General features: G+C 40.8%; 1 protein-coding gene and 1 long non-coding RNA gene across 12 annotated transcripts; both read right to left on the reverse strand.

The window, feature by feature from the left end:
* Nucleotides 1–14,114: 14,114 nt before the first annotated feature.
* LOC306799117 lies at nucleotides 14,115–16,778 on the reverse strand. Its single transcript, XR_013773530.1, has 2 exons — nucleotides 15,960–16,778; nucleotides 14,115–15,389 (listed from the first exon to the last, which is right to left on the reverse strand). It is a non-coding gene; the product is annotated as an uncharacterized lncRNA (long non-coding RNA).
* Nucleotides 16,779–19,935: 3,157 nt separating this feature from the next.
* Nucleotides 19,936–111,235, reverse strand: TSC22D1 (TSC22 domain family member 1; the record flags this gene model as incomplete). Of its 11 annotated transcripts, none has more annotated exons than XM_079300795.1 (4): nucleotides 19,936–21,358; nucleotides 22,360–22,411; nucleotides 106,731–109,588; nucleotides 110,217–110,970. In XM_079300795.1, the coding sequence occupies 3 exons, from the start codon at nucleotides 109,553–109,555 to the stop codon at nucleotides 21,101–21,103; spliced, it is 3,135 nt and encodes a 1,044-aa protein (XP_079156921.1). In that variant the 3' UTR covers nucleotides 19,936–21,100. The 11 variants fall into 11 exon arrangements, 7 of the variants coding, with proteins under 7 accessions (XP_079156921.1, XP_079156918.1, XP_079156924.1 ...); XR_013773632.1 differs by lacking the exons at nucleotides 19,936–21,358; nucleotides 22,360–22,411 and adding exons at nucleotides 71,702–72,187; nucleotides 73,122–73,311 and having other exon boundaries at nucleotides 110,217–111,235; XM_079300792.1 differs by lacking the exon at nucleotides 110,217–110,970 and having other exon boundaries at nucleotides 106,731–109,597.
* Between the last annotated feature and the right edge of the window lie 20,672 nt (nucleotides 111,236–131,907).

A 131,907-nucleotide genomic window follows, 5' to 3' on the forward strand; every position in this document is an offset into this window, starting at 1 on the left:
AAGCAGGTCAAGCACTAGGAACCTGCAGGAAGTGAGCAAAGATCTCAGAGCCTGGCAGGGGAAGCATTACAAACCCTGTCCTCCCTCCTCCCAAAGCATCTGGCCACATCTGGAGATGGATGCTGGGCTGGATGTGAAACCAGTTTAGCCCACACAGCCTGGCCTTCTCCACCAGCTACTCTGTCAGTGCACACCCAGGGTGGGAGCTGTCTGCACCACACAGTGTCACAGACACAGCCTTCCTCTCTCCACACCCAGTAAAATGAGAAGGATTGCAAATAACATGAGAAGGAGGAGCCTACACCTTTCTACAAGGATAGCTCGGTCCCGATCAATAACTGATTTTTTTTCCCAGCCCTTAACAATGGGATACGTCACGTCAATACCCAAAGCAAACACCAGAATACCAGCCTTGGGAAGGTCCATCACATTCCTTGTTTGCCAGCCAAAAACTGGTCTAAAAAGCACACAGCAGTAGGTTTATTGCTTTTTGGTTGTCAATAACAATCTACATTAGTTACAGCAGCAGTCACCTGGCCATGGAGCTATGCCATGGGGCACCCTCTGTCTCCTGCCATCTTTAGTCATACTTTCACAATACAGATCTTGTTATAGGGCTACTGCAAGAAGCTGGACAGTTTGCCATGTGTTTTCTTGCTACAGCTTGAAATAATTCCTGGGGACGTGTTATATCCTGAAAGCTGAGACAGCCCCAGACCAAAGCAGCCAGTGAGCCAGCTGCACTCTCATTTCAGGAACCGGTTTGTGTGTCACAAGCAGGCAATTTACACCAAAACACTCAAGATTGTGCTCACAGGGGCTTGAAATAAGTAGTGCTTGTCACAAGAGGAAAGGGGGTTTTGCTTTCTTCTTAGATGTTCTTACTGCTTCTCCCAAAATCAGAAAGTGACACTTTAGGGTTTGGTAGCATGTTGTTCCAAGATGTCAGCAGAGTCTACTCCCAGGGACAGAAAAGAATGAGCACCAGCAGCCCCTTCTGCACCAGCCCTCCATAGAAAAGGTGGGTGTGATAGAATTGCACCCAAAAACCATAGATAACACACATTATTTGTGTATATGTACTTACAATTAATTAATATGTATATGAAATAGGAAAGCAATGATGGCCAAAGAGTGGATCTGGAAGGAAAGTGTGAAGCACAGTGAAACCCCCACCCACCAGAGAGGAAAGACAGCCCAGCCCTGGTAAGGCAATGCTGAGGTGGTGTGGGGGGTGGGGGCATTGGGGAGGCTCTCTGAGGGTCACTCTGGTATGTTTCCCTGGAGCCTGGAGAAGGCAGGGCTTCTTTATCCTCTTCCAAAAGGAGGAAAACCTCCTGTCTGGTTATTGCAAAGTGCATCTCTGACCAGTGAAACCAGCAGAGGAAGCGTCAAACCACACCCTGCAAAAAAAAACAAACCCGAGTGAGTGTGTACATCTGCACCTATGCACATTCCAGAGGAATGGAGGTTTTGTGGCTGAAGGGATCCAAAATTTCCTCTGTGGCCCTGGCAGTTGTGGGCTGAGAGCCCATCCAGCCACAAAGGCTCACCAGCAATTGCAAAAAGCTGGTTTGTAAAGGAGGGCTTTTAATTCCATCCTTGAGCCAAAACTCAGGTACAGTTCTTCCTTGATCTAAATCCACCAAGAAAAGGAGATAGGTGGAAAATACATGGATGTACTCCTTCCCTCCATCCCAGCAGCGAAGAGAGGAAAGGAGATTTCCTAGTGTCCCAAGGGGGTGGAGGGAGACCCACAGCCAGAATTTTCACGTGAACAGGCAGAATGACCATTGTGGTTAGTGGGACTCTTCCTCAGATATGTTTGGCCACAACCCAGCTTCATTGTTGAATCATCCTCACCTCTCTGAAGACAAACTCTAAAAGAAGTACATTACAGCTCTTGGCCTTTTCCAGTCCTTAGGGAAAACTTGTTGATTGTTTTTCTTGCAAAAAAAATGCAACTCAAAATCAACTACTACAAGCTAATTTAACCCACAGCATTCCTACAGCCTGGTACCTTTCTGATAACAGGGCGTGAGGTTTTGGGCGGATTTGTTTTTCTCGTGTTTACTCTAAATCAAGTCAGTCTGTTTTTCTCTTTCGCTTCTGCTGCTTGTTGATGTGTGAGGCAGCGTTTTTGCTCTGTGTGCCCATGACTGACAGCAACCTACCACCCACAGCATGAACAGGATGGGATTCCCCACTGCTGCCCTGTGCCCCACACAGCTCCAGCTGCCACCCCTTGGGGTTCAGGTGATGCTCCTGCTCAGCTGCCTTGTGCTGGTTAGTGGGACTTTGCACCAATATTGTGTTTGGAGCTCAGTTTCCATGCTTGGCACCAAGCAGAGGCATTGCCCTTGCTGGGAGGGGGACAGTGTGGGTGACACCCCTCAGGCTGATCGCTCTGAACCCCCTTCCCTGCTCAGCATCTGCCTTGGGGAGGTCAGCAGGGACCTGCCCCAGCACCTGCCCCCGTGGGGTGGGTGCCCAGGGCGGGGGGAGAGGAAACAGGGGCTGTGGGAAGGAACCAATGAGGCTGAAATTAAAAATGGCGAGGAAAAGGAATAAGAAAAGGAAGCCAAAACAGAAATTCAGGTACTCTCTGGAGCTGGGGGAAGGAGTCAGTGTATTCCTCAGCCTTTACTCTGCTGCTGTTAAGCTCTACCCACTAAATGAGTCCAATTAGTGATTATCAGTATATGCCAGCTGTTATTTCAGTCATGGCAACATCTGCATATAGAGAACATCTGTTTTTTTCTGTAAAGCTGCAAGTACTATATTGGTATTTAATGTTTTGGATGTTTTTGTGGGTTTGTTTTTTTTTAGTTTTTTCTTTAAATCTTCGACATGTTCTGTACTGCCATGCTAGCAGTACACATGAAAACAAACCTTAGCAGTTAAAAATTGCTATAAATTAATGAACTTCTCCTTTCCACCTCTGTTCCCAGCCTCAGAGCCCCGCCTCATGCTGCTTCATTGTACTCACTCAAAATAAACCCAATAGAAGTTGCAACATCTTAGCACATTTCACATAAGGCTATTTATTCCTGGCACATGCTGAAAAGCATCGATTTTAATGGGACTTGAGGGAAGTGGGTAAAATATTTAGCTGATTTTTGGGAGGAGGTGCCTGTATCAATAGCAACTGAAGCATCTCTGCAGGAGGAAAAAAAAAAACCTCCTGAGAGAGAGATGCTATGAGTTGTTGAGACTTTCAGATCTCAGGGCATATTCTATTTTATTTATAGCTCCTCTTTGACTAAATATTATTTTTCAATTACTATATTATGTTTTTTTTTTTTCAGTTGGGTTTCTTGTCCTTTCTTCGAAGCAACGTGACCACATAGTAAAACTGTTTCTGAGGAGTGTTTGCTGTTTGAGGTTACAAGATGAAACCACAGAGTTCCTTATCTTGTCTTTCTGCATCTGTTTTTACATGAGCTAACAGAGCAAAAGAGCAAAGCAGTAACAACGGAAAACTCCTTCTTCCCCTCTCCCCACCCATATTTTTGAAGCCATGGGAGAAGTCCCCTGTAGGATCCAGCTGCTGGCTCTCTTTGGGTTTTTTGTCTGCAGACCAGGTAGGAACATGCTTCTGAAGGATGGGCAGCAAGGGAAAGCAGGAAGGTGGAAAGCAGTCACCAGCCTGACTTGGTTCCCCCTGAAACTTGTGCTTGTGCCTTAGGAAACAGCTCTGGAAATAGCAATAAAGTTTGTCTTTCTACCTTTCCTCCCCATACTTTCAGCATTCAGTATTTAATTTGCCATAAAATTATAGAAACCCATCTGGGCATGAAAGCTGGTGGGAGTTTTGCTGGGCACTTGGGCCCCTGGGCAGTGGTGCAGGGGGATTGGGGGCTGCTCTCCTGAAGACTGGGCACATCTGACTGGGTAGCCTTCTCTCCTAAACTTATGGCTGGATTTGGGAGACAACACAATTTTTCTAGCAGTAAATGACCTCCTCAATCAACAGATTGATTTCTGAGCAAAAACATTTGTAGTATTGAACTCTGAGGGACATTCATTTCTTTGCACAAGCCTCCAGCAAATCACACGGAAATTTTGCCTGACAAACAGAATTAGTGTCATTATCTAGAGACCCATCTTGAAAAGCCAGCACTGATAATGGCATGGGTTCAGTGCTGTCTCTCAGAAACTCCAACTTTCTTCTTGAATGGCTGGGGGAGCTGTGTTTGGACAAACATTTCCTGCTGGCAGAAGCCATTTCTGCATCACTTCTCAAGCTCCATGTAAGTCCAGGGAGCTTCACCCATGACTTCTCACTGCTCAGCCCTTATCTCAAAGCCTAACCTGACCCCTGCTCCTCCTTCAGCTTCAAGCCATTGCTCCTAATCTGCCACCTTCAAGAGTAGAGCAACAGCTTGCTTTTGTTTCTGCAGGTAGATGTCACTGAAAGCTATTTCCCATCCTCTTCCTGCTCACTTCTTCCCAGGGACAACCCTGAGTGATTCCAGAGGTTATATGCACAGGCCTGTATCTTTTATATATCAGAGCTGGTTCTTACAGGCCTTTTCTAAATTCCAAATGTGAAAAACACACACTGCATTTCAGGTTAGCTGCTACAGAATCATTGACCTTGTGGCTCTTACCCACAAACACTTTTTACAGAATGATAACGTGATTTGGGTTGGGAGGGGCTTTTAAAGATCACCTCATTCCAACCTCCCTGCCATGGGCAGGGACACCTTTCATTAGATCAGGCTGCTCAGAGCCCCATCCAACCTGGCCTTTAACACTTCCAGGGATGGGCCATCCACAGCTTCTCACTGTGCCAGTGTCTCACCACCCTCACAGAAAGTAATTCCTTCCTAATACCTAAAATAAAACCAGTCTCTTTCAGTTTAAAACCTTTGCCCCTTGTCCTATCACTACACATCCTCACAAAAAATTCTTCTCCAGCTTTCTTTTCCTATGGGACCAGCCATCAGGTCTCTTCCCAGTGGTTTTTTTCCACACCACCATAGCATTTCACCTAACACCCTCTTCACTGGTGACTGCTCCCCATTCCATCCCCTGTAACTGGGTTCACAGCCACAGGTTCCCACCCCACAGGGGCTTGTTTTGCCCAGCCCCAAAAAGTGAGGTCCTTGTTAATAGAGCCCTTGGGGTGGATTAGAGTGAGAGGACATTGGATGATCATTGTTTATAAAGATATATATATATATGTGTGTGTGTGTGTGTGTGTGCATGTATGTATATATATTTATGTGTGTATATATTTTTATGTGTGTATATATATACACACGTTTATTTTGGAACAATTTGGTTGCAATGGAAAGCAGGGGTGTAGCTGTTTTGGTTACTGTTATGTACAGTAATATGGCAATATGAAAGCATAAAAATATCACTCTCATAAGAAAGTGTATAAGGGAAAGAAAGAGGAAGAAAATGTAAGAGGAGAAACATGTCATCACCCATGGATCTCACGGCAAGACCTGATTGTTGCAATTTAATGTCCCCGGGTCAGAGTGATGATCACAGTCTTGATCTGTTGGAGGTGGGAGGAGAAACCCATAAAACACAAGGTCGAGTGGGATCAAATACACTCAGGCTCAGTAGGAACACCCAGGTACCTCCCCTGGTGAGAGCTTTCAGTCCTCTGGTGGAAGGGTCAGAAATGGGTCTGGGGGCACTTTGGGGGTCTTTGATGGTTTGTGACTCCTGAGCCAGCACAGCTGCCTCTCACATCAGGGCACTTGAGCCAGGAATGTCCCACCAGGAGGGATGGAAACCCTCAGGACCTTCCCCAGGAGGAGATGTGGGGGTTTTACAGCTGGGTCAGCTGTGTAAGGGAGAGAATGGGCATGATGAAAACACCTTCCCACTTCACAGGATCTGCCTCTTATCAGCCTCAAAGCCCCTCTGTAGCTCCAGGGGTGATTGCTCAGCCCTCCTGGCTTATGCAGAACAGAGGTGTGCCATTACACACCCAAAAACTCACCTCCTCCCCCTCGGGCGGGTGCAGGGCCATTGTTTAGAGTCATTAACCATTGACATTTCTGTCTCTCCAGGGCTGGGGGATTGCAGGACACGATGGCATTGCCTTCCCACCTGGACACTCTTGACACACCATGTCACACCTGAAAGGCATCTTCTTCATAACTACTTCATCTCCTACACTGAGTGACTCCTCTCTGTTTCTTTCTTTCACCTGGTTCATGAAGAGAGGGATTGACAAGTCTTGCAGGGCACAGACCCAGCAGCCAGAGCTCACTCTTCCCCCTGGGGGCAGAGCTGACACAAGGGCTTTGCCACTCCCAGGGGACATCTCCCCATCCACATCCCTGCTGTGCCTCTCCAAGGACACCCAAAATCTGGTGCTGGTCTCAGGCCCACACGCAGGGGTGAGCTCTGTGCTCTGGCCTTGCCAGAGGTAGAAGGGATCCCTCCATGTGCCCTCTTTGCCTTGACCCATTTCACTCCCTTTCTCTGACTTACTTCCTGTGACAAATTTGCTGTGCTGGGTCTGTGCAAAGCAGCTGGAAGAGTTTCATGCTGCCGCTGTTTTTCTCCTTTATACCGCTCAGCAGGCTTGGATCCATTCAAATCTTCCTTTCTTTATTTTTTTTTTCATCTTTTCAGTGCAGCTTCCTACAATTTCTGCTTTTTGGCTGACTCGAGGCTTGAAATCTGTCTTTCCTCTTCCCTGTGCTTCCTCCTGCAGTAACCCTTCACGTGCCATGGCCTTGCTTTCCACAGGCACATAGAGGTCTGGTATGAATGGAAAGCTGCTGGCACCCAACAGAGCCACATAGAAGGAGTCTCAGGGTGGAAAGTTTTCAGGACACACTGCAAGCTGTGCTGGCTCCATCCTGCAGACAGCTGAGGCAGGCAGATGCCCAGCACACAGGAGGACTGCAGGCTCAGGCAGAGCCTCTGGAGCATCAGGAAGCAGATCCATTCCATGGCACAGCTGCCTGTCTTGACAGTACAGCTGTGCCTTGGGCTGGACACCTCCAGTTCTGATGGCACAAATGCAACACACATTCCTGGCCATCTCCTGTCTTCTGAGGACTTTCACAGTCTGATGCAGGAGAGCCAGCACTCTTCCATTTGGCAGGTGCCTGTGCAGCTGGAAGCCTGTGGCAGGACAGCAGAATGAGCCCCACCACCAGCCAGCCATGCTGCTGGCAGCTGCAGCTGAGATGTTGCTCTGTGGTTGGACTAGATGGACTTTTCCAACCTAAATGATCCTACAATCAGCACTGATGATCACATTATTGGATAACAGTTAAAGCAGGGCAGGATGAGTTACCAGAGGGGAATGGGAACCCTCACTGGGCTTCTACCAACCTCCCTAACCAAGGACCTGCAACACAAAAGCACATTTTTGGTTTATACTGATTTAAACCATATTGGTAAGTCAGCCTGGAGCTGGTCTGAATTCACTCTGCTCTTGCTGGAGAGCATTTGTCTGATGACTGTGTGTGTTTATTTCTGGATGCTGCTCATTTGTGCACACTATCATATGATTCTGTTTGATGCTGGAGTAATAACAATCACAATCACAGTAGTAGCAGTAGTGGTTATTGTTATGTGCTTGCAGGTATGGTGTGGTGCTGGCACTCAGCTCCCAAATAGCTGCAGCCAGGGGTGGAGCTCAGCACACTGTCTCCTGGAACAGATCCCCAGGTTCCACAGATAAACTGTCTCAAGTTTATGCTCCAGATTGGGCAGCTCTTTGGGGTTTTATTTTTGTTTAAGGAACATATTTGCTGATCTGGAATTTTTCTTGGACATTAAATGAGCCAGTGGCAACAAGGCAGGACTCATCCTTGTCATATGGGGCAACCTCATCTCTTTTTAAACAAGTCAGGCATCTCCAGCCTCACAGCCCTGCCAGCTCCATGCCCCCATCCCAGCAGAGTGCAGGGCACACTCAGTGCCTGGCAAACCCAGCCTGGTCAAAAGGAAATGACAAAGGAAAATACCCTTACCAAAAAAAAAGCCACCTTATTTTAAGAAATGCTCTTTCATGCTTTTTATCTGTGGTTTAGGGGTTTTTTTCATATGATTTTTGTGGCATTTCATTTGTCCTGCATATTATATGGGGAAACCTTATTTTTTTTTATTCTGTTTCATTTTAAAACTATTAAAACCATCTGCCACTTAGTAAACACTAACATACTTTCTTTTCTAGATCAAAGTGTCTCCTGCCTATGTTATAATGGAAGTTTGACATTATATTTTTTACAAGACAGGCAGGAGACACTTTGATCAGGTGCCAAACTGTTTCACTACAACAAACAGGCAACACTCTGAGCTAGAAATGATAAGATGTTATTATGCACTGTGACGATTTCATGACATGTCAGCCATGATGTTAAAAAAAACCCTACAGAATGTATAACTTTAAAAATATCACTGTGAAATTCCAGATTTTTACAAATTAACAACTTATGAATTGAAAGCATTTCTATTATATTTTTTCTCTACAGATTTATGACCATTTGTAGCACTTTGGGCTATTTTTTGGAATTATTTTAATTTTGATAAGTATCTTCTGTCAAAAACACTTCACTGAAAAAATTCTGATGTATTCAACTTAAAAAGCTTTTTTTAAAAGCCTTTTTGCAGACAAAATGTTATTGTCCCAGTCAGAGAACAAAGGAATCACCTGCTAGCTCTTTTGTCATTCCTAAATAAATCAATTGCTTGAGGATTATTTCATCCATGTTTCTCAATTGCACTGCTCTGACCAGCCCCCCATACATATTTGCCTTTTATCCTGGGATGCAGGATGACTCCACATGGTTTTCCAATGGCATAAACCCTGCAGCTACACACCGTGGAAAAACAAACAAAGAAAACCATGTACACTGTAATTTCTATCTTAATTTGCCTTCTGAAGAGAAGATGAGCTCTTCCATAGCCACCTAGCTGTGAGTGTGCAGCTGCTGAGCACAGGAGCTGCAGGAGGAGCAGCTAAAGTCGACCAGCCTCTCTTCCTCTCCCTAAGCACAGGTTTTCTCCTGCTTTGGCAGCAGGAGCTATTCCAGCTTTCCATGTGGACAGTCACAGCTGAGGAAGGGTTGGTTATCTCTGGTGGACCTGGCAGCTGGAGGAGGTGTCTGCAACCCAGGGTAACTGGTAGTAGGAGGGAAGCAGCATGCACAAGGTCTCACCAGTGGGAAAAGATGGGCACTCTTGTGCCTCCTCAGCTGCAGCTTGCAAGTTATTTCACCCCAAATGAGGTGAGAAACTACATGGGCCAAGATAAAACTTGCATCAAAGAAAAGTCTGATTGGGTGTTAGGAAAAAAACCCAAACAACATTGGAAGAGATTCCCCAGAAGGGCTGTGGATTTTTTGTCCTTGGACGTTTCCAAAACTCGGGTGGGCACAGTCCTGAGTGACCTGCCCTCACAGTGAAATTAGCCCTGCTCTGAGTGAAGTGGGAGCACATGACCTGCCCAGGTCCCTTAAAGGTTCAGCCATTCTACATCTATGTTACTAAGTCCCTGCAATCCTGTGAGGAATCCCAGGTCAGGAGATAATGAGTCTCAGGTTTGCCCAAGAGTGATCTTGTATCCTTACCCACACAGCAATGGCATTTGCTGTGCTGCTGGTGCAGGTCATCATCTCCCAGTCCAGGTGTGTGCCATCGAGGGACAGCACCCAGCTCTTCCAGGAGAAAGCCCTTGGCTTCCCCAGTGACTGCATTTCCAGCATGCATTTGAGCCAGTCTGGGGTTGAAGGACCTGTGTCACACCCAAGGTCAGGTGGGGACCAAGGCAGCAGCAGTCTGGGGGCATTTTGGCACAGCGAGTTGTTTGTCCAGCACAGTCACATGCTGGTGCAGCATCAGCACATGGAGCAGTCTGAGCACAGCCCAGGCCACTGCACAGTGGGGCTCTGTGTCAGTGTGTGCAGCACAAGCAGGCACCAAGCACAGGTCACTTCATATTTGGGTCTGCTTTCATCCCCTGACAGGTCAGCAGGTGTCACAGCCTGGAAAATGACTTTCCAGCATCAGTGGAACAAAGGCTGCTCAAGAAACAATTAATCCTTAGATCAGCCTCTCATCTTTTAAAAGCCAATTGTTTAAAACCAAAAGCCATAGGATTGTGTACATTTGTCATTTCAACCCAGCAGTAAGTATTTTAATGTGCAATAAAGCATTATTCACAGAATCACAGAATATGCTGAGTTTGAAGGGTTCCACATGGATCATCAAGTCCTGGCACAGGACCATCCCCAAGTGTCACACCCTGTGTCTGAGAGCATTGTCCAAATGCTTCTTGGTCTCTGCCAGGCTGGTGCTGTGACCACTGCCCTGGGGAGATGTTCCAGTGCCCAGCCACCCTCTGGGTGAAGAACCTTTTCCTGATATCCAACCCAAACCTCCCCTGACACAACTTCAGGCCATTCCCTGGGGTCCTGTCACTGAGCACCACAGAGCAGAGATCAGTGCCTGCCCCTCTTCTTCCCCTCAGGAGGAAGTTGTAACTCCAGTGAAGGCTCCTCTCAGTCTCCTCCAGGCTGAACAGACCAAGGCACCTCAGCTGCTCCTCATACAGCTTATCCTCAAGGCCCTGAAATCCAGAGCCTGGGAGGCAAGAGGTTTGGGTTGGGCATTGCAAACCAACCAAAAGCAATGCTATTATTCTATGATTCCAGTTTTTCAAACAACTTTCCTGTCCTTTGCTATGCTTCTGATGAAGTTCTGAAAGGATGACGTGCAGTAGACTGGAGATGGGACCATTACTGCAGCTGGTTATTTTTGCTGGAAATGGCTGTTGCTGTTTTTCAGTCTCATTGACTTAGCCAGCAGTTTCTGGAAAACAGAAAAGTCAGTGCATTCTCTTGACCCTTCAAATCACAACACAAGCTTCAGGAAACCTGTCGTTGGAGAGTTCTGGATCCACAGACCTGCCCACACTGTTGGGACCATTGAGAATCACTGCTGGCAGTGTCCCTGGGCACTGAAGGGCATTGGAACACAGCTCCAGGAGAGCAATCCTCTACAAAGCACTTGGTGCCAAACACTGCCCAGGTTGTAGAGCTATAACAAAAGCTCTCAGATTATTTTGGGGTGAGTGAATGAACACCAGTGCCTCTGAATTAATTCTACTTTTGAGAGGCTCAGTAGAGCTCACTCCCAAATCTGAACACTGTTTCTTGTCACCCATCTGCACAGCTGAAAGAGAGTGACCCCTTGCCTTCCCCGTTTTTGTAAACAAGGCTGCAACCTTTATTCCTGCCTTGAGGAACAGATTGAATTGCTTTTGATGATCCAGAACAATGTCATCCTTTATTCCCTCTTCAAAAGCAATTAGTATTTCAGCTTGATTATTTGCAGATAATATGAGTCACCAGATAAAACACGTTCAATACAAAATGCTGCTTGGGAGGGAAAGAGAGAAATGGTATTTAAGGTTAAAAATCCAGCATATGCTTAAATATCACAAAACTGTCACACATCAAGGAAAAAAAATCAGTCCCATTTTGTGAAGCAGAAAGATTGATCCTGTGTTTGTTTAACTCTAAATCCTTAATTAATTTGTTGCAGGATCAGGGGACCATGACACCAAAGGCAGATTGTGTCACTGTCACAGCACAAAAACAAGTTTGGTGTACCACAATTTCAGAGTTGTCAAACTATCCAAAATTTCAGGCCAAATATGTAATTTAATCTTAAATAAACAAATTTAGACCTTTTTCCCCTCTTATTTATTTTCTGATTTCTAGCTTGGTGTATTGCAGCTCGTTGATATTTTCAGCTCTTTTACCCAGAAACCCAAGGCAAGAAGCTGACTCATTCTTAATAGAAGGTACAAGTCTCACAGGAGCAGCATTATTTCAGGAACTCACATTTTAATGGGAACATCAAATCTATCTGGCATTATGATAAGGTCATCAGAAATTAGCAATACTGAAGGTTTATCCTGGGTTTGCTTCTAACACAGATGGTAGCTGATATATCCTTTCTCTGTACTGATGTTGCCAAGTAGCTTCATTGATATATATAGAAATAGAGTTTTGTGAAAACTTAGACCAAAAAAATGGTTGCTTTTCTCTTTTCTGAAAAGAAAATTAATGTCTGAGAATTTTCATATACAACATCTCAAAAGGGTGTAGGTGTTTTTATTTCAATCTTTCCCTAGATTTGGACATCTTCCAGGAGCTGGAATAGCCATGAACTGCCCAGCTTTGCTGGAAGGATTCTTTCTTCCCCCTGGGATGTACATCACTGTGTGCAGAACAGCTGTGGCACTCTACAGAGTGTTTTATATTTACATTAATTTTTTAGCATTAATACAAGAATTTTTTCCTCTCTAAATTACTAACAACTTTCAACTGTACTTTCACATCCCCAAAAGGAAACTTTTGTAAATAAAGGGGTGTTTGCCACTGAAGCAGTGTGGTGAAATGCAAAGAGAATTGTGGTACAAGTTAATTTTACCTCCAGACTGCCTATGAGCAGCCATGCTGAGATTAAATTAGAAGATGGAAAGTGAAGTGTTTTCCCCTGGGCTACAGGGTGTACCCCCTGTGCCTCACCAGTGTCTGGGGGGGCATCATCCTCACAAGGAGCTCCTGGAGGGAAGGGCAGTGGGCAGCTGAAGCTCCTGTATCACCTGTCTTACAGCCTGCCTGATCCAACAGGCTCAGCATGGATGGCCTGGGGGCTCTAGGCACATGCATGTGTTCTGCCAAAGCCCAGATTGCCCAGGAGCAAGTTAAAACACTGCAGCCTTGAGGATGCTCCACTAGAAAAGCAGCCCCAAACCTCCCCACTGTCAACTCTTTAAAACAGAAAGGGGCTCCTGCTAGACTAATTCCTTCCCCTGTAATATTTCACTTGATTTATTAAACATAAACTAAGAGCAACAATATTGTGGAAGGCAGATGGAGAAAGCCCATGTCTGCAGGCTTCTCAGCAAGGCTTTGCTAAGCCCTTTACTCAGGGTAGCACAGACAGGTACAGCACTCCAACTCTGCTACACTCAGCTGCACTGTTCTGATCCCCATTTGATTTTCTCCCATCCCAGGTAAGTATTCAGTTTTCCCCTCTGTCAGCTGGGGGCCACTTCTCCCTGAAGGCAGGGGAGCTTGCAGTGAGCTGCAAATCAAACCCACTCTTCATGCTCACCTTCACTTTTAATTTCTCCTCAGATACGGTTTTTCATCAACTATACCTTTTCTACAAAGAAGCCCTTCTGGCTTCTTTCACTTGTGATTTTGCAGGTCTTTATAATCAGTTCTTACAAATGGTTTAAGCAAGACCACTGAAGCACTTTGTAACATCCTTCTGGAGCATCTACAAACAAGGTTGTGGTTCATGTCAGGGACCAGCCTGACATCCCTTAGAGACCAACATTTACCTCTAGGGTCATGCAAATGCTTCCAAAGAGCTGTTTCTTGCAGGGTTCCAGTGGTCCAGCCTGCCCAGATGTTTGGTCCACACCTCAGTCACCTCATAGGGTCACTGCAAGCAGGAATGGTGGCCCTGGAGCAGGGAACATGCCACTTACAGCACCAGAGACTGAATGAGGTCAGCAAAAAAGTCCAACTTCTTCTAGTACAGGCCTTCCTATAAATTCATCATGCTTTCATGTCTATGCCAAAGATGCGTGAAGTTACCCCTGGAGTACCTTTGGAACTCCTTAATATCCTACATCCCATGGCAGAAAGATTCTACTCTACAGCAACCACTTTCAGTACATTGCAGTGCAGGTTTCACGGCTCCTCAGTGGTGCCAAGTTTCCAGCTCCTCTCCTGCTTTGCAAGGAAGAGGAAATGAGCTCCTCCAAGCCCCCCCTGAGGACTGGTTCCTCATTTCAAGCACCTGTAAACAGGGCCAGCAGGGCAGGAGGGGGATGAGGTGCAAAGCACCGCAGGCTGCAGCCCCAGTGAGCCCATGGAGGGCACTCTGCTCTGGCACTGGCTGGTTTCACAGAGACCTTGAGTTTAAGCACAGATCTAATTGAATTGCAGATGTCTTTTCTGATGGCTATCTGCTAGCAAAGCTTCAATTAAAGCAGGAGCAGAGGCAGAACAGGGAGGTTCTCAGTAATAAAACTAATGGAAGGAAGAGTGGGCATTTACAGCAGCCTCCACACAGAGCATAATGCAGGTAGATTGAAGAAGATTTTTATTTTGGTGGGGTGTGGGGGGAGAGATCTGAATCCTCAGCACAGATACCCAGCTTCCAAATCCTAGAGATCCTGAGTGTACATTGGAAAGCAGCTAGCAGTAATTTAAATAATACACAAATAAGCTCATCTCCTTTGCTGTCAGTACTCCCTGATGAACAACTTCATCTGCTTTCCATTCTGAAGACCATTGAGGTTTGTTCTTCCTGACTTTGGTTTAAAGGCTAAAAGATTTTATTCACTCCCCTTTTGTTACTTCCAAGATTAAGGTGCATTTGCCCTGAGCTTGCACTTGCCAGATCAAAACCTCTGGTCATTTTACAGTGCCTTTAGAGCTCCAAAGAGGGAGAACTTTAACAGGGCTCTCAGTGCACCCGAACTACAGGACCATAAATTGGAGCATTATGACCTTTTTTTTTTCATTTTTGCCCGTAGCTACTTTCTCATGATGACTTGAGCCACAACCAATGTGCATTACCACATACACACCACTGGAAAACCACCCCCACCAACCCAGCTGAAGAACCAAAATTAAGCTTCAAGATGGCCTGAGAATCTGGTTTAGCTCAGGAATAGGTTTTTGAGAACTGTTTTCCCTTTCCTCAGCCAATTGTTGTGCTGTACCCAAATTCCTGTTGTGCAACAGTTTGGAGGCCTCTTGGCCATGTCCTACCCAAACTCTCCTTCTTCTTGGCACAGCACAACTCTCCTGGGGGCATCTCAATGGACAATCACCCCCTGGGATTCAGTTTCAAGGAAAATAATCAGAGTTTTGCTCGTTTTCCCTTTTGAACTGCTGCCCTTTTCCGATGTATTTACAATGTAAGGAAGTCAGTTTATTCATGGTTTGGCTTTTAACTTCGTTGTTGAGCTTGGCTTTGCTCCTATTGGAAATTGGACCCCGGTTGAGGAGGGCAGTTGCCAGTGTCTGCTGGAAACTCCTTGCCTGGGATTTTCAAGCAGGTCGTTTGTTGACCTAGCTCAGCACATACTAAATAAATGCAGTCAGAAGAGTCTGCTTACTCATTGCAGGAAAAGGACTGGCCCAGTGGCAGGAGTTTTTCAGAATATCCCCAAGCATTTCAAATGTCTAAGTTCACTCCAGACTTCTCAGGAGGTCCCTCCAGCAACCATCCTCCATTTAATTTCATACATCTAAAGTAACCCTGAACAGCAAAGGTTGGAATTGGGCTGATTTCCTTGAATTTGTAACATCTTTCAAGTTGACTCCAGCAGAAAATTCAACAGGAAGTTGAAAAACATAATCCTAAAGAGAGAGGAGAAAAGTGAAAAATAATGCATCATATGTAAGATGTGACCTGTTACTAACGTGCTCAGGATGCTTAACAAGGGGTTTTGCAAATGGCACATATTAAATAAACAAGTATGCCTTCAGCCAGCAAGCTGCTATTTCTCCCTGCAAGGAACAAATAATTAAAATTCTTTGTATTGAGGTTTGTAGCTACAAAAAATCATGGGTGGTAATTCCCAAATAGCCTTGTGGGGTTCTTTCTGCTGCTGAACCACAGGAAGCTGCCTCCCAGGCATTGATTTATTCTGTAAGAATTAGGGAGAGGCATCTCTGAGGCACTGCATTTACTCCCCTGCTGCTGGGAGGTTTTGTCTGGGTGCTCTCTGGACAGTTTCCAGGCATGTTATTGAAGAGTACTTCTCTTTCCTTCCACGACAGTCACTTGCTCACTCCCACCCACACTGGGATGGGGGAAACATTGAGAGAAGTGAGAAGACTTACAGGCTGATACCAAGACAGTTTAATAGGTAAAGCAAAAGCTGGGCACACAAGCAAACCTGAGCAGGGAATCCACTCACCACTTACATCATGCTCAGGTCCCACACTATCCAGTACCTCCTCACAACCCATCTTCACTGTCACCATCCTTTGATGTAATAATACACAGGTGTAATTTCCTTAGTCGGTGGACCACCCCTGTGGAATGTCTGTCAGGCACCCACACAAAATGTCTTTTGAGTTCCTTTAGTCCATGACTTTGGTCAGGAGATGTGGTGTGCTGTGTGGAGTTATGGGCACCAAGGCTCAGGCCACTGCTGTACTTGCACTGCTTCCTGCAAGGCTTGTCCTCCACTGGTTTGGGTGATTCCTGCTGTAGTAATTGCTATAACACAACTCAAACTCCACATTACAACAATTTCAAGATGTTTCTATTACAATTTTCCCCTCTGATTCATTTGGAGCAGACCATGAGGTTTAAAATAGTTAACTGTTCTGCTTGCTCTGCTCTGGCTTGGACTTTTCCACAGACCACAGTCCCTTAGGAGCGTACCTGCTGCAAGTGAAGCCTTATCTATGAACCACAGACTCCTCAGGGGTCTGCCTACCTGCTGTGGCATGGACTTACCCACAGCCACAGTTGCTTTGAGGCAGGCCAGTTTCAGCATGGTCTGTTCCATGTGCCACAATACCTACAGAGATGTCCTGCTCCTGCATGGCCATGACTGCAGTGCCTCCAGGGGTGTATTTGCTCTCTCCTGGGCTTATCCACAGCCACACACTTTGGGGTACTCTTCCATGACCTCAAGCACTGATTGTCAAGGTGTGCCTTCTCCAGCGTGGACTAACCTTGGGCCACAGTCCCTTCAGAGGTCCAGCTGCTGTGGCACAGATGCTGTGAGATGCACCTGCTCTGGCACGGCTTATCCAGGGCCACAGATGCCTCAGGCTGTCCAGCTCCCACACGGACTCACCCACAGACCAGAGGCCCTTCCACTCGAGTTCACAGCAGACATGCAGCCTGCTCAGAAGAGCAGCACAGCAGCAGCAGCAGCTCTGGCCATCTGCCAGCCCGACACGCTGCCATGGCTGTTATCAAAATGTTCCCAGGCACCGCAGAGCAAGGTGATAAGCACACAGCAGTGCACTGAGCAGACACTAATGAGCACTACACTCAGGCAAGCAAGCCTATGGCAAACAGGAGCCTGTCAATTAATAGCAAAACAGCAATAATAGCTACAAAATCGATTGAGCACTTTCCAATCACATCTGGTGGTACTCTGAGCCCCACAGCAGGCAACAGAAAGGACTGTTGTGCTTTAACCAGGCAGCTGTGCCACAACAGCCACTTGCTCTTATTTCTTTCCTTCCACAACAGTCACTTCCTCGCTCCCCCACAGTGGGATAGGGGAGAGAATCAGAAAAATGAGAAAACTCATGCATTGAGATAAAGACAGTGTAACAGAGAAGGAAAACAAGGAATCCATTCACCACTCCCTGTGGGCAGACAGGTCTATAGCCATCTCCAGGAAAGCAGGGCTGCATCACATGGAACAGTGATTTGGGAAGACAAACACCATCATTCTGGACCTCCTCCCCTTCCTCCCCCAGCTCTATATGCTGAGCACATCACCGTGTATTACAGGATATGGTCAGCTGGGGTCAGCTGTCCAGGCTGTGTCCCCTCCCAGCTCCTTGCACACCCCCAGCCCTCTCTCTGGTGGGGTGAGAGTCAGAAAGGGCCCTGACTCAGTGTCAGCCCTGCTCAGCTGGAACACATCCCTCTGTTACCAACACTGTTTTGGTCACAAATCCAACCCATGATACTGTACAAGCTACTCTGAGGAAAATTTGCTCTACCTCAGGTACAACCAGCACTCTCAAGTATTTATATAGACCCCAGAATCTGAAGCACCCAGACTTACCTCAGAATTATTTGCAAAAAATGTATTGGTTTGGGAAAAAAAAATAAGAAAGAACAAAAAAGACCAGTAACCTGGTCTCAGTGACAATTTGCTTTGACCAGTTTATCATATTGCTGTTAAAAATAAAGTCAGCGTGCAGCTAATTGACAAGAAGAAATTAAGTGACAAAGAGCTTGACTATAGCCCGAAGAGTTACTAAATTGGAAATACACAGAGAATAAAAAGATGGACATATAAAAGATAGGCTAGATTTAATATGACTATCAGTGCAGAAGAAAACATGAGCATCCCAGAGCTCGTAAAAAGAAAAATTTTGTTAGAAAAAGACAACACTCTTGACCACTGATAACACTTGATTTAAAGTCCTCTGAAAAATTATTTGTTCTAGAACAAAAGCAGAGTCAAAACAATCCATTCCAGAAGTATTACAACATAACTGACAAACATCTACTCTTTGTCTGGATTTCAAGCACTATTTTAGTCAATTTGAATCTGTTTCATGAAGAGGCTGCTGCTTTGACAGAGCTATTGCCCAAATCATCTCAGCAACAAAACATTGCTTGGCCTCATTTTAGTAATTAATAAACAGCTCCAAGAAGCAGCTCCACAGTTTAGAACTACTCATACATAAGTGATCAGATTTGCCAGCATTGATTTGCAACTGTTTAGTACAGTGTACTAAAATTATTAACGTGTTACCTAACCAAAATCCTGAAGCCTTCCAAACCCTTTATTAAAGAACAGTTTAAAAACCCCAAACTTGAATTTAGAATATGTTGATGCTGTTCTTCAAAGAAATAAACCCAGAGGTCAATTTAATTTTTAAACAAAAAAAGAAACCAGAAATTCTTCGCAAATTTTGATAACTGAAGTGGGTGAAAAAGCTGATCTGTGTAAGTATATTAAAAAGTCAATTTTCACAATGTTATGGCCTGGAAGTGCTAAAGAGACAGAATATAAAGGCAACTGGAGACAATTAAGCCCTTTAAAAAGCCCCAAAATTAGCATTCCTTTTGTCAGATCCAAATAATTCAAGTGTTGTTCTGCCACAAAGGCCATCAACAATTTCTAATTTTAGCTTACTCCATTAAAAAGAAAAATCCTGCACTTCTCTTGGGTGTTTCTTCATTACGAATGCTCTAGATTGTACACTGAAATCTCAAGAACACCAGCTATGAATTCAAGTTCACACTCCTATGGAAGACAAATTCACAAGCACTTTACTATGGCAATCCCAATAAAGGCAATTTAACTATTTGTGATTCAGCTAAGCAGTACCTGAATGGCTACATGGTAAGCATCCACCAAAAGCAAAAATTTAGCTATAAATTACACAAGAGTGACCTGTCCTACCTTTGAACCCTCAGCTTTCTAACTTCTTCTGCTACACTTGATTACTCTCAGTAACAAGATGCTCCACAAAAATAGTATCTCCTGATTTTCATTACACAGAGTAAACAGTCATATTACCCCATTAAAAAAACTTTTGTAATTAACCCTGATATTTTAAGTCAAATTAATTTATTGTATTCACATTTTAAGCCACTGCTATAAAATTCCTTTGCTCCCCTGACTGCAGTGTATCGATGACACCTTCACTACTCATTTACCTAGGAATTCCTAAGTTTAGATTCAGTTTTAATCAGTATTACTAAAGAAGCATTTTTTCCAAGCTTACACAAAAGTGGAAATTACTCTCACCATTTTTCAGAAGGCAGAATTAATACTGTAATTAATAAACACAGGCTGACCTGGTGGGACAGCTGCAGTGCTTACTGCCTTTGTCACCCCGAGTTACGGGTGGGAATTGTGCCAGCATGGGATGACCCGTGCCCAGGCAAGGGCACCAGGAAACAGCTTATATATTCCTATACAACAGGCATCTGCAGCCCTACAGTCCTGATCTTACAGGACGAGACCAAACCCAGCATTTTGCTTAGTCAGGTGCCCTACTCCCTCCTCCTTCAGCATCTGCCTGTTTTAAAGAGCTGTGCATTTTTAGCTGAAACTAAAGGTCTAAAGCCAACAGGCAGCATCTTGCACCAGGACTTAGGCTTCCTGACCTCACCGCCCACGTAAAACTGCATTGCAACATCTTAAAAGTGGCTGCGCTTAACACCAGTACAATGTACAAACAGTGATTTATCAACATTGTATGCTTTATTGAAAGTTGACAAGTGCAACAGTTAAATACATTGACGTGTTACAACTGTAGAGAACATGCACAAAAACATATGCATACTACTATACAGATCATATGCAAAAAATCCATACTGGGAAATCCAATTTTTTTTTTTTCTTTAATTCTTTGCTAGCAGGGCTTGATAGTTTTTGGAGTGGTTTTTCCCATCTTGAACCAAACTACAATGAACAATGATTTACTTCAAGATAATCAGCAGCCAGGGAACTTCAGAAGTTACACAAACAGCATCAATTTGCCAAATTCTGAACAGTTGCGTAGGTGCATTCTTATTTATGTAGCATAAAAAAAAACTTTTCAAACTTCTTCAGATCAGCCAATGAAACAACTAAACTTCAATCTGTACAACCTAAATAGTTACAGTTTTCTATTTTACAAAGTAATTACACTAAATACACAAATATACAGTAGGCAAATAACCTTCATTGTAATTATCCTATGACCCAACAACTGTATTGTCACCTACCTGTTTTCTATATATAATACAGCTTTATGCACCTGTCCACTGCTTCAGAAAACGGTGCAAATATTTGCACTTAAGGTTTCAGGTGACAATTAAGTGTTAAACACTGAGATTACCTTTCTCCCTCTTCCTCTTAGATCCTCCTATGCACCAGTCCACACTTTGGAACCCCAATGCACTACAGGGGGTTGAGCCATCACTTTTTACTCCAGTCTATTTCTTCACGTTTCCAAGCTTGAAAAGCACTTGTATCAGCTGTAGCACTGGATGAGTGGAAGATTTAAAAACAAACAAAAAAAAAAAAAAAAACAGGCATGCAGCTTCATTTCTCAGCCATCTGCAGAAGCTGCTCGAGTCCCCAGTGCACTTGTGCTAATTCTCTGGAAGAAGTTTATTTTATTCAACCAACCTAAGAACACAGACTCCTTCAAGCCAAAGGGGTAAGGGAGGTAAGAGAGAGACAGATGAGTGTGTAATACACGGGGGAAAGCCCCTGCTGATGTGTGCACGGCATGGAGTCCTCAGTCTGGGTTCGATGCGCATTGAAATGGATGAAGGGCGGCTGTGGCGGATTCCCGCTAGTCCTCCTCGCTCTGGGCAGTCCAGGAGCCAGCAATCATGACGGCGATGACATCTGCAGCTATGCTGAAGGCCCTGAGCCCTGTGATGCCGGCTGAGCAGGCTGCTGTGTTGTCCCTTGTGACTGGGAAGAGGAGGGCGGAGAACCAGTCTGCAGCTGTGCTTGGAACTGGGCAAGCTGCTCTGGGCTGGCAAGTGTTTTTAGCAGAGTGTTTTCTTGCTCCAGCTGCGAGTTCTTCTCTATCAGCTCTTTGATTTGCTCTTTGAGGACCTCCACTTCCTCTCTCACTGCGTACATCAAGTGACTCTTTACCAGATCCTGAAACGCAGAAGAGTGCGTGCGTTAGGAAGGCACCGCAGCGTGCCGGGGGTGCCAGCAGACCCGGCTATGGACGGGCCGGTGTGCCCGGTCCCGCGCCATACCGGACCGGTGCCGGGCGGTACCGGGCTGTCACCGGCGGCACTCACGTGCGGCCCGGCCTGCTCTAGGCCCCGCCCCCGCGCAGGCCCCGCCCCCCCGCGCGCCGGCTGCAGCCAGTTCTGGGCGCAGGTTGCCGCATTTCCCTCCCTCCCGCCGTCCGCGCGCGGCCGCGGGTGACGTCAGAGCGCGGCACGGCCAATGGGCGGCCGAGTTATTTATAGCCGGGAGTTAAAGGCTCCGAGTTTGCCTAGCAACAGCCGGAGAGGCTCCCGGGAGAGCGGCTCCAGGCACCGCTCCAGTAACAAAGGGCGGCCGGGCCCCCGGCTCCGCTCCGCTCCGGGCGGGGGCCGCAGCCGCGGCCCCGAGCTGAAGCCGCCGGCTCCGGGCACCGCGCTGCCCGTGCCGCCCGCGGGGAGAAGGGCGCAGCGCCGAGGATGCCCCGGCTGCAGCCCGCGGGAGATGCGCTCGCTAAGCTTGCGCTCGCCTGCGGCTGCGGGAGAGTTAAAAAAATAAATTGAAAAGTACCCCGAAACGCCCCCTGTTTGGGACTGTAAAACCCCAAAAATACGCTCCGCTTTCTGCCCAGCAGCGCCCCTCCGCCGCCGCACTGGAGCCGCGATCAATCGTTTGAGGAGGCAGGAGCCAAGAGCAATGCCGTCATTCCTTCCCCGGCATCAATACACAAACGTGCGCATTCCTCCCCGCGGGAAGCCTTTGATCAATTACAAATAAAAATAACAAACAAAAAAAAAGCTCCCGAAACTGACTCCGTGCCTCCCCTTCCGTCCCCGGCTCCGCTACCGAAACGCGTCCCCGCACGGGTTAAACACCGCCGCCGCATCCCCATATTGTTTACTGCTTCAAACACCAACAAGGTTTTATGCCCCATCAGTACGTACCATCGCTTGCTCGATTTTGTTGTCGATAGCTACTACGCTTGCACCAGAGGAGCTGCAAGAGAGAAAGAGAAGAAAAAAACATACAACATTAGCAGCGGCTGAATTATTTAAGAGACAAGAGACGCGAGCATTGGTAGCCAGTTGGCTGAGAAAGTCATCCTCACGCTGCCCTGCCGCCGCCTCGCCAGGATGCTCTAATGCAGCAAAGCAACCTGTAAAGCCGCGCCGAACCACCCGCCCGCAGCCCGACCAAATATCCCGAAATTTTGCCCCCCGACAGACCACAAAGATGGAGCTCGGTCGCAGGCTGCGGCAGAAGCGCCGGGCGCCGGGGAGGGCAGCACCTCCGGGGGGAGAGGCGGGCGCCGGTGCCGCCGCTGCGGCTCCCCGGACAAAGGAGCCAGCCCGGCGCTCACCTGCCCCGCTAGCGCAGAGCCGCTCGGACACAACACTTATTTACCTACTGTCGAGCCTCAGAGACGCGTTGTCGGTGCCCAGCAAGGACGATAAGAACGAAATCGAGAAGTGTCTTAGTTGATAAACTCCTAGATCCATTGCCACCGGTCTACAACATTGGGCATTCATGCAACCGCGGCCAGAAACGCTCCCCGGAAAAAAAACAAAAATCGAGTCTCGCTGCTCCGGGAAGCGTGTGTGCGTGCGGGGCCGCTCCGCCGGGCGAGGCGGGGCCGGGACCCTGCGGGACCCTGCGGGGCTGCGCTCGGCCGGCTCCGAGCGGGGTCAGCGCTCCGCCGCGCAGCACAAAACCCGGGCATCCCGGCCCCCCCCACCATTTAAGCGCCGGCGCCGCCTCCCATTGGCTGTGCTGCCCGGGCCCCGCCCCGCGCCGCGCATCTCATTAGCGCGCCCCCCCCCCCGCCCGCCGCGCGCGGCCCGGGCCGGCGGCGCCCACGCGGGACGGCCCCGCGCGCGGGGGGGGCGGAGGCGCGCTCCCGCGAGCCCCGGCACGCGCCCGGCCGGCCCCCACCCGCAGCAGCGGAGAGGCATTTAAAATTAAAAAATAAACAAATAAATAAAAATTTAAAAATTAGGAAAAAAAAAAAGGAAATAAATAAAGAAAGAGAAAATAAAATAATAATGATCTAGCCGGGGGAGCGGCGGGGAAGCCCCGTGCGGGCCGGAGAGAGCGCGGGACGCGCCGAGGGGCCGCCCGTGGCCGCGCCGACACCGCCACCTGTCGGCGCCGCGCAGCGCCAATCCCGGTGCCGGCTGGCGCGGCCCGGCCAGCGAGCCTCGGCAAAGAACCGCACACCAAAACCCGCAGCGCCAATCCCGGTGCCGGCTGGCGCGGCCCGGCCAGCGAGCCGAACCTCCGCGCCTCGGCACAGAACCCGCACACTGCAGATAAAGCTTTCAGACACCTACATCCACCTTTATCCCTTGCACACACACCTTACGAGCCCGTAAAGCCATATATGAAAAAAAAAAACAAAACTCAGCCACTGATCGGCTACATATGGCACAAACCTGTGGATTTCTAGCAAGCCGGCTGATACTATCCTACAGCAACAGGGAAAATGCCTATTCACTTATTTTTAGGTTGCACCATAAGGCACTTAGTCTTAAAAGTTGCAGCACATTCATTAATAATTTAGGAGAAGATCCTTCTCCCACCTAACTGTGGTGTTTTTCTCAACAAATGTTATGCTCCCATGTGTCATGGAACACATCGACGACATTCACTGCCTGCCAACGTGATCTTCTCTACCAGTAACAGATTAGAAAGAGAGCCAAGACTGAACTAGACCACCATGAAATACTGTCACAAGAAACAGCCAGCCTCTAAAACCACTCTTCTAGACCTGCACTTTCAGCAGGTGTTACATTACTTAAAGGCACAAAAAAAAACCCCAAAAAACTAAAACAAACCACTAAAAAACCTTTTCCATTCTCTATAGCAAACTTCTCCAAGAGCTGCAAGTCACATACATCACAGGTGCTGCTCCCAGAGAAGCAGGAAAGCCAGGAGGCACAGAATAATCATCTTAAAGCTAAATTTAGCATTTGCGTATCTGCATCATCCTTCTTAGTTTATTTATGTTGTCCTAGACTACTATTCTTTCATTCAATAATGCCAGCAGAGTAGTACAAACTAATCCTCTTCACAGGGAGGTCACATTTAAGAATAGGAATTCCTTGCAGCCACTTTCCCACTAACAGAGAGGGTTCACATCCCACAAGGGCATAGCTCTCCTCCCACCCTCTGAATATGTGGGGAATTTGCACGGGATAGCACCTACCAGGCTGAAAATTGAAGGAAGGATTTTAGCAAAACCCTTGCCTGTCCTGACTTGCCAATTGGTGACAGCTGAAGCAATGCATTCGAACACGTGCAGGGGCTGCAGCTTCCCCATCCCGAGGGACCAGCACCAGGACCCACGTGCTGTGCTGTACCTACACTTCCCACAGCACTTTCTCTGCACAGGTTACTCACTACACACCGTGGTACTCATGGCCTTCTGTGAGCAAGTGAGCCTTTTAACAGAGTGCCAGCAGCACATCATCTGTACTGGAATCTGCATCAACTCCTGTCCTTGACTTGATCTCAATTAATGTTTTATGACAGGCTGGGCTTCAAAATCAGTAATGTCTCAAATGACTCCTCCCCACGGCAGTTACTCAGCACAATTAACAAAACTGCAGTAGGATAAAAGCTCTGGGACAAACTCTGTTCCTTGTACTTCTTTATCAGAAAAAGGGCAGAGCAGGTGTAAAAACAGGTAAGTCCTATCACTGCTAATCAGGCTTGTGCAAAAGAACTTGAAGATAGCCAACTCACAGGCCTGGACAGACATGTCCTCAAACCTCCTCCTTTGCTGTTGCAGGACAGGCAGCAGACAACTCTATGTAGTTTCATTCATACATGTATAAATAAAGTCACGGATGCCATAACAACTGACAATTATCAAATGCCCTTATTCCATTTACAACAGAAAAATATTCTCAAACTAAATTAACAACACTGCCATTTTTAATCTATTATTAATCTTCACAAAGAAGAGATAACACATATGATCTTAAATCAAATTCCCACAAAACTCATTAAATATCTTCCATTAACTTCAGTGGGCTAACAAAATCTGTCATTTATTTTTAGATGCCTACAAGCAGAGTTGTGATTCAACAGAAAGCTGTCAGCTGCGTAAGTAGGACTGCATATTAATATGCATGTTTTGCTTTGCCCACTCTATTAAAAAGCAAACTCTAAGTGCACCTTTATGGCTCAGAAAGCAGATCATCTAGGAAATAAAAAGTTCCATGATATAAATTACTTTAATCTCTAAAATTGGGGTGAATTTTTTTGGGAGGAGGAGACAGCACCACTATCTCTGATGATCTCATTTAAACACCCCATCATCTGTCTGACAAGAACATACACTGAACTCTAAGGGCTGCGCTATTGCTAATTCTTTTAACAAATATTTATGAAATAAAATATATATAGAAAAATTAAGGAAGATAGTTTCTCCAAACTCAGTTTTCCTCTAGAAGGGCGTCAAGATTACTACTGTGTTACTCAAAAAAGCTTCAGTTCCCGGGAGTAGAGGAGAGAAAAGCTGCAGAATTCCTCGGTTTGGTTTGCTTAAGCCACTCTGGGTCTGCACTGGGTTGAACAAATTCATGCCCCTGCTAGCACACGCCTTGGAAACTGGTGTACCTACAGAGCCCCTCAGGTGTTCACAAACAGCATAAAGTAACAAAAAAGACTCGAGTGGGCTCCTGAGAAATCAGCAGGGTAGAGTACAGGACAGCAAAAGAGTAGCTCATCAGCATCTTTGATCCTCAAATAAACTAACTTCTTAAATTGAACACTGACTACATTCAGTAGTCAATGACTTTTTAGCACGTGTTGCCTTTTGTAATATTTCAGCTCTTAAAGACTGTTTCTCCCTCTAAACAATTTCCTCATTTTGAGACAATTTGTCTCAATTTATTCATCCTAAGCACTAGAAAAAAGTGCTCATCTTAAGCACATAATGAGGTAAACCAGCACAGAATCATTAAGTCTCTATAGAAGTCTGGTTTGTCATATTTCTCCATGTGTGTTAAAAAGTTTTCTAACTGAAAACATTTATCTTTTAAGTACCTTGTCAGTGTATGCTCCCTTCAGATGCCAACATTAAAAGCCCTCGATAAGCATCTTCTGAACATAAAATAAATCTCATCTTTTGAAGATGTTACAAAGATACCACATCAGAAACCATGTTAGAAAAACAGCAACTGCTGTCATAGCACACTTTCATCTTATGCTCAGACAGGCTCAGATCTTGTGAACTTCAACTACGGTTTTCAACTGCAGAATGCAAGTATTGAAGAGGTTAAAAATAAAATCTGCTATTTACTCAAGAAAAGGCTACAGTAATTAGATTCCACCTGACATCTGACTATGCATTCCATCTAAAAATGGTGAATAAATGGCTGAGTACTATTCTGCCTTAAAATTCATAGATTCAAAATTATTTGTGTAGTGACAGCAACCCCCCAAACACCCAATTTATGCAAAATTGTGCCAAGCTAATAACAGAGAGAGAAACCTCTGGCTATACTTGACATCAAGGACTAAAGATTTATTTATTTCAATAGGCCATGATTTTTTTTTTCTTCCTCTCAATAAAGGTACATAAGTGGGAAGCTATCCAACGAACTTTCTTTCCCACAGTAAATCAAATATTTTTAACATACTAAGGAAAAAAAAAAAAAAAAAATCCAAAGAAAATAACCCCACCCACACAAGCCCCATCTTTGGATAGCCTAAATAAAGATCACAAAATCTCAGCCGACTTCCTTTTCCAGCTCCAAACCTTAGCTAAGATCTTGATTTAAAGAAACCAAACTACTAAGAACTTACTGCTCAGCTCCAAAAGACATGTATTTTATTTCTAGATTGAATTCTGCTATTTCAATGTATATACTTCTGCTAAATTGAAAAAGCTCTTTCTACAAGACAGTACTCTCTGCTTTCTTAAATGTGAGCTTTTCCTCCCCCACAGTAATGTTATTTGCATCTATAATTTAGTTTATTAGCTTGCTAGAAATTGGGGTTTAGTTCCATGAAAAACAGATAAAAGGGAAAGCTATGCAAGATGCTAGTGAAATGAAGTGCTGTATTTGTAAATACTACTCTCTTTTTTCCCTTTTCCCAGATGTGCAAGCATAACTAAATAAATATTTAGTGGAAAGAATACGTACACCCTACTGGGGCTCTGGAAATAACCTGACAGTATCTCTGATCACAGTGCATACACAGAAGTATCATGCTGTGAGCTCTGCACAAGAGACAGAGGGCTGCATTTAAAGCAAGAAGATAACTATGTAAGATCAAAAGAAAAACAAGGAGAGATTCTCACTGGTTCCTCTGAGGATATCCTCTTTCTCTTTGACAGGCAACTAATTGCCAAGTCAGTCCTGGTTATTTTTAATGAGAAGTATAATGATGCTTTTAATTTTAATTTTTAATTTTAATGCTGACAAAACAAAATATACTGTCTATAATGAAGTACCTGGATATAACCAAACAAAGAGATGACCCACTTGTTACCCATCAGAGAGAATCTGCAGGAAAAGATGAGCCACCTTAAAGCAATTTTGATGCTTGGAGAGGGATGTAGGGCATCCCCTTTCCCAGATCATCCACAGATAACCATCTAGCAATGCAGCTGAGATGAAGGTCTGTGTTCTCTACATATCCAATGAGACTCAGAGTCCCCTCACAGAGCCAGCTGAGGTCTATCACAACCCAAAACCTGAAATTACATCCAGATGCTACTCCACTTTAAATTTAAAGAAGTGATAGATTTGCAGTAACACGCAGCTTGGGAATCACAAATTTTCCTAATTTCAGAAACCTTTAAATGAGTAGGTGTGAAATATTTAACTTTACTACAGGTAAAAGCCCTCCTCCTCAACAACCATAAAGTGCCCTTGACCAAGGGCTGCAAAGGAAAGAATTCACCAACATGTTAGTATCCTGGAAGTTTTAAGTGAAACATCTGAGCCAGGAATTGATTTTCTTTCCTCCAGAAAGCTGCACACAGCATGCTGACATTGTCCCCTGGATGGATGTGGGAAAGAAGTTTAGTGCCATAAAGCAGCATATATAGAAGAGTGATAAAATGTTACAACCTTTAAGCTTCACTACTCAATTTTTTTTTTTATGTGAAATTTCGCTTCATTAATTTTAGATTTAATGCATAGAAAGGGTGCTCAATTCCCTGATCTTCTGTGTAAATTTACACCTTTCATGTGTAAATGCTTTTCTCAAAGGCAAGAACATCCCGAAGTAAAAACCACTTACACAAATATTTAATCCCCCTTGTTCTAGCTGTAAAACACATATTCCAAAATTAAATGAAGAGGGAAGGAAAGAGTCACTGGAGCATTTTAAATTACACTTAACATAACAAACGTGGCAAGTATAGGGAGTGTTTTGGGACACTGACATGACAAGCATTTGGAAAGATGAAATTCTCTGTATTAAAAGGCTTCTCTGACCCAGGGGACAAACAGCCCAGGAAGGGCTACAGGACAATGGCTGACACCCACCCACCCCAGGTTACCTTCAATGTAAGTACACAGTGGGTTTAGGAATCAAATTAAAAACCAGCCAAATTAACCTGTGACTAAGAAGGGTCATCTTTATTATTTTTGAACTTGTATCATCTTCTGTTTCCTTAAGGCTGCAGAAAAGCCACACCAGGTCTCATGAAATGGGAAAACCATGTCTCATTGAATACTTCTAATTTTGGAAGGGGGAGATAGAGGATATTAAGGCCCTTCATTTCCCCTGTTCCCAGCCCCTTTGTAAACTTTATACCCATTATGCCTTTATTTTTAACTCCTTAATCCATTCCTTCCTCCCACCTCCTCCCGTTTCTGTTACCCTTGAAACTATATCGAAAATTTTGCATCAGCTAATAACTTAGTCATGATTATTAAAAAAGTATTTATACAGCATTAACAGCTGGTCTGCACTTCCCATGAATATCATTTGCCTTTTGATGGCCATTTTTTGGTGCAACACTTGAAATTAAGGCTGCGTTTCCCACAGAAGCCTATCACACTAAAGCCAACTCAGGTTTGCTAAAGTCAAAACCTCTGCAATTAACTAGAGTTGTCCTACAGTCTTCAGGAAGCTGGGAATGAAGTTCCCTACCCCGGCTTTTACAGAAATTAGCAACAACAGCTGACGAAAAGTACAGAAAACAAACGTAAATCCTCAGTGTGGGAAAGGAGCACCCGGGATGCAGAATCCCATCTGCTGTGAATGAGGATGAAAATCGGCCACTTCTCAGCTTTTGTGGCAGCAGATCCCTCGTTACCACCCTGCTGTGCAGAAGCATTTTAAGGTCATTCTGTTAAATAATGAACTCCCAACACTGCAACTTGCTTACACGTATAGAAAAATAAAGACAAGAAGCTCAATGCCACTCTTCTTTATCAGCAAGGACTTGAGACAACAAACCTCTACCCAGCTGCCCATTTACAGTCCCACAGTTTCAGTCTCTGCAATCACTAGCAAATAGCTTCACATGTATCACCAGTATCGATGATCTAGTAGGTAAATGACTTTCAGATTAACTCCCCTGGCTCCAATACATTCATATTACACAAATACGAAATGTGTATTTCCTAATCTCTGAGTGGTCAAAATACTCTAGTAATGCTACAACCCATAGTTTATCATAATTTGCTGACTTCCTAAGAAAATATAGGGAAAATTCAAGACCTGTATCATCCAAGAAGAACTGTATCTAAAGAGGCTGAATTTATTGTGGCCTATTTAAAGGTATTTTTCTACCTGAATGGTGACTTTCATTTATAGAAATCTAACCCCATGTAGCTCCAACCATTCAGGAAGCATGGGGAGAATTTCCACAAATGAGAATGTGACCTGATTTACTGCACAGTGCAGTGTACCCTAAAATCTTACTTTCCTTTAACAACCCTGAGTTGAGCATTTGTGGGATAATTTCCTGCCTAACCTGTACCTTCCCCCCATCTGTGAAAATGAGCACATGAGAGCAATTTAATGAATGCCCATGCTTCAACTCGATATAGCATTGAGAAACAGGTACAGATCAACTCTGGAGTGGGAAAGCACTCCCAGGCTTCTTAATCCAGGCACAGCTTCAGTGATTTAAGAGACACAAATCCTGCTGACTCACAATTGCAGAAATCCCATCAGAGTATCTCCATTTACACTCTCCTTGCTGAAGGAATAAACTGTAAAGCAATACTGATTCGAAATAGAATACAAGACACCTGGGAAAGTATGTAAGACTATGAAATGAGGTGTGCTTCAAAACTTAAAAATTACCTAAAGAACAGATTGACTGGAATTTTGATTCGACCTGACTGCCTCGTGGCTTTAGGGATGTATTACCTACTTTAGCACAACACTTGGTTCTTGAAACCCTGCCACGCTGCAAACCAAAGAGAACAGAACACAGATGTGCTGGCTCAGCGTATTTTGAACATGTCCCTGGAGCACCTTCTAGGCCAGAGACTGCAAACAGCTGGCATGGGTCCACGTCATCTACAAAAGGCTGTATATCCTGAAGTCCTGGTTCTCCTTCAAATGGGATCCAGCCTTCCTCAGTATCCTACTGATCCTGTAAAGGAACCCCAGGCAGTAAGAAGCTCTAATTTTCCACAGGACAGCATCTTCTAGCTTAAGAGCAGCAAGCACCTCGAGACTGTTGGATCTGTGGTGGCCGTGCAGGGCACACAGCACTGATATTTAGCTGCCCTTGAGCCAGACATTCTGCAAACAGCAGAAGGCTTCTCTTTATCTTTTAATACACAACTTGCAAAGGAAAGATTGTAGCCTATCGTTTCACACCTAATCAGTATCTGGGTAATCGCCTTTAGGCAGTGATGGCTAAATTTATGAGAGGCACCCTGTTTACAAAGCATTCCTGTACTCTCCCTAAAACTTCTGATGCACGTTTTTTGGTGGATATCCACCTAAACCATTTAATTAGATTCCAAGGTTTTTCTGTATTTAAGGTCCAAAGCTTGTGTACATACTACATCAGGCACCTAACACTTCTGAAAAACAATTACTTCATCCTCCAGAAACCACTATCATTATAATGACACCCTGAATTTCTGTGGCTTAAAACAATTTAATACAAAACCCAATGCCCACAAAAATAAAACCAAAAATAACTGCAGTATCAGAAGTCTGAGTAACCCAGTTAGAAACGCTTGGTGTCCAAAACAGCTCCCAGGAATGTTTCCTCATTCTTACACAGGGTGTTAGCCCAGTAGCCACTCTTCTACAGCATCAATACGATGAGCTGCCACACTACTCTCAATATATGGGAAGGAGAGAAAATCCCTACAGCAACACAATTGAAATCCCCTCTTCCACCTCCACTGACAGAGCCAGGGAATCACTGCTGCCCACCAAGCACAGAGGACAGTAGGATCTCTTCTAAAACCCACACTAGGCAGCCTCCCACCCAGGGAGCCATGCCTCCTCCCACACAACGTACTGAACAGGAAAATTCCTCTCTTAGCTACTACTAATTGATAGGGGCCCTTGCCAGGTGGACAGCAACATCAATCAGCAGCTCAGGTACAAGCAATCATGACAACTATAAACAAAAATATTTGGAAGTGAACGTCTGAGTCACAGGGTAGCACTGCTGCCACTCCGATAGGCTCCTGACTTAAATTAGTCTGCCCAAACCTGTTTTTCAGCCCCATTTCTGAAGAACTCAGCATTTTAAATCAAGCTGTCAATAAATTGAAGTAAGAAGAAAAGAAACATTAAACTGATTCCAAGGCTGGGGGAATTAAATATACTGATAGACTGAAAGGTATCAAGGTACTTGAAAGGATCCTTTAAATCCCTGGTAGGACTGAGAAGTGACTTGAGTGAAAAATTACTTTTAAGTAGAGAAAACACTAGGTTTAAGGGGCTATCAGACTTTTGTTTTATTTCTTCATATTAGAATACAACTAGCTAATATTTGCTTAATGATGAATTAAAGCCTCTTATTAAAAAAGAGTAAGAACATTAACTATAAATACAGTGGGTTTTCTATCCTTTGATATCACAGAACCATAGGATCATTTAGGTTGGAAAAGACCCTTAAGATCATTGAGTCCAGCTGTAAAACCTAACATTGTAAAGTCTACCTGTCAGAGACTAGATGCCCATCACTCGGGTACGCTTTAAATAAATTTAAATTACTGATGTTCCGATAGGAAATATGACCTAAATATAACAGCAAGACAGATGTTTTCACACCTGCCTTCAACAGCCATGTATTTTAACCACAGCCCACTGTACCCATTCAAAGAGTTAGCAGGAGTACCCAGTGCTCCCTCCTTCCAGTTTATGCCATAACCAAAGGCTGAAGCATCCTCTGACCTGTGTTTATCTTCTCCAGCCTCCCCACTCACATCTTCTGCACTTCCAACCAAGTTTCAAAAAGGAATATGGAGGATGCTACACCACCATTCATTCAGTATGAACGGGGAAAGATGGTGGTGTACATCCAAAGTGGACAGTCACCTGTCTGCACTACACAAGAGGCTGGAGCTCCTGCACCCCATACAATCTCCATTTCCAGCTGTCTAGTGCTAGACAGCTTCCCAACAGCACACAGACATCAGGGATTACTTTTGCAAAACAACTTGATGGAGCTCCAGAGCATAAACTCTGAATCTTGGACTTCATTCTGACAGCCAAACTTAAAACGAAGAATACACAAAGTTTTAAATATTATTAAGAGTGCAAGTCCTTCTCAGTATGTAAACTGCCCTTGACCAAAGACTGCAAGTAGAAAAGAATTCACCAACTGTATCCGTATCCTCTAAGTTTTAAATGAGATGCCTGACCCCAGAGTTGATTCTCTTTCCTCCAGAAAGCCACACACAACTGCACTCACTCTCAAATTCTGAATCTACACCAGAAAAAGCAAAATGCTTCTTTGTATTTGACCCATGCATCCAACAGGGTCAGTTTTGGGAAAAAAAACAGTCACATGCAATATTAGCCAAGAAAGGAATATTAGCCAAGAAATGCTGCCATTTGCAATGGCCATTTACCATTTGCTATTTATGGTGTCACAACAACCAGCCAACCTGAATTCACAGAACAATAACCAGGAGAAAACCAACATCTCTGCAAGAGAAACTAGAGGAAACAAAGGCAAATGAAAATTAAATAGAAAGTAGCTTGCAGAGTAAGACTACAGGAGGAACTGTCCACGTTTTCTGTACAATGCTAACAGATGCAGACATTGATTATGACTTGAGGTGCTACATCATGCTCCTGTGTGTATCAGTAAAAGTTGGTCACAACTAAACCTTTAAATAATGCACAAAGGTTAAAGAAAATTACAAGTCTACTCCACCACATCTTTTTCATTACACATTCTATGGAATAGCTTGGCTGATGGTAGGAATCAACCTCCTCAATACTCCCTTGTTCAGTAAAATATGATACCAGTGACTGCTGTATACATGTGCTGCTCACAAATAACATACCTGTTGCCACTATATATCAACTGCTATTATAGAATATTTTCATTATACTTAACTGCTGTTATAGAGTATTTCTATTATACTTATCCTCAAGCATTCAGATTAATTTACTACAAGTTTACTGTTCATTTGAAAGTTCAACATGTTTTCAGAAACTGTCAATTACTGAAAAAAAAATTAAAATGGAGCTTTTAAGAAAAAGTTTTCTAATGTATAATTTTATATTCTTTATAGTGACAGCATTCACAGAGAAAAGCTGTTCTCCACAGACAATACCAAAAACACAATGAGACAAATATACGAAGTTAAATGAGACAAAAATATGAAGCTAAATGTATTAGTTGATACATGTAAACATTCATATAAGATCAAGGGGTTTAGATTTTAAGGGTGTGGCATAACAAAAGCACCAGTTCAGAGATCAGAAGTTAGGAACAAATTCCACACTCCGTCCCTCAAATGGGTATTTTCCTCCTGCACACAGAAAAACAACTCGGTAACATGAAGGGTCAGGGCATTTTTTCCCTCCACTGTCACGTATTTTTAACTCAGTAAAATAATTCTTCCAATTCACCACACTGTTGGTATTTATTTTAAACCTTAGAACCACATCAAAAACATGCAGTTCATATTTCACTGTTAATATGGAAAAGGCGGTTACAGAAGACTAAGTTGTATTTCAATGCTCTCCAAACATTCAACAAGACTGATTAACTAAACTTTTCTTTAATCATGTGACAGTACAGAAGATAGTGCATATTATCTTTGAAAAGTATTTGAATGAATACAAACTTATTTGATAATGAGTTTAAAATCCTGTTTTTTCAAATTCTCTTTCTTGGTTTAATATTACATTACTTAAGATTTGTAATAAATTGAATGTTTTTTGAAAAGAAAAAATAAAAGCACTGTAAGAGCAAATGTTTTCTAATATGGATTACTTAAAATACCACAGTAAAGATATTTCAAGGCATGTAGATTTTCACTGAATAAGTAATCAACTCTGCATGACAGCATTCTCAACCAGTATGATGTTCCTAGCTTGAAATAGTTTTAACAAGTGCCAAGCATCTTGATTTAGATGTATTAAATACTTAGGCAAACAAAACAAAGGAACCTCCCCCAAAAAGTAAAACAAATAAATCAAGCATTTACGTATTAAAAACTTTACAAATACCTCTTCAGATGCTGTTCCAGTTCCAAGAATAACACTTTCATGATTATTTGGCCAGGCACTTGTTTCTGGAGAAGTGCCACTTTCATTGATGTATCTGTTTAGTACCTGCTGATTAGCTGTCCCCAGCTGGAGGGTTGGAGAAACAGCTCTCAGTCCTTGGTGGCTGTAAGATTAGCACTAGCATTCCACTATTAACTGCAGGTCCTGAATTCTGGAGCACTTTAAAGAATTGCAGAGCCTTGCCCGTTAAAGATTATCCACTCGCTTCAATTCAAAGTTTGCTGAGTTTAATACTGGTTGGTCACGATCAAGAAAAACAAGAAGGGCGAACAGTGACACAACAGATCCTGAGGTCACATGGTGCTGTGTTATATAAAGCATCAAAAGAGATTAAAATCTTCATGATTACGTTTTCAAATCTCACACAAATGCATCTTCTCTCAGCAGTGCCAAATTCGCCAACTCTGAAGCTGATTCAGCCTGCTCCCACTTTTTGTGAAGCACATGTTAATCACTACAGGTAGCTAATTCTGCTTAGAGAAAGGCAGCTCAATTTGTACTGTTTCTCAAATCAAAGTTCTAAGGCTTAATGGCAATTCTAATTAGACACAAAAGTGACAGTAGCTTGTTTGCCAGAAAATATTTTACACAGACAAATCTGTTCGTCACTGCTACTTTAAAAAGAACTAGTGATGAGAGTTGGAGGCATGTATCTAGTTAGTCAGATAAAGATAGCAACTCATCATGTATCAAGCCAAAATTCAGTCAAATACTGCATATTCTTCCTCACAGAAACACAGATTGCTACGAGGAGGTTCTGGTGCATTGTAGCAACTCTCTGCCATATAACTATGACCCTATATGCATAGATACCATTATCCAACACTGCTTCAACATAAGCATTTTCCTTCCTTGACCCTGTTGAATGCTTTTCAGCAGGAAGAGAAGTTGACTGCCCACAGTACATTGCAGAGAAGCAAAGAAGATTCATTTCCTTACTTCACAGGCAAACTGCAGAGTGAGAGAGAGCCCCTCACCAGGGAAACAGCCAGCACCTGCAGTGTGTGTGCAGGAACTCCCACCACACCTTAGAACATGGGCATTGATCACAACAGTTACACCCTTCCATCAGACCAAGACCTCACAAACACAGAGACAACACCAGAAACCCAACCTAGCAAAGGTTACTTGGGCTCACTGCTGACTGCCAAAGCGATGTCAAATGTGTCTCCTCTAGTAGATTTGCCTTGCAAGAATACGAAAAAAGCCCCATCCAACCTGACCTGGAACACTGCCAGGGATGGGGCACCCACAGCTTCTCTGGACCACCTGTGCCAGTGTCTCACCATCTTCACAGGAAATCTAATCTAAACCTGCCCTCTTGTCAGCTGGCTAAGAGCATGGCCACATATTATTTACCCACACTTCTGTTGTACCTTGCCAAGGCAGTGAAGAGGTGATTGATGGCAAGAGAAATAGGTGTTACATAATAAAAAAGAAAAGGGTCTGGCTTGGGTGAGGAAGGAAGAGCTAAAACTAACTCTCTACTTAGAACCAAGAAGTCTACCATCTCACAAAAAGGAACATTTCCTTTAGGAGGTAGCAAGGAAGCAAAGAAAAGAAAAGATGCAAATTATTTTCCCTTGGAAATAAGGGGTGAAGTGGGATTAGTTCCCCATTTCCAAAGCCTAGAGGGAATTCAGAGAATTTAAATGAAGCTTCAGATGTACTCACTGTGAAGGAGGGCAGAATATTTCTAAACAGTCTTCCCAGATCCTTGTACGCCTGCCTTACAAGGACAGAGCATAATGTTCCTTTTAAGGCACACACACGAGTTGAAGTTGACAAGTTACACTTTACAATAAATGTTTCTCTTACAACATCAAGTCAATCTCTCTCAGCATAGCATGGGAATGGGTAACAGACAGGGCTGATTTTAGCCTTCTCCTCTCACTCACACTGAAAAGGCACAGAGGTGGGACCACTCAGATGGTGGAGGAATTGTATTCCCGAATCTTGGTCCTTGGAAAAGAGGCAGATGGATATAAAAGCCTTAAAAGAGGGATGTTTACTTTGAAAGCAGAGCTACTCCTGAAAGCTTCAAGTGGATACAATCACATACAAGAGGGATGTGAATTCAAGTCAGCAGGCTTCAATGGAAAATAAACAAGGAACAAAGGAAACAGCAATCACATCAATAAACAACTAGTGAGAAAGTCTGATGCAGTATCATTGAGTTACTTCAGTACTCAAAATTAAATATTACTTATAGTATGCAATCTTGCTTATTTTAAAGAACTGAAGCATCAAGCTGACTAGAAGAATGCTCAAAACCAATTCCAAAAAGCTGAACCAAAACAGTTTGACTGTGAGTGGCATTCTTCTATATCCTTCCAGAGCTGAAGACTTGGTACAGCAATAACTCCTAATGAATCCTGCTGGTTACACAATCTCATATATCAGATATGCTACAACCTCTGTCAGACATTCTACAGAGCTGAGCTGTGGCAGTCAGGCTCAGCTAAGTCTGTGTCTCACAGAAATGCACCAAGAGAGCTGATAGATTTTAAGTTGCCATCCTCCTAACACTGCTTAACATCCTGTTTGCCATCTCTGTTACCTGTAAAATCGACACCAAGCAGGAGAGCAGTCTTTTTCCATACCTACTGTGCATACAGTATGTGCACTGGTCACAGGTGTTTTCCAGGATGCCTGACACTATGAATACCCACTGACATATGTTGGAGTGGGAAAGGGACAAAAGCAGCGACATTAACCTTTCCAGTCTTTACTTTCTCCTTTCCTATTCCGAGATGCCCTCTGAACAGGAGCTCCACCAAGCTAGCAGCTGTGTCATGAGAGTTAAAAACAGGGTCCAGTAAGCTGTGCATATCTGACTAACACACTGCTCAGCTCCAAAGCTCTGACTCAAATCTGGGTTTCCCATACAGCCAGAGAAACCACTAAATGTTAGATTGCATGGGGGAAAGGAATTTCTTAAGAGACACAAGTCTAAGCACTGAATAAAATTTATGAAAGATTAATAACTGTACTACCAACTCACATCCACGCACAAATAAAAAGATGCTGCAAATAGTTATCTTTGCAGCATCCTTCTCATGAATTTCTGCTAAAACTCTTGTAATTTGCACTGCTTACTAGAAGAAGCCACATCAGAGTCAGTTTGAAAGTGCAAAGCAAATATATATACACCCAAGCATGCATGATGCAGGACTACAGCATATATGCATCTGCTTCATTCTGCAAAGCAGCCAGTTCACTGCTGGACCCACAAGGAAAGACACAGGTTACAATCTCTGGGAACACCAACCACCTTTCCTCATGCTCCAGCCCCAGTTCTGGTGATGACTTTACAGGAAGGCAACACTCAGACTTTTTGTGTGTCCCAGGGGAATCTTTAACAATTCCACTTCTCACCTTCACAAAAGACAGCAAAGGATGTGCTTTGTCAGTTACCAGACTGAAAACAAATTAAAGTGAAAACACAACTGCTTCACAGGCAGGTATTCTGATAATTATACCATTTTTCTCCTAAGCATTTCCCATAAATTTGACTAAGTTGGTTCCAGTGCATTCAAGTAATTAAAAGCATTACTCTGTTATGTGTAAGCCAACAACTTACAGGTAACAGAAATCACAAATAAATTGTAAACAACTGGATTAACTAAGAGATTGAATATTTTTATTGCTTAAAAAATAGCCTCTAGCTGCAACTGAAAAATGCCTGAAGTACAAGGATCTCTGTTCTTCTCCTGTCACATTCAAGAATTCAGCATTGAGCTATGCTTTCCTTCCTTTGTCCTGAACTATCCTGGCTCTTATATAAAGTGACAGATTGTGCACAGATGAATTATCACTCTGGGTACACGAGAATGTCAGATACAGGCAAATTTTAACATTTAATGAAACAAAAAACAAGATTTCATGCATGAGAGCATCAGGGTATACCTAGGTTCTCCCTCACCCACAGTTTTCAAGTCCAAAGGGGAGGAGGGAGCCTATTTCAAGATTCTTGATTCGTGGTACTCCTTGACAGTTTTGCTTTAAAAAAAATAAATTAAAAAATATATCAGCCCAAGCTTAAATCTAACCTGTAAGTGAATGAATCTGGCATTCATCCAGCAGAATTTACTGTTAATGTCAGTCTGAATGAAGTGTAGCACTTCAGCCCAAATTCCTCAGCATGTCACACATCACTGATTGAGCTGCCATACCTTCACAGCGTAAACATTTAGTAGGTTCACTTTCTGTGCTCTATAGAGGACTTCAGACTGTTTGAACAATGCAGACTTCACCATAAGACAAAGCAGAAAATAAAGACAACCTTTAGACTACAGACAAAGTGCCTTACTATAACAAGCATCAATTTTGACTTGATGCAATAAACTAAGGATAAGTTTAAAATCTGGATCTGCCTGTGAGTGCTTGATAAAGCACAAAATATACTAGACATTCAAGCTCTTCTAGAAACTTTTAACATGCAACCCTCAAGATAGTTAGGGATTAAAAATACTTTACAAATACAGCAAAGAAACCTTTATATGAAGTTACAGGGTTCACCCTTATAGGAGATATCCCATAAATCCCATTCTAACCTACAGAATTTTAATGCCCTGTTACCCAGCACACTTCTATTTTAAAACAGTCTTTATGGAATGCTTTGGCACAGAGTTTTGTAAGGCTGCTAGTCAGCAAAAGCAGAACATAAAAACTAAAACTGACTTCAGAAAATATTAGAACCCATGAATAAAGAAATGAATGCCAGATTATCAAAGAAAATAGTTTTAATGACAAGAAAAGGTAAAGAGAAAAAAAAAAAAAAAAAAACCAAAAAAAAAAAACCCTGTAAAAAGACATCTGCACTGTAGCAAAACCCAAAGCACTGAAGTGAAAGACAAGAACATGGACAGCAAAGCAGTAAGTATCTCATTCCAAAATGCTAGCAGCAAAAATCACTGCTGTACTTTTGTTATCTTCATATTTTGAATTACTATAATGAGGTGCAGTTAGAGAAGACAGTTTTTAATGCATCATTAAGCAATTTTTTTTAAGTCTTTAGCTATTAACATCCTAATTGAACATCTGAGGAATTTTCTTATACATCCCTCATAGTTATCACCAAGCCATACCAAAGGTATGGCTTTACCAGAGAAGGTTTTGACCTGTTAGTTTACACTCAACTCTTATTTTCATCTTGTTATGCCTATATACACTGATGAAAAGCAAATCCTCCCTGTGTGAAAGAGTAAGAAACACATACAGAGAAGATCTAAATGAATTGAAACATCCATTTAGCCTGGGACCCACTCCTAGGCATGGTCAGAGGCAGACATTTAGGTGAGAACCCAAAAAGGCAAGCAGATAAATGCAACTTTGCTACAGCAACCTCCAACCTGCCAGCAACCAGCAGCTTGAGCACTTCCTGCACAAGAAAAAATAGCTTAGTGTTTAATGGTGAAAGAGAATTTTTTCCAAGAACTGGTCCATTTATTTTCCTTTCAAGAAACTACTTACATCACATAGTTCTGAAGCTTTTGTAAAGTTCTGGCTGGTTAATTTGGACTTACTTAATTACCCAGGGAAGAGACATCTTTAAAATTATCAAATAGAAAGCATCAATCACCCTGGCTTCTAAAGAGAGATGATTTTGAATCTCAAGAGCAGTCCTGATTTAAGAACACACATTAGAAACACCTGGAAGCCAGCACAAGCCTGAAGCTGCAGGAGTCAGTCTTGTCCAAGAGCTATAGTGAGCAAGTGAGGGCTTCACACTCCACTAACTGAAAGGCACTGAACTTCTGTCATTTAATCATACAGAAGAGCAAATGTCATCAAAGCATGTTCCAACTGTGGAACTGTGCTAGCATTGATACACACTGCCAATTAGAATAGTTACTGCTCTTTTGTATTGTGGAGATGAGTAAAATCAGATTAAGCCTGCAGGGGACAAGTATCTCTTCCACTTTGAAATTAAGGCATCTCTGCCCTGGCTATGCTTTGTTGTCTTAGTCTAAAGTGAGTGCTCCTTTCCTTTGTTGTAGCACCTGTGAAACACAAACCAGCAGAATCTATGATTAACAAGAAGCCTGATGAACATGAACTGGCACAGCACCTAACAGCAACTCAGCATTTTTTGCTGCAAGGGACTGACGGTTTATTTTGCATGTTACATCAGCTGAATACAGAACCAAAAATGAAGGATTTGCAGACATTCAGCCAGACTGGAGGGGAAGGAACTCTGCCTCCAAAACATGTCTGCATTTAACTTCAGCATACAAGAGAGAACTTGAGAATACTATGAAACTGTAGTTGCCAGTTGTACAATCCATGAAATGGAGCCTCACAGCTTCAATAGACAAATGCACCATGAAGAAAGACTCAGCTTCCTACTGAAAAGAGAAAGCCTCCACAGGAAAATAGCAGACTAAATCTCTGCCCTGCCCAAACTTCCAAACTGAGACTCATTACTAGGTGTGAGCTAACAGGAACTAGTCAAAGCTATGCTTATGATATTCTTCCTCAGTAATGCTGGAGCTTTTACAGCAGACATTCCTTGAGCATTTGGTGACATCCATATTAAAGGAGTAAATTAAAGATTTAGAATAATGTAGTTCTAACCATTATCAAGATAGGAAAATCTGGGGGAAGACAGCTGCAGAGTTAAAAATTCTTCCTTTATTCCAGATTTCAGAGAGCAGCTTGTACTCAAGCAGCAGTTCAGACCCAGTATGTTTTGGGAGCCATAAGGCTACCACCTTATTTTTAACAAGTCAGCCTGTTTTAAAAAACAGGCAAGTAGAACATCACCTCTGAGACACTTTACAAAAGGATCAATTCATACAGGAGTAACCAGCCCTTTTGGTATCATGAGCACAGCAGTTTAAACATGACCCTCACTGCTCTAAGCAAGCTGCAGAGACCAGATGAGCTGGGGTTCTCTCTGCCATGCCAAGTATTTCCCCATGGAAGGAACAACACTTCATTATCCTGCCTCTCTTCTTCCACTGGGCTAGAAATTCTGCAAGGCAAGATCTAGCTAAGACATGATTCTCTGATGTTTAAAGTAGAATAAAGCCCTCCATCAACACATTGCTTCCCAAGAGAAGGCCACTCCACTAGGCTGACGCACTTGGCTCCTGGACCACCCCAGGACTTCTCAGGAGCAGCACAAGGTGAGTGCTGTGCATGCAGAAGAAAGAACAGTGTAGCTTGCTGCTGAAACTGAAGCTTCAGGGTCTGACAAGTGCTCAGTGTTACCTGTTCTTGTACAAATGACTTCCATCATGCTGTGAAGCCTACTGAAATACAGACACTTGACAGGAAAACAGCATCAACAAAGTAACACCACAGGTGGCAAACAAAACACCTTGCTGTTTTGAGACACTGAGGCCACACAGGTCTTTTCCTGGAATTAATCCCATCAGTGGCCTACCAGGAATGATTAAGCTACACCAGTTCAAGTGTCAACAACACCCTAACATTAGGCATTAGCTCCTTTAGCAGGCACTGGAAGACAGCACTAGTCCTACACTTCATTATTTTTACTGTGAACATCTTACCCTGTGTCTATTTTGGTATGCTTCTAAACTGACTGCCTTTGCCAATGTTTATTTCTGAAAAGACTGAAAGTCATCACCTTCCATTTTCTTATTTGGCTATGTAACAACAGCCAGCAATTTTGAAATTAGCTGCTTCTGACAAAGCATATTCTTCAGAGAACTTCTGACAATATTTTAATTTCTTCCCTTATCAGTCAGAAGCACAGTATGTGACAACATTTCAGATGTGCTGAAATGCCCCTCCAGTCAGAAACTGGGACTTCAGTTCATAGCTAGTAATTATCAGTGACTTTACTTGAATTGAATTGCTGTAATCAGGTGAGCAAAAAGCTATGAAGGTTATTTGGGAGACCAAAATAAGCACTTGGAAGAGTATCACTGCATCTCAGAGGAAGAGAGATTGTTTTTATATACACTACAGTTGAGACTGAAAAATGTATTTATAATGGAATTAAATATTAAATAACAGAACCATAGGAAAACCATCAAACTACAGATTTGTCAGTAAATGAAAGAGAGCTGTAACAGTAAGAAGAAAATATTAGAAATAAAAAGGCAAGTGGAAACGGGAAAGGAAGAGGGAGAAAAAGTAGTCAGGGCAAGCCAAACAGGAGAGCAAAGCATTAAAGAGAGAAGGGTCAGGAACTGCATGAGGGAGTGAAGAAGATAAAGGAATTATTGACTAAAAATACCCAAAAGAAAGGTAACAGCAGATGCTATTTTTTGGTACATTTAATACAACATCTGAAAAACAGAAAGAGCATTTCTGGAAATACTGTATTTTTCAAGGGGAAAAAAAAAAGAAATATAGGAAGGGAAGAATCAGGACACTGAATCTACAGCAAGCATCTGCCAAAGCCCTGCAGTTTCTTTTGGCAGAACAGCACTTCCACTGATAAACCAATGCCTTGGGATCACTGTCTTACGATGACAGCTTTTAGAAAAGAAGAAAAAACAGAAAAAACCTTAGACATTTCAAACTCTCTAGCTCCCTTTTCCATGTACATGAGCAAAAGCATTCAGCCTGTGACGACTCTCTCCTTAGTTCACGCTCCAAATACAGTGTACCACAGAAATGCTTTAACTTAAAGTACCAGAAGTAAACCAGTTACATTAGCCAAGACCCCTACATGGAAAACCCATGGAAAGGGCTGAGGTGACAATGCTAGGGTAGCTCCTCCCAAAATGACACATCCAGCCCTGAGCTGCGCTGTCCTGCCATTTGCAGCCATGCACCAAGTGCCTCCAGCACACAGGATGTGCTGCCAGGGGCACTGCAGCTCGACAGCACCAGCAGCCCTGCTGTAGCCAGCACAGCAGCTGCCCTCCAGTGCAGGCTGGTGAAACACCATTCAAAGCAAAAGCCAGGTCTACATCCATCTTTCTACAATCACAACTGACCCAGTCACTGCACGTGTGAGGATTTTTTAGGAGAGCAGCACTCCTGTGTGATCTCTGAACAATATGCTGCTATTTTCACTCCTCTTCAGAGCACAGCCTTTACAGTGGGAAGGACAGATGGACAGATGCAACGCCAGTTTATTGACCTATGTGCATTTCAGCTGTAGCTAATAATGGCCAATGCTTCATATTGTTTACTGAGAAATGCACCAGAAGTGACAAGGATGATGGGCTCTAAATGCATTCCAAAAACTCTCTGTACTTCTGGCTTCGGAATATCAATTTATCAAGTTAAAATAACCAAAGTTTTGTTTCCAAGGCTGCTGGGAGGAGAAAAAAAAACCTCAAACCAAAGTTTATTACTTTCCCCTTCGGTGAACAGTTCCATAACACATTAAACCTTTGTAGTGATGCTTATCAGTACATACATACTGAGCTAAGTCGAAAGATGTAAGTAATCTGCTCAGCATTCATGGCAACAGGCCTTCCATTGACAAAGGCTCGACTTTAGGTGTTTTAATAAAGGGCATGAATGCAGCTAACTAGACAAGTTGAATAACACTCTTTTACCCTCACTCCATTACACATATTCCACTATTGTACTTCATAACAGGCTCCAGCTACATGAAAGGTTCGCCTACTTCATCCTGCACACGTTTTTGCCTTCTTTTCATTGGATCTTAAGGAAAACCAAAGATTACCACCTGCTACTCCATGTGGACAGTACAAAAGTGAAGGCAGAAATGAGTGACTGGCCGAGTGGGAAGAGTGAGACTGTATGAACTTTTTTTTCCTAAGCTGCTTTCCCCCTCCTTACGCACAAGCCAACTCCATTATGAGTGTAAGGTCTCTCAGGAAACACCACCAAAAAGCAAATATTAAATTTTCTAGCTGGGTATTTTACTGCTGTTAAAGGTGGGGAGGAATAAGAAAGAACAGATAAGGAAATAAATATTCCTGGCTAATCATCTTTTCTAAAGATGCACATAATGGCAGTAGCATTTCCCTTTCCTAGTCTACAGCTGTGTGGCATGTTTGATTCAATATTCACTGCACACTGACATGCAAAGGGCACACTCAGTAAATACAGATACAAATAGATGGTATTTACCTGTGTCAGAAGTTTATCAGAACAATTGAAGAACCACATTCCAATAGAGAAAAGCAGGCAGGCAGAAATGACAGCAGAAAAGAGAAAAAAAAAAAATCAGTTATAATTGAGTTATTATATTAAGAGACACAACAGCAAGTACAGTTAACATTAAACCTGTTATTTCAGGGTCAGTCAAGAAGTGACTGAATCACTTGTGCTAGGAAGAGAGAAGCATTGACACAAATACATTATCCAATTATTTTACTCAAAAGTATTACTAGAGTCATGGATTTCTCACGTGACTGTGTGTGGACCATTCAAAGGCACCCTACAAGGTAAATGCACAGTTAAAAAAAGGTCTGCTCACAAGCTCAGTAAATGTAACTCACATGCTGAATATCAAGTGGTGTTTATAAAGCTCACTTCAGCAAAGACAAGGTTAGATGTCAAGAGGATTGACATCCTCCCAGGGACACTGCCTTTTCTCCACTAATCACAGAAACAGCAGAATGAATATCCTGAACTAAGGCTAGCATTCATAAATATATTTCCCTCCTATAAAGCAGACTTCCCAGTGGCCAGCATAAGCCAAAAGAATAGCTCATAAATAACACAAAGCACAAGAGCACAAAGCCCCCAAAATCATAAAGTAATTCTGGTAGCTAAAATCTACTATGCACAGCACCTACTGGCAATGTGACTTTACAAGGCTACTAGGACTGATACCCTTACTGGAAAGGATTTGAGTATCACCTTTTGTGCTCCTGTGCTTTGTGCTGGCTTCTGAGCCCATCCATTTCTCTGTTCCCATCTCTCCTGTATGCTTTTCTCTATTCTTTCAGATACTTTTCCCCCTTGGGTTACCAAACTGGCACATAGCAAACCTTCCAGGTGTTCTCCTTCCCCCTACTCCCAGAAGCCACAGTTGGCAATGAAGTTCCAAGCATGAGGGAAGTGTAAGAAGATGGGTAGAAAGTGAAGGCAATGGATACCAAGCATACATAATTAACCTGAGCTGCAGATATCTTGGTAGAAAATGCAGAAAGAGTCTTGTAGCACACCATACTGTAAAGAAAAATCTATGGCAACACAAAAAGGTCAATCTGGCACGTTTAAGAAAGCCAGAGATATGATTTCATAAAAATCAAAAAGCTCTAAGGAAAAACCATTAATATATTATCCTAAACTGGATAGACTAACCTTAAAATAATTTTAGCTTCAAATATTTTTACATTTATTTCAACAACTCAAAAAGAGTGCTCAATATCTATCAACTTCAACTGAAGACAAAAAAAAAATTAAGTTTAAGGAATTGAACCTTTGTTCAATTACATAGCAAAAGGTACCTTAAGAAACTGGAATGTTATCATCTTATTGCTGTTTTAGCATTTATCCAAATTAATTTTTGCCACCCTGATTTAAGAGAAAATTAGACTGCCACTTGTGCATAAAAGATAGTTTTTACTAGGATTAAAAGACATTCCACATTTTATTTTTAAAGCAAATTATTTACTCAGACTGATTTTAAACTCCCTTCACCAGTTATGTGCCCACTTTTTTCTTCAAAGTCCCTGTTGTATAATAATTCAATTGCCTGTAAAACTCTCATTTCCATACAACAAGCATAAAAGGCAATCCATTTTTGCATCAAACACTCTTCTGTTTTATTTTACTTTTGCACCAACTTAGAGCAAGATGAAGCTGTCACTAATACCAGTGCCACAAGCAGGTATGTAAAATACAAATGCAGCTTTTTAAAAAAACAAAACAAAACAAAAAAAAACCCCACAAACCAAATAAAATCTCCCCCAAAAAACCAAGAAGCCATCCTGTGACCATGTATGTAATGTAATGCATGGAGAAAAGCAAAGAAGTCACATAGATTCTTAAATTTCCCATACAGCACTGTGTGCCCAAAAAGAGGAATTGCAAGTGCATAATGCTTGCTTGCATAACCAGAAATTCCTCACGCTCCACTGCAGAAAAGCTCAATGTTATCACCACCAACCTTGTCCCCAGAGAGCTCTTCATATCTGGAATTATCTGTAACAGCCATGCTAAGACAGAAAAACCTCCCTTGTTTATTACTGGGAACTCAAGAAAGATACAAAGTGTAAATACAAATGTAGACCATTCATTGTTTTTCACACAAGGTTCATCCAATTTGGGAGTAATCTAACTACTGCAGTAATTAAGGATATCATACCTGAGCAAAATTTATTCTAATACACTCCACTGCTGACACTGCAGACTCAGCTGAACACCACCTTGCCCTGGCAGCTTTAAAGCATTTTCTGCCTTTCCTTCCCTCCTTTAGGGTTCTATGGGCTTGGAGAGGCAGATACAGAACTATCTTGCAGAGGTCAGGCAAGCTCCTACTCACAGCTCTGCCCCACAAGTCTAGCTCTAAACATCTTTTAAGTTAAAAGCTGAATCGAGGTGAAATTTAAATAAGAAATACCAGATCAAGACTCAGCAGAATCATTCTGGAAGAAAGCTGAATACAAAATATGCACAATGACACAAAAATGCAAAAAGCAACCTTAATGCTATAAACTACTTCCATCAACCCCATCCTTCCCAGAAACTCATATATAAGGTCAGTGGAAAGCTCTTCCTAAACTGTGATGTACAAACATAACCTGCATTCTTGTGGGGCATCACTGTCCCTTGTCCTGACTCACTCCACAATAATCTTAACTACCCCTATTTTGGCCAGTTGTGGATTCACAGACTCGCAAACATGAGTCGTTTCCCCTGGAAGCGATTACCACTGGGATCGGTAATGCCAGGAGTTAACGGGGCACAGCTCCCGCAGCCCCCCGCCGCTGGGATCGGTAATCCCAGGAGTTAACGGGGCACAGCTCCCGCAGCCCCCCGCCGCTGGGATCGGTAATGCCAGGAGTTAACGGGGCACAGCTCCCGCAGCCCCCCGCCGCTGGGATCGGTAATCCCAGGAGTTAACGGGGCACAGCTCCCGCAGCCCCCCGCCGCTGGGATCGGTAATCCCAGGAGTTAAATGGCACAGCTCCCGCAGCCCCCCGCCGCTGGGATCGGTAATCCCAGGAGTTAACGGGGCACAGCTCCCGCAGCCCCCCGCCGCTGGGATCGGTAATCCCAGGAGTTAAATGGCACAGCTCCCGCAGCCCCCCGCCGCTGGGATCGGTAATCCCAGGAGTTAAATGGCACAGCTCCCGCAGCCCCCCGCCGCTGGGATCGGTAATCCCAGGACACGGCGCCCGCCGCGGCGCTGGGCAGCGATGGAGAGGAGGCGGCCGTAGCTCAGCAGCGCCACCTGCCGGCCGCGCCCCGCCGCCGCTGGAGCGGGACTCGCCGCCGCACCCGCGCTGCTGCCACCTCGCTCCGCCGTGCCCTGCGGAGCGGCCGGCCCGCCGTGCCCGCACAGAGCCGGGGCTGCGGAGGGAAAGATCGCATCCTTCCGGAGCCCGAGCCGCGGGCAGAGCCCGCGCGGCCGCCGGGAAGGCTGCACCGCCCCGCCGCGGCCGCCAGGGAGCGCTGCGGGCCCGGTTGCCGCCGCCGCAGGGCCCCGGCCCAGGGACCCTCCCCGCGCGGCCCGAGGCGCCTCGGCGCCAGCGCACCTGCTGCGGATAAATAACTACACATGAACCGTGAGACGCGCACCCAAACGGCACAGCGGGCCAGGCCCCCCCTCTTCCTCCCGAGAGGAAACGCCGTTATCTCCCTGAAAACATCCTGAGAAGGGAGGCACAACGATCCAGCTATCTGGCCTTCAGCCACAGCGATAAGGGCAGAGCGCGCTGGCACGGGAATATCTCGGGCTTACACGGAGACTGGGTATATAAATAAGAACATCAGAGCGGACAAAACCCGACTGGCAGCGAAAGGCCGTTTTGCGGATGCCGTGGAGCACAGTGGGGTGTGGGAACCCGCGGCTGGCAGGGCACGTGTGTCCCCAGCTACAATGCATCGCCCGGGACACACAGCTCCCACTGGTTTGTATGTGCCCACCTAGCTACACCCACTTCTCTCACTGCAGTCCCACTGCACAGAGTGCCAAGGGAAAGCTCACAGTCCTAGCAGAACTCTGCGAAGGCGAAGCTTTACCCCGGGACATGCTCCCACCGGCAGCTCGTTTCCCTGGCTGCCTCCAGGACGCTGTGCCAGCCCCGCCAGCGCAGCCCCTTCCCCAGGGCGGCCGCCAGTCACTCACTGCGCTTCCAGCTCGGAAAAAACATCGGGGCCAAAACCTCTGCTGGTTTTCCCCTCGAACCAAATATTTAGGCTGTGTGCATGCAGGACAAGCCCAGAAATTTTCCCGGGTGCTGCACATAGAGGAAGCCAGCACAGCTTTGATTGCTGGAGCCTGCTAGTGAATGGAGGCAGAAGGAGAGAGTGATCTGAATCAGACCGAGCACACCATGTTTTTCTTGGGAGAGGAACCTGCAGAACGCCACAGACAGGCTGCAGTACACCACGCTTGCCAATTCAAGTCCAGCAAAGCAATGCACTCCCCTCAGTAAAAAAAAACACAGGCAAGGTTAGCATGATTACTCCTGTCACACCAGAAAAATCCACATTTTGTGAAAAAAAGGGGGGAAAAGAGTATTTCAATTTATGGAGGCATAATGTATAAGAGACCTACTTTTTTGTTTTCCTTTCCAAACACTGAATTGACAATATATTTAGGAAACCTTCCACTGTAAAGCCATTGTCATTTCTCAGACGGAAACAATCCTTTATCAATTGCATTAGCAGATTCCCTCTTATGTTTTCCTAAAAACTCCCCTAAATTTAGTCCTTTCTATTGCTAGGAGGTCATTAGCCAGTCCACAACAAACGCATAATCACAGCATTGCAGCTTTATCAAGAAAGTACTCTTATCCTTTGGGCCAACCCACAGCATAAGGCAGGAAATAAAAACAACCCAAAGAGTTTTTTCAACAGAACTTGTCAAAGGGTCATCACACTCTCACCTCCCACCCAGTCCAACTTTGGTAGCTGGTGGTTTACCTGTGAGCAAACAGTAAATCAGTGAGGTGCTGTGCACTCAAATCCTGCCACTGTTCCCAGGGATACCACAAGAAACAAGCCCTTGCTGAACCTAGCTTAAGAAAATACACACAAGTGTGGGTAGGTACACAGTGCAACCAAGCAAGGTTTTATGCCAGAACACAGATTTTAGAGTCCTAATTTTCAACAATTTTTACTGCTCCCCTGTGCAACCATTTTTCAGTGTTGGTGAACATGCAGCTTAGTATTTTTCCTTTTTATGAGCACACAAACAACTTGAAAGTATTGTTGTTTGGTTTTTTCCTTCCCTGTTTTTTTCCTGTTTGTTTGTTTTAACAAAGCATCAGCCAACATGGCACAGACTTGTTCTTCAACTGCCAAAAGCATCACTAGTATAAAAGTGATGTCAGCACTGTTTTGTTAGTAACACTGGCCTTCTCTCTGAACAGGCAGAACATACACATTGCCAGGTCAAGCATTAATGGAAACTATTGTTAGTTTTCTTAGCCTGGCAGCGTGAAAGCTTGTAAGACCAAATAACATCATCAAAAAAGATCTGGATTCACCTCAAACAATTACTCCAATTCACATGAAGATCCATATGTTCAGAAACTCAAGTGATTGAAGAAATGGCAAAGGTAATCACAAAAAAAAGGGACCAAACCTTGATTTTTTTTTTTTGCCCTCCTTCACCTCACCATCTCCCTTCACTTGCTTACCTATACCTGCACTTGAACATAGTATTTCACAGAAAAATATGTGCCTCCAAGATTGTGAACTCAATGAAAAACAGGTACTTTATGCAACCTACTCTTCCAAATTTAGTATTGAATCAACTGTCATAACAGGATTTGATACAAGAGTCTGAATCTTTTGTTACAGTGCCAACCTGGAATTTTGTCAACTATGATAGTTTCAATACAGCACGTAGACTCCACAAGTTATCTGATCAAACCCAAATGTACATTTTTAAATTATCAAAGCAATGTTTTATTCAATGATTTCACTGAATCATCTTAGCTTTCCTCAAGTAGTTGAGTTCTTTCTATTCTGTACTTCACAAAAAGTGAAGCAGGCAGTGAGTTTTCTTAAATAAAAAAAAATCTCTGAAAATGGACCTTTACCAGGATGCACAGGGAAGAATACTGATGGGCAATTCTTAATTGACCAAAAGTCTCTTGCTATAGGTTTTACAAGTTAGAGAATTGAAAGATTCTGCCTTCAACATATGGAATAATAACATGGCAAGTTCAATAAAAAGAAAAAAGGAATGAAAAGAAGTACGTAAAATGTAAGACTTCAAAACCACTTAGTTAAGTATAATACAGGTGTTACCAACCACAAAGTAACAGAAAAAAATTAGACTAGAAGGGTACTTCAGCTTCCATCTAGTCCAACCTCCTGCTGAAACGAAGGGAAGTTGAAATTTATATGAGGCTGCCTTCTGAAGCAAGAATAGACAGAGCCCAAAGCTCATGAGCACTACTACCCTGGCAGACCACCAGAAGCTGGAAGGTGCCATACAAAAGATTCAGCTTTAGGAATGGTGAAGAGCAATGAACAAAAATGGTGCAAACTTCATATGGACCTTGCAATTCAGACCAGCAAAAGCCACACATCCCCACCCTCAACTAAAACAGCACAAGTTATTTTCTGGAACAGCAGAAAGGAAAAGAATAGATTATCCAAACAACCAACAATCAATTCCCAAAATATTACAGCTCTAGGATGTGAGAACCAGGAAAAACTGTATGGCTCATCAAAAGTACAGTTACAAAAGTACAGCAGGCAACTTGTGAGAACATACCTTATATTAAGCTGTGTTTGAAAAATTACTTCAGCTGTTTGTTTCTGCACTCTTGGTGGAGAGTAAACCAGAATCTCAGCTCTCCACAAGCACTAGCCTTTAGTATGTCATATGAATTTTCTTGTGGCAGTTTAAGGTAAGAGTCCACACTAACCTGAAAAATTAAAAGTATAACTCTCCTCCCTCAAGGATGATTTTAAGGAGGATGGTCTCATGCCCTCAGACTTCTACTGGCAAAGGAGATCAAGGCAACAGCCAAAGACAGCAAGAAACTCAGCACACAAAACCTTTTCATAAATGCCCAAATTGCATTTGAACTAGGGCAGGAAGGGTATCAAAGGGAAAGATGGCAGTGGAAACACCCCCAAATACATCAGTCACACAGAAAGCAACAGGTTTTGTAGTACTGGTGCAGATGAAACCCTGATCTCTTGCCTTGCAAATGTAAATAGGACTAGATCCTAGCTCCAAAGCACCCTGAAACCTCAAGAATTCACAGTAACTGTATCAGTAGATTGTGCTAATTAAATACAATTACATATTTAAAAACAACAGTCACAAACAATTACATTGTAATTAGGTATGATATCACAATCCAGGGTGCAGACAGCACTGAAAGAAGGCCATATCCAAACTGACAAGAGAGATGATATCTAAGAAAGAACACCAGAGACTGATCCAAAAAAGTCATGCCAACTAGAATTGATTTAAAAAATGCCACATCTGTAATACATACATATACATAATATCACAAAAACCCCTTAAAATGCAGGCAAGAATTAGATACTTTGGTCTTAAGTTAAAAACATGCCTATGAATCTGCACAAGTTTTATAAACTTTGGTACTGTTCTGTAATACTCAAATGACCACTTTCACAAAGCCCAGTTCCCATGTAACTTGGGACTGCTTTCTAATTTAGCACTCTGAACCACTGTTTCAGTCCAAGTGTTTAAATGAATGCTACCAAAATTAAACTACTATCTGTAGTTTGGTAAAGTTTAAAGACATATATTTCACTAGTAGCTCAATGGGTGTAGCTCTGTACAGTCACAAGTCAAAAAGAAAATACAGCAGAAGAGCAACATTAACGTTGCTATTACTACAAGATTCATAAAAGTAAACAGGTTACATGAAGACTGGAGATGTTATCTTAGCCTTACCTCATGCCATTTAACATTATTCTCAAAATATCAAAATGCCTGTGTTACATAAGTACAATATTAAGTGTTTTTGAAGTCTATTAAGACCAGTTACTCTATTAAGACCAGTTTCTTTCTTTCTGCACTCACTGCCAATACCAAACACACATTTCTATATTATAGCTTCTAACAGTTAAAGACTGATATTTCTAACGTTCCAAAACCTCGATGGTCACAACGTTATGACGGAATTTTCCTTTTTTTTTTTTTTTTTTTTTTTAGAAGTTGTACTCTAGACTGAGCTCTAACAGCAAGGTTAGACATGCTGGAAATGTTTGCAATACATGTTTGCTGAGGTTAAGAATAGCCCAAAGATAAGCAGTTGCCTAAACTTGGCAGTTATGAACCGGGACTCTACACAGGCACAAAACATTCTTCTGATGCTCAGACTCATTTGTTCTCAAACACTGACTGTCCTGGCTCCAAAGCCATACAAAAGTTTAATGAGGTGACAATCCTCTGCTGTCACAAAGTTTTGAGAGATTCAGGTCACAGAAAAAAAAAAGTAACAAACCATGGGTAATTTGACACAACAGGAACTCACTGAAGAGAATTAGATAATAGGTGCTGGGACTTGGGTTTTTCCCATCATCAAGATAAAAATCTTATTTTCTTCCCAACACTAAATGAGATGCTCACACTTGGTATCAGAAAACGTGCGTATATTTGATCTCTGAATCTTGGGTAGAATCTAAAGAAAACCTCTGATAAAACACATTATTTTCAGGAGAGTCACAGTAATTTCTTTCCAAAAGCTTTCAGAAACCTAGAACATCTTGAGGAAGTCTTACCTTTATATACATCCACATAAAACTAAACTTGAAGGAGTAGGCTAGTGCAGAAAGGACAGTTTTAGCAAACCATGTAATGTTATCCATGGCATTGAAGTCTGCCTTTCATCAGCAATACTGCCATATTAAATCTGCCTTTATTAACACCACAGAATTTCCTGTATTTGTCAGGAATATAAATTCTGTGAATTTAGCATTATTTGATCCCACATGCATTCTGTACCGTTTCTCCTGAAGCCACTGTCTGATACTGATACCAGCAGTAATTCTCCCAGCCCCTAAAACACATCCATCTTGTCTACAGTGAAACATGGTTTTTAGTTTTGTTTTGTTTTCACATTCCGCTTTGGAAAATAAAGAATACTGAATGCCTTGTTTTATACCAGTAGAGCCCTGGTATCAGGGCTCATTATTTCTATCTAATCAGACTCATTATTTCTACTTAAATTTGATTAAATAACACCCATAAACACCCTGAATTCAGACACTAACAGTAATTTTAGTAAGACTAATGGTAACTGCCTGCTCTAAATTAATTTTATTTAACACCAGTTAGCATAACATGTAAGGGTCCACTAAGTCCAAGTGATTCCCTATTAGGAAACTGCACTGAATCATTTTTCAGCCAATTTTAACTGAACAATTTTTTTCCTCTAGAACTGGTGATCAGTTTCTGAAAGCAGGTAAGGCACAATTATAGGCAGATTCTTAATCTAAATTAATCAGACATTAAACTATTTCATATTCTTTCTTTTCATGACAGATTCTTAGTAGGAAGAACGCAGGTTTCCACCCATTTTAAAAGCTAAACCAGAAACAACGGCATTTTGGTCTCTGAAAATATAAGAGGCTTTCACATTCAGTGAAACAGTGCTGCTTCACAACACTATGCACGACCATTGTAATGTCATTACATTTCCCAATCATTAAGAAAATGGAATTTCCAGAATAAAAAAAGGGCAGGCACAACAATCTGGATATTGCCTAATCACGTGTAATGGACAAAAATTATATGATAACAATTTAGACTCAAACTTTACCACGAGGATCAGTAACTGTGCCCTTGTTTGAGCACAGAGGACAGTTTTTCATTGTTTTCTAAAATAGCTTTGTCCAGAATTAGCTTTCAACGGAATGTTCCCCTATCTATTAAAGGATACTACCACTATAAATACTTACTGGAAATAAAGTGTTAAATAAATTGAAAGGCTTAATGGAAGACTTGTTTTCTCCCTCGGATTGACCCTCAACCTAGCCATAATTAACAGTATTATCCTCAAATATTAGCTAATAAAAATGCTAACAGAAGCCACAAGAATTAAGGAAAAAAAAAACTTACCAATCAGAAAGGCAGAATAAATATTCAAAATATACCAAAACACAGGAAAGCATCATAAACATAAAATAATCAAAATTATATCTATAACTTGAAAGAATCTCAAAACGTTTTTATTCCTTTCTTACCCTAAAGAACATGGAAAATGAGAACCTCAGCTTGTCTCTCCTCCATATCATGGGAACGAAGTTTTATGTTTTCATCTTCATAATTACCAGTTTCATCTTTTGTGAACTACAGTCACCTATTTCCAACTGAAACCAATGCATTTATTATTAACTTAAGCAAGAAGGATTTCAGAATCATTAAGGATTTCAGAAATATAGGCTGGATGATCTATAATTAGCATTCCTGATGATTTAAACATAGTTTGATGACTACTAAATTCATCATCTTTAAATAAACACTTCTGACTCAGCATCAGCAAGACGGAGACATTTTCATCAACTAATCTAGCCTAAGACTTTTTTGGCAAACAAGAATAGGAAAACCAATAGCTTTATAAGATCAGTGAAGGCAGGAATAGACATGCAACTATCTTAACAAGTAGAAGGGAAAATATTATCATGAAACTGAATCCAGAATCACTGCAGACATTTGTTCCCATACCCCAGTGTTTTGCATTTTAAGGTGACTAATCAGAAAGCAGACACTACATAGACAAGAAAGAAGTCCTTATCTATGTACAGGTAAGTGACCTACCCTTTTTTAATTATGATTAAATACTAACACATGTTAGAAGTCAAGCTGTATCTTGTAGAAGCTCACAGAACATAAAATGGAAAACGTTTATTTCAGTACTTAGTGGTCAAAGAGGATGAAGCTAATGACTTCTGAATCAAAGTTTTAATCCTATAAGGGAGCCTATAACAATCCTATAACAGCTTTCAGTTGCCACTGACAAGCAGGAGACTTCACCTGCTAAGTGACAAACTAAAAATGCTGTGTATCCATAGTGGAAGAATGTACAAAGACTGAAAGAACACATGCCCATTATGATCCTCAGCAAAACAAAACCAAAATCAGGCACCGCAATTACTTGATCAGTTCACTGCTGTCCAGAACTCAGACCTTCCCACAGCTCTAAGACCTGACCCATATTTAACAGCCAGAGCCAGAAGACTACAGGTCATCTGAACTGCAGAATCTTGTTTCCAATACACTGGTGTCACACGAGGCTGTCAGTCTTTCTCAACTCTCACACAAGATCTGTTCAAGCATAAATATAATCCTTTACACCAGATAACTGATAATACACACACCCCCAATAATTAATTGCAGCTGAACACAAATAATTTTGCATATCAGATCTTACTCTGTTTTGCCTACAGACTCCTTAGAAACTTGGTTTGCATAACATGTTCTTTCCAAAAGATTCCTCTGCTGAAATTAGTATCTGTTTGTTTGGCTTTTTTACTTAAAGATACAGCACTCCTGGTTTTCAAAAACTCATCTAAATTCTCTAAGTTCAGCAGAGGACCCTTCCTTCCATCTTCATGATGCAGGCATTCCAACCTACATATTTTGAATGAACTCATTCTTTCCAGATTCAGTAGCCTCTTCAGCTTTTACATACTGCATTAACGTACTCTACATTATGATATAAGAGACCTTTAACTCTTTTCTACTGTGTTACATCAGTCTTCAGCTACTGGGCTACATACTGCTCCCCAAACAGCACAAGCCATACTGATTTTTTTACCACTACATACTTTGCATGAAGCAAATCATACCTAATTTTCCCCCTACATGAGTTACTTTAAAATACAAAAAGACATGAATGATGCCAAATGTCTAATGTGAGCTTCTTCAGTGGTCTCATCTTACTCTAAAAAAAAATGAACAAAGGGACAGGTGTATCTGTATTGGGTATAAGAATGGCTGAATAGACTAGCAACCTATTTACACAGTGCCTGTGACATTTTGAAACAGCTTTGCAGCATAGTATCTGAAGCTTCACAGAGCAGAACAGCATCAAACATTTATTCACAATTGCTTCAAGCAGCTTTTCACTTTTCCTGGTTTTCTGTATAGAGGTTGTTGAGATTTTTTTTTTTTTTTTTTTACTGATAGCTATTTCCTCCAGTCAAACAGGTGGCTGAGAGAATCCAAAGTATTTTCCAAAAACTTGTCAACTTACATAAATTTAGAGAATATTACTAAGTAACAGTTTAAGTATCTATGAGGTTTTATGAATGATGGCTTTTCTTCAGATGAAATTTCTTACATCATTCCAGAGATTATAGACTTAATACTATTTGCAAACTCCACTAAATCAAAATAGAGAACTATCTAAGAAAATGGAGACACTTCAATATATGCTGCTTGTATGGCTTTTGCTTTAGGGTGCACATGCATGGAAAAGGTTTTGAGATGAGATCTAGGACCCTGAATTTGTCTCAAAACAAAGTGCAACAGTAATAAATTATAACAATGTACTACTAAAAAGATTTCATGAACAGTCTGAAAATGGACTTAGTGGTCTAGCAGGGAAACGTTGTCCAACACCATATACCATACTTAACACTTTTAAACCAGATTTTATATTCTAAATTGTATATACGTTCCAAATTAGCTATAAATTACATATGCTCAGACTTCTGACTTTCTGTAAGCCCCAACATCTGTAAGTCTGTACACTGAAATTATTTCCCATTATACTACAATTTCTCTTACATGTTTCACTAGCACAGTGCATTTGAAAACTGAAATCAGTATCTCCTGAAGTAAATAATCTGAGATGATGACTGAGTTTTGGTAGGGAGAGATTTCTCAGAGCAGAGCCCTCGAGTAGCAGCTGCCGAATCCAGCAGCGCAGCAGAAGGGGCAGCACAGCCCAGCTCCCACCCCAAGCCTGGCCTGGCAGTGAGGCCGAGCACAGCTCCCCACGGGCACACTCGAAACACGTGCACAGCACACACACGTCTGGCAACACAGGTCACTGCAAACTCAGCACTTGGGTAAATACAGCCGGCACCAACATCCTCTTCTCGTGCTGGGGGTGAAAGTCCATTGGAGAGAATGCACACGTGTGCACTCACACTCACTCTCGGTGCAGCCGGCCCTCTGGCTGCCCTCGGCTCGCCCGCAGTTTGCCCAGCAGCAGCGCAGGCACACAGCCCTCGTGCCCCACTCTGCTGGTGCTCAGACCCCTCACAAGCATGCAGACCCCCAGCACAGAGCCCTCTGGGACACCCAGCAGCTGGTCCCCAGAGCCTCCTGCTGCTCCATGCACAAATACACACACTAACGGGGTCTCAGCCAGACCCCACAGCCTCTGCAGCACTCGGCCTGGACTCCCAGCACAGATGCACACAGGTCTTTTTCTGGACTTCATGGCCACCCCCAAGACTGTTCACCTACTCCCTCTCCTGCTTCACCATCCTCAGTCATCACATGCACGCCCCCTCACCTGACCCTGCCACGTGGGCCCTTGTGACCCATGGTCAGATCCGAGCTGCTGGCACTGAGACCCCTACAAGCACACACAGGACTGAGCCCCTTACAAAATAAAACCATTAGAGTGTAATAAGACTGCACTGATGAAATCAGGGCATGGCCACAGCAACATACTGACCAGCCACCTGCTTACAACAAGCAGCTCCCTTTGCTGCTCTGTTTTACCTAAGATTCATTCCCCACCAAGCCACCAATCCCTCCTTTCCCCAACCTTGTCCCTTACCCAACCATCCCATTCTGAGCTGTGTACAACTCCAAAATGTTCTTACCCCCTTCCCAGTCTGCCAGCTGAGCTCTGTTAACCCAAGTGTCAGTCACCCAGGTCCCCAAGGGCTGATAATCTGCAGTGACAGCCCTGGCAGGAGCCAGGTCAGGGGGCTCACTCCTCTGGCAGGGTTACCGGGCTGCCCCACTCGCTGCTGTGCCTCAGGGCTTTGCTGTGTGCACGGAGACAAGCCTTTTAATCACAGAACCTATCACCCTTAGTATTTCCAGCTGAACATCCAAAGATATTACAAGAGTATTTATCAAAGCCAGGAAAATAACATTTCAAAGTTCAATGTTAGTGTATTTGGAAAATCATCATGTTCATCACTTGTTTCAAGTTGTGGGGGTTTAGATTAAAACAGACAGGCATGTAATTTATCAGATTTACTTATTCAAGTTGTTGCTCTTAAGAGTCAGGTGCTGGCTCATGTGTAATCCTAATAAACGTTTTCCAACAGTTATCAGGACACTTAAGTAATACAAAAAGCACCACATACCTTGTTGACCATATTGTATTATATTTGCTTTATAAACACTCATGACTGTTAATGTTATTGCTAAGCAACGGGATGATCTACCCTACAGTATTCACATAGCACTGTCTATCAGCAAATAAATGACTCTGAACTCTTAGTTCACAATCACACACCTAACTAATTTTTTAGAACTTTTGATAAATTATCCAAATCATTGGATGACAAAAACTAATTCACCAATAGTATTTAAGAAATTTGTTGTGTAAAGAGATTAAAAAAATACAGGAGGTTTGGGTTGTGTTGGAAATAAGAGGAAAGCTGAAGTTTTAGATAGCAGCTCAGCAAGGCAGAACTAGAATTGCAGACATTATCTAGAATTCATGAAACACCATTTTATGCTTAGAAGGTGAGATAACTCATCACTCCTTACCTAGTGGTTACAGTAGCTGCAAAATGCAAATCTGTACATGTACAGAAAAAGGGTTAGTCAGAAGAAAAAAAAATAATTAGAAAATGGAAGAGGAACAGACAAAGAGGAAGCAGGGCTGGGATTTTGTTACAAGGAAAAAGCTATCATCTTCCACAGCCTCCTACATACTGCCTTCTCCAATAAGCCTGTGCTCTCCTTCACCAGTACATGGGGTGGGTGATAGCTCTTTCACATCCTTCCTCCTTTCCATTTTCTCTGAAAAGCAGAGGTTTTACTTGAATGAAAACCTCACAATTTCCAAACTATTTGATCCCAATGACATAAGGTACAACCTAGCAACAGAGTTACTGTTACTGAATTACTTTTAACACCCCACTTCCCAAGCCTCACTGTTAAATGGCTCACTGCCTTGTGCAAAACAATCCACAGAAATTCATATTCTGAGGGAGCAATGAGCTTGGCCACACCAGCTGAGGAAATATGGCAGGGCAAGCCTGCTGAGGGTGAGTAAAACAGGCTTTTGTATCAGAGCAATTCTGTAAAGGCTGAACTTTAGAGGGGGCTCTGAAAATCTCAAACAAAACACACTCTCACCACTGCAGTGATGAGCTCAAAGACTGTCTGTCAATGCTATGGAAAGATCAAACATACAGCAGAGTCAGCATACATTTTTTAATGCACCATTCTTGAATGCAGAACCATCATCTCACTTACTCACTGGTGTAAGCAGCCATACACGAGCTGAACAGCAGCAGGAGGAGCTCACATATTCCCATTTGTCAGGCCAAAACACTGGGTTATTTTAGAACTACTCCACCAGAGACACATTAAAATAGACAGATGAATGACAGGAATTTAGAGCAGTGGGCGTGACTACAAAAATTCTGATTACCAAGTGTCTGGAATTGAACACTCTACTAGCTAGAGGATCATCCAAATATTAGTTAGGCAGGTTTTCTAAACATGGAGCTCCAAAAAGTCTATGGCCACCCACACAGCCATATGTTTAGGTTATACCAGACATTCCTAACAAACTGCCTTATTTTTTGGTTTGATCTTTCCCTCATGATGATTAATTTCCCACCTGTACTATTACCAGGGAAGCTGTGGCACCACTGTTTGCAGCCTAAAGATAATAAGATGTCAACAGAAAAAACCTCACACAAGAGGATAACAGAACAGATTTAAGCTGCTTTTGCAAAAAAACTGACCTCTTCACATAGGACAGAGAATCTCTTTTCTATATTAAACATGAGAGAGGAAGTTTCAGTTTGCTTGCAAAGTCAACATTACTACAGCTGGGACAGAGGGAGGAAGAAGTGGCAAGAACAATGCCCTACCCACCAAGTGGAAGTGGGCTGCCAAAACAGAAGAATACTGCTACCCTTTTAGAAAAGGAAACAACTTCTAGGGCAATGTTCTTAAAAATGTGACTATCAGCAAGAATCAGAAGTAGAAAGAGTTAGGCTGAAGAGAAAGGACAACTCCCTACCTTCTCCAGCACAATGTCTACTTAGCACACACTGTATATTAGCAAAAACACATTCCAAGCAGAATAGCTTCTTCAGGTTAAACAGTTTTATAGAACAATACACATTTAATATGCATATAATGGCATTACCTGGCATCATACAGGCTTGAAGTCTCTGTGGATAATGGACTATGCATCAATTCTGTCTCCAAGTTAAAATGTAAGATATTCTAGAGACTACATATTTGAATTTTTCCAGGGAGATTCAAAAGGAAGTGGTGCAAGACAGACAGAATCTTCTAAGTACATTATACATGCTTACTTGGATTAACAGTCACGGGTTTTAGAATCCTATCATAAACCTACATTATATTTCAATACAAGAATAAAAGAGAATGGAAACAGAACTCCCACCATCAGTGTCAATGGAGAACTACTCACATACTGACAGACTAGGATAACTTTAGAATTTGAATGTGATAGCATCAGATTTGTACCAGTTTAATGCCATTATCAAAATAACAAGTAGGACCAAAATTAACGCCAAGTCCTGACACATGCAATAATTGTAGAACTTGGATATCACCATGATATCATGAAGGTATAAAGAGAGGCCTTTCAGGAATTATCTTTAGATACACATAGTAGTTATGCATGGCCTAAAATCCTCAGAGGGAAATATTACTGAAAAAAGAGAATGTTATCAATTTTTATGATGATGATGGATCAGAGAAACAAACTTGAAAATTCTCAAGCTGTTGAGATTTAAGCACTCAGATTACAAAGGAAATGACTGACCACCAACAGTCTGTTATATCAACATTATTTTAATTATTCTTTGTGAAGGCTCTCCTTTCATGTAAAATCATGTATGGTACTTGGTTCAAAGTATACATATGATGGAAGGAGAAAAGTCTTTATGGCTCAGACACCATTTCCTATACTAACTTACACTTTCAATCCTACTTTAAAAGGCAGTCAACAAGACAGCAGTAGATTTCTGCAGTTAATTGTGATTCCTCTGTTGTAACACCTAACCTGTTAAGAACTTATAGTTAGTCTACATAACATCAAAATAAACTCTAGGAAAAGGACTGGCCAAACACAAGAACTCCAGCCTCAGATGTGTGTTAGCACTACTCAAAAGTTGCAACCAAACTGTGTAACATTGTCACATATCTGCATAAGCAGAAACCATTCATTTCTGCATGTGAAGCACCATCTGCAAGCAATAAACTCTATCTTATTCTGGCATCCAGAGACATGACTAATGGCCTTTCACACAGAAGATACACAGCTGGAGAGGGTGCCAAGATAAACCTGGAGTACTTGTGTTATTGTACCAAGTCTTACACAATTGTTAAGAGTTCCCAGGAACTCTTAGCCTCTTCTGAAGTCTGCATCTTCCTTCTCTCTACACATGCCCCAACTACAACATCTACTCTAACATGCTGTAACAAACTATTTAGCATAATCCAAAATCTGCTAATATCCCCCAGATTTCCAGGTGAGATATTGGAACAGACCAAATAAACAGCACAAGCAGGACTGCTCAACACAGCATTTGGGGGAAAAGCACTGCCCTATGCACTGTCACCCTTCCAAGCAACAGCAACACTAATTAAGCATATGTTTAGAGTCAGAAGGTACCCCATAATTTGCAAGACACATAACAGGCAACTATGTAAACCAGAAATATCAGCATGTCTTTCATAGGTACATCAATTCACAACAGCATAAACCAAAACAACAAGTCCTAAGAGGTTAAGATGCTACAAGTTGTGAACAGTATTGGATAGTACTTGTCTATCCATAAGCACCACAACATCTCCATGAAAATTCAGCAGCAACCTCTTAAGGAGACTGTCCTGCAGCAACAGGTTCTCCATAAAAGCCATAGAGAATTCTTATGTCTTCCCCACAGAGCCCTCCATGATCCTCATGGGTCACTTTTAACTTGGAAAATTCTGCAATTCTGTGAAATTAAGAGTGAGATAAATGAATCCTCCTGAATTCTTAGATGAATGTAAGATCTTTTTATGAACAACCTTTTTACAGATGGTCTCAGTACTAAAAGGTGCCTTCTCAAAGCAGAAATCTTTAGTTCATGCTCTCCAGCACTTGAATCTACTTCTAAAGCATAAATTTAAAACTATTTTCCTCTCCAGTAGGACCTTTGGTATTAATCTTAAACAAGATTATGGATGTAACTGAGAAATATTTAAAGTCCACCATATCTGAAGTTTTGAAAACATGGAAAAATTGTAGGTCAGGTTATTTCAGCACCATCTAGAAGACAGGATTCCCATCTTTCTCAAGCCCCAGCCCACTTATTTCATGTTTCACTGAACTAGCAGTCAGATATTAAGTCATAGGAGTAGCAAATACACCTCTTGCCTAGTAAGTCTAGCATTGTTTTATAAAACAGGAAAATCCCTTCTAAAAACCACATTTACAGAACGAGGCTTGCATACTCAAACTCATTTAAAACCTGGATCTTTAAACAAGCTAGTAATATACCTGTTTTTCATTACTGCAACAGTTATCATAAGTAAGCAGATTCAGCAACTTAATTTTTAATTGTGAATTCCACAGTTTAAGACTGTGGACTAAAACCACCAAAAACTCCAAATGGTTTAGAAATCCACACTGCTTACATAAGCCATCTCTTTCAACTTGTAATGCACACTGATGACCACAAAAACCATGTTAATACTTTATTTTAAAATGAAAGAATTAACTGACTTAATGCCTTGTTAATCAGTCTGTGCTCTGCATTTAAACCTCACCTCCCTTACAGGGCAAGAGCATTCAGGTCAAGTCAAAAAAGCAGCACATAGGAAGATGACCAAAAACGCTTCAAGTGACAGAGGGACACCACTGCTGCAGAGGCTGATCACTGCTCCTTGTGGAGACAAACCCTTTCAGTTATACATTAGTACAGAATCATCAAAAACCAACTAACTGTAGTATAGTAACACTGTTTTGAATAGCTGGGGAAAGCTAAAGCCCTTACAACTTAATTATTAGAGGGTGGTTTTGACAATCTTTAAAGTCAAACAGAAGAAACAGAAGTTCTGAATCCCTAAGGCTGTTTACAAAAACTATATTCCACACCAACTTGCTCTATCTAGCTGTAGAAATAGACAGACATAGCTATGGATCTCTTTATCTACAGACATAACCCCATTTCCACAGACAAAATAGATACAATTATAGCCAATAGATCCGTCCCCAACTTACTCTTACAAGCTACAGGAGCTTGGAGTTGACATAAATCCTTTTTTTTTTTTAACTTAAAAAGATACCAAAAGTAATGGTTTGAAGCTGAAGAAAACAAGATCCTCTCTCACTGAATGACCTCCCTTCAAAAGTAGTCATCTGCATCCTTACCCCAACCTCCTTATGACCACTGGAATTACTTCTCCCAGAATCCTCACAGACCTGATTATCTTAGTCTGTTTTTTTTCAGGCAGTCACGTTAGTTGTTTTAGTTGAGCTTATTTGGGGTTTATCTTTCATTTTAAAGGTCAGTAAGAGTGCCTAGTGCCATGAAGCAGTTCTTTAATAAGATATCTGTATTTAATTTACCACTTCTATATACAAGGGCACAATGTTTATAAAGAACACTAAAAATATACACCGAGTTCCCCTATCGGTAAGAATGGTTTCATTTAGCAAAAGGCTAAGAAACTCACAGCTGAAACTGTCAGTAACAGCACAGTAAAAACACAATATATAAACATTCAAATATTTAACAAAAAAAAAAAAATTCTACTGTCTTTAGATGAAGTCACCACTACAAACATAGCCAAAAAAATAGGGTCAATGTGTTAAGTAAGAGAGCAACTAGGCAACAAGGGCAAAGGGCTTTTAAAAATTGGTGGTTGCCACTAATAAAGCTTCACAATGTTCAGAGATACAAATTACTCCTTTCTAAAGCACCTCAAGCTGTGAAGATAAAAACCCTAACAGGGTACAATCTCCAAACTCTGAAAGTGATTATTTTTGTGTCATGTTAAAAAGAGAAGTTGTATCACACATGACACTATACTTTATACTACAGATCCCAAAATGCTACCTCAGGGGGATTTCCGTCATAGCAAAATCCTTGTATGACAGTCTATGTTTAAGACAGAATTTTGAGGGAACAATCATTAGGTGAAAAGGAGGAACTGAGATTCATTTGAGGTGTAAATAATACACCTTATAAAACAAATTAGTTACATTTGTACTGAAGCACCATCCAATGGTCTCATGTAATAAGCGAAGTCTGCTTCCTGGGATAGAGGGGAAAAGGAGAAAATAATTACACCCTAAATTTCATAGAGACTAAGCTGAAGTTCAGATTTGAGGAGGTAGGTGGAAACAGCATTTATAGCACATTACAGTAACTCTTAATTTTAAGCTGAAAGGTAAATTCCTATATTTTGATACAGGGTGAGGCGTTATTGATATTAATGTACCTTGTAAATTAAGTAATGGATCACATAGAAAGCAATGAATTTTCCAGGCTTATCTAACCTGCATGGATTCTCCAAGTGGTGGATGGAATTTGCTAGGTAAATACATTTCTTAATTGTATAAGAAATTAATGAGCAAATACAGGAGCAAAGGAAGAGGGAACAAACATGGCTTTAGTTTTACTGCATTTTCTTTTAGGTAGTACAGAAAAAAAATTCCTTCAGGCAACAAGAATACCTCCCTCACAGAAAGCCAGTCACTACATGATTTATTCCAGTGAAGTTCATATAAAAACAAAGTTCCAAAAAGTAGTGAACTGACAATAAGTGAATGTTACACATCAATCAAATTGATAAGACTATTCACTAAACAAAGAGATTACACTATGTGGTTCTCAAACATCTCCAATCTAATTCTACATTCTATGCTAAAAACCAAATAGGAACAGCTAGTCAGGCCATAATATCTTGCATATACTTTGGTATTTACAAAAAGGCAGAAAGGAGAATTTCATTAGGAAAAAGTACACAGAAAAAAAAAAAAAAGCAGGCCAGATTTTGAAATAGCAGGCACTTAAGGAAGGACACAAGACAGATGGCAGTCCAGGGTGACAAAATGTGGCAATACACACCATTCACTGCTTAAGTGCAATGGCAAGTGAAGATCCGAGATTTATCTCATCCATTCATACCTGGTGTTAAAGCCCAAAGGAAAATGTTGAACTGGCAAGTTTGTATAGAATGGGCAAGGAGCACAGATAGCCTTTGGATCATTATTACACTGTCACCAAAATTAGTTTTTCAAAAGTCTTTGAAAAAGGCAGAAAATTAATCTGAAACAGCAACTTGAGTTCAACTACAAGCAGGAATTTGGGTATTAATATTGCCCTGGAGAGACAAACAAAATGTCCTGTAGCTTCAGTACTGCCACACTGGAAGCACTGGTTTCACTGCTAGCAGTGGAGATACAGTCAGGTCTTCCAAGCAACATGTATTTTTGGAGAACAATATCAGGACTGACATGGGAAGAGTAGTTTTTATTCTCTGAACAAATTACCTGTACCATTACCAGTACATCTGTACCATTACTGTTCATAGTTCTCATTTGCAAAGCTGCTTTATTAAAAAACCCACCAGTTCTGAGCTAATTAAAAAGTAAGTATCAAAGACCTGACTAGTGCATTCATTCAAAAGGGATAAATAGGAGAAATCTCCAGAGCAGATCCAAGTTCAGGGAAGAATAGCTAAAAAATTTTGATAAAATTTATCACTAATACAAGGGAACAGATACCTACAAGGTATCACCCGTACAAGAGAAAAAAAAAAAAAAAATCAATACAAAAAATCACTTCTTGGAACATCATCAGTATAATACATAACAGAAGAAAGTACTAGTGTTCCCTAAACTCTAAGAAATTAGTTACTTTGTGTGCTGAATAAATACTGCTTACAAAGTTCAGGAACCAATTAAGCAATTTATGAAAAACATTAGTTGTACTCTAGGATACTATAAAGCTAAAACTGAGCAGAGATCAGCACATGAAAAGCTAAAAAGTTTGATAAGAATGTGCTACAACAAATGTTTTAGCTTTTGTTGCATAGCATATTCTCATTTTTATCACAACTTTTAACTTATTAGGAAAGAACCTAATGCAAGCTGTTTCTTTGAATATCCTTACTCCTATGTTCCTATCATTTTTTAATCTGTTTCTAATTTCAAGCAGCTGCAAGTGTTGCAGCTGCTGAAGATATACAAGGTCTTAAAAAGTTATATAAGAAAAAATGTACAAGTCCAGAAGTCCTTCTAACTTGTCCCTACTTTTTCCCCTCAAGAAAAAGCTGCAGTGTTAACTCAGGTTATAGACACCACTAGGTGATAAAAACAACTAGTGCCCAAGGCATAATAAAGCTTCAAATCAACACTTACACTCTATCATACACCAGAGAACCTAACCACACAAGCTATAAATCTGAGTCCAAACTTTTCTATCATTGCTTATAGGGGGAAAAAAGTTTAGCTGCTTGGAGTGATTTTCTGTCAAGTCTACTGCCTGTTAAGGGAAAGTTCCTACATTACTGGTTGCTTGTTAGTCCAGTTCCTGTGCTGTCCCAGTATCCAACTAAGTTTCATTTTCACTGTAATCCTGAAGTCACCCAGGAACATTCCATCTGTACACAGCAGCTGTGCTGATGTCAGCTGTTCTTCATTTACTCTTACATACTTCTGTCTGATTTCATCTCTCCATTGTTTATATATGCACACAAAGATTTTGCAAATCAAATCCTTTTTCCCCATGCTTTCTCATCTAATATAAAGTAGTACCAGAGATCAGGAAACCATTAAAAAAAATAGCTAAATTTTACTATTCTGAAAAGTTCTAAAATGCATCAGCGGCAGGTATGTGGAAATTCTTCTGAAAAATTCAAACGGATAAGAATATCTTAATGTGAGCTCTAAAGTAATTCTACCCAATGAAGAAACCTCAGTTCAATCCAGGACAAAGTCATAGTATAGGAAAATCCATATAAATCACATTTCTATCTTCAAAGGCCAATTATGATCTCATTAAATCCATTTATAACCATACAAGTTGTTATTTATTCAAAAGTCATTTTCTTCAGAATTAAAGGTAATATCTTAACCTGAATCTGGCAAGAGAAGGTCAGATACTACTATAGTTATAACTGCTGAAGTAGTTACCCAGAAAAAAAAAAAAAAAAAAAAAACCAAAAGCCATACGCCTCTTTAACTGTGCAACCTCCTACAACCCTCTCTCAAAATAAAATATTATCTTGCCACCATGAAAGTGACACACATTTGTGCAAGGTACAATTTCTTCACTTGCTGTTCTTTAATACCAGGCTAAAACCCACGCATTTTACTCATCTCCATTTCTTCAGTAGATGGAAAAAATAAGAAACATCACTTTCTACCAGGGAAATAGCAAAGCCACTCGTGAGAGCAACCAAGGAAACCAAACAATACAATATAGTTCATGGGAACAGCAAATTTGTATTCTTAAAAAAATTAGCAAGTGATCATGGAAGTGTCACTATCATTAGCAAAAGATTTGTAAACTTAATATGGTCTTTAAACTGACAATCCAACTTAAATAGCAAAGCACAGCAATTCCTGCAGCAACCCACCAACTCACCTCGTGTTGCCGACATCAACTTACGAACCTGTCCTAGGAGCCGTGCAGCTGCAAGTTCTTCGTAAATCCATGCAACAGACAAAACTGGAATGGTTCAACCATTTGACACCACTGCTTCCAGAAAATGCCTTTTTCAGCTTTCAGTTAAAACTACTTTTTCTAAACTTACCCCTAAATTACATTCACTCTTTCAAGACTCAGGGATGCTTTCATGTCTGATAAACCAAGGTATGAGCTGACTTCTTTCAATTAAAAAAAGAACTGAAAAAATATTTTTTTCCAGATGTTCAATTTTAAATGTTACCTGCTCAAATCCTCATGTCCTGCAAACAGGACTGAAAAGATGAAATCCAACTTGAAGCACTTAAAGCTAATGGAACAAGTCTGGCTATCAGAAAATCACAGCAAATTGTTAATGTTTTGTTACCCACCTCCTCAGCGTAAAGCAAGGGGATACAAATACCCCAGAACCGATGCCCTTTAGTCTCACTTTCTTGTTGTTAAAATCGAAGTAATTTTCTTGCTTACAAAAATAACACTTTTTGATACCTCTCCCTTCCAGAAACTAAACTGAAAAAGCATCTCTCACACAAATTACAAGTTTAGCTCTGGCTGAAGTAGCAACATTAGCACGAACTTGCCACAGATTTCCTGATCTTTACAGGGTATTTCCTCAAAGCATCCTGTAACAGAGAAAAAGCTGCAGCATAAGCCACAGAGGGTGGACAGAAGGTGAAAAGAAGAAAGCAAAACTTTCAAGTTAAACAAGATACCTCTTCTGGGAAAAGAAAAACTATGTCAAAAGCCAGGATTTTATTGACCGGCTATGAAACAATTAGGAGGAGCTGGTCAAGACATTAAGGATTACACAAAGTGAGTTAAATAGCTAAAATGCTCAAAGAAATCTTTAAGAAAATAGAAAGAGGAAAAATAGCAATCTTATCTGCCTGATTTTTGAAATTCTTTTAACACCAGGCATTAAAAACCTCTGAAATTGTACAGTGTTTTTCCATGTTTCCTGGCATTCTGGCATTTGTCAGATGAGTCACTTGATACATACACTTATGGCAAGTACAATATAAACAAGAAGAAAATTGTTTCAGATATCTTTATTATTTAATAACACAAAGACAAGAGTTATTATTCTAAGGATGTATCAAGAATCCAGGATTCCAGCTGCAAAACTCAGAGCATGACAGAAACATGCTAACCCAACGGTGTAGACAAGTATCAAAATACTGACTGTAGAATTGCAACAGGCTTTTTACTTTGGTTTATATTTTGTTTTGGTAGTTTTGTTCCCTAATTGTGATAGGGAGGAGCAAAGCCATTTTAGAAACTGAGACACAGTAACAAACAGTCCTCAGTGCCTGTTTCATAAGTATTTGACAGTCCTAAATTTACCTACTACAGAACAAAATGACCAAAAACTGTGGCTGAGGCAAGTGTAAGTATACTTACTACAGCACAAAGGATATCAGACCTTAAACGGACTAGAAATTTGAAAAATAGGTATTTTCATCTAAAAGCCCTGCTGGCACAAAACTCAAGTCACAAATGTTAGATAGAACTCACTTCTGAGACCCACAGATCTTCAGCTATTAATGTCTACATTACTTCTGTTCAATACACAATTCACGTCTGTATCTGTAACAACTACTCAATTTTAAGTTCATCACATACATATTTCCACATATTATAATAGGATTGAATTTGATATATTAAACTGAATCCTTTTTAAACTTCAGAGTTTACAAGTGTTACTGTACTTGCATAGTTTAACACAAGCATGTGACTATCAGCTCCCTAAAAATACCAAGTTATAAATTCAGCACTTTACTTAATAACCACAGAAACAGCAAGACAAACAAGTTTGATAATCACAACAAAATAAGATATTAAAAACCATCCATCAGAAAGCCAGTTTCAGAAAGTCCAGTGAAAATGGCTCACTACATAAGTATGTACTTAAACAGCACCATCTGAACAATTATTTTTAGAATGTACTAGGACTGCAATGCATTCCAGAATGGTAAGAAGTCACAATGCCATGAAGCGGTAGCCTCAGGGCTATATGACTATTATGACTATTGAGTAATTTAAATAAACTGGTGAATTTAGCCAAAGATCTAGGCATTAGTTTAAAAACAATGTTTTGTGGTAACTGATTTAAGAAACTAATTGGATTCAAGTACAAGCATCTGGCTATTTTACTTCAACAACCAGAAGCAGAAAACAGAAAAATGTAAGTGCTCTTTACCTACTGCCAGAGGGCTGGTACACCCTCCTGCCTCCTACTCTCACATTCAGCTTCAGAATGAAACTTTCCCCTTTCCTGATCTGAATATTTGAAGTAAGTCCCATTCTTAGAAACCAATTTCCTATAGTGAGAACAACACAAGTACACAGGCATGTGTGTGTTGTTCACTACTGCCAAACATAAGGTTTTCATTCGAGATCCTGCAAGACATTTAATTAAGTTGGACTACAGAATCCCTTAGGGGGAAAACAATTAAAAGCTTTCTGCTTTCTAACAAACAACTTCTCACTCAAAGAAAAATCTAAGATTTCCACTTTAATCATTCTCTGCAGTTGCAACACACTTTTTTGTGACACAAAGCCACAGGAAACCTCAAAAGATGCACTACTTCCCATACTACCCATTGTGACATTTTGGCTCAAATTTATTTTTAAGTAAACCCAGCAAGGTAGAAGTCTAAGTACCATTTTCACAAGAACCTTTATCAATATTATTTCTAATAATTTTAATATAAGAAGAAAAGGCTTTACAAATGTAACAGTCTGAACCACAGCAGAACCCTGTTTCATAGATTCATGTGGCATCTCCTATGCAAGAGACAGCAAGACTCGACCACATTGTTAGACCTGTAAACTCTTAATCTTGGATTTATTGACTTGATCTTCAGATAGGAAGATGCCAGGTTTAGATTTAATAAAGGATATCTATACGACACTGTAACAAAAGGATCACAGAAGGCCAAACGCATTTCCTAAAGAACGACGCATTAGAAGTGATTTTCTGCCTAGGATGGTTCTGTGTGATGGAAAAAGGAGTCATGTCTTTCCCAATCCCATTTTTTGCCAGGAGATCCTGCTTAGGGAAGGTCAAGATCCAAACCCAGTCATCTTCCAGCAACATAAGATCTTCTGCTGAAGGCTTGTGATGCAGTATAAAGGTTAGGTGTCCTGAAGCAATTTGGAGGGAATGAAGAGGGAGAGAAAGTCACAAGATGCAACAAAGTATTAATGCATGAAACATAGTTCCAAATGACTTCAACTCAGCACCACAGAGGAATTGGTAAAATCTCCTTAGAATTTCATTGCCAGTTTTCAAGTGATTTCTTTTGCTAAAAATCAAAATGGAATTTAGAATAAACTTCCTGTGCCAGCAATCACATAGCTAGAAAAAGAAAGGTCTGACTGTGAGCTATCGATGTCTGCAAGGAAGAGGCTGCTGCTCTGCACAGCACGAAGCGAGAAAGGCACAATTTACCTCAGCTGATTCCCTTTCTCTGGGCCTGAGGGATTGCTGACAGTGTGGGTTAGCAGCACATCCCCTTAATCAGAGTATTCCAGTCTATTTCCTTCACATGGACAAAAGAACAGGAGGACTTTACAAACCCAGCAGCCATAGGCTCCTCCAATTAGACCTGGGGAACATTTTCAGTGCTGGGAATCAAGTCAGACTTCAAACTCATTTGATCTCCACCTTATTGCACATTCAAACCTAGCACTAGTGTAAAGAGACAGGGAGGAGATGAAAATTGTGTGGCTAGGGACCATACACAATCACTGGCCTTATCTTGGCTCCAGCCACCAGCTCTTAAGTTTCCTGTCTAGAGAAGGGTCACACCAAGAATGTCATTAGTGCTTCACAGAACTGAAGTACAAATATGACCCACAGACAGGAAGCCTACACCGAGGCGTTCTTTCCAAGTGCCCAGAACATTTTTCTCCTCTCTCTCTCCCCAACACTTTTTCTTGACAATGTTCACACTCCTTTCCTATCTCAGCCTAGAGAAGTGGAAGACAATATCAACAACAAAAATATACACAGAGAAACAGCATAAAGTTATCCTTCACACCTGAGCAGATGGCAGTTCAAAGGGGCCCTACCTACCTGCAACCCTGTTGTTTGCTTCAAGAACTGTTTGCCCAAGGAAAAAGAGACGAGCAAATCCTGGAAGCAGATCCTTCCCCAAAGGAAGTTTCTTTCTGAGTCTGCAACCTGGAGCTTTCGCTTGAGACTCAGTCCTCTGAGCGGATTCTTTCTTCAAACTCTCACACTGGTTCTTTACTTTTGTGGGCAGCTGGAAAAAGAATGAAGCCGTAGGCTGAGGCAGGGACTCCATACTTCCAGGATAGGGAGGCAGAAAGACTGGAGGGGAAGGAAAAGTGCTAGTTGGTAACTTCTTGAATAATGATCTGTATTCCCTCATTTTCTGCCACACAGAGACATACACATAGTCACTGCAATAGGGGAGGATGACAAGAGATGAGTACTAGACATGCAGCTTATTTCATGCTCTGATGCCAAAAAAAAACCAACCCCAAAGTGTTGAACTGTGAACTTTCAAGACTATTGAGACATCCAGCAACAGATGAGATCAATCATAAGATGTTTTGTCCAGAAAGTTCTCTGTTTGTTACAAGTAGATGTAGGTGGGGGGGAGGGGGGAATTTAAGTGCTCATTTCTTGGAAAAATAATCCAAATCTCTCCTCTGTTCACTTTTTCTCAAGTGAATTAAAAATGGCACCTATTGCAATGCAGTGAACAACTCCCCATAATCTCTTTTAAGAAGAAATGGTCATACTTACCGGAATGTTTCCCTCACCAATGACTTCCTAACACCAATCCCAACTCCTCTGTAAAGTTCTTAGTCCAATCTCAAGTCTTCTACTTTATTTGCCAAAATCAGACTGATTGAACACTAACAGCAGGTTAATGCTGCTGCCACAACCTTTGATCTAACCTAGGCAGATTATGATTTCTGTGAAAGGTAAGATCCTACTCAAATTCCTGCATTAAGTTTCTGGATTTCTAAAATACTCCTCTTTTTATTCCTGAAAACCAAATGCCCTAGAAGTTGCCATTACATGGAAAACAAAAAATAAAATGTTAGAGCTGAAATTTTCTCCTTCGCAAATCCTGAAAGCTGGTTAAGACTCCTGTGAAATTTTATCAGTAGCATGGAGCCCATGTACAAGAAAACAGAAGTCACTGGCCTTCCAACAGCTACAGGGATAGCTGCTCACATATGGATTTACTGGTCATTATCCACTGCAGTACCTTCTGCACAACAGTGTAGGCATTTGTATGTGAGGCAGTCATTGTGATAAGGCATGCGAGCCACCTTCATTTTACCAGGAAGGCTCTTCTCTGCTCTTAAGACATCAAGTAGAGCATGATCCAACAGTTAACCAAGAAGGTACAATACTCATTACATTTGAAGAATTTTGTTTAATTCACTCTGGGGCAATTGGTATTTCTTCATCCTCTCCTCTAGAGCACATACTTTAACAAAATAGCGTCATGTGGTTAGATACCTCCCATGTTCAATTACAAGCTTTCACCAGCTGAAATAAAACTTTCTTTCTTTGTACTAAAAATAATGCAAGAAAATGGGGTCGGTGGAGGGGGGGGAAGGGAAGGTTTTGTCATTAAAACCACAGTAATTTTGCAGTTAAGAGTAGCATACAGGAAACGTTTTGTTTTCTAAACAAGTGACAGATAAAGCCATCAAGGACAAACCCTGATACTCTAAAGTAATTAAAACAGAAATATCAGCAAGCTCTTTCCAGAGAAGCTGTTCAGGCATGCAGAATGATACTCTGCTCCTTTGTTTCTGAATATGATTACAGTATCTCAAGCTCAGGTAAGAGGTAGTCTAAATAGAAAGAGTGGTTCACAAAAATAGGGTTCTTTCATATTGTAGTTTCATGACTTTTCATCAACGTAAGATCAAGATATGTTCCTATGCCTTTTAACTGAACAAAACAGTGTCTCATTATTTCAGGCCAACTTTCAAAGATAAGAGAGTAAGGCTCAGTCTTTTCATCCCACATGCATGTTTTTGTGAAAGGAGGCCTTCCTATTGGGAAAGAATAAGTGATGGACACAAATACAAATGCACTTGGCCAAGAGATGTCTTCAGGCTGATGCTCGTACTCTCTTCTTCAAGTAAAGGAGACAGAAGAAAAATGAAAGAAGATAAAATACAATAAACAGAATGTGTTCAATGCAAGTTTCTACTGTTCTGTATCTGCTGGCTAAGAAAGATATTACAAAAGGACATAGCATTTGAAAGCATTATTTCTTCTTCAAGACTCCCTCATGTATAGACATTTCTTTTTGACCAGATAATTTGGAAAGCTCTTGAGATTCAAGGCATTGCAAGTTGCTCTAATACTAGTTATCATTCATAACTATAATGCCATATACAGTACTACAGCCTTCATTTCAGCTGATGCATTGAAGCCTACAAATACTACTGACTCCTGAAGTTAATATTCTTTTCCAGCAACAGAAGGTATCAAGATATTCAAAACAATAGAAGCTATCAGAGCAGATAAAGCAGCATGACACAGCTTATTGCAGGTTCCTTTCAAACAGCAATCTGACTAGAACCTCTGTAAGAAATAGTCTTTCACATGAAAGACCCTATTTCATGGAAAAAATTCCGGATCACCTTCAATACAGTAAACAGTCTGACATCACTATTACAGCTTCAGGAGCATAGGAGAGAGGAGTACCTGGTCTTATTTGATTCATGTCTCTTCTTCAGCAGAAGACACAAAGATCCAAAGTGAAATTTAAGGCATTATGATGACTTTGTCCATTGGTGTTCACACAGAAAGAGCTGAACAGTTTCTGGAAGATTAATCTGAAGCAATCTAGGAATGATTTGCTTTTAAATTCTTTTTCTTACATCAAGATCATGATATCTCTCCTTTTACAACCAAGGAAGAACTTTAATTTCTATACTTTCATAAATAATTCTTCCCTCAAGCAGACTTGTCTTGAGCTGTAAAGATTAAATGAGGTTGGCAATTTTTATGTTCTAGCTATCAAAAATCCTAGCCTGATTGATTCCTACAGAGAGATAAACATTTCAGGCTAAAACAACAACCTTTCTGCATTTTGAGATGAAAAATGTTAATAAGTACTCTATTGCCCTTAAGAAGATTCAAAAGAATGAAAAAGAAGTCTAGAAAAGATCACCCAAAGTACTCAAATCCCTCTTACAGGAATTTTGGGAAAAGTTCTTTAGCTGCCTCACATCAATCACTAGAAGTGATTTGTACTACCTAGATGGGATGTTAAGTCGGCTTAAGTAAGCAGCTGAATATCCAACAGTTTTTCTCAGCCACTGCACTGTAGTTTGTTGGTTTACCTCAAAGGCAAGCTCTCATGGGATCCTTCAGGCTGAAGCAGAAAGAAATGGCCATGATGACATAAAAAAGAACATGCTGGTGATCTACAGATGGAGAAGAAGTCAGGAAAGCACCAGTAGTCCTGTTTGTGAGCATAAGGAAGATGGTAAGGAATTCTATAATCAGCACCCTCATCTTCTTTGGGCAAAGAGAGGAATTTCTAAAATGTCTTTCCATAGTGCCCTGACTGCTGATAAATGCACCAGGGGAAAACTCCCTTTAGTGCTTTCCTCTTCTCTACAGGGCACATTCCACAGCCAATTCATGAGTCAGTGAGCAGTGGTCTCCATTTTCCTGCAGCAGTGAGCAGAAGCTCAGTAGCCAAGAAACTGAAAGTTTAAACAATTGTGAGCAAATTGTACAGGATACAATCTGTAAAATAAGCAAAAAATTGAATCTCCGTATTTGGTTAATAGTATAGAATATAAGCAACAATACTTTTAATATTTCTAATACTGCAGCTTCAACAACTGCTGGATCCAAGTGAAAGAACATAGAAAACAGGACAAATTGCCATACCTGATTCAAGTTATCTGCAATCAGGTCAAGTACTTCTCAACCCTCAAAATGACCTTTTAAAGCATAATACAATTATTTTAGATTTAAGGTTTAACTACCTCTGCAGAACATTTGCAGCTCTTCTAGTTGTTGTCCTGCTTCCATTACACCTCTAGATGTATGTGCAGGCTGCAAACCCACCACAGGATCTACACACAAGCATCCAGTTGAACTGCTATTATAAATAAACATTACAAGAACAGCAAATTTTAGTAAAATATCTTTATCCCAGAAACTAGCACCAACATGGTATGTGTATTAAAGTATCAACAGGAGTGACATAAGCTGTTTAAGTTCCAAGCTACAAAAAAAATTAGTTTTCCAAAACTTTCTGGTTCAAGGCTTTTTTTGGAGGCAACAAGGAGAGGAGACTTGATTGGAGAGAAGGGTAAAAGTCATTGAATATTATAATAGGTACATCACAATGTTATTTAGTCCCAAGATGGAGAGAAAGCACAGCAAAAACCTTGGACAAAGCATTATTTTCAAGATTATCATGCAAGCTACCATTAAAAGATAAATATGCCAACAAACAGAATGGCAAAAACCTCGACTTCCTAAATTTCAGAAGGTGTTTTAAAAGCATTTGGCGTCTCTCCAGAAACGCTTCGTGCTCAACTTCTTTAAAGGCCTACTAAAACCCAGAGGGTCATAGCATTGTCTAGATTACCAGACAAGGCATCACACAATACCTATTTAAGACTGGCACAGGTACCAAGCCCTGAAAGACCCTCCACAAACTCCTAGTTTAGGAGTGGCTAAAAGCTCTGGCTTTTCTGAACTCAGCATGACACAGAACTCCAAAATTATATATAGCTCTCACAACCCCACACATTTGAGAAACACAGCCAATATTTTTTGGCACATATACAACAACAGGAAAACACTAGAGGTATAAAATTGAATGATTGGTTGGGCATAGAAAACACTACCTTGTAAAAACAATTCCCACTAATAGATGCATCAATTTTATGCAATTAAAGAAATGGGTATTTGCTAAACAATGTTATAATTATTTTTTCCTTTTTAAAACTGTTTACATTGTAAGAATATTTTTAAATGCCTTCATTAACATGCTTTTTATTTATTGTCAGCTTTTATGCCAAATACAGTTGAGAGCAAACCTTTTTTGGCCTAACTAAACCACATTTTAATCAGATTAACAGACTTTATTGGCACTAACGTACATTTCTGTCATAAAAACAGAACTCCTTTCAGTCTAAGGGAAATTCTATGCTTCTGGGCAGAGTGCATGAGCCAATATTAAAAAACCACTTTTGAAAGACATCATATGATGACTATTTATTTGGGTTTTTTCTGCTTAAGAAAGCCAACTACAGAAATAAAGGTTACAGTATTTCTGTATACCATGAACTTACTTGATAAAATGACATAAAACCTGCAGTTTCCTGATGTCAACAATAGTTCTTGTACTTGGCTTTGTAGCTCTTGATACACAGCTTGCTAAAAATAATTTGATTCTATTTACATGCAATTAGGTAACAAATTTCTTACACAGCTTTTTATTAAAGCAACGTTTCTCCTACTGAGTTTTCAATCTTCACTTAATTCCTACACCTCTCTGGTCAATGTCTTCCAGACTGGCTATCTGTAGAACCTGAAATCTAAAATACCATACACAAGAATGTTAGGGGTGGTTTCACTGTTTTGGCTGTTCCAACAGCCACACCAGACTGGATGCTTTAACTTTGTGGGGGTTTGGGTGGGTTTTCTGGGTTTTTTTGGTGGGTTTTTTGGACGGGGTGGGGGGGGGGGTGAGGTCCTATCTGAATTTCCAGAAGAGAATAGCTCAAGGCTTTTCTCTAAGTTTTGACACTTCATGACTTCCCTCTTGTGTCTGGGATCTCTGGAGAACTCAAAACACAGCAGAGAAATTCCCCTTTCATGCAATATTTATTCCAATACAAATATTTAGTAGATTAATGTTAGGAAAGGGCAATATGGATGCAATGATAAATAAAAGCTAAAGAAACTACCTGGGCTTTTTAAGTCATCAGTTTCACAAAGTTTTATTTTAGAAAGCATTCAAAAATTGTATTTCATATTTGAGAACTTATGTTACTATCCATAGCAAATCCTGATTTCTACAAAGGGTTTCTTTACTGTTAGAGTTTATAAATTTAGCATGCAGTCAGAGCAACAGACTTGATCCCTTCTTCATTTTCAAAAGCAGTAAGTACTCTACAGTCAAAACTGGACTGAATTTTCTAGTAATTTTACTGCTCAGACACAAAGTGATGTCAAATACTATTGTAAGCTGTCTTAGTTCTTCAGCAATAATAGGTCTGTGATGCAACAGAGGCTTATTATTGTCTAACATGAGCAGTTGACAGTGGAGAGGAACTGATTCAGCCATGACTTGCAAATGATGTGCAAGCACACCATGATTCCTCTAGTATGTGCTAACAGTACATGAAAAAAAGATTTCTAAATTGTCTTGTACTGCTACCACCATAAAAAATACGATGTCTTTTACTAGCTAATTAAATGTTTTCTGAAGGTTTGCTGACTTCACTTTCCTTATTGGACTAGTGCCTCAATTCACCCACATTTCAGTATTAAATTAAAATGGTGTCATTTTTTCCAAATTGCTTGGAATAAGACCATCACAAGTTTTATTATAAAAATGTTTCAGTCAGCTGAGGCAAATGCCTTTTTAAATTTATAATTTTGTTCTGCTTATGTAAAACTATTTGCATTGAGTTGTCCCCTTCTCTCCATGCAAGCACCTTCACACCTACCTGCTTTGATCAGCCAGAACTCCAAGCTTTTGCACTAGACACAATTAACTTTGGCAGTGCCTCTTCATAGGCATACCAGTGTGTAGTGTTTGACTGTCATTCTGTATCTGTTGAAATATTAGCACTTGGTTTAGGTTGTATACAAGAAAGAAAACAGTATCAAGTCATACATAAAAGAATACACACAAAAACAGTAAGATCTATTTCTAGGCTAAGCATACTGTCTTCACAAAATTATTCACAACAGGGAAAAAGACAGATATCAAATAGCCATATCAAAATAGCAACTTACCCCACTGACTGATCTGGGCTGGAGAGTGTTTAACCATACACTGAATCTCACAGGACCCTCTTCCCTTCATTTGAGTAGAGATTTCATTGATAAAAATAACCACAATCCAGGGCAGATAAAAAAGCTTCCCACGCACTCAGGCAAACACGCAAAACAGTATCACAGAATCATTATGGTTGGAAAACTTATGAACCCACTTGAAAACAACATTATCTTTTGAATCTTTACCTAACATTTCTGTATACAACCATTACCTACAATAGGCACAGTTCATTTTTAAGCAAGTCTGACAACAATATACAACGGAAATATTCTCGACATGACTCTCAGCATGAAATTAGTTGCCTGATTTCTGATATCTTTATCAAATATATGGAAAGGTCAATGTTTCCTCAGAATGAGTTGTTACATTTAATAAAATACTGCCTAATCCTAAGAAGAATTTTATGAAGTCCAACATATCTCCTTTCCTTCCATTTCCTTTTTAAGGCAAGAGGCTAAGATAGGTTTGCAGCAGGACTGAAAGCAATCTGCATTTAAGGTTACCAGGTTTTAGCCATATATACTTTATGCAAAACATAGTACTTTCTACTCAGTAGCTTTTTAGCCACCTAAAAAACCTCCCAAGCATTCCACGCTGCTGTTACTTCTACATATTCTAAAATTAAGTCAAACTCCATCTTCTAGTGCAGCAATATGCACCAAGAGGAAAGATATTGCATGTGACAAAGCTTGACACAGCCAACATTAAGAGAACTGCAGAGATCCCTAAGAAAGTGAAAGTCCCTAACTGCTGGCATGTGTTTCAAATGGCATTGTGGCATTGTGTTAAGCATTACATTCCACGAAATGCAGCTGAGAATAGGTCTGTATTTCTTAAACAGAGTTATTCTTCCTAGCAGCTATTTCTCCAAATTTCAAATTATTCTTAATTCATAGTTTAGCATCTGCATAACTGAAAACCCCATAAGCATTTTGCAAACTAGAAAAGAGTTTAAATACTGCATAACTGCTTTTTTCTCCTGTTTTTTTTTGACGGCCAAGCATTATATTACTTCACACATTTTACATGTGAACATCAAGAAATTTCTATTCTTTTATTTCTTAACTGTTTTTACTATAGACTTCAGTCCAACAGGAACACAACTGTCAACTTCATACTTTAAGATGCAACTTACTGTAACAGTCTAGCTGGCCCATCTTTGAATGACCTTTTTCCAAGTCAGAGAACTTTTATTTTCCAGTCAATTTCTTTCATTTTATTTTTTAAAATAAAGCATGTATACATATATATATATATATATATATATCAGCATAAACCTCACAGAAGAATTACCTGTGCTACCCAAAAATAAGCATACTAACAGTACTTGCATAGGCAACTGCACAACTTTGAAGCTACAGGATGTATTTGGGCAAGCTCACAAATGTCACACTGCAATACAGCATTAAACTTTTTTCCCCAGATGAACTGAACACAGGTTTCAGAAATACAGCATATTGAACCTATGTTAAAAGTCTGATTTTCTAGCTATGTATTATGATATCATGACTCAATATTTTCTCTCTTGTACATTTAAAACACAGACAGAAAAAAAGGGGTTCCACAGAAAACACAAGAAGCACTAGTATGCCAAGTTGCTCACAACCACAATCAAGTAAAAATTTGCTTCCATACTTAATACAGTTCATTACAATAATGTGCAATAAAACATATACTGCATTAAAAAAGTTACTTGGAAGATGCTTCCCATCTCCAAAGCTGGGACACACAGCACTGGGACAGTGGAGGACATGGGGAAGGGTATAATTCCATAACTCCAGAGGAATCACTTGATCACCTGTGAGGAACATGTGGCAGACTGTTCTCAAAGAGCTAATAATTTCAACATGATAACCTTGGCCTTTAAGGAAATGAATCATTAACTGGATAGCACAGATTTTTGAACTCCACTATATCTAGAGTTCTGCAACTACAGCAAAGCAATCTTGAGTATAGACTAAAAAAAAGTGTATGCAAATATATGACAGGCATTGGAACTATGTTAGATTTAAGGTACCTTGCAACATAAACCATTCTATGAATCTAATTGCAACTTAGTAATAGTTGTAAATGACATTATTGACAAAGCTTAAGTATTTTAAAGGGAAAGTTAAGAGATAAAATGTAAACATCAACATTCTTCTTACATACTACCAATCCATCTTTTCTTTCCCCCACTAGATTCACCAGTATGCATTAACCAATCCCTTCCTCTTCTTCATCACTTATGTCTGAGCAAACTGTTATTCTGAGCAGTGTCCTAAATAATAATGTAAAAAATTATACCTACACAACAGCTTGCAATCAGAAAAGCCAATACCATCTGATTACCCTATTCTCCAATTATCATAAGACAGATTCAAACTACCACTCACATTCATTTGCAGCATGAATATGTAGTGAATTCAAAGTTAGTCTGATGCAAAAGCATGACACTGTGGGTAAGGACATTGGTACTCCCCTCTTCCCACAGCCCAGGCAAAGTACACAAAAGGGAGGAAAAAGTTACTATAACGAAGCCAAATTCAAACATGCCTAACAATCTGTTTCAGAATTTGAGCTAGCATTAAACACAGAAACATAAAAGTCACAGGAAATAAGGGCTCATAGCTAATGTAACAACTAACTCATCTCCATGTTTGATTAGAATCATTAATTTGTTCACAAGGTGACAGAGCTAATAAAAATTTATTTCATTTACACACACAATTAGTAACTTCATGGACTTGCAAATTTCTGGTTATTACATTTATATAGTTTGCAGTCATAAATCACCCATGCTCAACAAGATTACTGCTTACTACACACAGTTCAATCACAATTCTGATGGTCTTCAAAAGCAAAACAAACCTAAAATAACAAAAGAAAGCAAGTCCCCATAAAACCACTTTTGAAGCCACTGTTAATTTTATATCCAGTGTCTCACCTCAAAGAACAAAAGAATGGACCAAGGGAGTAGATGAACATAGCCCTATTTTTGCCTCCACAAGTACAAGTACAAGAGGAATCCCCAACATTACTCATTCTGATGGACAACCACCAGCTATCAGTAGTACATCCCAAAGAAAGAGCAGCAGCAGCCCAGCCAGGGTTTCTTTTCAGACAATCAGCAAGCCAAAATACACATAACAAAAGAGAAACTACAATGGGGAACACAGGAGAGAGACAAGAAGAACTGAAATACTGGGGGCAAAGGGAAGAGTAGCATGGCAATAGAAAACTGAAGTGCCACAGTCAATGAGACTTTGGACAGAAACCCCCAGAAGTCATGCACACACTTTTTTTTTTTTTTTTTTTTTTTAACTTCAGTACTCATGGATCTTTTTGTTTCTCAAATATTAAACAAAAATAGCCAGGGGGGCAAACATACTTGAAAATAAAATCTTTCAAGGCTGGTTGCTACATCCTACACTCACCCAGTAGCAGAACCACTGACTGGATTGAACACTGAATTCAACACTCCTGAAGCATTAACTTTACTCATTTATGAAGCCACTGGCAGGACAAGAGTCAGTATTATGGGTATAACACTTAGGCTTCAACGTTTGCCTGACTATTGCATCAGCCACGCTATTTTTAAGTACGATTCAGTTTCTTCCATGATCTGATGCAAGTCTATATGGCTTTTATTTTGCTTTTAAACACTGTTAAAAACTCAGCAAGTTGCTCAATGCCATCCTATTTACCAAACTTGTAAGAACCATTCTAATATGATATAATATCTATTGGTGAGAATATTAATTAATAGAAGTGACTGCTATGCTTGACAAGAGAGCTAGTATTAAAATCTACCCTTCTAAGTAACACAAAGCTGGCAAAACATTTTTTGTTATTACTTTCACATTATTACTTTAGGCTGAATGAAGGCTAGTATAAAAACATCTGGCATCACCATGCAAAAAAATTTACAAGTATCCCAGGTACCTTGCAACCAAAACTTTTCTAACAGAAGCACACAATAAAACAAATCTAAAAAGCCCTAAGAATTTACAGTGGACACATGAAAAATCAGACTGTCTCATGGTTTAAACAAGCAAAACAGGGATTCTCAGGAGGACAGCCTTCAGTCTTTAAAATTTCCAACCAGTATATGTCAATTTGTGTTGTATTTCAAAGAGCCTAAGCGGTTCAATTTAAAGCTCACAATTTCAATGCATTTTTAATTCTGAATTTGTATATGCACTTTTTTTGGATGATCAATGAACACATTAGCACTTACCAGAGCTGGCAATCAAGTATTTGAAGAAATTAGGCCCTGAATATTTTGCAATAGATTTAAGTGTTCTTTCCCACACTTGTTTTAATTGCTCACATTGGGAGAGAAGAACATTAAGTTCTCAGTTTTTATGTACCCAACATTTTAGAAATCTCTTCCTCCACTAACCAGAGCAGGAACAAATGTTTTGAATGTCTTCTCCAACTGCAAATGGTTTTGAGTGAAGAATCCTTGTCCCAGTTTCAGAAGCATTCTTCTTTTGAGACCACCAGTACAAGTGCATTTTAGAAAAATATTAAGTAAGACTACTCTGTGCTAGAAAAAGTATCACCTAAAAGACAGCATGAAATTAAGACTCAACTATAACTCAAGCAGTTTTATTAGAAAAACAAATCTGTAAAAAACAAGAAAAAAAGGAACTCAATAGTTAAGTCAAAAGCACGACAGAACTGTATTTTTGTTTCACCTAGCACAAAAGAAAGTTCAAAGTATTTCCAAAGAAGCAAAACCACACTTAGGAAACATTTATGAAAGGTAGTGCTATACCCTCTCAGAAAGAGCTCAACATTAAAAATTACTCACCTAAAAGGCTAGTTGAAAAGAAGAATTTGGGAATTCTCAATCTAAGACTGTAGCAGAAAGGCAACAGCATCCTTTAGTCAGTTTTGGTGAGCCTTCCCCAGTTCCTATGCTGTGTACCTAAACAAGTGCCTTCCCATCATTTCATATCATTTACAACCTTGGGAAACATTTTAAGAGTCTGATTTGTCAGGTAATTTGACTCAACTAGGAAGCTAGAATCATTGGTTTGTTCCTCATGCTGACTTGATCCTTAGACTTGCTTTCCTCTACATCAAGGCACATTCAGGATGACATTGGCAACACTAGCAGTTCATCAGCCATAAGACAAACACATCTAAAAGATACATCAAGGGAAAACAGGTTCATTATTTGTAAAACTACTGTTGTCATGATTAAATCATCGGTCCCCAAAATACAGAACCTGGCAAAGGGAAGATAGATTTCCAGATACCTCCCTCTCCTGTTTCTTTTAGTTCTCAACATCCAAGCTTTTTGAAGTTTCACAGAAGTTCGTGAAAAGGTAATCAACAGGCTCATGACGGTGTTTGAAGAAAGACATGTAGTTGCCAATTGCTTCACCTCTGTTTTCCCTCAAGTTATCTTAAAATAAAAGCTGTTTAGCAATCCAGCAAAGAGGAAAAAGAGCAGCTGTAATAAACCTGAACAATGGTTCAAAAGCATATTCCATTGCCTTGGCTCCAACACACTCACTCTGGTCTACTTACAGGCCAAAGCAAACCCACACGGAGACCTAACAAGTTCTGAATTACTGGTTTAACGATAGTCTGAGTATGCTATTTTCACTCCCATCATGCATTTATAGCACATTCTCTACCAGATCAGAAGACACAAAATGAGAAAGTGATGAACAGAAGCTTTCCAGTTCTGGAATATACAGAAAAAGTAAGTCTGAAGTGTCTAATGGGGCCTAGTGAACCCCTGAGAGACAGAGATGCCTATAAGTACAATGGATGTCTCTTTGTGACAATCCTGCCCATCCAGCTGCTGCTTCCTCTGGAAGGAGTATTGGACCTGCACAGGTTGACAGCTGTCCAGAAGCTTGTAGGCTGCTGCCCAAAGCAATGGGTTAACAGTGTACCACAAAAAGTAGAACTGACAGACAGTAGCAATTTCTCTGCCATACTCTGTCAAACTTTACAATCCTTTGCTTCTTTCTGTTCCCTTCAACCAACATAGTGACAGGATTTCAAACAAGGGAACAAAAACCAAGACTCTCATTCCTTAGGCATCTCCCCAAAAATATGCATAACAAAATTTAAAATCCTTCAGCCCCAGAAGCTTCAGCTCATAGCAGCTTTGCCAATGGCACTGTAGATTCCAAGACCATGGGAACCAGGAAAGGGGACATGATATGGCTATAAGCCAACAAAGGGTAAAACCGGCAAGCACTAGCAATAGATTGCAGAAGGAACAATAAGTTACTTCATGGTCCTTCCAGAAACTTTAAAGAAAGCTAAATGTTCTCTCTCAAACTCCAGTGTAGTAAATTAAATTCATTTAAAATGTATGTTCACCATCATCATGCATTTTTATATACTGATGGCAAATATTTACTTGTATGATTTGTGTTATATAAAACACAAATTCTATCACTTCCTGAAACCCACCACTTTTAACTTAAACTTAAAATTGTATAATGTTTTAGAATAAACTAAATATGGATACAGTGTCACAACCACGGGCTTAAGAGAGTAAAAATACTACAGTGAATTAACCACATTGTCTTTTCTTTCATCTTCCCCAAACATCCCATCTTTAAATAAAACCAACAAATGAGGAAGAAAAGCAAAGATACAGACAGCAGAGAAAGGTAAAGGGACCTGAGGAAGGAAGCAATCTATTTGAAACACGGCAGCCATTGGAATTTACAGTAGTATCTATATGAAGTTTCATGAAAAATGTTCCTTGGGGGGAAAAAAAAAAAATCTAAAAATACGGGTGTGTGTCAGGAGAAAGTTAAAGGTGTTAACTCCAAGCTTAAGGGGATTAATAAAATTTGCAGTCCATACATCTAACCTAAGACACTTCAGGTTTCTGGTTTCAATTCTGTGATTGAAGAACAACATTATCTGTTTTAGTGAAGTACCACCTTCAGTTCTGGTTTTACAATCATTGGTTCCAATTCCTATGCTCGTTTCTTAAAAAAAAAAAAAAAAAAAAATAGAATCACCAAACAAGTATCTTACCTCCTTGCTTAGTAAGTAATAGAGTTTAAAATAAAAAATTATCGAAGTGTTCTGAATTTCTCACAGGATCACCAAGCAGCTGAGGCTGGAAGGGATCCCTGGAGACCACCTAGTCCAAACACCACTGCTCATGGCAGGGTCAGCCAGCAGAAAGCAGTAAGAAGCTACAAAAGAAGAATACACTGCAAGATGTCCCAGTGTGCCAGATTTTGAGATGCAGAAAGAAATGGGGCTAGCAACAAACAGACCACATTTCTCTATTCCTGCCCATATTTAAGAGCAAGTAACAATGGTACTTCCTTATCAGAAAGAGAAGCTTCATTTTAGAGTCCTGTACTACTTTTTGGGAAAAGAGGCTTCTTCTTCACAGGAAATATCAAGCATTCAGTGATGCACAATGTGCCACCAGCCCACGAGGTAACTATATTTAACATATCATTTTGACACCTGATTATCAAATCGGTAAACTTTCTTGTTTACACGTGTCACAATTTGATATTTCCCAATTTAGGGGAAGCCTCTTTATTTGTCAGCAATTTCTTCCAGGCCATATAGCATGCCTGCACTGTCAGGAATTGTCTATAATTGAATTGTTACTAATGACTTATATACAGCAGAATTAGGGTATCATATAAACAGCTTGCCATCTTAAAGTTTTAATTTCAGGAGTGTAAAAGAGTTACTGGAGATGTTAAATTATTTTCCAACTGATACAGTCCAATGACTGTATTTTTTATTTATAACCACTTGTTTTGAAACTGAAGAGCAAAGAGACAGCTACAGGAAATGTGTGAATTTTCTTCTATCTATCTGCAAGACCTAGGAAACACCAAAAGACATGAAAAAAAACCAAAGTGTGAACAGACACAGAAGCTTCAAAGAGCAAGTTCCAAAAAGCGCAAAGACAGCAAGTAATGTTCAGGGACACTCTTTTGATTGACTTCAAGAGATTCTCACCAGGATGCTTTGGGACACACATGGGTTTGAAGGCAGTACATGGCAAGACTGCAAAATAAACCAAAAGAGGAAGAAAGCAAGTAACATAACCACTTTGAAAACAATGTTAGCATGAGGGATTTTTTGGTTGGTTGAGTTTGTTATTGCAGCATTTAAGTGTTCTTACATTAAATCTGTAAGAAGAATTAAGAAGACAAAATTGCTCATCCCTAGTTGTCAGGTAAACACTGACACTTACCTGGGACCCACTAAAGACAGCAACTTATATAAACTGGACCAAAGACTGAAATTGTCACAGGCATTCCATATTACACTTCTCTATTATGTATAATAAAACAAGGTTTCAAACATCAAAGATTTTTTTTAAGCTAAGACATCTCTTCTAGTTATCATAAACTAATGTCCACATTAACAACAAAGAGCACACTATACTGCAAACACACTAGGAGAGATAATATGTGCAATTCCAGTGACTTCAATGAAATCTCTTGAAGTACATAATGTTTTCAACCAAAGTTACATTAATAAAAATACTAAATAGATAAATAGCTTCAAAAACTACTTAAATTTCAAAGTTATGAGAAATCAAAATCTTCAAGGAATGCATCTAGATTCCTATTTTTAGTTTCATTCTTACAAGAGACAGATGAAGTTCAAAGAACTAATGTAATCCACTCTGTGTCAAAACCACGGCAATTCATATTTCCCTCTGTCTTGCTAATGCTCCTTAGAGAGTCATCCTGACCAAAAAAAACCAAATCATTGATAAGCAGTTTTAATACAAAATCTCATTGAATTTTTAGAAAGCTATGACTGAATTCCAATAGAAAATTCTTCCCTGGATACATCACTCTTCCTCCAGGGAAAAATGGGCTCCAAATATCTAGAAATAATAGGCATTTGTCAAAGGCTTTGAAATTCATGCTGCCTAGATACAGCACAGAAATAACTAACCACATACAAATATCTTAAGAATGCTTTTCCTAAATGTATCTAGGACTGCAAGAATTATTAAGTACCAATTAAAAAGTTAAGGAAAGTATTTGTTCATCTTCCTTCAGCTGGACCTCCACACATTAAACCTGAGGTTTCATGGGATTTTATTAATTACTAAGTATGCTTTCTATTACATAGCTCATTATTTGAACTGATTACATTAAAGGAAAAAAACTTTTTAGTACAAATAAAATAATTTAACAGTTTGTTTTGATGCTGGAATGCAATGTAAGGTTCATTTGTGCAACAACTAAAAACCTTGAATCACATGGGGGATCATCCAAACCAGAACAGAAAATCAGCATTACATAAATATCTCAATCGGGTCCCTCAGCGCTTACAACTGGTCACATATTCCATATGAATTTCTAAAAATGCAAAAGTATTTCCTTTTCAGTGTCATATTCTGACAAATAATACATTTATTGATAAACACAGTCACAGAATTTCTAAATCTATTCTGTTCTATCTCCTTAAGCTTCTGGATTTCAGCAGTTTCTATTTTTTCATGTAAGAGAATGAATAGCAAGCTTTTCACTCAAGATCTACATAACATGCAAGCTTTTATACTCCCTTTTGAATTTTTAAGTGCAATGACATCAGGGGTCACCAATTTCAAAGTGATTTACATAGCATAAATTATGCACTGAGTTGTTCTGGCTTATTTTTTTCCTCTGAGTTTCATGTTAATCCTTACTCAGATGAATTTTTTTTAGCTTAAAGAACTTCAGAACCATCTTGGTATACAGTTTTTAAAACTATTTAATCCACATCAATTAAGCAAACCTAACTATCTAAACTTGGCAATACTAGAAACTCAGCAATCCCTTTCATTATTTTCTGCCATTAGTCTCAAACCCCTAATTACAAGAGCAATAATGTTTCCAAAGCACACATAATAGTGACCATTCTCTTCAAAGGCAAAACAGAGTCAATACAATTCTTGGTTTTAAGTAAGTAAAAGGAAGAGTATCTGGAACATCTTAGCTCAAAGTCTTCACTCAGTAGAAATAAAATTCCATCAATCTCCAAAGCCTATTAACCAATACTGCGTATTTCAAACACTTATGCTGAAATCCAACTGATTGCATAATAGGAGGTTTTGCAAAAGGCACCTATTAAAATTTCTGGCACTAAGTTATTAGACTAATTAGTTTTATAAACTTATCCAACCCAACAGCCACTGTTCCACAGAATGACATAGCTAGTTCAGAGCAGTTTAGTCTCTTACACTGTTGAGCTGTTCATCACAAGTGTATCCTGTTGCATCCAGGAAGCAGCACATACACAGACATTTCTTACACACACATCTTAAACATCATACAGTACCATAAACACAGAAGACAAAAAGGCAAGATTAACACTTGTAAGTTCAGCACAACGCTCTAGTCAACACAAAATGGAAAATGTTTCTGAAATATGCTAGCCACTCTAATTACATATACCTAAACATACTCAGTACAGCAGCTTAAAATAATATATTAGAAAGGATCAGGTACATTTTCTTACAAGTAAAGCTACATTAGCTGTTTTCACATGTAATTGCACCACCCTCCTCAGTCTTCAGCAATTTTTCTTCCAAGAATGCAAAATGCTCATGTCTGTGCCTCTTCCAGCAGACATGAGCATAATGTGGCACACGGTAAGGACTAATATAATAAGAATTTTAGTCATTATTCCTTTATGGATATTTGATTCAATTTTCAGTAACTCTGCACCTATTTTCTGAGAAGTTTAACATATGCAAAACCTGCTGAATAAGTAATTCATCACCTTAGTGTTCCCAACAAACACAGCATATTACAGTATCACTCAAACAGTAATATGACTACCCAGCATGATGAAGAAGAATCTCCTGAATATTAAAGTATAAATAAAACACTTGGCCATCCTATTTTAGACATGTTTCATTTAGCATATTCTAATTTCATAACCAAGATGCTTCACTAAGGCTACTGTAAGCCTTAACAAACCTACATAAAATACGTTCCAGAGAAAAAAATGGATGAAGAATAGAAATTCATGCCAAGACACCAAGCAAAACCACAGTTGCTAACTGGCCTCATACACCAGCTGTACACCACATGAAGACTTGGAGTATTACATTGGGTTTTGAATTTTGTATTTTCAGAGCAATTCCCTCGAACACTCCCTCATGTGGTAGCAAACAATACTTGAAGCAGCATTTTCTATACAGTAAACACACACTGGAGTTATCTATTGACTTCAATAACTGCAATTAATTTTTACAAAAAAACTTAAGTTTTGCCAAACTTTTTATATTTAAGACAAGATCAACAGGCTTCCTGCATTTCTAAATTTATTACTCTTTTTACTGTTAACTTGCAACACCACTCATTATTTCTATATAATCCACAGTACACTCCACTTCAAAAGCTAATCAAACATCCTCTCCAAACACCAAGTATAACCCCTGAAACATGTGCAGACTCCTCCAGCCTCTGAAGCAGGTCTGGAACAGGGGGTGTAGATCACACACAATGCTAACACTTAGCCAGAGAGAAACGGCAGATCCAGTACCTGGGCCTTGCCTTAACCCAGGTTTTGACCCAAGTCCTCCCCACAATGGCACCCTTTGGGGGATCACATTCAGGTCTTGCCTAAGCACAACACTTATTTTCACACACTGGACAAGATACAAACATCCTCCTTCGCTATTGGATGGATTAAAACAAAAATACAGCACAATGAAAAGAAAGATATTTTCAATGTATTTCAAACCAGAAGTTATAAATAAAGTCAGAAAAACCCCCAAGCACCTAAGTAGATTACTTGTCTCCTTTAGGGTTTAGTGACCTCTGACGTGCTTCCTGATCTGCAGAGAAACAGGTATGCCAGCAACTCTGAAGTCCTGGAAAATATGCTCCAGTATTTATTAGTAGCAGTAAGTCAAACTCCTCCTCTATGTTAAGTAATTAAGATATCTGAGAAAGGAGTACTGTGATGAGGGCATATTTTAAACACATGCCAAATCTCAGAGCCCTGGTAACTGATTTTAGAAAAAAAACTCCTAGTATCCTGGTTGCAAACATGAACACAAAGATTAATCAACCTAAAATGTCTGATGGGTTTTTTTTTTTGGGTGGGGGGTTTACTGTGAAGACAGTTCACAGCAACTTTGGTAACAGCATTTACCCAATACAATTACACATGGAAGCACAGGAAGCATTCACCACCCTTTACTCCAAGTCCTTTTCACGCAGCAGTAAAATTGAGAACCTGGTAATATATTAAATGCTTGCTATTTGCCAATTCATTCATTAGCAACAGCTAGGTATAACCACAGACAGTCTAAGGGGTTTTTACAACAGGAGGCATCTTTCCTACCCCGAGGCAGGATCTAACTACCAGAAGTAGGAAAAAGCAGAGGAGGCTGCTAAAGGCCACCCCTCCCTCTGGTATCAGCAGTGTCCTGCAAAAGGACAAACACACCCCAATTGCATCAGGTAACCACTAAACCTACTTGAATGTTTAAAAAGAAGAACTGACCTAGAAAGGCCTGCACTGTAACCTGACATGCAACTAAGAATTTGAAAAATACACAAGCAGAGAGAACAGAAAAATCCAGCTACTGAAATTATTTATTTTTATCTCACTGGTACAGTGACCACTTGACTGCACAGTTTGAGCAATTCTTTGCAGCTACGTACCTTCATGAACTCCTATAATCAACAAAATTATTTAGTGCTGCAAATAAGAATTCTTACCATCTAGTGTGTTTGCACAGGATTTTCAGCTCACTCAAGTATTTGACTAAATAGACATATAATTGGAAAACTTCAGAATATTTAAACAAAAAAGAAAATTGAAATTAAATTCAAACATAAGCTTTTGAAGCTTTAACACTTAAGACATTTTATTCTTTCACAGGCCTCCTGGATGTTTGCCAATGAGGCTCCAATGCCAGTGCTATAGCATCCAAAATGCTATTTTGAGCCATTGCTGTGCTGACCATTACATTTTTCATGCACAAGAATAGTTCCCAAAAAATAATAATTGTGAATAAGTGTTTTTTTCTTAATGAAATCACAAATATCTTGCTTCTACTTACACAACATCCTAATTTCTGGTCTATTCTTCGACAGAGTAAGGCAGTTGTTACACTTTTCCCTACTTTAAAGGTGTAACAACCTCTAAACTTTTTTTTTCCCCCTTGTAGATCTCCACAGAGGCAATGAGTTCCACAGACAAAAATCTTTCTTAATATTAGCCAAGGCAATTTCACCCATGGTCTCTTGTTCTTAAATTGTTTGAGGACACATAGACACATACAGTCTAGAAGATGATCTTAGCTAGTCCTCATTTATAATTTAAAGCACAAGAAAGGGAATATGCTATCATAGCTTTAAGGCTCCTTATGACTCAGTGTCGCAATCCCAAGTCTGATGTAGGTCTGTCATTCAGCTTTAGAGATTTACTTCTTGGTTTAGGTATTACTTGGTTTCATTTTGAATTCCTTCTAATCCCTGTAGATTATCTTTTGTCATTTAAGAAAAATACAACATGTCAACTCAATGTTGAGATGTTGTAGGACAGGCTTCAGCAACAGCAGCTTTTTGTATTCAAAGAACCAAGTTAAAGTACCTTTTTAATTTACGAGATGGACATTTTGGGCTTTGTATCTGTTCACTTCAGAACCAAATGACCCTTTTGGCACTTTTGGCAAGAGATTTGAACTATCAAACGTATTAATTCACCATAGATAATAGTGGGTGAGAGTGAAAAATCCTCAGGAAGGCAAAAATGACCAGGGTAAGACACCCCATTGTACTTGGAGAATATATGAGTGACGTAAGAGAAAAGGAAAGCCAGTGACCCTGGCTACACTCCTCCACTTCCTACACGCCTCCACTTCCTACAGACACCAAATGCTTGGACCAAGCTACCTAGTCTACAAGGACAATACAAAATCCTTCTGGTTCAGTATTAATTACTTTCTGAGAATACAAAGAAGGGAAAATACAAAAGGAGGTCCTCTCACAGTCTGACAAGGAATTAGCAGCACACCAACTTTGGTCATTCACTAATACCATTCTTTTCCTTACTGCCTTTTATTGCTTCTACTCTTCAGACTCATCAACAGAAGCCCTGCTTTCCTGAATATAAGCATTTACCATTCATCAGGTGTCCTCAAGCAAAGAGCAGCAGATGCTGAACCAAACTGGACAAAGGAAAAAAGCACAGGACACAAAGCTGAAGAATCCTAAGAATCATTTCAGGCTTAGAAAGAGGATGCATTAGTTCGTGCAGCATAACCTAGCTCAGCAAGTGTTGCATTTTGCCAACATTATCAGCAAAGAAGCAAAACAAAGTTCTGAAGCCTTCACTTCAGCATGTAAGCAGAACAATATAATGAAGCTAAAATACAAACAGTTCACACCAAGTAAAGAAAATACACTATAGAACCTTGAAAAGCAATTTGTACATGCATAAAACATGCTAACCTAGGACATGTACAATTAACATGAAACAATTGGTTCTATTGCTTACAAATGTGGATGGTCTTGGCCTCAACAGTTAAACATCAATTAAAGCAGTCATTTTCAAGGACATATGGCATCCCCACAACACTCGGTCATACCAGCCAGACTCCACAAAATCCACTCCAGCTGGCCAAATGCTTCTCCACTAGCCACTTCTCCCTATGGCAGCGAGCCTCCAGCCATGAACCATTAAGAGAATAACTCTTCCACAGACATACATACATCTCTAGATGCCTTTCATCTAGGTAAAGGTGCAAAAGGTTCTAGTAGGCAAAGGTTTGGAATCCATACAGCAAAATGCTCCAAAAGGCAAACCTCAATTCAGGATTTCCAAGTTCTTGGCCTCATAGGGCTCTTATTGAGCCTTCTTTTCAACATCTCTTTTTTTATATTACTGTTATCAGTTACTCAGGTGAATTGACTTGATCATCCTTCAAGAAAAATCAATCCCTAAGTTAGCAGCAGCCACACTGACATTTCAGATGTTCATTACCATGTTTCAAGCACACCTTCTATCCAGTTTTAATTTTCAGAACAGCCAGAAGCAAAAAATTCTAATTTTTATATGTTTCCTATCTTTGCCATCTTCATAAAATGCCACCACATCAATACTTAGAGGAAAAACTGCTTACTTCACCAGAAAAAATTGCACATCTCTTCAGACACAGTATTTCAAACCGTTTCTTACCAGTTTGAGATTAAAAACAACCCTTGTTCACCACTTAAGAACAATCTCACAGAAACTAGTCACATTCACTGACAGACACTATAATTAAGTAGTATTCAGACATGGCTGGATCTTCTTTCATGAAGAAAAAAGCCTACTTTTCCCAGCAATTCGTTTTGGTACATTTTTCTTGTGGTCACATTAGGAAGACGAAACTACCAGTGATAGTTATTTCTTTTAACTCTTAAAATGCAAATCTTTACAGCAATCTCATGATTTCTGAAATGGCTTTGTTTTTAAATCTTGCCTCTTCATTATATGCAGACAACATAAATCAGTGATGAAAAATATGCAGCAGACAAGAATTTTTATTTTTTAAAAGGATTACCCATATGCTTGAACAATTCTGCAATGGAACAAACCATTTTAATACCATCACTTTAAATGCATCCCTTCTGTTAGAGTATATAATTTAGGACAGAAAATGCTACAGAAAATATTTGTTTCATTTAATATGATTTTTCATATTATAATTATAATTTTTAAGAATGGTATCCAAGAAAACTGAAGTTTTTAGTAGATAAACACATTAAGAACTCCCAGCATATAATTTACAGAAACTCTACATATATATATTACAGTCTGCTACAGACAACCAGAACTTACACTTGACCAGTTGTGAGCACAGACCTCACACTGCCCAGCTGCCTATGCCAAGCTGTGCACAGCTACATGGCAGTATCATTTGATTATTACAGCACGTGTGACACTAGTGATCACAGTAACAAAAGCATGAGAAGATTTGTCTGCAACCAAAAGGCTATAGACCTAATCCAGAGCAACCTGACAGCAAGTTTGAGAAAGCATTTTCAAAGAGTACCTGTAAATTCACAAAATCATAGGATTTTAAAGCCAAATTAGAAGGATGGATATCTGGGATTTAGGTAATTGCATGGTTCTTATATTGATCTGACTTATCTTCTGGCTAAAAACATTATATAAACTTCATAATTTAACAAAAAATATTCCAGGTCTTGGGTGCTTCTTATATGCTATAATATGCTAATATTCTTTTTCCCCTTCCACAGATCACAGCAGATCTATGCACCCCAAGGGCATCAGTGAGACCTCCTGAAGAGGCTAACCTGCACCTTCAGGGGGAAATGGCAGCTCAAACAATTTTCACTGCAGTGCTATTCCAGAGATGATACACTTCATTATTAACAGGGTACAACTCCACAAGAACACAGAGATTACTAATCCTGCTTTGCTGCTTTGTTTTTCCATAAACCACCTAAAATATTTAGAATTTCACCGCTTTAAAGCCTCACCATCTTAAAATACCTTCAGAAGTTGTATGGTCATCAGACACCAAGTCCTTCCACATTATCTTTTCTGCTCTTTGTTATAATGCAGTCAGCAAAGCAGAGCACCACTTCACAACAAGGTCTTTTAGCTACTTTCCCAAAAATAGGAAGAGGCTGTACTGCCAATAACTGCATATACTTGACTGACACAATGAATGCCTGACAGTATTTCAAAAATTAAAATCCTTTTCCCCACCAGAAAGAAAGAAGAAAAATCAAAACAAGCATCATGAACATTTCTTTCACACCTTCTACCCTCCCTCCTCTCTCTCCAATCAAATACAGGCTCAGAAACTCCTCTTTTTCACAACCAATTACAGAGCTGGAAGGAGTCTCATACACTTGGAAAGAAAAAAAATAAAATGGAGGCACATGCACATCCTACACCAATCCCTGAACATTTACGAGCAATTCGACATTTCACCCAATTTGGAATATTAGGCCTACTAAAGAACCCTTGGCAGTGCAATATGCTGATCCATTCTTAACATAATAACCTCATTCAGCAGATTAAAGAGGTACATTTATACCTTGAATTCATTTGGGTGCTACAGTAAATTATTTAACAAGTACTTAAAGTACGTAGTCATTAACTCATGGTTCCTTTTATTTTACTTTTACTTGGTCTTATTTTGTAGGACTGCAAGGAATGAGACTGTAAAAGCAGCAATTGCTCATTCTTTCACCAGTAGGTTTGTTTTAGGGCATTTTATTTTTAAAAAAAGCTTTATATAGTCACATATGCATACATACAGATAAGGAACATTAAGAATTTCAGACTAAAGGATTTCAGAAACAAATTAATCAAGATTTCAGGAGACATTTCAAGTTAAGGCCAGATCAAGATTCTTCACTGAACAGCCAATAACATAAACAAACCATAATGCTAAATATAAACTAATTATCACTATAAAAACCTTCCTTGACAGATTTCAGAGATGCTTATAATCTGAGTGAAAGTGACATCAAGGGAGAATGACAATTAATACCATGCACAAGCTGACACACACACAATAATCATCAAACATCCTTCCCCTTGCATCCTTTTCTATGTGGCAGGCATTACAGCATGAACCTTCACGAAATCCTAAAGGGAAAGAAAAGCATTCCACTTCTGTCAGGCTTCAATCTGGAAGTACAAATTAAAACGCTGTTTATAGTCCACAGACAGACTTCCTCAGAAAAATATGGAATCTTTCATATGGTACAAAAACACATTATGATATTTCAACACATATATCCAGTAAAATTATGAAGCTTAAAATAATCTTCCAGGAAATCTACAGAAGCCTTTTTTTCCCTTTGCTTATCCCAGCTCAGTGGCAATATATGCCAAACAAGTCACTCATTATTCAGATTCTGTCTGAGAAATTTTTGCTTGCTTTTCATTAAAAAGAAAAGTATTTCAAAACTGCAGTCACAACAGACATCAAGGCAATCATACATGAATTACTGGGTTAATTTTTAATCACAGTCTTCCTCACTAGCTATAAGAGGACTAAATATATAGAAATACTATTTTAGTATGGTTACATTCTGACTTTTGATTGCTACAGTTTCTTACATATAAATTGACTGCCAGTCATCATCTTTCTCTGTCATCCATGACTGTGATGGAATTGGGTGAAATGAAGGTCAGAGGAAGCTTAAGAGGCATTTAAATTTTCTCTCATCTTGACAGGAATTTCATCCCTCTACATTGCACAGACTTCAAAGTTACTGGAGAAACAGTAACAGTTATTTCTAGAACTTCTATTTGTTTACAAGGATTTAAAGGAAAACACCATTTATAAACCAGCATATGCAACTCTTAACAGATACCAAATACAGAACTCAATTTCTGCAACTAAATGGAATACTGACTAGATGACAACACTCAGTAATACTGAGTAACACTCAATAACTAGGACCCACAAGACAATAGATTTACAAACAAAATACTAACAACATCTGTAAAAATATTATTTAACTTACATTTGATCCACACCTTGTGATCTTATGGGGGAATGAACCAAATGTAACACTGAGAATAAAGAAACAGCCACACAGTAATAGCACTGCATGCTGAAATTACGTTACCTGTGTAACTCATCATTAAGAGTTACACTGCAGTACTGTAGTAAAAAAGAACCCTATTATTAAATGCATTAAGATGCTAAGACTATTGTTGAATGTGTATCCACATTTTCAGCAGCTTTCAGTACTATCCCTAGTACTTAGCACAGAACTTTGACACTGTTGCTTAAACAGCTGCTGGAAAAGTTCAACACTCAGTAATACACCAAGAAACCAGAGTCCTGAAAACTTCCCACAGATATCCATGCTAATTAGAACAACCAAACACACAAAAAACCAAAAACAAAAGACTAATAAAAGGAAAGAAGACAAGACATACAAACAAGAAAGCTGGAAAAATACTTAAATCACACAGAAGCTCAAACAATACGCCTGGCCGAGTAATTTAAACTTAAGCAGAAAGTTATAAAACATTCTACAACCAACTTCCATTTGCTATCAAATCTACACCTTATTAAAAATTGTGCTGCATTTTTAATAGACTGTGGTCCCATTCACCTAGTAGTAAGTTTTCCAAGTCTCAACTTAGAGAAGATACTCTGCTGCCTGTTTTAGCAATTTATAAAATGGTACTTCTCCACCACACTCAAAATCATGTAAACAGATGAACAAGGTAACCCCTGAAATTTAATTAAAACAACTACAAAGCCATTTTCTGAGAATTTCCTTGAGGAAAAAAATAGCATCAGTGGTAGGTGCATTTGTTGCTCTTTGACGACTAAAGTAAGCTTCAGAACTGTGCTAAATTTCCAAACCATAATGATAAACAAAACCGCCCAACTACTTTACTTCTTACTCTGTTCTTCTAATGTATTTTCAAAATTTTATACTCATTTCAGTCCATACAACACCTACAAGCCCCAGCAAGGAAGACTAATTATAAGGAGTAGTTTACTCTGGTAGCCATTTTCAGTGGAAAAAAGACAAGTTACTTTTACTGTTCTGGACCATTACTAACCCTGTATTGCAAGAAGAAGCAGAAACTGGGACAAGAACTTCAAGCCTGAATGCCTATGATTCTCAAATTTACATCCTGATTGTCAAATGTCATCAATATAGGAAGCCCCACCAACACCTCAAAATAGCTAATATACCATTAAACATGAGGGACAAGCATCTAACAAAACCCAGTGGAGAAGAGTAGAAAAAAACTCAGGAGTAATTTCTGGTACACAGTAATGCCAAAATGATTTAAAGGAAACATAGTCAAAGTAATTGTTTGCACGAAGAAAACAGCAAAAAATTTTACTGTGACTTTTCTGTTTTACCAAAACACGTTAAAGATCTTACTTTTACAAAAAAAAAAAAAAAACCTTAAAAATATAAAAAATTGCAGAAAATTGTACAAGCTCCCATTACAAAAGCATAAGGATGAGTTTGAACATAACATTCTTCATCACTGCACAGCACCAAAATCTGAAGTCCTCATTTAGTAGGTACCAGCAGGTCACTTAGTCCATAATGTAACCAACAACAATAGAACACCTAAACTAGCACAGGCTCTACCACCTGCATGTATGGCATCATTACAATCCCTGCTTGCCTGCCATTTATAACCTCTAAATATCTCTCTCGGGAAAGTCAATTCAGCTTCAGGGAAAGATGGAGACTTCTACATTTAACTGCAACCACAAACCAAATCCTGCTTCCAATGCTGACAATGCACAATACGTGTTTGGAGGCTTGCACAAAATGAGCTGATAAGGATTTCTACACCACTGACTTTAGCACAATTACTGTCTTTGTTAGCAAATTCCAAAGGCAGACAAAGAGTTAAAGTGTTCCCAGACATTAAAGCCAGAAGGATGATCAGGTGCTCCAATTTGATACCATAATTATGCTGCACTTCCATCATGCAATTCCTAAGTCTGAATGCTTTAGAACAGGCTAAAATAAATGAAGTGCCTATCTGCAGTCACTCAGGAACTCTTTCCATCTTAGCTTTAGGCTATGGTTTCCTGTACAACCATGCTGAGAATAAACTAATTTCTTATTTACAGTGATCATTACCATGAAATAATTTACTGAATAATCTTACCCTCAGTTGGCCTTAATAGCACTGCTTTTGGTGGCATAAATACAGTAAATGAAAGCTATAGGGCCACTTTGTTAAAGTATAATAAGTATTATACACTGTACATTTTAGTCTCATAAATTAATCAAAAGAATAGAAAAGGAACCAGTGCATTAAATCAATGAGAACAAAGACACACTATTCTTTTCTAGTCATTTTTATGTTTCACCAACATCACACTGCAAACCCAGATTAGAAATTATTCCCAGAAAGGTCATACCAAGAATACACTTGCTATAATTGCACTGATATTCAGGTGTGTGCAGTTTTTTGTTTAAAAGATCATACTAGCTAACTGTTTACAATTTTATGTCCTTCCCATGCTGCTAAGAGACAGGTCTGAAAAGACTTACTTACTTTATTACCATCTGTAAGATGAACGGGCTATAGGAAGTCTATTTGTAGCATGGGTATGCTAACCATATGCATTTTTATTTGTGTCTAAGCAAGACACACTAACATATTGGGGTTTGCTAGGCTAGGCTGGAATTGTTTGTTTAGGGTTTTTTGGAGGGGGTGGTGGTGTTTGTTTTTTAATTATTTTCCCCTCCCACTCTGCTACTTTTGCTAGCTTACCACTGACTGACAGAGTCATTATTCTGTTCCCCATTATCTGAATCACAGTAACTTGTAAAGGCTGAAACACTTCAATACCAATCCATTTGTCACTGGGTTTAATTATAATTTTCAGATTAGCCTGTAAAGAATGCAAATCCTGAGACAGTAACAAAGATTGCTTTTCAACATTAAATACTTCAAAATCTTGTTTGCTCATTTTCAAATACACATACATAGATGGTTTCATATTTATGCACTTCTCCAAAGAGCAACCAAACTGCAGTGCTAAGGAATAATTTTGGGAAATCAGTTGAAGAGATTAATTTCTCAGTATCTGCCTTAAGTGTTAAATTACTGCTTTTACAACTCCCTGGTATCTGTTGGTTCTTCCTGTCTTGAACGACAATGCAATACCAAGCACTACAGCAACTCTTAGTTCAAAGTGTATCATGGCATGCAGAAAATGCATCTATAAAAGATGCCAGGAAAAGCTCCATCAGAAAGGTATCACCACCTACAGCTGAGTCAGCAGACATACAAGGTGCAGACCCTAAATTCCTCATTGTTCTTTACTTAGAGCAGAACTAACAAAGTCAATTCCACTAACAACAGGTCTTTTAGTCCATCAGACAAAGCGAGAAACTGGACTTGTCAGCGTGAAACAACAGCAAGCACATTTTCTCCAAAGTTCTCTCTTTCTACTCAATCTACTTGCCATTAATGAGGCTAATAATTTTTTCAAGTTCCACAGAAAGCTCAATTGAAGATGAGAACAGATTTTTTTAAACAATTCATCTCCTAGAACTCAAATAATGTTTTTCAAAATGGTGGCAAGACTATCAAGCAAGTTTAAAATCTGCAAGACAGAAAATAACACCAGTGCCCCTAAGATACAACTAAAAAAAAAAAAAAAAAAAAACAAACCAAAAAAACCACTACAAATCTATGCTAATCCACCAGATATCCATTGCTGTAAAGTATCTATTCCCTTTCTCACCAAATATAGAGCAGCAAAACTTCCAGCAAACAAGAAAGCCCATATAAACTCCAAAGTCACTTACAAAATCAAAATAAGCATGCAAAATAGTTACTGCACCAAAAATATAATGGAAGCTTCCAGTTCTACCTTACTCCATTCTCTACTACTTACTAGAATCTTCAAAGAGTATTGAATTTCATCTGTAAAAATCTCACTTGTACCTGGTCAATCTTTCCACAACACAGCTGCATGCATGATGAACATTAATCCAGCTTCCTGACTGTACCTCACTTTACAATCCAGTACTAGTTACTACTGCTAGAGATTTCACTAAGGCCACTCACAAGTCTTTTGATTCTCATGTTCATCTTTAATCTTCCAGCCCCTCTACAAGCTTAGTAACAAGCCAAAACACACGACCAACACAAAAAGACATTTCTAAAGGGATCTTTTAATAAAATTTCTCTTAAAAAATAATGAGCTTGTCAGATAATAACAAATATTTTTAATGTCTATGCTTATTTTGTGTTTACCATCAACTTTTCCTCCTTTCTCTTCAGCTTTCGTTGGATGACATGCACAAACAGGTGAACATAACTTGCACCAGCCTAAAGAATGCAAACAATTCTACAGGAAATGCTGTCAAGGTCAGGGAGATAGTTATTAGTTCTCTTATCCTTCATTCACAAAATCTGCTTTTGAGTAACAAACAACATTTCAGGTTAAATTATTTTCAAATTCACTTATAGCAGCCTTTATAAACACTACAAAATAAATTAACTTTTAAAGTCTTCACTTTACAGGTAACTTAAAAACAATGTAAGTCCATACAAAATCTTACTGCAAGCATGTACAGCAAAACATTGTCTACAAAGACATAAAACTGATTTTTCAATAATAAGTATAAATACACAAAAAGATTCACCGTGACATCAACATGCATTCTTCTATGCTTAAAAGTAAACATGTGAGAATAAAAACTATGCTGCCCTGTGGTTCCAAAGATGAAATTCTAAACTCAAAAGACCATGACTAACATTAGTAAGATTGAGTAACTACAGCAAATAAATCAAGGTAACTACTCCAAATCCAAGAAACTATGTAAGAACTATGCACCAAGTTCATACCATGGCTCAAGCTAAGGAGAAGAAAAAATAAGTATTTAACAACCAAAAAACTGGCCTGCATTTTCGTAGACCAAAAAATTAAGAGATGATGAATCTACTGACACACAAGCACCTATGGCATACCCAACAGGCTTAAGAAAGACTAGTCAGAACAACTATGGGTATTTGGTGATTTTGTTGGCGTTTTGGGTTTTTTGTTCAGCAGTTTCATTGCTTCTGTTTTTTTTTAATACAGAAAAGTATAGAGAGCATTATTTGTATCCTCTCCTTATCTATTAAAATTTGCAAATTAATTTTCCATACGGCATTCTGCCAAGCAGCTTATTTTTAATATCTAATCTTCACTATGACTTGTGTTTCAAGTCATTCATACTGGGGAAATAAAGGTTACGGTTCTCAAAGCAGATACACTCCACACCGTCTATATTTAAAAGGGCATGCCCTGATAACAGGCACAGAAAGAGCTGCAAATGGTGTTCTAAAAACTGAACAGACTTAGAGATACTGGCACGGCCTTAAACACAGTTATATACAGGTTTAAGGAGAGCTGGGAGTTAATCTATACAAGGTATTACATGGGTCAGATGTTTTTTCAAACGCACGCTAAATGGAATTTTACAGCTTCTTCGCTGGCCCAATTATGTCATCACTCACTTCTTTTCTCCTACCTTTTCCTTTGCCAGGTTTAGAATCCCTTGGGATGTATTGATAGAAATCTTCAGTGATATACGTGTGTGCAGATAAGACGGAGAGAAATGGGGATTTCAAACACACATTTACAATACACCTGCTTCTGACATGCTTACGTCCTTGCACAATACACTACCCTTTACCTCCTGCAAAAGAGGGGATAACCTAACAAACCAGCAAAAAAAACTAACTAGAGAGATCCCACGGCCGGAAAATGGGGAGTCAAGCAGAACAACGATGTATCTTGCACTGCCTTTAGTAACAAACTCTGAGCTCCTACCCAAAATTCCAGTGAAGATCACAGCAGAAGTACCCTGCCCTGAGATCCCCTGGAAGCAGAAACAGGTTTTTAATGTCACATACAAATATATAGGAGACATGCTGCTGTAAGTTGTCTGAATGTACACAAAAATGACCTGGCCACTACTGCCATGCAAAAAACCCTCAATTATTTTTGGTCTCCATTTAATAGTCATATCCTGCTTTGTGTAAAGAATATAAATGGTTTTCCAACTGCAGCTAAACAAAAGTGTAGTCTACCTGGAGATGACAGATTGAACAAAGATGCAACGTGCACGGGAGAAGAAAGGATGTGATCTTTGGCTAGCAAAACAACAGAGGAAGAAGGTATTTCTGGCTATTGTTACCCTGAGTGATTTAAACATTCTGGAAAAACTACCAATCATGTCAAACTGTTAACATATGCTCTTAAAATCAGGGTACAGACATATTCTAGATGTCATTTTCCAAAACACTGAGTATCAATAAGCTTACAATTCTCCTACTCTGCTAGGATCCCCTGAAGGCTTACAGGGATTTTTTTGGTTGATAAAAGCAAACAAAACTAAAAAACAACCATACAACAACAAAAACTAATGACACCACCAAACACCAGTGGGATCCGCAAATAGAAGGATTATTGTTGTGATTTACAAAATTCAAGCCTTACTTCTGAAAAAAATTCAGAAGAAAACCAAAAAACATTTCTGAAAAGCTGCTAGTAGCATAATGGTGACACTGTTGGCTTTAACACCTCAATCTGTCTTCTACCACCTTCATGTACTTATTGACTAAAACAACATAATCAGAATGCAACAGTGTTGGAACTTGTCTTCTAGCACTCCTGGAAGACAAGCTGCTACTCATTACAGCTCTTTGGCATCTTAGAAAGATGTGATGAAAGCCACTATGGCATTCAACACCTTATGATCAACATAATCAGAGACTGCTGATAGAGTTAGGATTTTCAATATTAAGAATAAAATCCAGCCTCTCCCAGCAACCCATTTTATTAAAAAAAAAAAAATCTTGCCATTGGTACTATTCTTGATTGAAGTTTTGGCACCAAGAAGGTATTTCAAAAGTGCTTCACCTCCCATTGCTATGGATTTTTCCCACTTTGTGTTTAGTGAATTATTTTGTCTCCTCATCCTAGTCTCAGTTTCTCTAGTGTTTTCTGTCCTGCTCCCAAGGTGGGTTATTTATCTTAAAAGTTACTTCTCCCATTAATGTAGCTTCTTAGACAGGAAGGTCTTTGGAAGAAGCAGCAGTCTTCTGAGCCACTCGCAAACCCATATCACAAGAGGTCATCAACACATTGAGGACTATCCACACATAATCAATATCAAACCATCACATTTTAAAATTAATGTTTCAATCAATTCAGCCTGCACACACAATGGTCTCAACTTCTCTGCACACACTGTCAAAGAATTGAGACTATTCACATGCATGTGCTATTAAGACCAGGCAGTGATCATTTACTTGAAAAGGTGCAGGTAACAGAACACATGTAGTTTGAAAACTGGTGACAACAGGAAAAAAATATGCAGTTTTCTTACTCTAACTGCACAGAATTGGTGCACTAGATTCAAAGGTTCACCACCCTTCAGCAGGCCTGAGCGGATCTCACCATGCATTAATGCTTTGAAGCAACACCATCAAGACCAAAAGTACCCCAGGATCAAGTCAAAGAGCCACAACAATGTTGCTGAACATCCCTTTTTCCACCATGCTCATTTGCCTAAAGCGTCACTTGGCTGTCAAAGAGGTTTCAAACACACCACAGAATCACAACTGGTTCAACCTTAATAAAGTGAATACTTTAAAAAGAGAAGCTAAAGCAAAATGAAGTCTAGGCTTGTGAAAAAAAAAAATATATACCCAAGAATAAATATTAATTATTTCCATATAATAAATAATAAAGTGAATACTTTAAAAAGAGAAGCTAAAGCAAAATGAAGTCTAGGCTTGTGAAAAAAAAAAATATATACCCAAGAATAAATATTAATTATTTCCATATAATAAATAATCTAAACTGCAATCACCAGTAGTATAACCACTCTAGAGTATTCTCGTCTTCCTCAACACAATGGGAATATACACACTGAACAGATTGTTAAGCACAATTTACCCACACAGTAGTTTCAAAGCATAATCAATACAACCCACCCCCTCAAGAGAAAAACAAGTTCTTTAATACAATATCTGCATGCGGTGAGACCTGAGAAATAGTATTTTAATTAGACAGAGACATTACACTGCTTCATTTCACCGAATGGCTGTAACAAGACCTGCAAGTTAGTGCAAATCAAACTATCAGAGAGTCCATCTTTTAATAAAGTTACAGGCAGTCTTACCTCTCATCCTCACCATCTACAAGAGGCGTAGTCAAGGGCAGCACCTTCAGTGGGAAGAGGGACGCCGAGGACGGCACGCTGCTGCTCCCGCCATCCGAAGCGGCCGATGCTCCACCACCGCTCTCGACGCCGGCAGCTTGAGGTAAACCCACCAAGGAAGGTTCTGTAGGGCGTCTGCCATCTTCCATTTGGCTTACAATGGACTGAGCTAGTGATTGTGCAGGGAACTGGGTAGAGCTTAGTGGCATCTGCTGTGGCACACTCTGTGCCACTGGCATACCTATACTTGTTGATATCAAGGGAGGCTGACTAACGCTTTGAGCCAAATTTCCATTCTGCACAGCCGAAGCCTGCGCTATATTCTGTGGCTGTCCCAAACCTACAGAAGCAGAAGGTATGCCAGGAGGCACAGCTGAACCAGCTTGACTTGGTGCAGGAACAGTACTAGCAGAGGGTATTGGGCTTACCGCAGGCAGCTGCTGGCCAGTCATCCCTTGGACTACAGATTCCACTCCTTGTGCCTGTGGCTGTACAGGTAACAAGGTGTTTTGCTGAGCAATGACCATTTGTTGAGGAAGGCCTGTAGCACTAGCCTGTAATCCCTGCTGCATTATTCCTGTCTGCACAGGCTGCACTACTTGGGAAGATGGAGGAGCAGCCGCTGATGGCATAACTGGAGGTGGAATTTGGTTTGTAGCAGATGGTGGTTGCACCACAGCAGCTACACTTCCTTGCTGCCCAACATTTAGTATTTGACCACTGGCAGCTACACCTGGTATTGCTGCTGGAGCATGTGCAACAGGCTGAGCTGGGGCAGCAGCTGGATGTGCTTGCACTGAAGGCTGCATGCCCTGTGCCTGGGCAACAGGAACCGGTTGCCCAGCTCCTACTCCTGTAGAACTTGGCTGCATGGCAGGGGCTGGAGTCTGAAGGATCTGCTGATGCTGAATGTAGTCTGGCATTGCCCCTGTGACAGAGTTTTGGTTCACCGCCTTAACGTGACCCGCGGCCATCTGCGAAGGAACTGGCTGCTGCTGCTGCTGCTGTCCGTACTGCAACTGCTGCTGCTGCACCACTGGCAAAGTCTGCACAGGCTGTGCCGGCTGAGAATACGGCAGCTGCTGCTGAGCCATGCTCTGGAGGGCAGGCTGCTGGTGGCCCAGAGATGGGGATACACCTAGCATATTAACTGGAGCTGGCTGAACCCCAGTAACAGTGGTTAGACTGGCCTGTGCAGGAGGTTGGACCCCTGGCTTCTGCTGTGGATAGTTTACTTCTTGAGAATGCAGCTGGACTTGTGCAAGCTGTGATTGAGAAACACTCTGTGGTATACTAGATGCTGGAATTGCTGGAGGAGCAGCACTGCTAAAATCCATCTGCTGCGGACCCACACCTTGAAATGCTTGCTGCTGTACCACAGTAGGTGCTCCCATTTCTCCACTTCCCACACTTTCTGTATAGTGACTCAGTGTGCTTACATTGCTGCTAACAGAACTCCCACTGGTGCTCTCCCTTTCAGAAGTCACTTCAAGCGGGTTTTGTTTTATCGTCTCTACTGCTTTGTTTACTGCTACTCCCTCCGAAACTGCAACAGTGTTTTCTTTATCATAGAATTCAGTGCATGTCCATCTACCTTTTTTGAAAGGTTCAGAACTAGAATCTAATTTTACAACCCTAAACCTTGATGTGCCAGATGCAGGTTGCTGCTGGCTTGATCCCACTGCCATTCCTGCAGTTGGATTAGTAGCATTGTTAATGACACTAGAGGAAGCACTCGTACCATTGCCAACACCACTCAAGATATTCACATTAGCATTGCTGCTAGCTCCAGACAAAGCATTTACATTACCAGTACTCATGATGCTGCTTAAATTAATAGTACCAAGCACATTGCTTGCCACACTAGAACTACCACCACCAATATTATTTAAGGTACTAGTTCCAGCAGCAGGACTTATACCTAAATTTCCAGGAGTACTTGTGGTGCGGATATTAGACACGGCAGATGCCGGGGAACCAGTGGATGATGCAGCAGAAACTGGTGCAGTTGATATAACATTGTCAGAGCTTCCAGTTGTTGATAGTTTTCTAAACGATGGACTGGGCGGTGGTCCTCCAGAAATTGGGGCACTACCCACCCCAGGATGCGATGGATGATGGTGTCCATGATGGTGGTGGTGAAGGTGGTGGTGGTGATGAACATGATGGGGATGAACACTTCCATTGATCACAACACTCTGCTGTGGGTGATGAGGCAGAGGAGCATGCTGCTGAGGAAGGTGAGGCTGGTTTGGAGAAACAGCCCCAGGAGTCTCTGCCTCTTGGAAGTTATTTAGAGTCTCTTCAGAAGAACTCCTCTCAGGTTCTCCCATGTCAGTGGCTCTGGATAAAGACACATCCAAGATTTCTGAAGATGACAGGTCTTCAGTGTGAGACTCATCCAGATCATCGTAGCTTTCTGTATCCTCAGCTATGCTGTTATTAGAGCTCATACTAGCTGATATTTGAGCAGGGGTCACACTGGTAATTTGAAAGCCACTTTTCTTTTTCATTTGAGCTCCAGTCTGTGCAAGGGGCTGTGGCTGGAGCTGAGACTGCGAGAGGAGGTTCAGGCTTTGTGGATGAGGGGGTGTCGGCTGTGGACCCGCCGTTGAAGCTGCTGCAGGAGATGGAGGCGGCGGCTGGACCAGCAAAGGCGGCTGATAATCCTCGGCGGAGAGGGCAGCGCTCCCAACGCCGGTACCTGGTGCAGTGGGAGCAGTAACGCAGCTGCTGCCGCTGCTACTGCTGCTGCCCCTTCTAGGAAACATCGCCGGGTGCGCCATCTTCCTAGCACTAATGTCTGCGGCTGAGTCAGGCTGGTGCATTGTATCGGGTGTATTTTAAGAGTGCAATCCCCCGGTATGGAAAGAGACAGACAGACAGACACATACACACACACGCACAGTTAGCTGTGTGCTCAGGGCAGGGCAGACACCAGCACGCACAGCCCCCCCGGCTCCCGCAGCGCACGGGCTGAGGCGGCTCGGCACCGCCGCTCACCGCCACCCCCCTCCCCTCCCCTCCGAGACAGGGAGGGGGCGAGCACCGGTCCTCCGCCGCCTCTGAATGTGACACTTTCAATCCTCCGCCATTCACTTTCTTTCTCCCTACCACCCTGCCCCCCGCTCCCTTTGATTCCTACCACCACCTCCCTGCTCGGCCGCCCCCCCCCCTTCCCCAGCCCCCCGATTGCGCCTCTCCCGGGAGGACACCCAGCCGGCCGCGCCGGGGGCGAGCCCGTTCCCTCTCCCCGCGGAGGCTCCGCCGGCCGCAGCGGCTCGCCGGCAGCCGGCAGCACCGCCCTCCCTCCCTCCTTCCCTCCCTGCCCGCCTCGGCGGGGCCAGGGCAGCCGGCGGGCCCGCAGGGCAGCCCGGCGAGGCGGCCGGCGCCCCTCGCCATCACCGCTCCTAGTAGTAGGAGGAGGAGGAAGGCGCGGATACGTACAGGACTGGCGCACAGCAGGGCGGCAGCGGCAGGCTAAGCCGGGCAGGGACATCCCCGTCAGTGGCAGCCATGGAGCTGAATCATTTTGGGTATTAGAGAGACGGAATAAGGACGGAAGAAATGCAGCAGCAGCAACCCGACAAGAGAGTCCATGAAAAGGAGAGAGGGAGGGAGGAGGAAGGGGGAGCCAGCCAGGCAGCCTCTCTCTCCTCCCTGTGTCTGGCTGTCTCTGGAGGAGGCTCCGCTCCGCACGCTCTTCCTTCCCCCTCCGCCGCCTCCTCCCCCTTTATAACAGGCGGCACCCGCTCGTCCTCCGCAGAACCGCGCCTGGAATCCGTCCTCCTCCTCCCGCGTGTGCGTCCGCCCCGTCCTTTCTTCCCTCAGGGTCTACTCCCGGCTTCCCCGCCGCCGCGGGTCTCTCCCTCCCCGTGCCTGCCCCGTCTCCTCACGGAGCGCTGGAGGAGGCGCCGCGGGGGGGAGGAGGGGAGAGCTCGCCAAAGGGGAGGGCGGGCGAGAGACAACGTAAGATGGCGGCGGCCGCCGCGCACGCGCGCCCCGCCGGCAGACATAAAGCCCGTCTGGCCGGGCCGGCGGAAATAGGGCTCGGCTCGCGTGGCGGAAATGGCCGAGCGCCGCCGAGCCCGCGGCGGGCGGCTGAGGGCGTCCCGGCTGGGAGGGGGCGAGGCTGCGGCCACGGCCATGGCGGGCCGCCCCCTCACTCCCCTCCGCTCCGCTGCCCGGCCGCGTCGTGTACCCGCCAGGTGCCCCCTCTCTGCCCGCAGCATGACTGTGCCTCACATGACCTGCCACCGCCGCCTCCCTCCCCCTCTCCTCAGCTCCGCTGCAGATTTATTCAAGTTATTCATCACCTTCTCTCCTTCCTCCCCTCCCTCGGTCCAGAATATTCCTGCCCGCTCCTTCCCCCGCGCATGGGAAGGAAAGCGGAGTGTGCGCGCATCCCGCTTGCTCGGGGCCGCCTTTCCCTTTGTGCCCGGCTCGCCCCGGTGCTCCGCTCCATCCCATCGCATCCCGTCCCATCCCCGGCGGGGGTCGCCGCCCGCCCCGCAGGGACCCTCGGTGCCGGGGCAGCCATGCCCGAGGGTCGGGTGGAATCGTTCATCTGCATCCACATGCGGCGTGTGTGCGTGTGTGTGTGTGTGTTTAGGAGCTGCCCATGAAAGCTCTAGACGAACCGTACCGAAGCACTGACCAAAAAAAAAAAAAAAAAAAAAAAAAAACAAAAAAAAAACCAAAAAAACCCCAAAAAAACCCCAAAAAACCCACCCACAAACCCAACTAAATTGGATCGAGATGAAATTGATCCACCTTCCTTCCCTGTTCCCGTGCTAGCATCCTCAGAGCCAGGAGGCAAAGCTCAACACGCCCGCCACACTGAGGCTGATTCTATCCCATCCCGTCCCATCCCGTCCCGTTCTATCCCATCCCGAACGGAGATGAGCAGCAGCCTCCCGGTCTCTGAGCCGCTCCATGCACACATATCTGCCAGGAGATTCTCCTGTGCGTCCTGTTGGCTTGCAGGGCTGCCTGGGCCCCACCGTGATCAATGGATCCGACCCAATGGATCCCCACCACGGGCACTGCTCTCTCCTGGCAGCAGGACCATCTCCAGCCAGACTTCCAGAGCTCGATGGGTGGGATGTCCTGCATTCCTACAGGCAGGTTCACGACCTCTGCCCTGTTTCTACATGGTGTGTGCCATGCCTGGAAAGCTGCTCACATTCCCAACTCCTGGCAGCATGGCCTTTTCTCCAAACGGAGGAATCCACGAGCAGGCAGGATGTGCCTCTCAAATCACTGCTTTGAAAATGGTCTGGCTTGTCGGCAATGGTGAAGTGTTTGCAGGACTTGAGCCCACTGGTCAGGACAACCATGGAGAAAAAGCAGGGCTTGGCTCCTGCTGCGGTGAATATCTTGGCACAAAAGGAAGAGTAGTAGAGCTTTAATGGGAAAAAAAGTTGTGAGAGTCCAAGGTATTATATCATATAGCTGAGTCATTAGAGAGTTCTTATGGGAGATGTAAATGTTAGTTCCTTCAGACAGAGAGGAGATTTGAGTCTCCCATGTTTAGTGTGTGGCATTTAATCACCAAGGAACTAAAAAGCTGCTTTTCTTGCTCCATTTTGTGAAAAGGGCAAGGATTCAAGGTCACACACAGTAAGAGCTTTTGCTGCCTGTTCCTGAATTTCACCCTTCCATCTCCCTACTAACCTGGCTTATCTAGGTCTCATTTGGTGTGGGGATAGGGGTGGCTTTTGAGAAAACCCTGTCTTTTGCAGTTAAATTCCTTTTATCTGAAATGCAGGCATTCAGCTCAGGTCTCCAGGTACCTGAAAGGTAGACTTGTAGCCCTTACTCCTTCTGTGGCTGTACTGCCTTTGTATGCCTGTATAAAGAACAATTGACACATAGTTAAATTGGATTCTTCTTTTCCTGAGGGAAGATAATATTATTTTTTTTAAGCTGATAAACAGAAGGAGCCCATAGCTAAAGACAATACTACCTGAAAGTGAGCTGCCTACATGCAACCTTCACTGATTTCAGGACAGCATCACAAAGGTGCCCACAATCTGTCTACATCTTGATCCTTGGTGCAACACTGAAATATTAGATTGTTTTTAATATGATACTCACATGTGTAAATATTTTTGAGGTGAGAGCTCGACACTGAGAGTCAACTGCCACTAAAAATCCCTGTTCTGCCTGCTTATATCTTTCCCAGAACAATTTCCTTTGAGGAATTGAGTCTTCTATGATGAGTTGCAGCTCAAAGATAATTTTTTGAATGTTTGAACAACGTCCAACTACTTTTAAAGCACATAGGCTATGAATACAGATGAATTGGTTCCTAGACTTAAAAATTTGAGCAAAAGCAATCTAAAAAGGATTGAGCTGTAAAGTTTGTATGCACCTAATCAATATCAGCAAGGCTGAAAAAGAATTAAAAGTGCAGTAATGCTCTTGATTAAATGTTTGCTTTGCCTATGCTAATTAACTTATATTCATTTTGAGTAGTTGGGCTGCTTCATAGTACAGTGTGTGAAATGTTTTGATTTTTTTAAATTGAGTCCCTATAGTTCTCTTCTTATAAAAAGAAACTGAAGAAAAAATGAAATTAAGATAGCAGTGTTAACTTATCTGCACGATGTGGTTACTGATCTATTAACAATCAAAATAATGGTCTAGACTAGACAAAGCACATCAGAAGTGGCACATTTGAAATTAATTTTTAAATGATGTTTGTAAATATGAACAATTTCATGTTATACCCTTTTTCTTTCCTTATCTATTTTCTTCAGGTATAAGCTTATTTCTCTTTCTTTCTATTTTTTTGTAGGCATTAGTCTAAGCATAAAAATGGGATTCTCAGATTAACAATTTAAATTTCTTTTCATATCCATTAAACTACATGAAATTAAAATCAAACCACTGAAATGTATAATTGTTATGGATTGTGTTCTTTAGTTGTTCAAGATGGGAAAAGAAATTTCATCATATACCTAATTTACAAAACACCAGATATGTAAAAATTCAACCACCACGCAATAGACCATGTGTACAAAGTAAGTGAAATTACCCAGTAGTTATTCCAAACACATCTACCTGCTATTTTTTAATTAACTGTATTGATCAGGCAGCTAGAACCAGAGTTACTTGTATCATCACTGGATGGATTCAGTAGCTTGTTGACCATGGTCACTGCTCAGAAACAGTCCTGCAGTCCCATCCTTACCTCAGCTGCAGTCCAAAACTGCTGGAAGACTGCCAGGACAGAAGACCCCCTTTGGATTGCATCTCCTATGTACATGCTTCCCAAATGAGCCAGCACAGATGAGCTTGATGCAGTCCTTGCTGCCAAGCAGGGAGAGTGAGTGTCTGGAATAACCCTTATTTCAATTTTAAAATCCTATGATTCGGGCTAGTGCAAGAGAACAAGATCTTCACAGTGTAAATATTTAGGGATCTGTCTCCTGTATATGTAATATTCCTTCAGGCAGGAAACAACAAGCCTTGTTACCACCACAGATTCTCCAAGGATGCCGAAAATGCAGTATTGTAATATTTTCTTTCTTTGGCTTCTTTACTATTTGACACAGTTGTGTGCATTCATCCTAGCATATGCAGTAGTTTATATCTTTGTACCAAGTAATTATAAAGCCAACAAGCAAGAACACTGTGGGGTTTTTACTCAAAACAGTCAGAATTATGACAGATCAGTCTGATGCATGCTTTAAATCCTCTGTGACTGCTTCATAAATAATTTTTTTAAAAGTTTAATGAAAAGAATTTTTTTCCTATGAAGCTGCCATTGTTGGTTTAGACAGAAAACTTCTCTCTGTTCATTAATATTGCTGACTGTAGTCTCTAAGTTGATTTGCAAAGAATTTTTTCTTCCTTCTAAGAGAAACAGTCATGAGAAATTTCTCACCTTTCAGCCCTGAAAAAGTGGTAATTCTGCTTCTGCATTTTCTTAGAAAGTTCAAGTCAAGTCTTGATCTTTCTTTCTTGTTTTGTTTTTAGTTGGCTGGTTAGTTGGTTGGTTGAGTTTACTGATTCCAAAACGCCTACTGAGACATTTTTCATCCCTTATTTTAATTCTTATTAAATAATGTTGAACATTTGGGAAAGGGAACTTTTCTCACAAGTTTTTATTAAATAAATGCTTGCAGAAATCAACAATTTTAGCAGTCTTGAAAAAAAAAAATCAGTTCTCTTTAGACTAGCAAGGTATATTCCAATGCCAATATACACAAAATCATATCTTTCTAGATCAACTAGAAAAGTTATTTTAAAATATTCATTATACCTTCACCTGGGGAATGTGGCCAAGTAAGCAGTCTTTTTTTTGTTTTTTTTTTAATGGGGATTGCATTCAAATTCAGATTTAATGAAAGATGTTTAGAAGCTTTATCATTGCTTTAAACTTTATAGGTGTTTAGACTACATACAGGACTTTATTTTTATTATTACACTGTATTGTGGGAGCAAAGGTTAAAAGTAAATCTTCCACCATGACTAATGAATTAACAGCCAAAAGATCACCATGATTTTTATCACTGTATTCATCTTGCTTTCCTTTATTCCTCCATTTTCTCTTGAATTTGTAGTCAACTGATGAACTTGAATCTTATAGAAGTGCCAAGTTATGGAAAGTATTTCCTAGATACCTCAACATGCAACTCTAATGAATGCAGTACAACTGTAGTGTGAGATCATTTATTTAATTAAGTGTTTGTAGAGTACAGGGCTTAGATTGCTAACTGTTTGATCTTTGATTAGTCAGCCAAATGGTATATATAATTAAGCTGAAGATTAAATAAAATAGATGATCAAATCAATGGAAAATGGTCCAACAGTTAAATAGAGCCTCCCCCCGCCCCATAGTTTTTTGGGGTTTTGGGTTGCTTTTTTTTGTCTGGTGAATCAACGAGCAAGGTAGCAAGTCAACGATTTTTTTTTTAGATTAGCTTTCATTTTTATGAATTAATCATATACTTTTTCGTATGATTGTTTAAAAATGCTGAAGATTTGAGTTCTTAGTTTGTAGTTCTCAGTTGCAAAGATTGTGTGGAATTTTTTCTTCGGACTAATCCTAACCCTGATAGAGGAAAGCATGCAGGAAAATGCTTTGTTTAGGAACATAGGTTGTGTTCCCTCACTACACTGGGAATTTTGTCATGTCTAAAAGTTCTGTGATTCATGTGTGGTTTTCTTGAATGGTCAGGAGTGAGGTGTCTGTTGTGATAAGTGATAAATCTTAGAAGTCTCAGCCTAGAATTAAATTTTGGTTTTCCCCTGAAGAGACAAGTTTCTTTGATGCTGAATTCTTTGGAAAAATAGAATGTACAGATAGTTAGTGTTTAGTACAGCCACACAATTTTTGTCCTAATATCACACAGTAGCTGGAGGCAGATAAGATGTCCTGATTGTGGAGGGTACAGAGAAATTCTTCTTGAACTCATGTAATTGTCTGAAGCTTGTGTATCTAATTTTCATTTCCCTTTTGGCTGTGTCAACAGTATTTCTGGCTATTTAAAACATATTCTGTGGAAGCAAGTATTTGTTTGCAGGAATCCAGAATTTTGTTTGAGACAGTTCTTGGAAAAACTTCGACTTTGTTTTCTATATACATTAGTTGTAGTGTAACTGATCTGCTTCCTGAAAACAAGCACAGGCTGGTCATGAGCACAACACAAGTAAACACAATTTTTATCAATAGTCACTTGATATGTTTCCTGATAACTCCAATAGTAAAAATTATATATACAGTATTTCTCTGCTGAAGAACTTACGAACTCATTCACAATAACAGTAAATTTAATTATTCTACATCTCTGAGGTCTTTGGTTTGTTTCCGTACATTATGATTTTTCAGGCACCTTGTCTCCAATTATCTCAGCATTTAAAATACTCTATGTGTCACTTTTGCTTCTACACACATATATTGACAAGCCTTGAAAGTCGTATTAAAAATGCCCTTGTGACAAAATTCAGAGGGAAACAGGTTTAGGATTTCCAGCTCTAGCATGAGAAAAAAACTGCCTTTATCACTTTCAGTAGAACAAAAAATGTGCAAAGTCCTGACAGTTCAAACACATAGTCAGAGGCTTAACTTCGGTCATGTGAATAGTCCCTTTGACTGTTAACTTTTGGTCACCAAACCCCTAAAAACTTAACTTTAAATGTGTAAATATTTGTAGGCTCAGAAGACAAAAAAAATGAAGTTTGTGCTAAGGTGTGGCCTTATGGAGATTTAGGATTTTGTTTACCTTTAGTTGGTAACACTGTTGAGTCCTTATCAAGAAGAAAGTTACTCCTTATGCTGCCTATATTTTTTTGAAAGATGTTGACATTATGTCTGATGGAGCTTTGTGTCTTAGCTTAAAAGCCAGTCCTGCAATATTTCATGGCTTTAGGATCAAGCTACATTACCTCATTTCCAGTTTTACCTGTTATTAAGGCATTTTAAGTGTTGTTCATAAGAAATTAGAATTACAAACAAAATTGAAATTCTGTTTGATGGCCTATTTTAAAAAGGCATCAAACAAAAATGCATGCTGCTATTGATTGGAAAGTGCTTTATTCCTGCTCAGTCTTAATACCTTTATTAGTAGTTTCAGCATGGAAGCACTGCTGAGAGTTTGAAATCCACTGGGGTTACTTGCCACATCTCACTGCTGAATGAGTTCTTAGATAACACATGAGGAAAGGCAGAAATAGTGTCAAAACACACCTCAGACTGTGCTGATGGAACCCATCCTACTTGAATAAAGGGCAGTATGTCAGTGTGCCTGCCCTGTGAGACAAAATGTGGTGACATTGTGAGGGAATTGCTCCCTGCAGCAAACACCCCCTGCCCAGTGTCTCCCAGTTGTCTCTGCTAAAGCATCTGTGGAAAGCAAAAGACAAATCCTGGTCAGCAAGCGCGCTAAATCGAGCTCAGTAGCATGCAGAACACTTGCTCTCAAACTGACAGGTGCCTCCTCAGCAGCCCAGCAAGGATGGTCAAAGGGGAATCTGTGGTGAGAGGACTTTTAACAACTCCCTCTTGGTGTAGGCTGCAGGAGTTGGTACTTTTTTTCTTGGTGCATAAAGGAGGAAGGTAATGGGATACAAATGAAATTCATAGACAGAAAATGAGAGATGATGTGTCAATCACACCAGTCCAGGAAATAACATCCATGTTTATTATTTCCAGAAATATGTTTGCTTACTTCATACACTTAGTAAACACAAAATTAGATCTGATTTTGGAATATAAAATGGATGCAAAGCAGCATTTTCAATGTTTGGTGACATTTGTGAAGATGGTGTTGCTGGCATGCCCTGTGAATTGCAATAATTTAGAACATTGTGGAACTAGAAGTACATTGGAGAACAGAAAATAGCCCAGAAAAATGCAGCAAAAGAGTGATGTTGGAAAAAGCAGGAGTTTCAGTCATGATGTAAGTTTGTTTGTGAGTGTCAGGTTGAGGCATTAAATCACAAGATAATCATCTGTGACTATTTAAAGGGGACGGGTAGTATTTCAAAATCCAAATTCAGCTCACCCCCAGTGAGGTACCTGAATTAGAAGTGTTGCTGTAACATTGCTCGCACAGAGCAGGAACATTCACCTACAAGCTCTGCATTCTCTGTGCTGTCTCCACTGACTGCTAGGAGAATCCTGAGTAATTAGATGTCTTGCATGCATCTGTCAATAGGGACCTTGGGTAAGGTGGGAGGTATGTAAGCCCATGGCATCAGAAAAAGAATATTTGTACTGAACACCAGAACAAACAGTTTGGAAGGTACACTGGACACTAACAGTAAATGACAGCCCATGAGAAAAGGGTAGAAAATCAATTACAATGACACTCAAATTTATTTTGATAAATTACTAAAGAATTTCCTGTACAGAGTAATCCTATGATTACCAAGAGAGGGTTCGTATAAGCTATAAGATTCTTCCTACTATTAATATATACAATACTCTTATCTGGCAAAGGACAGCAATCAATAATTGAAGGCTCTTACCTGATACTAAGATTAAAGTGACAAGTGATTTTCCAGAGCAGGGACGACCATGATTCTATTCTTTTAACATTATGCTGGGGAATAAAATCACATTCTTTATACAGATAAATCTATGAATGTGTATAAACATGTGCATACTTATGTAAGTATTTTAATCTGTGGTTTTATATGTGAAAATGTATATTGTATTATTTTATATGTATAATCTTATTATATGTTTCCTAACTGAAGCTTGGTGGTGCTCTCATTGTCTGCTAATTGACACTTCCACCCCCTCCAGAGCAGCCAAGGCTGCTCTGAGCTTGGTTTGGCCTGGCCTGTGCAGCTGAGAGCTTCTTCCCATGTTTCTTTTCTCCCCTCTTCCCAAACTGGACATCTCTCTACAGTCCACGTGAACATGACCTCCCAAACCTGACACTGGAAGGTAGATAAAAAAGATTTGTGGGTTCAGCCCTGGCTTTGTGCTACTGATGTTGTCATCTTTTCCCTGCTCTGGCATCCACTGCATTTGGAGGCAGTGATGCTTCATATTGATTTTAAAAGTGTTTAAGAATACCAAATCTGTATTGTAAAATTTCTTCACTGTACAGCTTCTAACAGCTTTCTGAACATACCTTTAACCTATCATTTAAATCATATACCATGTTGCTTAGCACACTTAAATGCTTTTGTTAAGGTGCTCATTCTGGGTTTTTTTCTTTGTTCGTCTTATATTCTACTTTTCACTTACTTTTCGTGTCTCTTTCTCCTGTCTGATGCTTAGAGTATTTTTGTTCTCTGCAAAACTTCCCCTTAGTTTCATTCCTAGAACAGCTACACATAGCTGCCACCACTTTGAAAACACTGCTTTCAGGCTTCCAGTTAGACCAGCTTCTTCTCAGGTCGGGTCACACAGAGGTTATGCTGCTTCTCAACTAATCCTCTGAGGCCTAGAAACAGGTTTTTCAAGCAGAATAAATAACTCTGCTGAGCCATTACACTCATTGCAAAGTGTTAAATAGCTGATTTCAGTGTTTTTGTAGACAATGATGAGTGAATACTGCATTTAGTTTCTTTTTTTAGCCTGCTTTCCTAAGGAAACAAAGCTTACACAACTGTTCTGCGTGGCTGTCTGTCTGCTTGTCTGTCAGCCCCTCTTTAATAACTCTGAACCTGTTCCTTGGGTTCAGACTGGAACAGAGATCCCAAAGGTATGCTAGCACTGAAGATCCAGCACTTCTACAGCTTGGGAGAGGATGAGGTCCTAACACAGGCTCCAGGGAACAACAGGTGACCCCATGGCCATTTTTGGCCACAGCACCATGGCTCAGCTGGCAAGGTCTGGCCAGCCACCACACAGCCCTCTCTGGGGACAAAAAAAACTTGAGCAGGGGCAATGCTCTGCTGAGGAGAAAAGTGTTGATGAATTGGGCAGGATGGAATACAAACAGATGTTAATAATATTGCAGCAGGAATGTGAGATTTCATTCTCTGGTACCCAAGAGATGGAGCCTACAGCTTGCAATTTTCAGAGTCCTCATGGACATTCAAATTTCCATCTCCTCCAAGTCTTAAATCTTCTCAGCATTGCTACAATTTTCAGCTGTTTATCCTTGCAGGAGGCTGTTCTTCAGATATCCAGTGTGCAGCTACTTGGTATTTGTCCTCTGTCTCTCTTTGTGCCATGGAAGATGAGACTTTGCAGCTGCTGGTTAGCAGACTTCATACCCTAAGATTTTAACATCTTCATGCTTTAGCCAGGGAGGTCACAGTCTGAATTCTCAGTTGCCTCTATTGATAGAAAATAAGATGAATCATCTGATTCACATGTTAAGCAATAAAGGTGCACATAATTGCAGTGTCTTAAAAAAACAATCATGGTGGCAGGTACTACAAACAAACTAGAGGACAAAATCTGAACAGCTAAATGAATATTAAAAAAAAAATTAAAAAAAAAAAAAAAAAAAAAACACCAAAACCAAACAATTCATGCATCTGGCATCCAGGGCTGAGAGTTTCTCTATCGTATCTGAAATGGATTGCCAGTGGGAGTAAATTCTAAATAAGGTGCCATCAGCTAAACAAGTCATTCTGTCAGAAACAGATTTAATGAGACTTATTTCCTGGAGGTTTGCACTTCATACTTGGATTCTCCCCTGTCTAATATGGTAGTGACCTTGATCCAAGCTTTTTTTGTGGATGGGACATTCTCAAACCCTTCCCTTTTTAGTTTCTCTGCCTGTGGCTGTACTACACCAAACAGTCCCAGGGATCATTTTGGCCACTCAAATTCAATGCTCTGTACTGTCAGATTATCCAAACAGTGCTTGGCATGGTGCTGGGACAATGCCCCAAATGGATCCAGAACACAGTGTGGGAGTGAGCTTTGGCCAGCACCGTTTCCATCAAGGAGTGGCCACCCTGATTTGGAGGGCAAGAACATTCAGTAGTATGTGGCATGGGCTGTTCACAGCCTTCTGCTCTTAGTGCAGAAAATGGTCCTGGAAAATTAATGTAGGGATATAGACACACACTATAGGAGTTACACCTTTTCCTTTGGACTACTGATACACTACCAGAGCTTTTATCCATTAACTGCCTCTTAATACTCATAGAAAATGAGCATTTTAGAAATCCCTGCTCTGCTGTCAGATTTGGCTGGAAGTGACTGAGAGCTTCAACATTACTAGTGGGTGATGGACAGTGATGAGAAGGAGAATTCATAGACATGCAAATGTACACACATTTATGCATGTATGTGCCCTTGCATGAAGGCTGCAATCACAAACTTTGCCTAAGGAATCAGGCTGGAAATGTCATGGCCAAACATAAACTGGTCAGTCTGGTGGGGTGTGCTCTGTCACCAATCTCAGCAATTTCAGTGGGGCTTAGGTAAAGTAAGCTGTAACTTGGGAACCTGCCCTTTTGGAGCTCTACATTTGTTCAGGTCCCTGAAATTACTTCAGTTGAACTGAATTTTATGTGGAAAAAGGCTGCTGAGAATGAACACATTTGACTACACAGCTTAGCAAGCAATCTAGGTCTGTGAGTGTGCAGAGATGTGCAAGAGCTACGATTAAGCCAGCTTGGAGTCTCCATCAGTGTAGTTATCTGCAACTCGACACAAGTAGTAGAAGCCACTTGAGGAATGGGGTGTATTCTTGGCTGGTGAGCTTGCCCTGAGCTAGTGCACGTGTTAGCATGTGCAAGGTGCCTCGTACAAGGTTGGGTCAAGGACACTGCAGTGTGTCAGAATGGACTGCTCAGACAGTGCCAGCACTTGGCACAGTCTAGAACTTGTGTGCTGCTGCTGTTAATTTCCAGTCTGAAGTACCCTCCCTCCCTTTGAAGTTGCAAAGAAAACTCTGAAAGCATGATCTGCTATAAACTTGGGTAGCAAATCCTCCTGAGTCTGCAAACAGCTGAACCAAAGGTTGTGTGTGGCAAGAAAATAGCTTGTACTTTCTGTAGCATGCCATCTTCAAGGGAAGGGTTTAACAGGTCAACATTAGCAGGTCACATCTCTTCTTTTCCATAGGTATAGTTTACATTCACAGCCCATACCTGCTGCTCACACTTGCCTTGATATACTATCCCTGCCTTCATCCTGCTTTTCCAATGCTAGAATGTGAAAATGTTGATACTCTACCAGCTGGGGGTGGTTTGTTTATCCTGCACAAGGGAAAGAGAAAACATTTGCACGTTGTTTTTTTCACCAGCATTCTGAGGAATTTCCAAACAATCTGTGCTGAAAAAGTTTCCTCATGGATTTAAATGAGAACTCGTGAAAACACAGGTTCTTCATTATTTTGATGGTGATTATTGATTTTTTTTCTCTCTTATCAGTAATCAACAGAAGATCAAAATGGTAGCCTTTAAAGCAGGGTGGTATAGCTAGCAAGGGTACCAGACTTTTCAGGCTGTCAAGATGGTATTGTTCAGGGCTATCAAAATTAAAGGCAATTTCTGCATTTTAAGGGCAAGCTAAAATCAAGGCCTTGCAACTGCAGAAGAACCTAAACACTGTAGTAGTTCTAGCTTCTAGAAATATTTCATTGACTGAATGTTAATGCGTCTGTGGGATTTTCAGGAGTGTGCATTGAGGGCAGCTGAAAATGGAATGGAGTTTAATCTGGAAAGAGACAAGAAAATGATGTCTTTCCCTGTTAGAATCAAAGCCAAAGAGAATTTGGACACTTTCCATCACTTAGAACTGACTAAGCCTCTCTTTTGAATTTAGTCTAGTGTCTATTGCAGAAATGCCAGCAAAGCTATCCATCAGTGCTGGGAGGGAAAAAACACAGGTGCTCTCCTGACCCAGCTATTTATAGGAAAGGCTGGCAATTGCATGTGATACAAATGCCCTGGTTGTGTTTTCACATTTCAGAGCTCTAAATCCACCTCTCTGGCTGAAAACACAACTTGAAAATGATAATTGGCTACCAGTTGTTGCTGCTTAGCAAAGTTTAAAAAACAGGAAGTAAATTTATCTACCAGAGACTGGGAAAGGAGAAGAAAATTTGGGAATCTTTGCAGAAAACATTCTGGTTTGAGACAAAGGTGTAAGGGTACCAAAGAATTTGCATGGTATATATGAGCATAAGTATAATAATATTTTATCAAAACCTGTAGGTCCAGTCATTTAGGATGCAAAAAATGCTATGGCTTTTAGATATGGACCAGGATTTGAATTGGCAGGTATTTCACTAAGCTTCTCAAAATTTTCTTTTTGTTCTCTTGCTGTTTGAGGTAATCCCAGATATTTTTTTTTATGATGACAATTGTTGCCATAGGTTTCTGAAAGTTCTCATAATTTGTTAATTCTTAAGTTTGAAAATTATAATAAATATGAGAAACATCTGGGATTGAATCAGAAACGTTTGGAGCCTACTGAAGGAATCATTTAGAGCTTTGCATAATGATATGAGCATGGTGCTTCCTTTCTCAACATGACTGCTATTGTCTCAGTTTCCATAAAAATTGTTTCACTGTATTTTTAAACCACTTTTTAAAGTAAGTCTTAGCAGATTGCAAAGCCAGCAACAAATAAAGCAGTTTCAGATTTTTACCTCTCTCAGGAATCTTCCAGCAGTTCTGCTAAAACTGATGTGTGAACACATTGACCTACTTTGGCAGAGATTTCCACAAGTCTTACAGGACTTAGAGTTCTCTGCTCTATTATTATTTCTTTCTATATGCTTTAAGCAAGGGATTTGTTAGAAAGTCACATAATCAGCATCATAAATTGCTGCTGGACAAAAAAAAAAAGAAGTGTATATTTATGAAATAAATAAGTTTTAAAAACCCCAAACCAGCTCCTATTCTGTATTGTGAAAGGAATGCTGCTTGTTCAAAGACAGTAGACTCTATGCAAACTACCTACTTACTTGATAAGTTAGTGGAAAAGACAGCATAAGTAGTAGGTGTGGACAATAAATCAAATTATATTCAGCTTTGCAGGAATACCAGAAATCTTAGAGTCTCTGCCTCAGCTGATCTAAAGAAACAGGAAGAGCTTAAATGGAAGGAGTGTAGATTTGGATAGAAAGAATTTATTTACTGTGAGAGTATTGAGGCACTGAAACAGGTTGCCCAGAGAAGCTGTGAATGCTGCATCCTTGGAAGTGTTCAAGGTCAGGTTGGATGGGGCTCTGAGCAACTTGGTCTAGTGGAAGGTGTCCCTGCCCATGGTAGCAGGGTTGGAGCATGATGGTCTTAAAGGTTCCTTCCTACCCAAACCATTCTATGGTTCTGTGAAATCATATCCCAGCAGTACGGCATTTTGCCTTGTGCAAACCCCCATCTTTCACAAAAGCACTGGAATACCTTCAGGGAACTATAAAGGTGACTATAACTATACCCAGATTTTGTCACAACATGCCACAGACAGCATTTAAACCTGTGCCTTTGGTTTCTGGTGTGCCCAATATCTAGAAATATTACTGTGGGGCTGTGATGGTGACTGGTGGTGATCCTACTCATGAAAGGCTTTTTCTACAGAGAAGAAGGGCCCCTGCCAGCAGGATGTCCAGGAGCACTGCCCTAACATCATTTCTATAAATAATATGCTGTGACCATCTTACTCATTTTGTTGAGTAGCATGGTAGAAAGTGAAAACCCTATATCTCATACAGTAATTTTTAACCTACTTTTCAAAATATTTGAAATATATGAGAGTGAATATTTTTCCCATTTTTTTCTCCAAACTTCAGCAATTACATATATTTCCAACCAATATGGGAATTCTAATGTATTTGCTTAAAAGACAGAGGTCCCAAACACCTTTAGTTTGCACAAGCTTAATGAAGTAGAGTGGAAAATCTGTAGTGTAACTTTTATTCCTGATAAGGCATGAGGATGGAGAGAAGTGTGTAAGAAAGAGAGAGAAGCTCTATTGAATAAAGGATGTTGCATGAAAGCCCTATAGCCATAGCTCTCCTGAGTCTCACAGAACAGTGCTGCAGGGATCCAGTCTCTCCTAGCCCTGCTGCAGACCAAGTTGCCACCCTGAGCAGCAGCAGCTGCAGAGGGAGGTTCTGTGGCCATTACTAATGCAAGAGCATATGTGATGATGACTTTATAATACTGACGTAAGGAAGGTGGGGAGGTGACACACCAAGCCCCACTCCTGCCCCAACACCGTCTCTGTGGAAAGCCAGGGCAAATCACTCACAGCCCCAGAGGCTGTCAAAATGCTCTGAATGTAATTCTCTGTGTGATAAGCAGTGTGTACATTGCTATGACACTATTGGAAGTTCTCTGTGCAAGTCATGCCATCTGGGAAGGGCAGTCTCATTCTGGAAGATATCTCATTCTGTAGAGCCTGGCACTGGCTCTACATCCCACATCCAGACTGTTTTTAAATGCTTCAAAAAAAAAAATAGTTCAGGGTTCCTTGATAGCTTTATAGAAGAAAGAGTCCTGTGAACTCTACAGTTTGTTGGCACACAGTGAAACCTTGATACTGTGGGGTGCAATAGCAGTCTGGGAAGATCAGGGTACCAAACAGAACAGCATCTCAGAAACCAGCTACTTGCCAGTGCTGGTCTGGACTCCTGTGGTTAACATCATGCTTCAAAGAAAGTTTGAGAGACAGCTTGAGCATAGGCAGTTATCAAATCCACTTTAAGTTCATGGGTGGGTTTTGTTGGGTTTTTTTTATGCTTTACTTCCATAGCAATGTTTCAAATTAATAATCAAAGGTCAAAAGCTTTCCTTAGCAATAGTGAAACTACTTTTATTTGGAGAGTGTCCAAACGGATGAGAGTGAATCTGTTGGGGTGTGGCACCGCTCTTTTTTCTCCTCTCTGGTCGAACCAAGACAAAAAAGGAGGTGTTTTTAAGCAGAGCCTTCAAGCCCTGAGCAGTTCGTCAATCTCAAGATCCACCTCCAATCAGAAAAGTCAGTTTAAGAGCTGAACTTGTTTTAGAACCAGGAGAGGTACAGGGAAGGTTTTGTCTGTTTTATCCAGTGTGCCTTTGTGAGGGACAAGCAGTAAAATGACATCCTACAACTCTGAGAAATATATAGCATCACACTATATGTTCACATGCTTATGATTAATTACTTGAAATGCACAGACCAAGAAATGCAGGATTTGAAAAAAAACCAAAAAACTAATATTGGTTTCTTAGAGTGCTGAAATAGCAGAAGATAAGCTTATCAAATGAAAGCCTAGCTCCACTGAAATCAGTAGGAGTTTTGTTTGGGCTTCCAAAAAATGATAACTTCACTGTGAGCTAATTCATGGCTTTCATTAGGTAGGAGCTACAAAGTGAAACTATATCCTTATACAGTAGACAGGTATTTGCCAAATATGTTTGGGTTGGGATTAGGAAGAAGTAAAATTTGCTCTGTTCTTTCTTTTTGGTCTTCTAATTAATTTCTGCTTAGTTCTGCACTGCCTTCTTCTGCTGCAAAGAGCAGACATTGAAATGAGATTGTGTGTGTTGACAGTCCCGGCTTGAGCCTTCCTGCGGGTTGGCTGAGATTTCATAATACATTTTTTCCCATGGTGTTTTCTGTCACATATTTTTTTAAACAAACTCCATTCTGTCAGCTATAGAGGACACAAAGAGAAGATGTGCTGAAGAACAGCAAGCAAAAGGCAATTTCAGGTTTAGGATTTGCAAGATTATATAATGGTATTAGCAAGTCTTTTCTGTAATCTCTTAATAAAATGTATATTATATTTATTAAACATGCTATTCAAAGGAATAAAAGCAATTAAGGAACACTTCATTAGAAAGAATGACGCAATTTACCTTTGGCCACAGAAGCATAAGCTCTACTGACATTACAGAGTCACTGCCAACAGATCTGGACTTTGCCTTCAATCTAGAGGAAGCATACACCTGAAAATGAGCCCAGCTGAGCATCTACTTGCTGCCACATTAGCTGTGAAAACTATGACAGACATGTGCACCCCCATGAAGTCATATGGCAAATATTTGGTGCCATTACAAGTACTGTGGGTCTTCCTGCTCAGGGAACTCCTGTTCAGGTAAATTTTCCAGGACAATAGCCTTATGATGCAGTTGGTGTTGACACCATTGGTATGAGCTTGTCCCCTTTGAAACCACTGCTAAAATTTCTGTTATCTTGTACAGAAGCAGGAAACCATAGAGATAAAGCACCACACAGTACTTTGAAAGTTAAGAAAGCATTAAGGTCAGAGTAATAACTTCCAGTAAGTATGACAAAAATCAATGCCATTTGCACTCTCCAGCTATTCAGCTTTGTACATGCAGATTATCTGCATCTGGTTATCACACTTCATAATCCCAGCCTGGCACTGATTGAAAAAATGCTTTACAAAACATACAGCCCAGGGCAGAAGACTCCATAAAGTAAATGTTTTTATTGCTTTTCTTACTGATGTAACAACCCTCTTGTCATGTTTTAGTACAGTTTTTTTTTGTTGTTTTTTTTTTATAGAGGGAAAAATAGATTATATAAGATGATGGCATGAAATTGATCCAGAATTTGGGCCACAGCCAAGAAAACTGCTGAGAAGATAGATCCTTGGTATCCTGTGCTGAAGGTCAGCATGGGACCCATTGCAGAGCTTGTCTGTGGACTCTGGCTCCATCTCTTTTGGCACCAGTGTCTCCCTGTATAAGAACCACTATATTAGACACCAGGAATCAGTACTGTCAGCTCTTTAGGTGGGAGAAAGGTACTTGCAATTAAAAACTGCAGAAAGATATGTGCTAAAAAATAGAAAAAATGGGGTAGAGGGTGGAGGAACCACACAGAAAGTACTAGCACTTCTGCCAAAAGACCTACTGTAACAGACAAAAAAATTGAGAATAGCAAGAGAGCTGAATCAAGTTCTGCTCCAACAGGTGTCTGTTGAGGTGGTAGCAGTGCATCTCTTGCTGCTGGTCCATTAGCTGGCACACTGTTGTGGTTACTGATGGCATCAGTATTTATTTTGGGATGATGTGCATGCAGGGAGGAGGGAGGGGTGATTTTGCTCACGGCAGCTTGCCCAGACACTCTGGGTCTTGATACCCACGTACTGCAATCCATTACTTCCTGAAGAAACGTTGGATAATAATTTGCTCTTGGGCTTGCAGAGGGATTGCAGATCCCTTCCCCTTGGCCTGTTTGTTGAAAGGGAAGTGGCACGGTGCCTGCTGTAGGCTGGCCACACGTGCTGCAGTGGAGCAGCTGCCACTGACTGCAGAGGACAGGCTGCCAGGATGGAGCTGCCCCAGCAGCAGCAGCAACAGCAGCAGCAGCAACAGTCCCCACAGCTCCCATCATTGATTGTGTGGCAGCAGCCACAGTCTCACCTCATCTTGCCCTTTCCCACCTGCAGAATCCCAGAGTTGACACTCAGGGCTGATGAGGAGGTGAAGGCTTGCTAGGGAAGAGGGACAAGCAGCTCCACACACAGATTTCAGAAGAAGAGGATGCATTGCAGGATGAAGATGAACAATCCCAAATCCCAGGTCCAGCTGTTGGCTTCTGAAGTCAGACTCCTTCCTACTGAGGAAGGTCAGCAATGTATAGCATTGCCTAGTTAAACAAAAGTGGTGAGAAAAGCCTGGTGAACGAGGCCAGAAGGAGGAACAAACTCCTTAAACTTATTGGGCAAAGCCTGACTAGCAGCTTCCCTGCTTGGCCCAGGGAAAAGGTGCAGTATGTGCATCTCCTTCCAGAGGTCACATACTGAAATAGTCTTTTGAAAGGATTTGCACAAGCTGAGTGGCCGTATTTTATATCTGTAATAAAACCAGTATTTGTAACCAAGCACCACAAAACCTGTAGTATAAAATGCTGTGGCACACCACTCAAGGTTCCTGAGCTGGTTGCATTCTTCTGTGCCAGAAGCCTGTTAGCTGTAGGAGGTATTAAGCTGCAATGAGCTTAATGAAATGCTATAATATATGAGCCTGGATGGATGGGGCATTTCCAAGCAGACATCCCATCAGCAGCAAGATTCAGGCTGCTAAGAGGCACTATGTCATGGGACTCTCCTGAGCTTCTGGGTAAAGTAGCTTTTTAATTGCTTCTTCCCCAGGCACTGCAGAAAGACCTTAGTGGTTATGTCTCTTAGCTGAATTAGGTTGGTACCTGGCCAACCTTGGTCACAGAATTTTTTTGGAGAAGCCTCGTGCTGTTGGCTGCAATAAGTGCTTCATTAAGGGGGTGATCATTGCTGACATGCATTAGATAACAGAGGAGTTATCATTCAAACACTGCGCTCGATAAATTTGATTAAAATGGCTACAACATTGGCTGAAGTATAAAAACCTATCTCTTGCAAGTTTCTCTTTTTCTTGTGCCATAAAATATGAGATTGAGTGTAACATTAATTTTACAGACCAGAAGAAGGATAGCTTAAATAGTAATATTCATTATTAAAAAAACCAAACAAACAAACAAAAAAAAAAAAAAAGAAAAAATTTTGATTCTTTTATAAAACCAAAGCCAAAACCTATCTGTTACTTATTACAGCATTATATACTGCCTGACCATGCAGCACAGCTTGCCTCTGACAGCTTGGTTCTAAGAAGGCTTTCTTAGGAGATGGATAATCCCTTTGGACCACAATCTAGAGGAGTCCAAGCCCACAGCATGCACAACCCAGGAGAGAGCACAGTTCCACAGGTAATCCAATCCCTGTTCTTGCTGAATATAACCCCCACTGGAACACAGGTTTGTGGAAGCAAGATGGTAGAACTAGCTGTGAGCAACTTTAAAGGCTCAGGGTTTGGGAAGAGAGAATGTTAAGATTCCTTTTTTGCTTTATCCAAAATTAAATGCAGATGCTGTCCAGGGATCAAGGACCTGAACCTCAGACTCTCCATTCCTATGCAAGTTTTTGCTTACTGGTGTTACTGAGAAGATATCTCCATGGGTTATGCCATTTCTTATGTAACCAGCAGAAACAGACTATCCTTTCAAGGTCATTATTTGTAGTCAAATTCAAATACTCAATGTCTTTTGGGAGCCATGCTTATATTGTCTGGAAGTAGTATTTACGAATTGCACCTCTCCTAATTGTGGCTTCCAGAAAGTGAGCATATATTCCTGAATTTGAGGAAATCAACAGCTTGGTATTCTAACTACAAGACAAAGTTCCATACATAATGTTGACCAGAGTATTTTCCATTTGCATTGGCATAAACCCAGAACTGCTTAGTGAAGATGCAGTGATTTACCATAGAGGTTGCTTTACACAATTTTAACCAATATCTATATCCATCCCAGTATTTCACACTTCTGAACAAATGTTACTGAAACAGTTCTGCTGGAGACTGAACATCCTCCCTTCCAGTTCAAGGTCCAGCCCACCACTCACTGCAGTTTCTAGGAAGTTTTCCATGGCTTCAGGATGCACTGGAGCTGGCTCAGAGTCTGTTCCTTTAAAGCAGCAAACTGGTTTAGCTAGCACAACCAGGCTTTGCAGACAACTCAGCAATTACGGGATCATGTAACTACAGTAAGAGGCTGAGTGCAAATTACTGTAATTATGCATATTTCTGTTGCAAGGCAAATTTACAGCCAGATATGTCACATCAAAATTATTTTATTTTATGGGTAATTCTAATTTTGCAATACATTTCTAGAACTTCATTTTCCTGTTAAACAGCATTTTAATTTGAAGAGTCTACTACAGTGGTTGTGGATTATTTTAGAATTCAGAGGCAGATTATGAAATGCATGCATGCTAAATCCTGATCTGAGACTGAATAGCACAGTTGGGAATGGTGATTAATATCATTATAGAGGTATTGGACAGTGTCTCAGAAGAGTTGTCTACAATGCCTTCCATGTACCCAGATGAGGCTCCATCTGCCATGAAAGGGAAGACACAAGCAGCTCCAGAGAGCTCAGCTTCTGAGGGTATTAATCCCTGAAAAGAGAAGGAATGTGGGGTGAGACTGCTCCCAACATGTGTACCTGCTTTGAATGCCAAAAGCAAGGCAGTGGATCCTTTGTATGACCTTGAGTAAGTCACTTTATTTTCCCAGTGCCCATTTTTATTTAGTTCTTCACCAGTACAGAGGTAAATACAGAGAGGATTGGGGAGGATATATTCACTGATGGCATTTGGGTTCCCAGAAACTTTGGTAAAATGGTCTTGCTGTATAAATTGGCAATTTTCCAATCTTTTTTTTATTACAATGTAATGTCAGGTAATCTGCATCACTGCTACCACCTCTGACCTTTGCTCCAGGTTTCTGAAATCAGTACAAACTGCAAAGTGGTGATTTCCGTGGATTTAAGTCTCGTGGAACATACCCAGATTCCATCCATAGTACCCTTTTTTAAGCAGTTCTCCATGTTTCCAAACATCAGCCTCCTTAAGGGGGCTCAGGGCCTCCAAGCTTCAGGCACAGCTCAAGTGTTACTGAGGGTGATGTGCAGCCTGTCTTGTGGCTGTTCATGTTCCCAACACGGACGAGTTCATGGCCTTTCCCTGCCCCATCCCTGATTGACACTGGGCAAGTGCAGCAGCTTCACCAGCTCCCTGCTCAGCACAGGGCTGTGACCCAGTGCCAGGGGAAAGAGCTCTGACCTGGGGCTGCCCAGAGCAGGAATGACCTGCTCACCTTCGCCTTCGGGTTTAGTTACACTGGGTTCCCTCTCAGGAGGTGTCAAAAAAACAACCAGCTCTCTTGCTGGCTTGTCCCTTAGCTCTCAATGGGACAGGCTTGA

This window comes from Erithacus rubecula (genome assembly GCF_903797595.1).
Source record: "Erithacus rubecula genome assembly, chromosome: 1".
NCBI classification, from domain to species: domain Eukaryota; kingdom Metazoa; phylum Chordata; class Aves; order Passeriformes; family Muscicapidae; genus Erithacus; species Erithacus rubecula.